The sequence below is a fragment of the Aquarana catesbeiana genome, linkage group LG04 (genome assembly GCF_042186555.1).
Source record: "Aquarana catesbeiana isolate 2022-GZ linkage group LG04, ASM4218655v1, whole genome shotgun sequence".
NCBI classification, from domain to species: domain Eukaryota; kingdom Metazoa; phylum Chordata; class Amphibia; order Anura; family Ranidae; genus Aquarana; species Aquarana catesbeiana.
Genome location: NC_133327.1, coordinates 187,067,976 through 187,212,154, shown reverse-complemented (window position 1 = coordinate 187,212,154; position 144,179 = coordinate 187,067,976). Strand labels below are relative to the sequence as shown.

Here is a 144,179-nt window from a genome sequence, read left to right as displayed (position 1 = left end):
GGTAAGTGAACAGGAGAAATGGTGCAAACCATGAGTAAAAATAAAAAACAAAAAGGGGAGAATGTGAAAAAAAAAGAAAAAAGCAAGAAAACCACAAAAAACTAGCAAACTACTGGGGAGGGGGGAGGAGGAAGGAGGGATGGGGGGGGGTAGGGAGGGAGGGAAGGGGGGGGGAGAGGGGAAGGGGAAGAAAAAGGGGGGAGGGGGGGAAGAAAGTGGAAACAAAGTAGGAAAAGAAAAAAGAGAGAAATACAAAAAAGGGGGGGGGGAGAAGAAACAAAGCCAGAAAAGTGGGGGGGAAGGGAAATTGAAGAGGAAGAGGGTGGGCAGGGAGAGAAAACAAAAGAAAAAAAGAAGGAAAACTGGAAAGGCAAAAGGCGGAGGAGTGAACCTTTTTTTCCTCTCTTTTTTTCTCCCCTCCACTTCTATTGTGGTTCCCTTCGCCACCTTTTTCCTTTCCTGTTTTCCTTCTTTTTTTTTGTTCTCTCTCCCTGCCCACCCCCTACTCTCCAATTTCCCTTCCCCCCTCTTTTCCTGGCTTTGTTTCTTCTCTCCTGTGCAAATCAATGTTTCCCTATGAGAGCCGTCTTAACTGGTCAGACACAAGTCGGTCCAACTTTGAAAATGCTCCCTGCACTACTTTGGTCCGACTTTGATCCTACTTCAGCCCACTGAATATCACTGAAGTCGGATCAAAGTCGGATCGCCGTCTTAACTGATTTGACTTGCAACTTGTGCTATGAAGATCTTGAAGGGGAACCCCACATCAAATTTAAAAAAAAAAAAGGCATGGGGTTCCCCCTCCAAGAGCCTACCAGGCCCTCTGGTCTGGTATGGATTTTAAGGGAAACCCCATACCGAAAAAATGTCATGGGGTCCCCCAAAATCCATACTAGACCCTTATCCGAGCATGCAGCCCAGCAGGTCAGGAAAGGGGGTGGGTACGAGCGAGCGCCCCCCTTTTGAGCCATACCAGACCACATACCCTCAACATAGAGGGGGTTGGAGCTTAGGGGCAGGGGGGGCTAGCGCCCCCCCACCCCAAAGCACCTTTCCCCCATGTTGAAAAGGGCCTTTTCCGGACAACCCTGGCTGTTGGTTGTCGGGGTCTGCGGGCAGGGGGCTTATCAGAATCTAGAAGCCCCCTTTAACAAGGGGGCCCCCAGATCCCGGCCCCCCACCCTATGTAAATGAGTATGGGTTACATTGTACCCCTACCCATTCACCTAAAAAAAAGTGTCAAAAATAAAACGCAGTACACAGGTTTTCAAAGTAATTTTTTAAGGCAGCTCCGGCGTCACTGCGGTTCTTCTCTCTCCAGTTCTTCTCCCCTCTCCGGTTCTTCGCCTCTCTCTACTGATGTCTTCTAGCCCTCTCTCCGGTTCTTCTCCCTCTGTCTGCTGTCTTCTGCCTCTGCCAGGTCTTCTGCCTCTGCCGGTTCTCCTTTCCCTCTGTTCTTCCTCTGTTCTTCCTCCAATGTTGGCTTAATGCTCTCTCCCGCTCTAATGCTAGGTGCGCAGTGTGCCACTACTTATATTTTCATGGGACAGGGCCATCCGGTGACATCACATGGAGTCCACAGCCCTGTATGACCTGTAAGATCACCACCCGGGGCATGATGGGGCGGGGAAGTTATACGGAGGAGGGGCCTCCATGTGATGTCACCGGGTTGCCTAATGTACAATGTACCCCATACTCATAGTTACATAGTTAGTCAGGTTGAAAAAAGACACAAGTCCATCTGGTTCAACCATAAAAAAAAAAAAAAAAATCATACAATCCCATATACCCAATCCTATACCCACAGTTAATCCAGAGGAAGGCGAAAAAAAACACAGTAAAACAGGATCAATTTGTTACGGCAGGGAAAAAAATCCTTCCTGATCCCAGAGAGGCAATCAGATTTTCCCTGGATCAACTTTACCTATAAATGTTAGTACCCAGTTATACTCATTCACATAGGGTGGGTGGCCCTTGTTAAAGGGGGCTTCCAGATTCTGATAAGCCCCCCCGCCCGCAGCCACGGACAACCAATGGCCAGGGTTGTAAGGAAGAGGCCCTTGTCCCCATCAACATGGGGGAAAGGTGCTTTGGGGTGGGGGACGCAGGGCTCCCTTGCCCCAAAGCAGCAACCACCATATGTTAAGGGCATGTGGCCTGGTATCGTTCGGGGGGGGGGGGCGCTCGCTTATCCCCATCCCCTTTCCTGACCTGCCGGGTTGCATGCTTGGATAAGGGTCTGGTATGGATTTTGGCGTGGGGGATCACCTTAAAATCAATGCCAGACCGAAGGGTCTGGTATGGTCTTGGAGGGGGAACCCATGCTGTTTTTTTTTTTTTAATTTGGCGTGGAGTTCCCCTAAAGATTCATACCAGACACAAAGTGCCTGGCATTGTCAGGATCAAAGTCAAAACCCCGTTCATTGAAGTTGGGCGGATGTCGGAATTCAAGTTGCAGGGCAAAGTTCCACAGAAAATAGATCCACAGTCACACGACTGTCGTGTCATACCAGTGTGAACCAACCTGGAAGCTGATTGATTTCTATGCAGAGCTGTACCACGATTTGCACTTGCCACTTTTAGAAAATCAACCCCATGGTGTTTATCACCTGATTTGTAGAATGTACCATAAATATTTATTTCACTTTAACCACTTGGCCTCAGAAAAACTTTACCTCCTTCATGACCAGAGCATTTTTTGCTATTTAGTACTAATACTTTAACTACCAATTGCACGGTATTGCAACACTGTACCTCACACAAATAGAGCTTTCTTTTGGTGGTATTTGATCACAACTGGGTTTTTTTTTTTATATATAAAAGAGAAAAATACCAAAAACATTAAATAAAAAGCAATTTTTTCTTAGTTTCTGTTATAAAATTTTGCAAATAATTGATATTTCTTCATAAATTTAGGCCACAATGTATTCTGCTACATTTCTTTCGTAAAAATAACCCAAATCAGTGTAAATTAATTAGTCTGTGAGAAAGTTATAGAGTCTACAAACCATAGTATATGTATTTGAAAATTGATTCATTCTGATGCACTGACGGTCATTTCTTGAGGTCCTAAACTGCCAGGACAGTACATATACCCCACAAATGACCCCTTTTTGGAAAGTAGACAGTCCAAGGTATTTAGTAAGAGGCATGAAAAGTTTTTTGAAGTTGTAATCATTTTTTTGTTACAATGTTTTTGAAAAATTAAGAAATTAAATAATTTTCTTTCACATTTTTTTTTCATACTGTCACTAGTGCATTACAGCGTCATCGTATGACTGGTGTTATGGTGATCAGGGATACTGACTAGTGACTATACAAGAAAAATATAAATAATTTATTTTCTATTCAATTTTTCAAACCATTTTGTCTTTTCTAATATTTTTTTTTTTTTTTTTACTATTTTTTGTACATACTTTCATCAGTGTAGTTCAGTGTCACCATAGTGACACTATGGTGGGGGGGGGTGATCATCTGAGGGGGTGAATATCATTGTCATGAATGGGTTACATTCATAACAGCTGGACTTAGTGTTGATATGCTATGATTGACTACAGCTCATAACATGGTACAGGGTGCTGTGATTGGCCCAGGTACCATGTGATAGCTGTGGGCCAATCACAGCATCACTCTATAGGAAGCACAGGTGTGATGAATGAAATTAAAGCATAACAGCTTTGGTGACATAGCGATCATATGATCCCCCGGCTACTCAATGTATCGGGAAGCGATTACGGGAGCGGTGTCCTGCGTGCCCCAGGGGGTGCGCCAGTATGCATGTTCCAGGCAACGGGTTTTTGCTAAGCCTGGCCATGCTGCCTGTACACAGTAAAAGTACTATGGGCGGGCAGCAAGTGGTTAAAATGCCATAGTCACTAATGGTTACATTTCCTCATGCAATTTTTGTCACATGTTCAATTTGAATTGCCCAAGTTTGTTGCAGGTTTAATGTAAATATAAGTGTTTTTTAGGGGATATTTTGTTTTTTTACTTTCATTAAGTTTTATACATTTTTAGAAAGTAAATAAAAAAAGTAAGACCCACCCACAATCTGCCTGAATCCTGCATTGACTAATTAAGGTGTGCATTTGAACAACACCATTCCCATTTTAGTCAAGTGTCACTCCACTGTGACCAGTGTGATCTGCCAAAATTTGATATTTTCATAGAAGTAACTTACTATCTGTGTGACTGCTTTTTTTCAATTAGTGTCTTTTGTTTAACTTTTCCAGTAAAACAAGAGAAAACAGCATATGACATTATTTCCAGATGCTGATTGTAATTTGAGAATACAATACATTTGGCATGTAATAACTTTGATAGAAGATTAAAGCATATCTAAACCCAAGAACAAAAACTGATATTATAGCGGTTTAAAAGTCCTTCGATGGGTTAACAGCATTATTTTTTTCACACTTTTTCCTTTATTTTAACAACCTGGTAATCCTGCCATTACTTAAATTCCTGTTTAGGGTGACGGTCATACAGGGCAGAGTTGTTACCTTAGGGCAGGGAGCGTGTTAAGATTTCACAACACATTGGGGTTTATTTAGTAAAACTGAAGAATCCAAAATCTGATGTAGCTCTGCATAGAAACCAATAAGCTTCCAGTTTTTTTGGCCAAAGCTTTATTGAACAAGCTGATGTTAGAAGCTGCTTGGCTGCCATGCACATTAGATTTTTCACTCTCCAGTTTTAGTAAATCAATCCCAGTATTAGGACTACATAACACCTCTCTCTCTTCCCTGTGACAGGGAAAATTGTTTTGTAGTCCATGGAAATAGTAGGGAACACTGCTAACTGATGGCAATTAACAGAGGAAGAGAGCACACGAAGTTATCAGCTCACAACATTTTTTGCTGAATGAACAAGGCTTTTTATTTAATTTTTTTTGCATCTGTTATACAGATATAATAAAACTCTTTCAATTGTATATTTAACAGACCAAAATTGAATAAATAATTAATTGTAAGGCTATATGTACACTAGAGCTTCACAATTAAGTGTTATAGTGCAGTAAGGAAATATGATCGCTATGATAAAATAAAAGCTTTAAAAAAATATTTTATAAAACTTTTTAGAAAAAGTAATACAAAAATTACAAAATGGTCCACATCTCCAACTCCTCATTCAAATGATGATAAGATGGTAAATCCAGAAAGTATCCCTGCGGCAGAGATTATAGTACCTCTCCGTCGCAGAGTCACAGGGCGGATGTGCTTGAGGACCCAAACACGAAGACCCTCTGTGGAGCCATTATGATTGGACTTGTGTCGGGGGACACAGTGCAGTTAGAGACACTACCAGTCCTTTCTCTCCATACTACCTGCTGGAGCTTTGGAGCCCCTGTTGCTGCATGCTTGGCAGCCATTGATTGCCTCTGTGTATCTTCAGCTGATCAGCTCTGGTGTCTCAACCTGCTTTGTTACTATCCACTAGTGGATTCGTGATTTCTGACATGTAAGTGTGCTGCTTTTAATAAAGGTGTTTTTGTACTTGGTATTAACCTCAGTACCCTGGTTTTTGCTATTTCCTATTAGCATTTTTTTAAGCTTCACCATCTAGGAGCAAAAAAATTGTTTTTGTAGAGATTTTTGGAGCGTTTTTCCAGCAGAAAGAAACGCTAAACACTCCTAAACTCTTCTAAACCTTACTAAGCGCTGCTAAAATGCACCTCACAGCTTTTTTCGAGCTTAGCTTTCTACTATCCACTGGGGGTTGGTGATTTCTGACATGTAAGTGTACGGCTTTTAATAATGTTTTTTTTTGTGCTTGCCAATAAACTCAGTGCCCTGCGTTTTGCTATTTCCTACTTTATTAGGTAATCCCGCCCAGATCTTACAGGAGCTGCAGAGGTGAACCACATGCCATCCGTTTACTTTTAATTCATCCATCATCCATCCATCTACTCTTCATGTATCCATCATTTATCCATTTCTATAATTAATGTTATACCAAAGACTCTTAATGTGTTTATTCATGGACTGATTGTCAATACATTGGACAGAGGAGCGCTGGATGCTCTGTGTCATTTTTACACTTTGTTTTATTTTGTGTTAAAAAACGCTAATAGCCTAAAGTGTGCACGGACACATAGGATACACTATGTAGCTTCTAGGTGCAAAAAAATGCGAATAACAGCTTCAAGGAGCATAATGTGCATGGAGCTAAATGTGGCAGCTCCTAAACTCTGCTAAAACCCTGTGTACAAGGACATATGCTAAAAAAGCTCCTAACTCAAGTTTAGGAGCTGCCAATGTACATGAAGCCCGGATCCTCCTCTTCTCGGGTCCCTCTTTGCTGCTCCTGGCCCTTTCCTCCTATCGAGTGCCCACACAGTCAGCAGCTTCCTATGGGGGCACCAGAGCCGAGTCACAGCTCCATGTGTCCATTCAGACAGGGAGCCCCGACCCGGCCCTGCCCCCTCTCTCCCCTGATAGGCTGATTGATAGCTGCAGGAGCCAATGGTGCCGCTGCTGTGTCTCAGCCAATCAGGACAGCATAGACATTCGTGAACATCGCTGGAGAGAGATTGGGCTCAGGTAAGTAATTAGGGAGTGCTGGGGTAGCTGCATTAGAATGCATTGAGATAAAAAACCTTCTGCCTTTACAACGCCTTTAACCTCCCTGGCGGTTTTCCCGAGTATGGCTTGGGGTTAGATTTTAGTACCATTATCGGTGACCCCGAGCCACACTTAGGATTGCATTGCAGGATCCTGGTGCAGGTTACTTACCTTGTCCCTAGGATCCTGCGATGTCCCCCTGCTATGTGTGCGGGCTCCGTCCTCCGCCCGGTGCCTCTGTGTGCCGGGCTCCATTCCCTGCGAGTGTCTCGACACAGGAGGGTGGAGCCTGGCAGTAAGATTCAAAAAGTACTAAATTCATAACACATACAGTACACTGTAAGCTTACAGATTACATTACTGTATGAAATCATTTCACATCTCTTTTGTCCCTAATAGGGATGAGCCGAACACCCCCCGGTTCGGTTCGCACCAGAACCCGCGAACGGACCGAAAGTTCGCACGAACGTTAGAACCCCATTGACGTCTATGGGACTCGAACGTTCGAAATCAAAAGTGCTCATTTTAAAGGCTAATTTGCATGGTATTGTCCTAAAAAGGGTTTGGGGACCCGGGTCCTACCCCAGGGGACATGTATCAATGCAAAAAAAACTTTTAAAAACGGCCGTTTTTTCGGGAGCAGTGATTTTAATGATGCTTAAAGTAAAAAAAAAAAAAGTGAAATATTCCTTTAAATATCGTACCTGGGGGGTGTCTATAGTATGCCTGTAAAGTGACGCGTGTTTCCCATGTTTAGAACAGTCCCTGCACCAAATGTCATTTTTAAAGGAAAAAATCTCATTTAAAACTGCTTGCGGGTTTAATGTCATGTCGGGTCATGGCAATATGGATGAAAATCAGTGAGACAAACGGCATGGGTACCCCCCAGTCCATTACCAGGCCCTTTGGGTCTTGTATGGATATTAAGGGGAACCCCGCACCCAAATTAAAATAAGGAAAGGTGTGGGGCCACCAGGCCCTATATACTCTGAACAGCAGAATACAGGCGGTGCAAACAAGACAGGGACTGTAGGTTTGTTGTTAAGTAGAATCTGTTTGTAATTTTGAACATTTTTAACGTGTTTAGCTCCAGCCAAAAAATCTTTTCTAAGCTTTTTGGAAAACATAGGGAAGGGTTATCACCCCTGTGACATTTGTTTTGCTGTCTTTCCTCCTCTTCAGAAGATTTCACCTCACTTTTTTGTCCCAATGAAAAATGTTTTTTGAAAATTTGGGTTTTTTTGTGGAACAAGGATTGGAAAGCATCAATGGAAAGGAGAAATTGTTTTCCCATATTAACTCTTACAGGAGAGAATTTCCCTTCCTAGGGGTAGATTTCATCTCACTTCCTGTTGTCTCCTTCCGTTTGCAAGTAGGAGTCGTTTGTAAGTTAGATGTTTGAAAGTAGGGTCCTGCCCTATATACTCAGCAGAAATTTGGGCCTTAGGTGTTGCTGTGGCCACAACACTGTAAGCCCTCACAGGGCCCTGCTGTGAAATATTAGATCAAGAATTGTAATTACATGCCCCTGTTGAACAGGAGCTGAAAAATTAGGCCTTAGGCACTGGTGCTGGTGCCACAACACTGCAACCCCTCACAGACACTCTAGTTGGAATGCAGGAACGAGCCCTGCTGCAAAGTATTACATCAAAAATTGTAATTACACGCCCCTGTTAAACAGGGGCTGAAAAATTGTGCCTTAGGCACTGGTGGTGGCGCCCAGAACCAAAAATGTTCTTACAAGCTATCAGCGTGATGATTGAGGAGGAAGAGGATAATTACTCAGGGATAGTCACTCAGCATCAGCATAGGCAGTCTTTGAAGGGATCTGAGATTTAAAAAAAAATTATTCGGTTACATCAGCATCAGGTGCTTGGTAGCTGGTGGTGATCCAAGACTCATTCATTTTTATGAAGGTCAGCCGATCGACCGAGTCGGTGGACAGACGCACCCTGTGATCGGTTACCACGCCTCCAGCAGCACTGAATGTGCGTTCCGAAAGAACGCTGGATGCAGGACAGGCCAGTAGCTCAATTGCATACTGTGCAAGCTCTGGCCAGTGATCCATCCTCAAGACCCAGTAACCCAGAGGATTTTCGGTGGGAAAGGTGTCCAAGTCTGATCTTGCCCCTAGGTATTCCTGCACCATGTAAAACAGACGCTGGCGATGGTTGCTGGAACCGATCATACCTTGGGGCTGCGGACCAAAAAATTGTCTGAACGCATCGGTCAGACGGCCACCTTCTCCACTGCTCCTTCTTTGACTGACCGAAGCCTCAGCAACACGTTGTCCAGAAACAGGAGTTTGTAACCTCCCAGTCTCTGGGAACGCGTTGCACAGACCTTTCTGCAAGGCCTCCCGAAGATGTTTCATCCTCTGCTCCCTCTGCGATGGCAAGATAAGGTCCGCAACCTTACCCTTGTAACGTGGATCAAGGAGGGTTGCCAGCCAGTATTGGTCCTTCTCCTTGATACCACGAATACGAGGATCCTTACGCAGGCTTTGCAGGATCAGGGAGGCCATGCAGCGTAGGTTTGCTGAGGCATTCGGTCCGGAGTCCTCTGGGTCACTAAGAACGACATGGTCCGCAGCCACCTCCTCCCAGCCACGTACAAGTCCATGTGTTTCTTGGGACTGATCCCTTAAAGACTGCTGCTGATGCTGAGTGCCAGGCTCCACCTCCATACTGACACAATCTTCCTCCTCCTCCTCTTCCTCCTCGTCCTCTTCCTGTGTGATCGGCGGGCACGCAGGAACACTGTCTGGATAAAGGGGGCCTTGAGAGCTAAGGAAGTCCTCCTCTTCCTGCCTCTGTTCTGCCTCAAGTGCCCTGTCCATTATTCCACGCAGCGTGTGCTCCAACAGGTGGACAAGGGGGACAGTGTCACTGATGCATGCACTGTCAGTGCTCACCATCCTCGTGGCCTCCTCGAATGGTGACAGGACAGTGCATGCATCCCTGATCATGGCCCACTGGCGTGGGGAAAAAAAACCAAGCTCCCCTGACCCTGTCCTGGTGCCATAGTCGCACAGGTACTCATTGATGGCCCTCTGCTGCGTGTGCAGCCGCTGCAGCATGGCCAACGTTGAGTTCCACCTGGTGGGCATGTCACAGATTAGGCGGTTCTTGGGCAGGTTAAACTCCTTTTGGAGGTCCGTCAGCCGAGCACTGGCATTATATGACCGGCGGAAATGCACAGAGACTTTCCTGGCCTGCCTCAGGACATCCTGTAAGCCCGGGTACCTGCCCAAGAACCGCTGCACCACCAAGTTAAGGACGTGAGCCAAACAGGGCACATGGGTCATTTGTCCCTGTCGGAGGGCAGAGAGGAGGTTGGTGCCATTGTCGCAAACCACCATTCCTGCCTTAAGTTGGCGTGGCGTCAACCACCTCTGAACCTGCCCCTGCAGAGCTGACAGAACCTCTGCCCCAGTGTGGCTCCTGTCCCCCAAGCACACCAGCTCAAGCACCGCATGGCATCTTTTGGCCTGCGTACTTGCGTAGCCCCTTGAACGCCTACGGAGCACCGCTGGTTCCGAGGAAGAGGCCATGGAGGAAGAAGAAGAGGAGGGGGTGGAGGAGAGAGGTGTGTCACAATCAGCATTTTGGAGGCGTGGTGGCGGAACAACCTCCAACACTACTGCACCTTGTCCTGCATCCTTCCCAGCTGCCAGCAGAGTCACCCAATGCGCTGTGAAACTTAGGTAACGTCCCTGTCCATGCCTGCTGGACCATGAGTCAGCGGTAATATGCACCTTACCGCTGACCGCCCTGTCCAGCGAGGCATGGACATTGCCTTCCACATGCCGGTAGAGAGCCGGAATCGCCTTCCGTGAGAAAAAGTGGCGTTTGGGTACCTGCCACTGAGGAACCGCACATTCCACAAACTCACGGAAGGGGGCAGAGTCTACCAACTGAAAAGGCAGCAGTTGAAGTGCTAGCAATTTTGCCAAGCTAGCATTCAACCGCTGGGCATGTGGATGGCTGGGAGCAAACTTCTTTCGGCGGTGCAGCAGCTGGGGCAGGGAAATTTGCCTGGTACAATCTGACGTCGGTGTACCAAAAGCAGATTGCCCACAAGTACTTGGCTGTGACACACCTAATTCTACACCTTCATTCCTCTCACTGCAGGTCTCAGAGAGGACTGAAGGTCTAGTGGGGTTGGAAATCTCAGCTGATGAGGAGCAAGGAGAGATCCTCTTTGTTCTTTGGTGTGGGTCTTTTAGATACGCTTGCCAACGAACTGCATGGCAGGTCAACATATGTCTGGTCAAGCATGTGGTACCCAAGCGGGAGATGTTTTGGCCACGCGAGATACGCTTGAGACATATGTTGCAAATAGCAGCGGTGCGATCTGATGCACTCGTCTCAAAAAAGGCCCACACCAAAGAACTTTTTGAATAACGCGCAGAGACTGCAGCGCCCTGCACATGTGGAGCTTTGGGGTGTGATGCAGTCAATGTGCTGCCCTTAGGCTGGCCCCTGGAGGGCATCCTGCCTCGTTGGTGATGTGCCGCCGCCTCCTCCTCCTCCTCCTCCTCCTCTCTTCTATCAGGCACCCACGTTGAGTCAGTGACCTCATCATCCCCTCCCTCCTCATCACTGGAGCAAACCTGGCAGTATGCTGCAGCAGGGGGAGCATGACTGCCAGATTGCTGTCCTTCTTGGGCACCCCCTCTGTCCGTGCTCATGTTACTGCCTTCATCGAGCTCAGTATCGTCATCAGAGCCTTCCAAACGCTGGGCATCCTCCTGGAGCATGTACCCAACACTGTGGTCAAACAGTTCGAGGGAATCCTCATGAGGACATGGTGGAGCTAGGGAAGGAGTCACTGATGACATTGAGCTGAGGGAAGAGGCCGCTGCTTTGCCAGACAAAGCACCCTGGGCATGGGTGAGAGAGGATGAGGAGGATGAGGACGGCTTGGTCATCCACTCGACCAAGTCTTCCGCATGTTGCGGCTCAACACGGCCAGCTGCCGAAAAAAAGGCCAAGCGTGTCCCATGGCCACGTGCTGATGAGGATGCACCGTCTCCACGACCAGCACTAGACACAGAGCCTGCTTGCCCTCTCTTATTGGCTTGTGACTGTCTGCCTCTCCTTCTTGGCCTTCCAGACATACTAATGGCCTGTAGCTGCACTAAGCTGGGATAGAACACCTGTAATTTTCTTCAAGTAGCTTTATATACTGTAACCAGACAAGCCTGCCTGTCAGTAGGAAGATAACAGGAACGGATCTAGCTGAACACTGTGAGCAGGACGCACTGTACTAAATGTAAATAGTCTAGCTGCCTGACCGTGGTACTAATAGGATCAAATAGAACACCTGTAATTTTCTTCAGGTAGCTTTATATACTGTAACCAGACAAGCCTGCCTGTCAGTAGGAAGATAACAGGAACGGATCTAGCTGTACACTGTGAGCAGGACGCACTGTACTAAATGTAAATAGTCTAGCTGCCTGACCGTGGTACTAATAGGATCAAATAGAACACCTGTAATTTTCTTCAGGTAGCTTTATATACTGTAACCAGACAAGCCTGCCTGTCAGTAGGAAGATAACAGGAACGGATCTAGCTGAACACTGTGAGCAGGACGCACTGTACTAAATGTAAATAGTCTAGCTGCCTGACCGTGGTACTAATAGGATCAAATAGAACACCTGTAATTTTCTTCAGGTAGCTTTATATACTGTAACCAGACAAGCCTGCCTGTCAGTAGGAATTTAACAGGAACGGATCTAGCTGAACACTGTGAGCAGGACGCACTGCACTAAATGTAAATAGTCTAGAAGATAACAGGAACGGATCTAGCTGAACACTGTGAGCAGGACGCACTGCACTAAATGTAAATAGCAGGAACGGCTCTAGCTGAACACTGTGAGCAGGACGCACTGCACTAAATGTAAATAGCAGGAACGGATCTAGCTGAACACTGTGAGCAGGACGCACTGCACTAAATGTAAATAGTCTAGAAGATAACAGGAACGGATCTAGCTGAACACCGTGAGCAGGACGCACTGCACTAAATGTAAATAGCAGGAACGGATCTAGCTGAACACTGTGAGCAGGACGCACTGCACTAAATGTAAATAACAGGAACGGATCTAGCTGAACACTGTGAGCAGGACGCACTGCACTAAATGTAAATAGCAGGAATGGATCTAGCTGAACACTGTGAGCAGGACGCACTGCACTAAATGTAAATAGCAGGAACGGATCTAGCTGAACACTGTGAGCAGGACGCACTGCACTAAATGTAAATTGCAGGAACGGATCTAGCTGAACACTGTGAGCAGGACGCACTGCACTAAATGTAAATAGTCTAGAAGATAACAGGAACGGATCTAGCTGAACACTGTGAGCAGGACGCACTGCACTAAATGTAAATAGCAGGAACGGATCTAGCTGAACACTGTGAGCAGGACGCACTGCATTAAATGTAAATAGTCTAGATAGAAGATAACAGGAACGGATCTAGCTAAACTGAATACTGTGTATATATATATATATGCAACACCTGGGATGCATATATATACACAATACACTGTAAGTGCAGCTAACTGACTGACTGTTCTGCCTAATCTATCTAACTCAAATCAAATGACACTGTCTCTCTCTCTCTCTCTCTCTATCTCTCAGCACACCGGAACACACACTACACAGGGCCGCCGTGCAGGCGGCCTTATATAGTGTGGGGTGTGTACTAAATCCCCTGAGCCATAATTGGCCAAAGCCACCCTGGCTTTGGCCAATTACAGCTCTCTCTACTGACGGCGCTGTGATTGGCCAAGCATGCGGGTCATAGTGCATGCTTGGCCAATCATCAGCCAGCAATGCACTGCGATGCCGCAGTGAATTATGGGCCGTGACGCGCCACACGAATTTAGCGCGAACGGCCCATAACGTTCGCAATTCGGCGAACGATCGAACAGCCGATGTTCGAGTCGAACATGGGTTCGACTCGAACACGAAGCTCATCCCTAGTCCCTAATGCTTTTTCCAGTGCCCTGACTGCAGTCTTATATTATATATACTGTTCTTTCTGCCTGGAAACTTGAGATTGTCCATAGCAACCAAAAATTATCCCTTTACGTCAAAAGTGGTTTTAGACCAGCTAGAAAACAGCGATAATAAATTAGAACACTTGCAGAATTGAGCGATAGTGATTTGTGGGGAAATTCATTTTATTATTATTATTATTATATTATTATTTTTTTATAATTATATGTAGTTATTTATTATAATTTATGATTTTATGTTTCAAAAGTTATCATACCCGGGATATCTACTAGACTCTTATTTGGACAGATTTAAGTGTGTTATTTGTTATTTGTTGTGTCATAAGAATTACTGGCCTACAATATAAAATGCCAAATTTCTATGCAAAAGAATTGTACTGCTTTAAGTCGCAAAAATCTGACATAATCATACCGCCAGGGTGGCGATAAGAAACCTTCTGCATGCAGCAGCCTTCCTCAGCCCCCACTATTACTTACCTGAGCCCCATCTAGATCCAGCGATATTGCAGCAGTGTCTCTGCTGCCCGGGACTCCCCTCCTCATTGGATGAGACAGCAGTGCAGCTCCATTGACTCCCGCTGCTGTCAATCAAAATCAGTCTGCCAATGAGTGGAGAAAGGGGGCTCCATGTCTGAATGAACACACAGAGCTGTGACTCGGCTCGGGTGCCCCCATAGCAAGTTGCTTGCTGTGGGGGCACTCAACAGGAGGGAGGGGCCAGGAGAAGAGGGACCTGAAAAGAGGAGGATCCGGGCTGCTTTGTGCAAAACCATTTCACAGAGCAGGTATGTATAACATGTTTGTTATTTTTAATAATAATAAAAAAAACAAGACTATACAATCAATTTAACTATTTGGTTGTGTTTTCTTTTTCTTTTGTCACTATATTGGTTTTTCTCTATGTTTTCTCTCACGACACTAAAATAAAAATAGAAAATAGGAATAAAAAAAGAAATAGCAGAAAAGTATGGTATTAAAGAAATGAATCACTGCCGCTGTGTTGCTTAACCCTCATTGTCCTTCAATTTTTAAGCTGAACTCCAAGCAGATATAAAAGGCACAAACTTCCTAAGGAATATCACATAACTGTAATTTTTATATAACGTAACTGAATGGTAGGACTTTAAGTGTTTGTTACCTTAAAACCTAAATTATAGTAATATGTCTCTTTAACCACTTCAGCCCCGGAAGATTTGGCTGCTGAATGACCGGGCCATTTTTTGCGATTCAGCACTGCGTCACTTTAACTGACAATTGCACGGTCGTACAATGCTGTACCCAAACGAAATTGACATTCTTTTTTTTCCCCACAAATAGAGCTTTCTTTTGGTGGTATTTGATCGCCTTTGCGGTTTTAATTTTTTGCGCTATAAACAAAAACAGAGCGACAATTTTGAAAAAAAAAAACACAATATTTTGTACTTTTTGCTATAATAAATATCCCCATTTTTTTTTAAAAGAAATTTTTTTCTCACTTTAGGCCGATATGTATTCTTCTACATATTTTTGGTAAAAAAAATCACAATAAGCGTATATTGATTGGTTTGCGCAAAAGTTATAACGTCTCCAAAATAGGGGATAGATTAATAGCATTTTTATTATTATTATTTTTTTTTTTACTAGTAATGGCGGCGATCTGCGATTTTTATCGGGACTGTGACATTATGGCGGACACATCGGACACTTCTGACACATTTTTGGGACCATTGGCATTTATACAGCGATAAGTGCTATAAAGATGCACTGATTACTTTAAAAATGTCACTGGGGCGATCAAGGGGTTAACTATGTTCCCCGTGTGTGTTTCTAACTGTAGGGGGAGGGGACTGACCTAGATGAAATGACAGATCGTGATTCCTAGCTATTAGGAACACAAGATCTGTCACTCCTCACAGAAGAGAACAGGGATTTGTGTGTTTACACACACACACACACACATGTCCCTGCTCTGCCTCTCATGTCCACGATCGCTCATGGCTGGCGGTCATCGCGACCGTCAGCCACGAGCATCGGCACCCCGCTCGCGCGCCTGCTATCCCGATCCCGTGAGCCGACCTATGGCTACGATGGCTCGCGGGATCGTGCTGACCTGCCGCAGTATAATGTCGGTGGCTGGTTGGCAAGCGGTTAAATATGCCAAATCTGTTAATCATATTCTTAGTTGCAATTAGTCTGGTTGATCCAGTCAGTCCCCTTTCTTCCATGCTAAGCAAGAAAACCAATCTGTGCTAGTGTGATCAATTTGCATCCTGTGTCTTCCCATTAGGAGGTACAGGATGATATGCAAGTGCAAAGCATGCCTGTATCTTCTGTAGTCTGTTTTCAGGCACACCCTTCACCCACCCTTGCACTGGGATAGGGGACTAATGTAATTGGGTCTGGTTGATGGCCACTCTGTGATAATCTGCTGAAGAATTCTGATCACATGATTGTACCATCAAATGTCGGAAAAAGCTAACTGGAGAGTGACTTTAGTATTTCTGAAAAGTTGATTTTAAAAAGTATACTATTAGACAATCCACAGCATAACATATACAACCCTCACATGGCCTCCATGAATATAACATGAAATGTATAGCTTGATAAACCAAGTTTTTACTGTGCTGTCTAATAAAATAGGGCTCTATCAGGACTTTTTCATCTAAATAGGCAGACAATTTCCAAGACAAAGTATATTCCAGCAAGGCAAGTCAATGATACCTTTTCCATTTACAAAGAGAGTAAAGATCATATTAACACACAAAGTTATTGGGGTAAATAAATAATGAAAACTCTATAAAGTGCAAGATGAGACTTAACATAAGTGTTACTATGATGAGGCACTGTTCATAATCTATATTTCAATTATAGGTAGTGTGTTGTATAGTATATGTAGGTATATCAGTCACTTACATTCAACAGTCTTGAATTAAAAATCAAAGCAGTGGTAGATTGTTGTACTGGGTTAGTCAATAATAAATGCAGAACGTTTGGAATTTAAGGTGATACCCTTTATCAACTAACTTTGGTTATCGAAGATGCAAGCTTTCAGGATAACTTAGATCCCTTTGTCAGACTTAATACCTATAGGTATAAAGCCTGATGAAAAGGTCTAAGTTATCCTGAAACCTAACGCATTTAATAGCTTGTTAGTCAATAAAGGATATCACTTAAACACCAAACTTTCTAAATTAAAAATCATAACATTTAAGCCCTGCCCAAGCCCCTTCCCCAACTGGTTATCCAAAGAGGACAAGGGTGGGAGATATTCATGGTTAAAAAAAGAAAAAAATACACAAACACTGAAATTATACTTCCCAGATAAAGGAAAACCTAAGACTTGAGTCCTCCACATGAGTAGATTGGACATGACAGCACTTAGAATATTTTTAATTACAACATGTTTTGGATAAGACAGTTTTTTTGTCAGGTGTATGCTGGCCTTGAAGCAATACAACAAAACCCTGCACTCCAAGCTAAACAGTACTAGCTGACAGTAACTCAATCACTGATTGTGTACATTGGATGTTCAGTCTTTATTTAGACCATATGAAGGAGTGCAATGCATTGAAAAATATCTGCTTAAAACTACCTTTTTTAACAAGAGTCAGAAGTTATGAGAATGAGCAATTCTTAAAGCAACCCCTGTCAGATATGTTTTTCACAATCTGTGTCCTATTGCAGAGATTTCCTTTCACTTCCTGTCCCATAACCAAACAGGAAGTGAGTGAAAATCTCTGCAAATTAAGGGATTTCCTTGGGGACCCCCAGGTCATCAGAACTAGTGTCCCTATTGGAATATTCCCCGCTATTACTCTTTTGGGGACAATTCAAAATGTGGGATTTTCTTTTACTTTTAATGATAATGGTAAACAGGACAAATAGAGAGGGTGAATCTCCTTAACAGGGGCACAGACAGCAATAAAAACTGACAAGCATTCCAATACCTCAGCACTCTATCCAAAAAAAAGTATACCTAAACCCAAAACTTTTTTTTTTTTCATGGATGGAATATTGGAGGGTTAGAGGGTTACTAAAGGTAAAAATATTTTTTTCATTAAAATAACAATATTGCACAGAGCAGCCCTGAACCTCCGTTTTTGGGGTCCTCTGTCAGCGATCTTGGCTCCTCCTCTTCGCCCTTTTGATATGGGGGCACACAGTGCGTGCTCGTTCTTGAGCTTTATGTGTTTATGGAGCCGCAGTCCATAGCCAGCCCCACCTTCCGCATCCTACGCACTGAATTTGACTGACAGCAGTCTTTGTGTGAAGAGGAAGAGAGGGGAGAAGATATCCAGCGGTGCACAGCTCTGGATCTCTTCTCCCCTTTCTTCCCCTTCACACTGTGGAAGGACAGAATGCATTAAGGTTAAAAAAAATGTAGGTTTTGAACCACTTTAAACCACTGTCATTCTATCTTTTTTTTTGTCATCTGTGTCTCATTAGATAGATTTCCCCTCACTATAATTGTCCTGTAGATTCAAGACAAAATGAAAGTATGACTTTCCAATGTGAGGGAATTATCCTCTTAGACCAGTGGTTCTCAACCCTGTCCTAATATAGCCTCAACAGGCCATGATTTGGGAATTGAGAAAACTGTTCGTCTGTGTGCTGGTCCGACGGACCAAATACGACGTAAGGGAAGCTATTGGCTACTGGCTATTGAACTTCCTTTTTTAGTCCCGTTTACGTCATCACATTCAAACCGAACGGACCTATGAACAGACTTATGCCGCGTACACACGGTCGGACTTTTCGGCTACAAAAGTCCGACAGCCCGTCCGACAGACTTTCGACGGACTTTTGGCGGACTTGCGGCAGACTTTCTAACGAACGGATTTGCCTACATACGATCACACAAAAGTCCGACGGATTCGTACGTGATGACGTACACCGGACTAAAATAATGAAGTTGATAGCCAGTAGCCAATAGCTGCCCTAGCGTGGGTTTTTGTCCGTCGGACTAGCATACAGACGAACGGATTTCTGGGTCCGGCATAGTTGCGACATAAAGATTTGAAGCATGTTCCAAATCTAAAGTCCGTCAGATTTGCGGCTGGAAAAGTCAGAGGAAGCCCACACACGATCGGATTGTCAGCAGGCTTTAGTCCGTCGGACTTTTGTAGACGAAAAGTCCGACCATGTGTACGCGGCATTAGTCCTATCGTGTGTGGCCAAGTCCCCTGGTTCGGAAAGACTGTCGGACTTAGTCAGAAAGTCCGTCAGAAAGACCGTCGGACCTAGTCTGCCAGAAAGTCCGCTCGCGTGTACGCGGCATTAGGAATAACTCGATTAAATCTGTCCAAACCAGAGTCTAGTAGACATCTCGGGTATGATAAAGTTTGAAACACGAAATCATAAATTATAATATAATAAATAACTATAAATAATTATACCAAATAATAATCTAATAATAATAAAAAATATTCAATAATGTAATCAAATCAAAAACACTGAAATTTGCTCAGTTGCAGAATTGTCGCTGTCATTACTTTTCAGTGTTTGATGACGGATCTCCCCATAAATCACTATCGCTCAATTCTGCAAGTGATTCTAATTTATTATCGCTGTTTTCTAGCTGGTCTAAAACCACTTTGGATGTAAAGGGACGGTTTTGGTTGCTATGGACAATCTCCAGTTTCCAGGCAGAAAGAACAGTTTTTATAATATAAAACTGCATGCAGGGCACAGGACAGACCACTAGGGACAAAGGGGAGGTTAAATAATTTCATACAGTAATGTAATCTAAGATTACAGTGTACTGTATGTATTGTGTGTGTTTCACTTTTTGAATTTGGCGCCGTTCTACATCCCCGTGCGTCGCAACGCTCGCAGGGAATGGAGCTCGGCTCAGTGATGAATCAAGCGGAGGACGTGCTGCTCACACTGCGGGGAGACATCGCAGGATCCAGGGGACAAGGTAAGTAAGCTCTTCCTGGATGCTGCGATGCGATCCCGAGTCTGGCTCGGGGTTACTGCTTTTGGTTCTGAAATTCCAACCCGAGCCAGACTCGTATTACCGCAAGGGAGGTTAATGCACCCGTGCAAGATAAAGGAAAACCTGCACACATGGCCTGTTGGGGGTACTTGAGAACAGGGTTGAGAACCACTTTCTTAGACAGTTGTCACAAGAAAAGGGGTTCCCATTGGAAGATTTTCCCTCTATTCCAGTGACAATTGAAAATTTTGGATTTACCCTCACTTTTGTTTCCAGAAACATGGGTGATCAGGACAATTAGAAAGATTACATCTCCCTAACAGGGACACAGACAGCAATAAAAATCTGACAGAGGTCCTGATCCCTCACCACTATATCTAACTCTAAAAAGAACACTTTGGGATGATTTACGAAAAGTGGAGAGTGCAAAATCTGGTGCAGCTCTTCATAGAAACCAATCAGCTTCCAGGTTTTACTGTCAAAGCCTAATTGAACAAGCTGAAGTTAGTTAGAAGTTGATTGGCTGATTTTGCACTCACCAATTTTAGCAAATGAACCCCTAGCCTTTAATCCTATTTTTAAGCCTCAGCATTTGCAAATTTTTGCCAAAAAGAAAGTAGATTCCTTCCTTGACTAGCCTGATGTAATAAAGCGCATGGTTCTGAATCGGATATTTATGATGACCGGTTTGACATATGGCTCTGTTCAAAATAATCTTTTCACAATTGGATGAGTAATTGAAAGCACATTAGGCAATCAAATGTCAATTATATTCTGTGCCAACAGATTTTTCCCAGCCCAAAATCCACCATGAGAAGGTTAACTATTTTCAGTTTGTACTGTAAGTCATCTGGTTGTTTTAATAATAGAGTCCAAAATTCTAATGTCACAAAGGCAATCTATAACAGGCATGTCATAAGTGCTAGCCTTTCTATAGTGGTAGAATGTATAAATATGTCATTCCACCTCAGTTTCTTGCTTTAGCAAGCATTGTCTGAGTTACTAAAAACTTCTTTTTGCTGGACTTTGACTATGGTCCATTTTTTGACCAGGTAAATGTTGTAGGACTTTCTGCATTCATGCCTCATATGGACTGTAGGAAATGGATCTTCTCCACTTGTTTCCTGTGTTTGTTCAAGCAAAAGTGTAATTAAATCAATTAAATCTTTACATTTAAGGTTCTTTTAGTTATGATGTATGATAAAATGTAGGGTGAAAGGTCAGCAAAAGGAAGATACTTTGTGCACAGTATAAAAACAAACTGTATGTGCCTTCTGAAAAATATTTTTTCTAATAATCTCTTTTAATAACTATATCATCTTTGCAAAAAATAAGAATGGTAAAAAGATGCAATATATATATATATATATATATATATATATATATATATATATATATATATATATATATATATATATATATATATATATTGCATTTTCCTTGATATTGTATTCATTATCTAAATTGACAGATGGTAACTCAAATGTTGACAGAGACCAAAGTCACAGAGGGTTGTTTTCCATGTGCATGACATCTGGACTGGATCAGCAGCCACACAGCACTGGACAACAAACAAGGATGCTATTTCTAAAACAGGAACTAGCCTTCTCACCAAGGGTCACACTAAAAGAAGGAAGAATGCAGGTCAGATCTTGTACAGGTCAGCTCTAAAGGTTGAATAGGCTTCCTGCATTAGACTAGATAGAGGTTGAGTTCATTGACCAATCTCAACATGTTCGGAACATTAGTTTATATTTAAAGAGTAACTCAATTTCTGTTGAGGAAAATACAATCCTCTCAATGTGCATGGCAGGGATTTTAACAAACGTTGTTGCCGATTCCTACCTATTCTGCTCTGAAGAAATAGCTGTCTGTTTGAACCTGTCCTGTGCAGACTGAGTCTGAATGGAAGAATTTGGTTCATTCTAATCACCTGATGCATTCTCAGTGTCCTGATGAGACACAGTGTTTATATCCCTTTAGAAGTAATTAACCCTTAGGGAGTATAATACCAAAATTAAACTTCTGTTGCAGATTATGCCTAAAATCTGACTTGTATCTTAGTGCAGACTTCTGGGAAAATTGGTGAGACAATTACACAAGCAGGAAATCAATATTTTTTTAAATGAAACCGTAACTCCACTTTTGTAAAAAAAAAAAAAAAAAAAGCATATACAATCGCTACACAAGCCATATCGTAATTTAATGTTATTAAAAATTATGTTTCCTTTTCATTCTGCAATGCTGTAATTTTCTGTGAAATTCAGCCAGCTGGCTGAACCAAAAAAACCTAAAAAAAAGCGGATTCCCCCTTCCAGTCATTTGAGGTGGATGAAGGAATCCTCCCTGCTGCGCTATTGTTTTCTGGCAGTGGGATTCCTCCACTGTCAGAAAGTACCGACCGTTGCTGCAATCGATTAGCTGCATGAGCTAGTTGAGCACAAATTTTCCAGCAGTCCCATTTGAGAGCAGTCGATCGCTAGGACAACTACTCTCAAACAGGAACAGCCATAGATGGATTGACGTTTGGCCGGTCCCTGGTGAACTGGATGAATTTTGATCCATCCATTCCCAGCTTTAGGTTTACCTCTCCTGGAATCTGTGCCACTGATCGTCCCTCTGTTAAAGCAGAACAGCCTCTGTCAGATTTATTAGCATTCGAAACTTACAGGAATGTTGAATGCCTGTGTCCCCTACCACATTCATTTTACATGCACTAATACTTGCTTTGACTTTTTTTGCATCTTTTGTTGTATTACAGTGTTGCTGATCTCCTGCAGCCCATTTGCAACTTTCTGTCTACATTTACTCCACTGATAGCTGCATGTTATAAGTCATATTGGGGTCGATTCACTAAGAGTTAAATAATGGCTACTCCTATGCGGTAAAATGTTGCATACGGTAACAATTGTGCAAGTGTTGAATTCACTAAGAATTTATAGTTAAATACTGCATGCGATATTTTTTTCGATTTAGTAATTGTTGTAATTACCTTATTAGTTAATGCGGGTTCCACACCACCACCATCTTCTCTGATGTTATCCAGAGCCTGACTGTCTCTTCATGGTTCAGGCAGCTGGCTCCCAACTTAAAGCGGAGGTCCGCTGAAAAAAAAATATTAAAAGCCAGCAGCTACAAATACTACAGCTGCTGACTTTTAATATATGGACACTTACCTGTCCAGGGAGTCCGCGATGTCGACAGCCGAAACCGATCCATCCTTCGGCTCTCGGCTGCTGCCGCCGCCATCCTCGGTAAGGGAATAAGGAAGTGAAGCCATGCGGCTTCACTTCCTGGTTCCCTACTGCGCACGCGCGAGTCACGCTGCGCATACTCTCAGGTCCCTGCTTTGTTCTGGGACCTGTGTGTCTCCCAGAATACAGCGGGGGAGGATGGGGGAGGATGGGGTAGGGGCCGGAAGTGGCATAGATCACTGCAAGCTCTGCGGTGATCTATGCCAGGAAGTGGGAGCAAATACCAGTATTAGACAGGTATCTGCTCCCTCCCCCCCCCCCTGAAAGATGCCAAATGTGACACCGGACACCGGAGGGGGGGGGAATACAAAAAGTGGAAGTTCCATTTTTGGGTGGAACTCCACTTTAAAGGACCTTACTGCCCACAACAACATTAACCTCCCTGGCGGTATGATTGTGTCAGATTTTTTATGCTGAAAGCGGTACAATTATTTTGCATGGAAATTTGGCGTTTTATATTATAGGCCTGTAATTCTTAGGAATAACTCACTAAAATCTGTCCAAACAAGAGTCTAGTAAACATCCCGGGCAGGGGCATTGCTAGGTCTACAAAAGATCTGGGGCTAGAGCCCATAGCAGAGTAGTAAAAAAGTCATACGCTTGGGTGGGCATACACATGTATATACAGTAATATACGTATGTGTGTGTGTGTGTATATACTCCCAGAGAGCCCCCCCTTACATCAGGGTCCCCAGAGAGCCCCCCCTTACACCAGGGTCCCCAGAGAGCCCCCCCTTACACCAGGGTCCCCAGAGAGCCCCCCTTACATCAGGGTCCCCAGAGAGCCCCTCCCTTACATCAGGGTCCCCAGAGAGCCCCCCTTACATCAGGGTCCCCAGAGAGCCCCCCCCCCCCTTACATCAGGGTCCCCAGAGAACCCCCCCTTACATCAGGGTCCCCAGAGAGCCCCCCACTTACATTAGGGTCCCCAGAGAGCCTCCCCCTTATAATCAGGGTCCCAGAGAGCCTCCCCTTGCATCAGGGTCACCAGAGAGCCCCCCCACTTACATTAGGGTCCCCAGAGAGCCTCCCCCTTATAATCAGGGTCCCCAGAGAACCCCCCTTACATCAGGGTCCCCAGAGAGCCCCCCACTTACATTAGGGTCCCCAGAGAGCCTCCCCTTGCATCAAGGTCACCAGAGAACCTCCCCTCCCCTTGGGGACCCCTGCAGAGTCTCGGGGCTATGGGCCCCAGATTCGGGGCTATAGCTCCAAAAGCCACCCCCTAGCGACGCCACTGATCCTGGGTATGATAAAGTTTGAAATCATAAATTATAATATAATAAATAACTATAAATAATTATAACAAATAATAATATAATAATAATAATAATAAAAATTATTCAATAATGTAATCAAATCAAAAACACTGAAATTTGCTCAGCTGCAGAATTGTCGCTGTCATTACTTTTCAGTATTTGATGATGGATTTCCCCACAAATCACTATCGCTCAATTCTGCAAGTGATTCTAATTTATTATCGCTGTTTTCTAGCTGGTCTAAAACCACTTTTGACGTAAAGGGACACTTTTTGGTTGCTATGGACAATCTCCAGTTTCCAGGCAGAAAGAACAGTATTTATAATATAAAACTGCATGCAGGGCACAGGACAAAGCAATAGGGACAAAAGGGATGTGAAATAATGTGATACAGTAATATAATCTGTAAGATTACAGTTACTGTATATGTATTATGTTTTTTACTTTTTGAATTTGGCTCCGGTCTCTGTGCGTCACAACACTCGCAGGGAACGGAGCTCGGCACTGTGATAGATCTGGCGGAAGACGGCTCGCACACAGAGCGGGGGGACATTGCAGGGTCCTGGGGACAAAATAAGTAACCTCTTTCTGGATCCTGCAATGAGATCCCGAGTGTGGCTCGGGGTTATCGCTTTTGGTACTGAAAATCCACCTTGAGCCACACTTGGGAATACCATCAGGGAGGTTAATAGCTTATTTTGCCAGAATTGCATGTTTTCCCTTTTTAAACAGCAGTGACAGAGTTCCTTTAAAGAAGAACGAAAAGTGGCTCTAAAGGAACATACAGCTCCCCTGCAGCCCCCCTAAATACACACCTGAGTATGATCTCAATCCAGTGGTATGCATGAGATCTGAGGCTCCCTCAGGTCTCTTGCTCCTCATTGGCTTAGATACAGCAGCAGTCAATCACAGCCAGTGATGGGGGAGCGGGGCCAAGCCCCGATCTGTGTGTCTTACAGACAAAGAGCATGGCTCAGGAGCGAGCACTCATGAGTGCCCCCATAGCAAGCAGCTTGCTATGGGGGCATTTAGTGGGGGGGGCCAGGAGCACCGGCAGGAGACCTGAGAAGAGGGGGATTGGGGCTGCTCTGTGCAAAACCTTTGCACAGAGCAGGTAAGTATGACATGTTTGTTATTTTAAGACAAAGAAACCCAAGCCTTTAGTATTACTTTAACTCCCTTTCTCCCATTTTTTCCCACTCCCCTCTTACCTGTATTACTGGGTTGTTCCCCAAAAGCGGATTCATGAGCCTGGCGATATTGTGGTGTTTTCTAGAGATCTGCCTCCTTGTTGCAATACATCCAGTCCTGTGCCACCATCTTCTTTTGATGTCAACAGGGGGGGCGGTTTCCCTTCCAGATCGTGCAGCAGCCCTATGATGACATGCATGTGCAGTGTGTCACATCATCAAGGGGACAGCTGCAAAACACATGAATAGACAGCCAGCCCCAGCTGGCATGGTACATGCGTTGTAGAGTACTCTGTGGCCTCCTGGGACCTGTGATGTTGGCACCCCAGGAGGCGGTGGGCATACCTGCCAACATTTTGAGATTGGAATGAGGGACCCCTACTAACAAATGTATGTAGGCATAGGACACACCCCTGCCACACCCCCTTAAAGGAGAAATAACCAAAAAAAGGTTAATCAAATCAACAACTGCTTTTTTTTACTACTACTATTCCTTTATATTGGCTTTTAAAAATGTACAAATGCAGCAATTTAAAAATTGGATGAAAGGTTTAGCACTGGGAAACACTTTTTGAAAGATAGAAAGTGCATTTTATATACAACTATATGGATAAGACTAAAATGAGGGACAAATGAGGAGGAAAAAGGGACAGAGGGACATTGCTCCAAATCAGGGACAGTCCCTCAAAATCAGGGACAGTTGGGAGCTATGGCGGTGGGCACAGTAAACGACATTCTGGTCTAGGCCTGAAATAAGAAGTGCAGGGAGAGGTCCTCAAAAAAAGCTATCCCCCCTTCCTTAAAAAAAAAAATATCCAATTCTGTTAGATAAAGTTGATAGGGAGGGTAAAGTTTTGCTTTAAACTGGGACATATTTTTCTAGAAAACCACTAATATTGTAAAAAGTGTTCTGTTCTGCGCTGGTAACTGAGCAAATAGCTAGACAGCTGCCAGTGCAGCACTTAGTAGCCATTATCACAGTCAACATCATTTCATAGCTGTTCAGTGATTTACAACAACACAAGGAGGTCTGAGACCACCAGCGGTACAGACAGCGACTCCTGGATTTTCAAACCCTGTTGGGAATGTGGCCATACAGCACAGCTCACAGGCACTAGTATGATATTTCAGCAGATCCCTGTGTGCCTATACTTCTGAAAAAGACATTCACACCGTCTGACTCCTATTGGATCATTTCTTCCTATATACATGTAAATTGCAGAAATAAAAATGCACACTGGTAACCTAAATCAGTTCCAGAATAGAAGTGAGTTATCTGGAACTAGTGACATTTCAAATGAGCATACATTGTGTTGCCAAAAATACAGTGAGGGTATCGAGTGTCAATGACATCAAGTCCTGTGTATGTACTAAGTGTGTTACTCTCCAGAAATACTGCGAGAGGATGCTGTACAGCAGCCCAGTGTACACTCCTCATCTCCTTCTCTGCACTGTGCAGGGAGACTGCAGGGGGCAGACAGGAGACACACACACATGAAGCAAGAAAGGAATTCCAAAAATATAAGAAGAGATAGAAAGCCAGCTACTTCTGCTTTTACTGAGAACAGATGGAGAGAGATCTGTGAGGAGTAGAAGTGCAGCTCATGAAAGGACCTTGCACATCACAAGAGAAAGAAGTTATGTGTTTGCTCCATACAATACAGTTATTGATTGACTTCCCAGAACACATGGGTACAGTTCACCATGAAGATGTCTGATCTCTTCAATGCAAAGAAAGACCACTGACTTCTGGACTGGTGTAATTTAACCTGCTTTATATATGACTGGGACTACCTACAGTACCTGCATGCTGCATTAGTCCCTACCCAGAAGAATCCAGCCACATCCAGGACCACCAGGTACCATGTTTACTGCATAAACAAAAATTCTGTCCATGCAGCTGAGGTGTGCGCAATAAATGGATGTCTGATTGGTTATGTGATGAAATGTTAGGATTGTTTGATATGGTTTATTGCACTTTGGTTTACGCTTTGTACTAACTTAAAGGCTAAGCCCACCTTTTTACAAATACAGGTGTAACATGGTGAAAATGGTGGAGTTAGCCTTCAAAGCGTGCCTAAAGTAAACTTTAGTTTTTTTCGTTTTGAAAGGTGTTGGGCAAGGTTAGAACCCCTGTTGGGTTTTCTTTAGTTGTCCATGGACATTCACCCCTCTCATTTTCCTGTTGACCATTGTCACCAGTACTGAAAGTGAGGTTAAGATCCGAAATTTAGAGTTGTCACTGGAACAGAAATGGTAGTAAAAATGTCCAATGGGGATACTTGTGGTAATAACTAAGAGAGGATTTCCTTACATTGAAGGGGATTTCCTCTCACTTCTTGATGTGTCTGTGGGACACAAAGTGAAGAAAATTCTTACAGGTTTTAACTCTTTCCTAATTTAACATTTTTTGTAATTATTATTTATTATAGATATACTATATTTATTACGGGTATTTATGTAGTGTCAATAATTTATGCAGAGCTTTACATACTGTATGTTCCCATCAGTCACTGCCCTCACGAAGTTTACAATCTAAGTTCTCTACCACACATACTAGGGTCACCTACCGGCATGTCTTTGAAGCGTAGAAATCCATGCAAGCACAAGAAGAAAATGCAGACTCCATGCAGTGTCCTAGTTGGAATTTAACCCAGGATGCCAGTGCTGCAAGGCAGAAGTGCTACCCACTGGGCCACTGTGTTACACTAAAGGGCTTATTTATCGTTAAAGTACTGTACAATATGTAATATGCATTCATTCTACAAACAACAAGCAGTAGAAAATGGAGGCTGGGAGCTTATTATATGAAATGTAGTTTGGACTGGAGCACTGTGTATATGGTAATCGCAGACAAAACACATACAGTAGGAGTTGATTTACTAAAGGCAAATAGACTGTGCACTTTGCAAGTGCTGTTGCTCTGGAGCTTAGTAAATGAAGGGGAGCTCTGCTGACTTTATCCAATCATGTGCAAATAATGTGTTTTTTTTTTAAATTTTAATTACATGTTATTGGTTATTCTTTGTAAAGTGGGGCTTTACTTAATTTACTAACCTCTGGAGCAACTGCACTTGCAAAGAGCACAGTCTGTGTGCCTTTAGTAAATCAACCTTAATCAGCAGTGTTGTCAAGTAACTTGTGACTACCAATAAAGTCATCAGCTGTTTACAGCCTATTTGAAGCCGCTGAAAGTGGAATTTTTGTTGCTGAGGGTTATTGCCTGTTCACTATGATATTAAGCATTTGTCTTCTCCAAAAACAGCCTACAAATCATTTATTTCAGGACTAACATTGTCCGTTTTGTGGTATGTGCAAAGATGTAGAACATTCCTTGATCTGTTTTGTGTTTGGCTTTTGTGTTTTCATCCAGATTTGAATGCTGTTACTAAAATTTCTATTGCATATGAGATTTGACAAATTGTACAGAGATCTGGGAATGTGCCAAAATATTTTAGCAGTTTATTTTACTTATTGTGAAAAATTCTGCTATCTGCTAATTTAAAGGGTAATTTCTAAAAACAGACTTCCCGTGTTAATTACATTACAACAGTAGCATGAGAGTAAAAGTGATTCCTCTATTGCACACAAGTGTTTTACAGCACCACCATCAATCTCCACATGTCAAGGATGGCTCTCGATGATGATGGATTGGCTGCTTTGGACTGCTTCACTTTGTATCTTTAAAAATATGTTACTGAATAAGCAGCTTTCTTCTCTGCTTGCAATTGTTACAAATCTTATATTTTACTATGTTATGGTACACAAAATTCATTAAAGCATTGCAATGCACCATATTATGACTGATCAAGAAAATGGAAACCAGTGGGGTGCCTCTTTTCATTGAATCTTTGTTCACCAGCTTTGCAGTAAATCTTACTACAGCTACAGCTGATTAGCAGAAACCCATAGGGAAGTGGGTCACTGCTACTGAACTTCATCTGAGGGAAGCCTCCTCATTCATGTAGATGTACTATATGTATATATATATATATATATATATATATATATATATATATATATATATATATATATATATATATATATTATACACACTTTACATATACACTATATTAGTTCATAGGGTACAATATTGAGTTGGCCCACACTTTGCAGCTATAACAGCTTCAACTCTTCTGGGAGGGCTGTCCACAAGGTTTTGGAGTGTGTCTATGGGAATGTTTGACCATTCTTCCAGAAGTGCACTTGTGAGGTCAGATACTGATGTTGGACGAAAAGTCCTGGCTTGCAGTCTCCCCTCTAATTCATCCCAAAGGTGTTCTATCAGGTTGAGGTCAGGACTCTGTGCAGGCCAGTCAAGTTCCTTCACCACAAACATGCTCATCCATGTCTTTATAGACCTTGCTTTGTGCACTGGTCCAAATAGTTTGGTGGAGGGGGGGTTATGGTGTGGGGTTGTTTTTCAGGAGTTGGCATGGCCCCTTAGATCCAGTGAAGGGAACTCTTAAGGCGTCAACATACCAAGACATTTTGGACAATTTAATGCTCCCAACTTTGTGGGAACAGTTTGGGGATGGGCCCTTCCTGTTCCAACATGACTGCACACCAGTGCACAAACAAGCTTCATAAAGACACGGATGAACGAGTTTAGGGTGGAAGAACTTGACTGGCCTTCACAGAGTCCTGACCTCAACCCGATAGAACACCTTTGGGATGAATTAGAGCGGAGACTGCGAGCCAGGCCTTCTGGTCCACATCAGTGCCTGACCTCACAAATGCGCTTCTGGAAAAATGGTCCAACATTTCCATAGACACACTCCTAAACCTTGTGGACAGCCTTCCCAGAAGAGCTGAAGCTGTTATAGCTGCAAAGAGTGGGCCAACTCAATATTGAACTGTACAGACAAAGACTGGGATGCCATTAAATTCATGTGTGTGTAAAGGCAGGTGTCCCAATACTTTTGGTAATATAGTGTGTGTGTGTATATATATATATATATATATACAGCATATCTATATATACAGTATATCACAAAAGTGAGTACACCCCTCACATTTTTGTAAATATTTTATTATATCTTTTCATGTGACAACACTGAAGAAATGATACTTTGCAACAATGTAAAGTAGTGAGTGTACAGCTTGCATAACAGTGTAAACTTGCTGTCCCCTCAAAATATCTCAACACACAGCCATTATTGTCTAAACTGCTGGCAACAAAAGTGAGTACACCCCTAAGTGAAAATGTCCAAATTGGGCCCAATAAGCCATTTTCCCTCCCCAGTGTCATGTGACTCCTTAGTGTTACAAGGTCTTAGGTGTGAATGGGGAGCAGGTGTGTTACATTTGGTGTTATCGCTCTCACACTCTCACACTGGTCACTGGAAGTTCAATATGGCACCTCCATGGCAAAGAACTCTGAACATCTGAAAAAAAAAATTGTTGCTCTACATAAAGATGGCCTAGGCTATGGCAAGACCCTGAAACTGAGCTGCAGCACGGTGGCCAAGACCATCCAGAGGTTTAACAGGACAGGTTCCACTCAGAACAGGCATCACTATGGTCGACCAAAGAAGTTTAGTGCACGTGCTCAGCGTCAAATACAGAGGTTGTCTTTGGGAAATAGACGTATGAGTGCTGCCAGCATTGCTGCAGAGGTTGAAGGAGTGGAGGGTCAGCCTGTCAGTGCTCAGACCATACGCCACACACTGCATCAAATTGGTCTGCATGGCTGTCGCCCCAGAAGGAAGGCTCTTCTAAAGATGATGCACAAGAAAGCCCGCAGTTTGCTGAAGACAAGCAGACTAAGGACATGGGTTACTGGAACCATGTCCTGTGGTCTAATGAGACCAAGATAATCTTCTTTGGTTCAGATGGTGTCAAGCATATGTGGCAGCAACCAGGTGAGGAGTACAAAGACAAGTTTTTCTTGCCTACAGTCAAGCATGGTGGTGGGAGTGTCATGGTCTGTGGCTGCATGAGTGCTGCCAGCACTGGGGAGCTACAGTCATTGAGGGAACCATGAATGCCAGCATGTACTGTGACATACTGAAGCAGAGCTTGATCCCCTTCCTTCGGAGACTGGGCCACAGGGCAGTATTCCAATATAACGACCCCAAACACACCTCCAAGATGACCACTGCCTTGCTAAAGATGCTGAGGTTAAAGGTGATGGACTGGCCAAGCATGTCTCCAAACCTTAACCCTATTGAGCATCTGTGGGGCATCCTCAAACTAAAGGTGGAGGAGCACAAGGTCTCTAACATCCACCAGCTTTGTGATGTCATCATGGATGAGTGGAAGAGGACTCCAGTGGCAATCTGTGAATGAATTTGCTATTTTATAGGGAGCATTAAGAAATGTTATTTGCCTAAGCTGTACCCTGTAAATCTATCTCTTGTATTGAATTCATCCTGAAAAATAGCTGTTTTTCCAGTGCCTGCAGCCTGATAGTTGTACCCAATTAGCCATAACCCCATAACTTTATGACTACTGCATAGCCACAGACCGGTCAGAGTGCCCATGCTGCCCCGTGTTCATGGCCAAAAGTGCCTACAATTGGCATGAAAGCATCAGAACTGGACCTGGTGCAACGGAAAAAGGTGTCCTGGTCTGTTTAATCACACTTTCTTTTACATCATGTGGATGGCTGGGATTGTAAGCATCACTTACCTGGGGAAGAGATGGCACCAGGATGCAGGATGGGAAGAAAGCGAGCTGACAGAGGCAGTGTGATGTTTTGCGCAATGTTCTGCTGGGAAGCCATAGGTCCTGCCATTCACGTGGATGTTACTTGATAGCACCTTCCTAAACATTGTTGCATCCTTGCTACACTGCAAAAATCATTCAAGAATGGTTTGAGAAACAGAACAACGTGTTGAAACGTGTTGAACGTGTTAATTTAAGCACCAAATTCTCCAGATTTCAGTCCAACAGAGCACCTGTGGGATGTGCTGGGAAAACTTGTCCAATCCATGGAGGCCCCACCTCGCAACTTACAGGAGTTAAAGGATCTGCTACTGACGGATTGGTGCCAGATACCACAGCATACCTCCTGAGGTCTAGTAGCATCCATGCCTTGATGGGTCAGGGCATTTTTGGTGGCAGAAGGGGGTCAATATTAGGAGGGTGGTCATAAAGTTATGGCTGATCAGTGTATATCTGCATGTATATCTAAACCATTGTTGCCTCTGACTTCTAGTCTCGGAAGAGTTGGTGTTGCCACTGTGCTGCTTAGTGCTTTCCTTGACTGATGTGAAAAAGCAAAGTCCTGCCTCTACCAACATAGCCACCTCCATACAGAGACACAGTGCAAAACGTGGTATGATAAGTCAGTAACAGAGAATTAGCAGCTGCAGGCAGACCATAGGCAATACTGGTGCAACGCACCCTTAAGTGTAGGCTTTGATAAGAAAGTGGATACAAAAATGGAGGTGCAACAGGCAAAAGCAGTCTTTATTTTTATAAGATGAAATTGCGAAGAGGTTAATCAAAAAAGCACAAATACAAGATAAACACCACCACATTTGTATATGTAGACAATATTCGAAGGGTGGTCAGTAATACGGACTAGCAAGCTACAGTAAATACATGGTAACACTGCTACTAATGCTGACAACCTGAAGGAGACCCATTTAACTCCTAGGCGAGCACACCTAAGGACAAATACTCGATAAACTAAATTAGTGAGTCCCGGTGGGGGCCCCTTTTCACTGTGGATGGGAATGCAATACAGTTAAATTCTTAAACCACTTAAGGACCAAGCCTCTTTCTGAAACATGGTGTTTACAAGTTAAAAACATTTTTTTTTTGCTAGAAAATTACTTAGAACCCCCAAACATTATATATATATATATATATATATATATATATATATATATATATATATATATATATATATATATATATATTTTTTTTTTTTTTTTCTAACACCCTATGGAATAAATTGGCGGTTGTTGCAATACTTTCTGTCACACCATATTTGCGCAACGGTCTTACAAGCGCACTTTTTATGGAAAAAATACACTTTTTTTAATTAAAAAAATAAGACAACAGTAAAGTTAGCCCAATTGTTTTCATAAGTGGGCACTGCTCACATATGCGGTCGCTTCTGCACGTGAGCTCGGCGGGACGGGCGCATTTAAAAAAAAATGTTTTCTTATTTATTTTACCTTTTATTTTTTATTTTTACACTGTTCTTTTAAAAAAAATAATTATGTCACTTTTATTCCTATTGAAAGGAATGTTAACATCCCTTGTAATAGAAAAAAAGACCTCAGATCTCATATTTACAAAAAATGCAATAAAAAAAAAAAATTAAATGTCATTTAAAAAAAAAAAAGTCTCTTTAAAATCTATGGGCGGAAGTGACGTTTTGACATTGCTTCCGTCCTGCAATGGTATGGAGACGGGTGGGGTCCATCTCCCCCTCACTCGTCTCCATACCAAACAGGACACAGGACCTGATCACCTCAGCTGCTACCGACAGCTCTGGTAAGTGGCGGAGGGCACCGAAGCGCAGCAGGAGGGGGGGCCCTCTCCTAATGGTATTCCTCTTCAAAGTACCGACGTATAACGATGGCTGGCGGTCCATAAGTGGTTAAAGATGAATTTACAGGTTCTCTTGATCGTTGGACTGTACTGTCGATAATGAGAATGGAATATTTTAGATCCTGACAGACAGACAAATGGCAGTATACTAACTCCTGATGTCAGCTCAACAACTGGTTGTATAATCTGTAGCAGCACATCTGGCCTGTTGTAATTAATGAAGACACAATCTGAGCAGTGTTGATAATCAGCTCTACAGTCCATAGAGGGCACACGGTCCATCAGTGAAATATAGTGGCTGTCCACAGTTGTAATGAAGGCTTAATGAAAGCAGTGCTACTACCGGAATTTTGAAATTTCAGATTTGCAGTTCGCTGTATCTTAAGTTTAGATTTCAGCTTCTCTCCGATCAACAGGGCAGCAGAAATGGCTAATATGCATAACCCATCAACATTCTCAACCTGAAAGAACAGAGGTTCAATAACTTACAGCCTTAGTGAAATGCTGCTTCTGTTCTCCAGATGATTATCGCTGCTTAGCTGCAATCTTAGCTGACATAGATAAAAGTCTCCTCTCTGGACACAGGGACAGGATACCGCTTTACTGTCAAAATGGCTCCACTCCTTCTTCATCCCTGACTGTCCTGCAGAATATTCCCCTGTCTGATGTCACATCTACACTCCATGCTGGCACATATACTGTATCATTCTTTTCTAGAGCTATGATATAGATGTAATTTGCAGTGTCCATTTTGGAGTGGTCCAAAGTTACATTGCTGGAAAGCTGTCAGGAATGGAATGGAATCTAGCCACAGTAACAGTCTGTGTGAACTACTCTTTTACTAATGTAGCCCATGAAAATGTCAGTTTTGCAAAGTGAAACAGTTCTGCAATACAAGTACACAATAGGCAACATAACAATGTCTGTGGGGTGGCTATACCACCCCTTCCTTCCTTAAATACTAACTCCCTTCAAAGTGAAAGCATACTGTAGGCTGACAACCCGATTACTTAAATATTAGTTAACTCTAGCAAAAAATTTACAGAACAAAGTTTTGGCAGTCTAAAGGTACATCCATTACCATTACCATTTGATTGAGTCTTGGATATCGTGTCACCAATTAAACAGGTGGTAGAATAATTGTGAACATGGGCATAGACTGACCAATGAGTCACAAGTGTGCTTCATAAGGCATCAAAAATGTCACTGAGGGGGTCTCTGTGGGGCTTAATTACTCTGGGAGGCTTTAGCCAAAAACATGCAAGCAGAGAGCGTGGGCCTGAAGGTTTTAAAGACTCACTTTCAGGTTCTAGAACAGAAATCGACTCAGAATCTACACTATTTTGCCTCTTAAGCCATATACATTCAGCATCAGAAATTTCACAAACACAGTCTCTTTTCTCACTCTCAAAACCATTTTCTTTAGAAGTAGGTTCTGCTTAAGGAATAGAGAAGTCTCTCAATCTGACACTTGGCTGTCCAACTTGACAAAGAACAAACTCAGGTGCATTCACATTGAAGTTACTCTTGAGTCTCCACTATGCACCTATTCTTGTGACATGTTTTTATGATAATATTTCATAAATTTTGACATTTTTTCTATACCCTCAAGTACCTTATTTTTCCTATTGAGATTACAATGGCAGCCAAAAAGGTCCGCCTTCCATCTTTTCCTTTTTTTCAAATACATTTTGGATGTGGTGCCATGCATTGCGGATTGTGTCTCCATTTTTCTTAAAGTGTATCTAGCATATTCAGCAAGGTATAGTTGAAATGCTCTGGTTGATGGTCTCCTTGAGAGTTATAGCGAGTAATATTACTCTTTTGAACCCCCAGAAGAGTTACCAGTTCATGGGGTCACATATTTAATATTAATGAATTCTGTTTGGTGGGCTATAGTGCACAAAGAACTTCTTGATGAGTATCCTAGCTAGTGTGATGGCCCTCTATTCACAGGAAAGAAAGAATTGAGAATATCTACATTAGTGGTCTGTCACCACTACCGTATTGCTGATTCTTCCTATGGTCTGGCTTATTACATGGAAAGTATATGTAGACATGTTCTATAGATCCAACACTCTGCATTTGTCCTAAGTGCAGCAAATGTATGACCGGCAATAGTCTTCCACATCTTGTTTTATGCAGGGCCAGTAGAATCAGCCTTTAATGTATAGTTCTGTCATAGCGCAAATGATCATGCTCATGCAATGCCTGGACTATTATATCTCAGTGCTTCTGAGAAGTTGTAATTACCACTTCTGTAAGGAAAGGGATGGTCGGCACTCAGGGTAACATCCAAAATGGTATTTCTTTATTAAATACATGTACAAAGCTGTAAAACCTCCTACGCATTTCGGACATTAGTCCTTAGTCTTGACTAAGGACTAACGTCCGAAACACGTAGGATGCGTTACAGCTTTGTACATGTATTTAATAAAGAAATACCATTTTGGATGTCATCCTGAGTGCTGACCATCCCTTTCCATACTCTGGTACATTGGAGATGTCAGCAGCCTCAAGGTCTGAGCACCGGGCGGAGCTTTTATGTAGGAAGGTTGCAGCGACTATACACCTGTTTTCCTTGGTAATTACCACTTCTCCCTGTCCTGTGCAGTAGGTGATTATCTGTATACTAAACCATTTTTCATTTGTAGTCTACCCCGCTTTTTTGGCTAAGAGTTTTGCCAAGGGATGAGCATGAGTACGAAGAACATCATCATCATCATTCATGAGATCTTGTTCATTGGCTATCCATCTGCGCTCTGTAGCATCCATCTTGGCAGTGGTCTGGATGTATGTCAGGGTGTTATCATAATTCTGGACTTAATATTCAGCTCCAAAGAAATAGTAATGCAGTTTATCTACCACAATCCATTTCAAAGCAAGGAATTTGCATATGGTCTGGTCTCAACTTCTTGTCATGTTCCTGATAGAGAATTCCCCCTAAACCTTCTCTTCTAGCATCAACATGAAGAGTGAATGACTTTGCCAGATTGGCATATGCCAAATATATACAGGCATCCCAGGAGTCCAACAGCTTTTGGTGCTCTCCTTGAAACCCCTTTGTTTTCTTGGCTTCTTTAAAATTATTATGTACATCTGCCCCCTCACTGTCATTCATTTTGTAGAGACTAGTTGAGGAGTGTTGCAATTTTGAGAAGTCTTTGACAAACAGTCTGTAGTAACCGCAGAAGCCAACAAAAGAGTGCAGCTAAGTGATGGTCCTTGGTCTGGGTCAAGAGATAACAGCTTTGAAATTGCTCTGGTCAGTGGCTATTCCTTTGACTGGAACCACATGTGTCCCACATATATCATGGATGGCTTCAAGAATTTGCACTTGTCAATTGACAGTTTCAATTTTTCTTTCTCAAGTCTGTCTAGCATTCTAGTGAGTCTCTTTTCATGTTCTTCAAGAGTCTTCTCAAGGACACTGACAACAGTCTCCTCTCTGAACACAGGTAGAGTTGCTGTTAGAAATTACAGGGCCGCATATAGCCTACCTGATAGGGCCCCCCTGAAAATATCAAATTATATTTTTGCTAAACATACACTAAAATCATTACTAGTGAACACAAACACAACAAAATTCCTGCTAAGTCTAAAAGATAAATAGTATTGAATTAATAAATAAAGCTCTGTGTGTGAATGAGGCCTTGGGGCTCATTTACATAGGTGCTGTGGCTTGTACAGTGTGAATCAGTGATTTGCACAGACAGTCTATGTTACGCTATGGGGGCGAAGCAGCTATTTGAACACAGCCACATGTCCTAAATTTACAGGCATGTGGGTGCACAGCCCTAAATACAGACAGTGTGCATTCGGAGCCACTCATCCACACCTGTCAAATTAGGACCTGCGGCTGTGTTTGTACAGCCCCGCTGCTTCCCCTTAGAATCAACTCTATCTGAAGCTGCATGAACAATCCACTCATTCACACAGCCAAAGTACCTGGGGGGTAAAACCCCAAAGTTGAGTTGTGCTTTTACAGCCTACCAACTGCTACCCCTTTTAGCAGCAGAGGCAATGGCCAGTGACGCAATGCAATGCTATGCTTAGCAGCCATAGCAAAAATGATACCCCCATCGAACAAGACTCATTCAAGTGAATAGGACTGCTCTGCAAGCTCCCTGCAAATGTGTGCAAAGCATGCCATTGCGGTGCACTAGTGTGGAGTTAAAGAAGATGGCGAGAAGGCAATATGCCCCCACTCTCCATCCTAAAATGACCCCCTAGTGTGCCCTCAGCAGCTGATAAAGGGAGGGAGAGGAGAGGAAGAAAGTCACCAGTGCTGCGAGAGAAAGGGCACACAAGGAGTCTAGACAGCAGGTGAAATGGGAGCATACAGGGGGTCCCAGACAGCAGGGGGTTGGGATGCAGATAATAGAACTGATCCCTTTGCAGTGTAGCCTGAAGGAGGGAGAAGAGGAGGGAGCAGGGAGCCACAAGAGCATCGGTGTCAGCAATAAGGCAGTACAGCCAGCCTTCCTGCTCGGCAGGTGCCTGGGCCCCCTTTAAACTGATGGGACCTGGGCCCAGTATAGGAGAGCTGGCTATACTGCTTTATCAGCAGCCCTGGACACAGGGACAAGATACTGCCTTATTGCTCTCTGAAATGGCTCCTCTCCTTCTTGATCTCCCTTTGATCTTCTTGACTCCTCTGCAGAATATCCTTCCCTCTGATGTCACATCCACACTTCAGTCTGACACCTATGCCCCCCTAGTGTTGCTGTCCCATAGAGGTAAATTATGGTGGCCATTTAGGGATGGTCCAAAGTCTACTGAGCTACATTACTATCAAGCTTTCAAGAACAGTGTCCTTTAATGTACGAAAACAGTCTGAGAGAAATAGTAAAGATCTGCTTCCAAATAGCAAGTGAAAAAAATAAGTTTTGTAAATTAAACAGTTCTCCAATACAAGTACACAATAAGCAGCATAGCAATGTCTTGTGAGGTGGCTACACAGTTGATTAGTCTTTTACTTTTTGTCTCCCGGTTTTTGGGCACAGCTTCCACAGTTCAGTATCTCTTAAAGTGGTTGTGGCGGTACGTTTTTTTTACCTTAATGTATTCCATGCGTTAAGGTAAAAAAAAGCTTCTTCAGATGAGGAGGATCGGGGCTGCTCTGTGCAAAACCATTGCACAGCGGAGGTAAGTATAACATGTTTCTTTATTTTAAAAGAATCCCTTTAAAATAACTTTAAACACAAGTAGATATGATATACATTTTTTGGTGGAAACTCATGCAAATAGGGAAGAATATACAAAACTTCATAAAAACAGTCACCATGCGGGGTGTTCAGCTCATGACTGAATGGCAAGAGGTGCTGTCTAGTAAGGCAAAAACCTCCCTGAATGCTGGGTGTATTATGGTGGCTTTGAGTTTTGCAGTATGAAAAATATTTTACACTGACATTCACAGCAAAAAAATGATTGCACCCAATTATTAACAAAATGATGAACTGAGATTTTCAGGAATTTGTTAAGAGAAGGATTAATATGCATAGTGTGCATGGTATAGATGGAATTTAGCATCTTAGAGTTGTAAACTTCTCCTAAAACCGTTAACAGCAGCAACTGGGAAATGTGTATTACATACTGTAAATCCTATACACTGTTCTTCATAGAATGTATGGTAAGCCTAAATGTGGCTGTGTGCCATTATTCCATTTCATACACCCCCAGCAGGAAGACCTCGGTACATACAGAGGCTTCATGTTTCATTTACAACACAGAAAACACCTAGTGTAACCCACGTTCTGCAGGGGAGGAAAGGGACAAGCAATTCAATCATATCAGCAAATTTTCTTCCTGGAATTTCACTTTGCTGGCGCTATCCATCTTGTGTAAACCTTTCATTTTTTTTGGAATAGCTGTTTGGCAACCAAGGAGCTGACGTGTTCTCTGGCTCAGGCCTATTCACAGACAATTTAAGAATGTTGTTAATGGATGAAATGTGTTTTGTAAGACACAACTATCCGGGGCTTGATTGCTCTGGAGTCGTTCAGGTTTCAGTATAAGGACAGACAACAAGCAGTAAGATATAAGGTAAAGAAAAGGCTTTTATTAGAAAAAAGCAAAATAGTTCACAAAACCATACAGCTGATTAGATACTGTTAGAAATACCTGTAGCTCAATTTTCTTTGCCTGCACTCATTTACACTGTAGCTAGGACTTACAATGACCACCGTAAACTCATATCAATGTCCCTGTTCTTCTAGCCATTTTGTGTTTTCACTTACTTGGCTTTAGGTTATCTGGGATTTTCAAAGTGAGATAGCACCTACAATGTGTAAGAGGGAGTTAATGGTTTGTTTTTGGGATTGACCTGCTCACTGGCCTGGAAGTAAAGCATTGTTTTATTTATCATGTGGGAAGAGTGAGTCCTATTTACATCTGTTGCTTTGGACAATTATCCTTCTTGGAAATTGAATACTACCAGTCATTTAGAATTTAAGTGTACCATTTGCATGGATTGTATTATGGAGTTTAATGTTGAGTGTAAGTGAACAGCATGGGAAATGAGTGGATTCGCTTAAAGGTTGCAAGCAGTGGGCCTACAGCTGGTTCAGTGGGCATGATGGATGAAAGCAGAAGTGGTGGTGGTGGTTATTTACAGGGGTTAATAAATGGTGGTGATAGGTAAGGTTCCTCATGTACACTGGCAACAGTGTTGCACTAACCTCAGGGGTGGACATGACTTTTTCTCTTAAATGCTACTAAGCGAGGGGCATCCTGTAGGCCAGACAACTAGCTTAGCATCCCTGACTCTCTGGGGCTCATCAAACACAAGGAATTTAAAAGTGGATATAGTCAACCTCATCCTTTATAAAGTGCAAAGCAAGTCAGTTTGAATAGAAAGTGCACTAAGCTCTGCAAGGCAGCTACCATATGAATGGAGATGCTAGGTGCTCTTTAATTTAATATATCACCATATCATGTCAGAATTTGTTTTGAGAAATGTACAGTTTAAACTGCTAATGTGATGTTTATTAACACTAAACCACAGAGGACAGTTTGGGGAAGAATGAAAGGCAGGAGGCAGGAGGACAGCAGAAGATGGCGTCAAAGAAACTACTGTTCTTAATGTAAAACATTCTAAGTTTATAATTTTGGATCTTGTAGGGCTTCATGCACAGTATGTAGCAGGAATCTCACTATTTGATTGGTGGTGGAAAGCTCATCAGAGGTGCCTCAGGCTGTATTTGAGGCATAGAGGTATGTGGGAAAGGAATCAGGGTATATCGCAGTAAGAGAGTGTTTGTATGATATGCTGTGGAAGTAATTTGTAATGTTTGCATCTGTTAGGCAGGGAGAAGCTGTCTGTTTGTCTATCTCCCCTTGAAAAGATCCTGTTAGTAAGGTGCAGCTTGGCCAAACTTTTATTAAATTGAAGGACCAACCTGAGGACTGGTGGCCTGCTCAAGGCTGTTACTTGTTTACCAGTTAAGTATTTCTCCCTTATTCAGGGCTATCTGCTTCATCGACTTATAAAAGCACAACTCCACTCAGAAATTTGTTTTAGAATTGAAAGGTTTGGGAAGGATAAAAATCGTTATCAGATTTATATTGCTGTCTTTGACTCCACTGGAGGGATTTTCTCTCACTGTGTGTCTCGGTGACACCCATGTGACCCACTGGCACAAGAAGTAAGGGAAACATTTACCCAATGAGGACATAAACTGGAATAAAAACCTGAGAATGATTTTCTATACCAAACAATAGTAAACATTTTGGCTGGAATTCATCTGTAACCATGGGACGCATTTGTATAGTCAGAATGTATCCCCTAGGGCAGTGGTTCTCAACCTCTCTAGTGCCGTGACCCCTTGATAACATTTCCCAAGTTGTGGGGACCCCTAACAGTAATAATTTTGTAAATGTTCATGGGTTTTCAGCACCCAAGGCAAGACAAGTAATTTGCGCCCCTAACCCATGGACATTTAGCACTCTCTGAGTCCCTTCCACTCCTACAATATTAAAACCCCTTATGGTACATTTCAGGATGTACCACTCTCTCTTTGTTCTCCTTTCTTTCCCTTTTATCTGTCTCAGTCCTAATTGTTTGTTTTTTCCCCCATCCCTCTGTCTAGCCATCCTTCTTGTTCTTTCTCTTATTCTTTCTCTCCCTTTTTCTTTGTTCCTCCCCCTCTTTTCCTCTCCCTTCCATGTATTCTCTGTTTTTTTTCTTTCTCTTACTCCTTGGTGGGGGGGTGGGGGGGAAATGGGATGAGTGGCAGCGCTGGTGGGTAGTTGGGATGAGTGGCGGTGCTGGTGGGGGGTGGGATGAGTGGCAGTGCTGGTGGGGGGTGGGATGAGTGGCAGTGCTGGTGGGTAGTTGGGATGAGTGGCAGTGCTGGTGGGTAGTTGGGATGAGTGGCAGTGTTGGTGGGGGGTGGGATGAATTGCAATGCTGGGGGGAGTTCTGATCAGCCAACTTAGGTGCTCTTGATGAAGGTCATCTGCTGATCTAAGAACTGTAGTCGGGACTTCTAATGGCAACTCTAATCACAGGTAGTGTTTACTCATTGTGTTTCCGGCTTCACTGTGACTCCAGCCCTGTGGTGTCTCGTAGCAGTGACACCTATGCCAAAATCAGGAGATAGGGTCTCCTCCAGCCCCTTCCACTTCCCATTACTCATCAGTCGGTTGACCTCTAGTCTCTGCCCCCCCAGCCATCTTGTGAACTGAATGGACGGCTGCAAAGGGGCTGAGTGGGCAGCCACGGGCTCCAGGAACAGCCCAGCTGGGTGGCCGTGAAAAGGCTGGGAGAGCTGTGTGGGCTTCAGGAACAGCCCAGGATTCAGTGACCCCTGGCAAATCGTCATTCGACCCCCAGGGGGGTCCCGACCCCCAGGTTGAGAACCACTGCCCTAGGGGATCATCTACAAGAGAGAGACATTACATTTAGAAGAACTTTTTATAAATAGTCAAGCCTCATGCACGTGGATGATTAGCAGCTCCTGTGTACTTAGGTCTAAAATCCCCTGTCCTTTCTGGCAACCCGGGAGCCACACTTGCTGCGTACAGCAGTCAATACATGTGAATTACTGTACGCAGTCATACACAAGCAAATGCAAAATTGAACATTTGGGGAGAAGCAGCTCCAGAAAGCACCAGGGTTTAAACATCTTAGCACACAGGAGCTGTTAAGCGTCCATGTGCACGAGGCCTTACTGGATGTTATATTTCTTTGCAAGCTTGCAGAAAATATCTACCGTCAAATCTTGAAGTGTGCATGGTATATTTTTTAGCAGCCCCGTCAACAACATGATACTTTACCTTAGGCGTGTACAGTATATTACAGATGCACTTAACCCTCATTTGTCTAACGCCTTTATTCCAAACAGTAGGTGTGTGCAGCAAATGCACTTTGCATTGAGTCCAATGGTTCTCTTTTGTTTCCTACTGCAATGTGTCTCCTGTCATTTACGTGATTTCGAGAAAAATATTGGGGAAAAATAAGGGACCTTAAAGGGTCATGCATACCTCCCAACTTTTTGAGATGGGAACAAGGGGCTCCTATTAGCAGAAGTATGTTGCCATAGGACACACCTCTGCCAGGACCACTTAAAGGAGAGTTAAACAAAAAAAGATGAGTTAAACCCACAAGTGCTTTTTTTGCCAAATTGTATTCCTTTATATTGGCTTTTGAAGTTTGAAAATGCAATAATTTAGAAATCGGATGAAAGGTTTAATACTGGGAAACACTTTTTCAAAGATAAATAGTGCATTTTTTATACAACTATATAAATCAGACCAAAATGACGGACAAATGAGGATTAAAGAGGGACACAGGGACTTTGTTCCAGATCAGGAACAGCCCCTAGAAATCAGGGACAGTTGGGAGCTATGGTCATGTGAATCTAGACTGTGATGGATGATTAAAAACCTTCTAATTCTTGCTGACAATGCACAATGGTGCACACCACAAAAGATGTAAACCCCCGGCCAAAAAATACTTCTGATGTTAAGAAATGTTTGTTGCCTCTTTGTTAAGTTAAAGTATATCTAAAGCCAAAATCCAGAACATTATTAGAAGGGAAATCTTCCACTGGGGACACCCATCTAGGAGATTTCCTTTCACTTTTGAGTTACAAAAATTAAAAAAATGTAAACCAATTTTAAAAAGTTTGCCTTTAGATGTAGCTTAAAGTGTATCAAATCATAAACACCTAAATGTAGTGTTGCACATGCTAAAAAAAATAGTTTTTTATATCTCTGGCTTTTAAGTTAAACCATAAAGGCAAGATGTATCAACAGGCACTTCCTTTTCTAGGACGATAATGCCTGCTCAGTTCAGCTGCATCACTCTTTCCTGCATGCTCCCAAGTTGGACTTTAGGCAGCCATGCCAATGCAGAGGGAACTGAAAACGTCTGCACTGGTCACTGCAGTTAAACTGGCATTGAGAAGCTGCTGGACATATCCACAGGAAATTCATATCAAGATTCTACAGCATGTGCACAGAGCTGGAGACAAAACATAACCTAATTAAAGGAAAAAAAATGCATTTTTTTTTACAAATGAAAAAATAAATGCAATCTTCTTTACAGTGCTCAACAAAACTAGAGAGGGTAGGGCAATGAATGTGATATCTAAAAAAATCATTTAAGCATTCCTTCTTCATAGTTAAAGCATCACTAAGGCTGAATTCAAACCTTCGCAATGAGACTCACATTTATTTCCCGCGGTCCTTGGCACATTTGTTGTGCGACAGCATGGGGCAGCCCATTTATTTGAATTGGCTGCCTTAGATGCAACAAGCCTGCCAGAGTAGCTCATGTACCTCTTTTTGGCACCTAGCCAAGTGCGTTTTGTGTTGCTTGTTTTGCTGCATTTTTTGCATGACAAAACGTGGGACTGCTACCCACGTTTGGGGTACTATTAAAAATTATAGCACCGCAAGCATGTCACATATTTTGCCACATTTTTCACATGTTTCAGGACATGCTGGCAGGAATGTGTGTTTCTGCCCCCGTTCCCAGAACGCTGGTATGAAAGTAGCATTAAGGCCATTTTTCTTTTTTGGACAGAGAGGATTTGGGAGGGGGAAAGATGATTTGATGGAGAGGGATTAGAACTCCTGTCAGGTTTTTATTGCTATCTTTGCCTCACCCTCTCTATTTGTCCGGTTTACTACTATTACTGGTAATGAAAGTAAAAGAGAATCCCAAGTTTTGGGTTGTCACCAGAAAAGGAATGAAGGGAAATTCTTCCAATGGGAACACTAGTTCTGGTGACAACCAAGTATTCCCTCATTACGAGGGATTTCCTCTCACATGGAAATCTCCCCAATAAAGCAAAGATAGCAAAAACCCTGACATCCTTAGGCCCCTTTCACACTGGCGCCTGCGTAAAGCGGGATCCGGCTGCTCAGCGGGGGGTCTCCCTGCTGATCCCCACTGAGCAGCGGATGACAGGTCCGTGTCCGCTCCGCTATGCAGAGTAGACACGGACATAGCCCCGCTGCTTGTCTATGGGCCTGTCAGATGGAAATGGACAGTCTGTTCATTTCCATTTGATGCTATCGATCCGATTGACGGATGGGGAATAGGTCCATTATCCATCTGTTTTTGGAGGACATGATTGGGTGGGATGGCGGCTCCATAGAAGAGACTGGAAGGTCTGATCAGGTCCTCCTGAAAAACTGACAGGCAGACCTGGTCGGATTGCCCATATAAAAAGAACCTTAACTGACATCCTTACTCTATCCAACATGAAAAAAAAAAAAGTTTTGCCTGTAGTTTTACTTCAAGTTCTAATTTAACCACTTCCATACCGGGCCTATTCTGGCACTCCTCTCCTACATGTAAAAATCATAAATTTTTTTGATAGCAAATTACTCAGAACCCCCGAACATTATATATTTTTTTTTAGCAGACACCCTAGGGAATAAAATGGCGGTCGTTGCAACTTTTTATCTTTCACGGTATTTGCGCAAGAATTTTTCAAACGTGTTTTTTTTGGAAAAAAAGAGTTTCATGATTAAAAAAATAACAAAACAGTAAAGTTAGCCCAATTTTTTTATATAATGTGAAAGATGATGTTATGCCGAGTAAATAGATACCCAACATGTCTCACTTTAAAATTGTGCACGCTCATGGAATGATGCCAAACTTCAGTACTTAAAAATCTCCATAGGTGACAATTTACAATTTTTTACAGGTAACATGTTTAGAGTTACAGAGGAAGTCCAGTGCTAGAATTGTTGCTCATGCTCTAATGCACGTGGCGATACCTCACATGTGTGGTTTGCCGGCATTTACATATGTGGGCGGGATTAACGTGTGCGTTTGCTTCTGAGCACGAGCTACCGGGGACAGGGGCGTTTTAAATTTTTTTTTTTTTTACTTTCTTTTACAGCATTTTTTATGTTATCACTTTTATTCCTATTACAAGGAAAGTAAACATCCCTTGTAATAGGAATCATTCATGACAGGTCCTCTTTATGGAGAGATGTGGGGTCAATAAGACCTCCTCCAGGCTGGAAAGCATGACATCGGAAAAAAAAAATCCAGGATCTTATGCTTACCAGCTGCGATCGCAGCTTTGTTTACAACCGCGGCCTAGATGTGACGTCATAACATCGCGCCCGGGCCTCCGACAGTCATAGAGATGACCGGTGACCATTTGGTCACCGGTCATCTCTATGCTCGTCATCCGACAGTGGCTAATTCTTTCTCCGGTCCCTGATGGCACGGGAGAGCCCGGAGAAGTACGGGATGGTGGCAGGAGGGGGGGATGTCCCCTCCCGTTGCCTGTAAGAACGAACTGCCGCTATGATCATTCTTATGGTGCATGGAATTGCTGGCTGAAAACAAGGATATCTGAATGATGCCTGAAGCTGCTGGCATCATTCACATGTTCCCACTGAAAGTCCAGGACGTCATATGACATCCTTGGGCGGGAAGTGGTTAAAGAGCAAATCACTTCAATTGTAACATTGTATACCATTTGCTGAACAAGTTTGTAACTGATTTTCAATAGCCAGCTATGATTTATTTTAAAATAAGCAAAAAAAATCCATTTTCAATTTACTGGAACACTTTTAACTAAATGACACATACAGAACACCTTCAGAAATGTAATGTTTTGTGGCACAAATCTGCTCTTGTGATTGGCACTGTTATTCCCAGGAGCTGTCAGGTCAGGTCAGTGTCAGGACTCTAGTATTCAGATTCTTCCACTCCCTAATGAAGGAAATGTAATGCAGGTGTGAGATTCTAGGTCAGGGGTCCTCAAACTTCGTCCCGCAGGCCGAATCCGGCCCTCCAGCGTTTTTTATCCGGCCCGCGGACTGCCCCTTTAACATTGCAGCACTCCCCCTGCCATCTGCTCCCTCCATCACACAGGACGGGAAACATGACAGGCCTGGACAAAGGACCTTCTGTGCTAAGAAGCAGGTGATTGGTTACTAGGCATCGGGGCGGTCCAGGAACCAATCACCTGCCCCTCACTTCCAAAGTCCCGCCCTCCGTCCGGACCTACCATGCCTCGTGTCCTGCGTGATACAGGTAAGTGTTGAGTGGGAGTGCTGTGATATTATAGGGGGCGGCAGTGTAATATTGAAATGGGGAGTCTGTGATGGGGGATCTGTGATATAGGGAGTCTGTGATATGGTGGGAGTCTGTGATATGGGGAGTCTGTGATATGGGGGATCTGTGATGGGGGATCTGTGATGGGGGATCTGTGATATGGGGGATCTGTGATGGGGGATCTGAGATATGGGGGGATCTGTGATGGGGATCTGTGATATGGGGGGGGGGGGTATGTGATGGGGGATCTGTGATATGGGGGAGTCTTTGATATGGGGGGATCTGTGATGGGGGAGTCTGTGATGGGGGATCTGTGATATGGGGGATCTGTGATGGGGGATCTGTGATATGGGGGAATCTGTGATGGGGATCTGTGATATGGGGGGATCTGTGATATAGGGGGGATATGTGATATGGGGGGATATGTGATATGGGGGGATATGTAATATGGGGGGATATGTGATATGGGGAGTCTGTGATGGGGACTCTGTGATATGGGGGGATCTGTGATATGGGGGATCTGTGATATGGGGGGATCTGTGGTTGCGAGCTCTGAACTTATTCTCTCTGGAGAAGAGACGCTTGAGAGGGGATATGATTTCAATATACAAATACTGTACTGGTGACCCCACAATAGGGATAAAACTTTTTCGCAGAAGAGAGTTTAATAAGACTCGTGGCCACTCATTACAATTAGAAGAAAAGAGGTTTAACCTTAAACTACGTAGAGGGTTCTTTACTGTTAGAGCGGCAAGGATGTGGAATTCCCTTCCACAGGCGGTGGTCTCAGCGGGGAGCATTGATAGCTTCAAGAAACTATTAGATAATCACCTGAATGACCGCAACATACAGGGATATGTAATGAAATACTGACACATAATCACACACATAGGTTGGACTTGATGGACTTGTGTCTTTTTTCAACCTCACCTACTATGTAACTATGTATGTAACTATGTGATATGGGGAGTCTGTGATGGGGGATCTGTGATATGGGGGGGATATGTGATATGGGGGGATCTGCGATATGGGGGGATCTGTGATATGGGGGGTTTTGTGATGGGGGATCTGTGATATGGGGGAGTCTGTGATATGAGGGGATCTGTGATGGGGGATCTGTGATATGGGGGATCTGTGATATGGGGGAGTCTGTGATATGGGGGGATCTGTGATGGGGAGATCTGTGATATGGGGGGGATCTGTGATGGGGAGTCTGTTATGGGGAGATCTGTGATATGGGGGGATCTGTGATATGGGGAGTCTGTTATGGGGGAGTCTGTGATATGGGGGGTCTGTTATGGGGGAGTCTGTTATGGGGGGATCTGTGATATGGGGGAGTCTGTTATGGGAGAGTCTGTTATGGGGGAGTCTGTGATATGGGGAGATCTGTGATATGGGGGATCTGTGACGGGGGAGTCTGTGATATGGGGAGTCTGTTATGGGGGAGATGTGTGATATGGGGAGATCTGTGATATGGGGGGATCTGTGATATGGGGGGATCTGTGATGGGGAGTCTGTTATGGGGGATCTGTGATATGTGGGAGTCTGTTATGGGGGAGTCTGTGATATGGGGAGATCTGTGATGGGGGAGTCTGTGATATGGGGAGTCTGTTATGGGGGAGATCTGTGATATGGGGGGATCTGTGATGGGGAGTCTGTTATGGGGGATCTGTGATATGGGGGAGTCTGTTATAGGGGAGTCTGTGATAGGGGGAGTCTGTTATGGGGGATCTGTGATGGGGAGATCTGTGATATGGGGGGATCTGTGATGGGGAGTCTGTTATGGGGGGATCTGTGATGGCAGAGTCTGTTATGGGGGATCTGTGATATGGGGGGATCTGTGATGGGGGAGTCTGTGCTATGGGGGGGGGACTGATATGGGGGGTGTCTGTTATGGGGGAGTCTGTTATGGGGGAGTCTGTGATATGGGGGATCTGTGATGGGGAGATCTGTGATATGGGGGGATCTGTGATGGGGAGTCTGTTATGGGGGATCTGTGATGGGGGAGTCTGTTATGGGGGGATCTGTGATGGCGGAGTCTGTTATGGGGGATCTGTGATATGGGGGGATCTGTGATGGGGGAGTCTGTTATGGGGGATCTGTGATGGCGGAGTCTGTTATGGGGGATCTGTGATGGGGGAGTCTGTGCTATGGGGGGGACTGATATGGGGGGATCTGTGATGGGGGAGTCTATTATGGGGTAGTCTGTTATGGGGGGATCTGTGATGGCGGAGTCTGTTATGGGGAAAGTCTGTGATGGGGGAAGTATGTGATATGGGGGAGTCTGTTATGGGGGGAATCTGTTATGTGGGGCTTTGTGATGGAGAGGAGTTTGTGTTGGGGGGCTTTGTGATGAGGGGATCTGTCATGGGGGGGCTTTGTTATGGGGTGAGTCTGTGATGGGGAGGGGGGTCTTTGATTGGGAGTGGTTCTGTAATGAGGGGAGTCTGTGAAATACTGATAAGTTCATATTGATTACAATTGTTCTTTATTTTAAATATTGTACTGTTTTTTTCCTGTTTTGTTTTGTTTTTTTTTTTCACTATAAATAAGATGTGTGCATAGGAATTAGTTCATATTTTTTTTAAACTATAGTGTGGCCCCCCAACAGACTGAGGGACCGTGAACTAGCCCCCTGTCTAAAAAGTTTGAGGACCCCTGTTCTAGGTAATCAGCAGGCTGACTTTCTAACATATTTGCATTGAATAGGAGACGTTGTAAGGTGTTGATAGAACCTGGGGTACCTTTGGACACCCCAAGAAGAGTAATAATGCAGCACATGTAGCACACCATGGCCAACAGTTGGTGGGGCTGAAAGGGGCATGGTTAAAATGGCACAGGAGTACATAATAAAAAGGCAGCAGGGCTGAGGAGTGTGTAATCCACGGATTGCATAGGTCAGGACTACATATTGCACTGTTCAGTGCTGGGTTTAGGGGCCCATAACCCAGAGTACAGAGGACTGGAGTTTTTAACACACCAAGTGCAGGGGTCAGACATACATAATGGACAGTCAGTCGGGTTTAGAAGTACAAATTCTCCCTCCCAGCACAAATCATCTTTCCTTTCTGATCCCCTCTTCCAGCACAAATCATGTTTCCTCCTTCCAAACCTGCCCCTACTGGCACAAAGCTTTGTCTTTGTTCAAAAAAACCTTGCAGTCAGTCATGACACCTCCTGAGAAACATCCAAAAAGTAGGAAATATTTTTAAAAAATAGCTATGCTGTGTGAATGGGAACACATATTTAGTGTTTTTTTTTCTCAAACTGACTGCAAAAGTAGAAATACACTAAAGCCCCCAGAGCCAATTTATTACAAGCAAAGCTTCTATCTGTGGATTATATTTACTTTGGTCTATTTGACTCCTTTGGTGAGCAACATGTACAGAGTGTTAATTAAAATTCCTGACATCTAATTGCAGGAACCAAAGCGACTTAATACATTTTTACTCCTGCTTCACACCATACTTGCATTAGTGCATTGTAGTGCCATTCATTTGGCATGGTAATGCACTGGGTTTGATTTACTAAAACAGAAGAATGCAAAATCTGATGCATCTCTACATAGTAACCAATCAGCTTCCAGTTTTTTTTTTGTCAAAACTTAATTGAACAAGCTGAAGTTAGAAGCTGCCATGCACAGCTGCAGCAGATTTTGCACTCTCCACTTTAGGCTGGGTTCACACATGTCTGGCTGCGGTTTTCAGTCCAGAGTCCGGTGCGTTTCTGTTCCCCAGTTGAGGTGCAATTCAGGTGTGAATTTCTGCCTAAATCGGACACAAAAACGCACAAGACCCTTTCAAAACTGCCACCAGAGATATTCCTGTTCCTCAATAATGGGTGGATCCCAGTTTGGCCTGCATGTAATGGAACCTATCATTTTTTGACACCTTGAAAAAAAAAAAAAGCTGCAGACTGAAATGCATTTTCCGTGTACATTTATGAAGATAAATAAAGCCTAAAGCCTAAAGCCTGGTACACACTATGATTTTTTTTTTCCCAGCGGGTTGAACAAAAAAAATAAATTGTCAGCTCCGGTCAGAGCCGCTGTACTCACTATGCAAAGTTAGTACAGCGATCTCCCTCACAGAGCTGTTGTGTTCTGACTGGGCGATGGCCTCCCCACCAGAACACTCCGGTCAGTGCTGTCTGCCATTGGCTGGGAGCCCTGATCTGAAGTTGGTTGGCTGCTGGTTTTCCAGCATGCTCCACTCCCATACCCGCTCCCATATGGACAGGCCTGAATGCTGGCCGGTTTTTATTGAACTGGCCAATGTCGCCCAGCATTTGGCTGGTGTTTAAGCGATACGATGAGCAGGAGCTGGATATTTGGATAATTGCATGACGGGGTGACTGCTTAATATATGGACTCCAAAAACAGATATTAATTGACAGACTTCCATTCTGGAAATGGTCTAATGTTTGTGGTATACTAGCATATATTTCAGGCAAGTGGTAAAACACATTCAAACATGCTGGAAGACCTTGTTCAACTACTACTGTTTAGCCCATATAAGAAGACTGCACTGTCTGAAAAACATGTGGTCAGATCATACTTGCTCATCTAATCACCTCTGAATATCTATGGTGGCCTTAAAGTCCTCATGTGCCCAGAGTATAGACATTAAGTATATTTCATTGTTTTAACAAGCAATAAAAGAGCTTTAAAACAAACTAAATCTAATTCCTTTAGCTTCTTCAAATGTAAAGTAATTAATTCTTAGATATCAAAACAAAGCCCATGAAGTCTATTTTCAGTTGTTTTTTTAGCAGCTTAGAAAAATCTGGTGTTCATATATTAGAGTGCTGACAGGCTGCACAGATTCCACAGTAATAGAAAGTAACAGAACATTTTTGAAGATGATTTTTTCCACCACACCTATATATGCAGAGGTGAATGAGGGATTGTCTTACAGTACTTTCACTGCTTGTTAAGCATATATAAATGCTTGAGTGTGCATAGCCTAGGCACCGGATCACTTTAAGTGTTTTCACATACAGAGGGTGGTTGTCTCTTTTAAATTGCAATTTGCTTTATGTAGTGAGACAGTAGAGATACACACAGTGCTTCCAAATCCTAGAGTTCTTCTTTAAAGTGATACTAAAGTCTTGTTTTTTTTTTTTAGTTAAAAATAACAAACATGTTATACTTACCTGCTCTGTGCAGTGGTCTTGCACAGAGCAGCCCAGACCTTCCTCTTCTCGGGTCCCCCACTGGCGCTCCTGGCCCCTCCCTACTGTTGAGTGCCCCCCACAGCATGCAGCTTGCTATGGGGGCACCTGAACCGAGCCACTGCTCCGTGTATCCATCCAGACACAGAGCTGCGGCCTGGCCCCGCCCCTGTCCCCTTTCGCTCCTCATTGACTGACTTTGACAGCAGCAGGAGCCAATGGCACCACGCTGCTGTCTCAGCCAATGAGGAGGGGAGTCCCAGGCAGCCGAGACACTCCTGCAACATTGCTGGATCTATATGGGCTCAGGTAATTGTTACGGGGGCTGAGGGGGTCTGAGGGAGGCTGCTGCACACAGAAGGCTTTTTATCCTAATGCATAGAATGCATTAAGGAAAAAACCTTCTGTCTTTACAATCACTTTAAGTACACAAGCAAAACCAAATGCCCTTATTTAGCAAATTCAAGGGAGTATGCAAAGTGCATTGACCTAAACTAACAATTCAGAAATCATCTTTTTTAATGTTCTGACTACTGGAAACTTTTGTAAGCTGAAATGCTGTTTCAAGCAACTCCACAACATTACTATTTGCATTTTTCTTAAAAAAGCAGACCTCATGTCTGCCAAGTTTTAAATCTCACACTTAGGGATGGGTTAACCCAGACATCTGGCGATTAGACTGACACATCTAAGTTATGTACAAAAACCACATTCTGATTTCTTGGCAAAACTTTATGGTAACCTGAACCGCCTTACCAGAAATTCCATTAACCTGTTTACAAAGTGTCAGTCATTGAGCCACAGATTTGAGGTGAAGGCTTAAATGCCATTTTTGATGCTTCCTTTATGTTCTGTGGATGTCTTTTGGTATTTGGGCATTCCATTTGTGGTTTTACCTCATAGAAAACAGATGCTAATGTGAAATTCCTTATGATTTTTTTTTTTGTTTTGCTTTCTTAGGGTAATGTTGCTGTAAAATAACCAATAATGAAGCAGACGATAGGCAGACGTCATTCATGTCTCCCTGGCTACCTCTTCATCTTCTGGATCCTGGCTCTTTCTGGCAGAGTGAGGGCATGCCCCAAAACGTGTGCTTGTTATGTTAAGACAGAAGTCCATTGCACTTTTAGGTACCTCAATGTCATCCCTAAACAAATTCAAGTTGATGTGGAACGCATAAATTTAGGGTAAGTTTAGAATGTAAACTTGTTTAAAATCTGATCTTCATTAACGTTTAAAGACTTTATCTCATATACTATGTAAATGTATCTAATAAACAAACATTATTGCTTTCTAAAACAGAAACAGCCTAATAATATTGAGCCATTGCATTTTATATAATTGTTTCCTGCTTGTTGGCTATCATTACAGTACAGGGTGTGGAAGCAATGGCTTATATGAAGTAGATTATGTGAAGTAACAAGAAAATATAACTAGAAAGGTTTAGGTAAGGTGGGCCAAAAAGAACTTTAAGGCCTCACACTGAAGCAGCAGTTCTGGATGTGCAGATGGCACAGAAATTAGTAATAAATCCCTTATTAGTGGTATTATTAACTGTAAGCTATGTAGATAACTTTTATTTTTAGGAAGTCTTTACTGAGTTTCACATTGGTTCACTAGCAAGTTTTGTTCCTTTTGGCCCACCTCATCATAACATCTAGTTTGCTTTCTGTTAGAGTATAAGTACTGTGCCACTTGATTTTGATTGAGAACTTTTAATGCAGGGAGTGAAAATTCTGATTCATCTGTTCCAGTCTAAGGTGGAAAATTCAACTTTTCAGATAAGACTTAGAGTTTATTGGTCAGTATATCATAGTTTCCAACATTGCAAAAAAAAAAATTCGGGACACTTTTTTGCATGTAGGCGGAGCCTTGCTATAATTAGGGGTTGTGGCCTTCTTTTGTAGGCGGGGCACACTGTAACAGAAAAATGCGGCGTGCAAAGCGCTCCGTGGCGAAGAATGGCCGTAGTTTAAGCGGAATAGTGGGCGTGTCTTAAATGAGCGTGGCTCGGAAGGGGTATGGTATGAGATGAATGAGGGATGAAGGGAGAAAGAAAGAAAGCGGGAGAGAGAGAGAGAGAGAGAAAGAAAGAAAGAAAGAAAGAAAGAAAGAAAGAAAGAAAGAAAGAAAGAAAGAAAGAAAGAAAGAAAGAAAGAAAGAAAGAAAGAAAGAAAGAAAGAAAGAAAGAAAGAAAGAAAGAAAGAAAGAGAGAAAGAAAGATGGATGGAGTGACAGCAGGCCCAGATCCTACACAACAGGAGAAATATGTGTATTCTAGAAAGTTTAACATATCAGCAGATAAAGATACTCCAAACACCTGGTGTTGGTGCTTCAATCATCCCGGCACCATGGTTGTTATGGTGTCAGGATGATTGAAGTGCATTATTTCTATTATTACATTGTAATATAGAATGAAATTATTTAACTCACCATAATGCTGAATCAGTAGAAGCCCTGAGCGTGTCACCTGCCACGTCACCTGGCACCAGATGCCATCAGGTGTCCCCAGCGGAGTCCCCCTTTACATCAGGCATTTCCAGCTGAGTCCCCTCTTACATCAGGCATTGCCAGCGGAGTCCTTCCTTACATCAGACATTGCCAGCGGAGTCCCCCCTTACATCAGGCATTGCCAGCAGAGTCCCCCCTTACATCAGACATTGCCAGCAGAGTCCTCCCTTACATTAGACATTGCCAGCGGAGTCCCCTCTTACATCAGACATTGCCAGCGGAGTCCCCCCTTACATCAGACATTGCCAGCGGAGTCCTCCCTTACATCAGACATTGCCAGCAGAGTCCTCCCTTACATCAGGAATTGCCAGCAGAGTCCTCCCTTACATCAGACATTGCCAGCAGAGTCCCCCCTTACATCAGACATTGCCAGCGGAGTCCCCCCTTACATCAGACATTGCCAGCGGAGTCCCCCCTTACATCAGACATTGCCAGCGGAGTCCCCCCTTACATCAGACATTGCCAGCAGAGTCCTCCCTTACATCAGGCATTGCCAGCAGAGTCCTCCCTTACATCAGACATTGCCAGTGAAGTCCCCCCTTACATCAGACATTGCCAGCGGAGTCCCTCCCTTACATCAGACATTGCCAGCGGAGTCCCCCCTTACATCAGACATTGCATCGGAGTCCCCCCTTACATCAGACATTGCCAGCGGAGTCCCCCCTTACATCAGGCACTGCCAGCAGAGTCCTGTCCTTACACCAGGAATCCCCCAATGGAGCCCCCCCTTTCCTAATGCCCTGTAGACATGGTCGGACATAGATCGGACATTCCGACATCAAAATCCATGGATTTTTTCCGATGGATGTTGACTCATACTTGTCTTGCATACACACGGTCACACAAAGTTATTGGGAAAATCTGATCGTTCTGAACGTGGTGACGTAAAACACGTACGTCCGGACTATAAACGGGGCAGTAGCCAATAGCTTTCATCTCTTAATTTATTCTGAGCATGCTTGGCACTTTGTGCATCGGATTTGTGTACACACGATCGGAATTTCCGACAGCGGATTTTGTTGTCGGAAAATTTTATAGCAAGCTCTCAAACTTTGTGTGTCGGAATTCGGTTGGAATTTCCGACAACAAGGTCCTATCACACATTTTCCGTCGGAAAATCCGACCGTGTGTACGGGGCATAACAGATCAGGCATTCCCAGCAGTGGAGACTCTCTCCGCCGCCATTGCTAATCAGAATGGGACAAAATAGCCGGGTGGCTGCCAATAGCAATTGAGCTGCGGCACCGCCCACCCCCGCCCCTTCCCACATCAGGTCACAGACAGACGGCAGCAGGGCGGGAGGTAGGCGGTGCCAGAACTCAAATTCTATTGGCAGCCACCCGGCCATTACTAAACAGTAATTTGGTCTTCGGGAAAATGGCGGCCGGCGGAGACATTGACTCCGTGGACCACAGACCTTTAGCGGCGGCAGCGGTGGCGGAAAAAAAAAATCGGTAAAATAAGAATTTCTCGGGACATTTCCCGGGAATGGCTAAATCCGGGAAAAGGGTCTAAATCTCGGGAATGTCCCGGGAAATTTGTGACAGTTGGTAAGTATGGTATATATTGCTGTCTTTACCTATTATGTGTGTAGCAACCTCCTAGATAGGTGCTAGGATTATATACAGTATGTAGCGCTGGTAGATTTTCCAATCTACCGCTTCTAGGTAAATTTAGTGGATTATCTGTGCTGTACATAGTTCAGATCTAATTTACAGTTAGATTAGCCTCTGTTCCAGTTTGGCTATGCTGTGTGCAGTTCCACACTCTGCCTGTGGGTGTCGTTGTCACTCTGGGTTGGTGTTGGAAAGCAACAGGCTGAAACGTATGAGTGCTCTTCTGTCCCAGAGACAACTCGGCTATATCCTCATATGTTTGTATTAGAAGTCCTTGTTGGAATGCATTTTATGATGATTACAGATTATCATTATAGAGCTATGTGCCTAAATATGTAGAGCTATGTGCCTAAATATGTAAATATATGAATTTTTGTATCATTTCATCCAAAACCGAATTTCCTATTCAAATCATACTTCTGCTCCCGTGTGCCTTAATTGAACAAGTTGAAGTTAGAAGCTGACCATGCACAGCTGCACCAGATTTTTCACTCTCCAGTTTTACTAAATCAACCCCACTGTGTTTTTAACCCCAAAGTTAAATTTAGTTGCTTGCTGTATTCAGTGCAGCTGCCTTTGACTAGTTAGGTCTGCTCAGTGTTCTCAACTGCTGATAGTCTGTTTACTTCCTCTGCTTTCTGGAAAAGCTGTGAGAACTTTCTGGGTCATAGGTGCTATGCAAATGACAGCATGCATATTTATACAGCTCTGGCCAATCCCAGGAAGCAGGGCCCTGAAGACATGCTGGGAGACTGTATATATTTTCTGAGCACACTTGGCTCTGTCTTTTCCTGGAGAGGATTAGTCCAGCCTGGAGGGCTTGCTGCCCTCCAGGGCAATGCTGCCATGTGCTTGCTGTTCATGAGTCCTCAGGTGGGCAACCTGAGGGCCTAGAGGCTGAAGCTAAGGAGAGCTGACTGAGGGGCTGTCTGCTGAAGATCTGGTTTGGTATCACTGGAGAAAGGTGTCCCTTGGAAGTTGGAAGGAGGTAACCAACTGTCCCTGGACATTTCGTGAGTGCAGATGCCTGTGACAGACTTTTGGGCTGTTGTCACCCCTCTTGCGCTAGAGAATAAGCTGTATGTTTGTTAAAAGGGATATCAGCTGGCGTCCTGAAGAGCTTTGTTTACTTAGTTCTCTGTGAAGGAACTCTGCTCTTGCTATTCTAAAGGAAGAAACTTGTGTGCTGTTAACTGCTTCTATTCCAAAGCCAAGTTCACATTATGCCATATGCAAGGACTTCAGCTTTTCAGCAAGGAGTTCACTGTCCTCAACTTGTACATAGTTTCTGTTTTTGGAGTATCCCACTCAATTCTCTCAACCCTATCCAAGTTCTCTAAAAATAAAAGCAACACCCCTACACTGGTTATTAAGGAAAAGAGTATGAATGTGTTTGTGTTCATGACTGCAGGGCAACCCACTGGGGAGAAACCTGGACAAATGTTCAGCGGCTCCTACAGGAGTAGCACTACCTGTGTATTGAACAAAAGTACTGGATCTCAGGTGCAAGTGGCGGAACAAATTTTTCCCTGTATGAGCATACTTTCTAAAAGGGTGAAGAGTTTTGAAATCAAGGAGCACCCTAGAGCAGAAGCACTTCTCCACTGCTTGTAGATTGAGAAGTGCCAGTTGATGTGAGTTGGACATTTTGTATAGATCTTTTTGGGAGTGTTCCTAGGAGCTTTACCATGCACATCCAAAGGAGAAGAAGACCCGCATGCTGAAAACAGGTGCCAGGAACTTCATTCTTATAAACGGTATGAAACTGATATAGATAATAACTTTACAAAGTAATTTTTTTCACAGTCGTGGAAGAGGTCATATTACACGCAGTATGCACGTTTAGATAACCCTAGGGTTGCTTCTAAAGCATCGAAAAGGTGAGAGGTATTGAAAGCAGGCACCTACAGTTTCTTGTATACATTCTCACATACCTTCAAGAACATGTAGATCAGAAGACCATGGGGCACTCTGTTATGCAAATCTCTACCACATCCTGCAGTTGAGACCCAGCCCCCAATCAACTGTCTTACTTGCCAGTTTAGAGGCTAGAAAGCTAGAACGTCTGGAGAGGCACGAGTGTTTTGGATTGCCCTATACCATTGATCCCTGACTAGAAACATACCTATATATATAATTTAGTCCCTTCTCAAAAGAGTCTCTTGTTTCATTAAAACTATGGTATTGCAACACATTGGTTTCCTCAGCAGGGAATTTACTTTTCACTTCAAACCACTGTTGTATAAACATTGCTAAGATCCACCGCAGGGCTGCCTAACACCACTGTGTGTTCCAGACTGATCTCGCATTCTAATTAACAAATATTGCACATTCCACTGTTCTAGCTGTGCTTTTCGTGAAATTCTTTTTCCCAGCTACAGTAATCAGTTACAAAATCATAGACCAAGAACAATTACCATGTGCAGGTGTGAAAAGTTTCCTGCTAAGCCTTACCTATCAATAATGGGTCTCTGTTCCTAACCTATGCATACCATTCAGTTATTCCATCATTTTGGCACCACACTTAGCTGGTAGCCATGAACCATAGCAATTACCTAATCCATTTATTTTTCTTAACAACACATAAGAGAATTTGCAAATACATAATGGAGGGAATGTTTCAGAAACAGCCATGGTCTTGCAACTTGAAAGACAACCTCCTCTTGAGAAATAAACAAATAAAGGCTTGACTATGAGGCCAATTGAGAAAAAGCTAAGAGTAGCTAATGATTTACAGATGTCCACAGTTGCTTTCTTTAGTGCTCTGCGGCTGTGTGTGACAGATCATATATATTTTATTTCCTATTTGGTAATAAAAATAATTTTAATCCCATGAGGTCTGCTGGAGCGCTTTTCCCCACAGTGACTGATGAAAGTGTATTTATTAACGCAGTTCAAAAGAATATTATTGACATGCAAAGTGCACTAACCAGCAGTCTGCCAATCAGATTCTACCTTTCATCTGTTTAGAGTAGTGAGAACCACAAGAGGTGATTGCTGCACTTTGCAAAGCTTATCAACTGACCCCGATGTCCTCTAACAGCATTAATTATTAAGGCAGAGTGTTAAATCTATGTACTGATATTAACAAATCAGAATTATACTGTGTCTTTTGTCAATTTAGAACAGTTTTCAATATTGTAGTCCAGGTGATTTTAGAGAATTTAATCAATTAATGGAGAAAGTAAGATGTAAGATTTGCACATCAAAATCCCAACCTATAAAGTGTAATTTTTTATTGATTTTTAAACTTCCTTCAAAAGCAGCCTTAGTAACTCTCATGCATGTCTCTGCATATATAAGCTCTCAAGGTAAACAATGGACTGGGAAAATGACAATGGGGAGATCCTAGGGTTTCATCCTTATCTCTTCTACTTCACTTCACTACTTCTCTTGCTCTTTTTTCCTGAGCTAAGGCTGGGTTCACACTGGTGCAATGTTAGACATCGCATTTGATTTGCACTGCTGTGCAGACCACATGCGATGTCTGTGCGATGTGAATTCAGCGATACAGATTGTATCGCTGAATTTGCATCGCATTCGCACCAAAATAGCGCAGGACCCTTTTTATGGACCGCACTGGAATCGGATTGCGTGTTCACACCTATGCGATCTGATTCCTGCATCATTTGGCAGTTCGCAGTGCGATATGCGAACCGATCTGGGGGTTTCATTAACTTTCTATTGAAACCCGCAGCGGTTCACATAGGGCAAGAGCAGGAAAGGGGAGAATGGATCTTACAGGACCCTGTCTCTATTATCTGTACAATTTTGCTTGAATTTCAATCATGAGTCAAAGCAATAAAGCAATTTCAAATCAAATGTGCCTCTCATCCATAATCCCCCAAAAACAGCAAAAACAAAATGTTTTGGTTTGTGATCTAATAGTATGCTCACCCGTGTGCACTTTGCACCGTATAATGTTTATTTCAGCTGATGAAGGCTCTTCTAATATTTATTTCCCTGGCGATACATTTTCCGTTCAAAGAGAAGTGCAGGATTACAAAAAAACAAACATTCATACTCACCTATGTGGTTGCAGCCTTGGTCCTATGCTGCAGCTATCCCCCGTCGGCTCTAACACTAAGAACTAAGCGATCACAAGACCTCTAATCTCTTAGTTCTTGGTCCTCAGTGAGCCGAGAGTTGGTGACTGTCAGTCATCGGCCCTCTGCTCTACACCTCCAGGGCTCACTGGAGCAATGAGCTGTGGGGAGGGGGGGAGGGAGTGGGAGGCCCAGGCTCTCAGTGTCACGCTGAGAGGCTGAGCCAACTGCAACTCATGTATCTGGGAGGATCTCAACATTATTGCCGGAATCTCTTCAGAGCCTGGACCGGCTCTGTGACAGCTAAAGCCCACTCTGGGTCACAGAAATTCAGGACTAAGTACACTCCTGTGACCCACAGGAGAACTATGGCCAAAATAGCTTTTTTGAGTCAAGAATCAAGGGACATTACTTACAGTTAGTAGGATGTGTTCCTTGTGTTGCTGTCTCTCCTATTAGTTGACTCTTCCTCCATCAATCCCCCTCAAACCCTCCTACTCCTGCCACCAGTGGAGTTGGTGGAGCAGTGACATGCACTCATCAAGTGTGCCTGTCTATAAAGCTCTTCCATTCATAGAGACTGTACTAGAGCTTCTATGAATTAATCAGGATATATGAATGGAGGAATGGCAGATAATTGAAAGGTACCCCCCCTCTATTAATAAATCTTGCTTCATGCACAAAGATATACACATGTGCATTTCATAGGGTTAACTGAGTGATTTTGCTTTTTTTTCAGCTCCTTTTAATGATAGCTGTGCACTTTTGATGCAGTCTTATTCATACATGGTATAGACATTTAAAGCAGAACTCCATTTACAAAATGAAATCATTAAAAACTAAAGTCCATTAAAAGATGAATTATTTAAAAACTACTTTTGCTGAAAAATTCTTTCTTAAACCAGAGTAATTTCCTGTGGTGTTCTGCAGTACTTCTCTGTCCTCATTCTTCCAAGTTAAATGATGGATGATGATCAGCATTATTCTACCCATTTCCTCTGAGCCTGGGTTTTTAATGACCCGTCCCCAGACTGTGACTATATGGGAACAGCACAGTGATACGCTCATCTCTCTGTCACTCTAGGTTTTTCTCCTATCAGCACACTCCATGTGAACTGATTGGCTCACAGATTATTTTATTTCAGACTCTTCTAGACTACATCATTCCCACCGGTAGTGTTCTATAATAATGCTGGAACGGAAGGAACAAGCAAACATGTGATTGTCATGTGCAACGCTACATTTACTACCTACAAATCTTTTATTATTGTCTTTTGAGGGGCGTTCTGTAAAAACAACCAATGGAAAAGTTCCAGTCTGCAAAACCAATCAGATTGCGTGGTTAATTTCAGTGGCAAACCACGTACACATTCCTGCCCTCCAGCTTATAAACAACAGCCCCATAGTTCATAGAGTATTAAATATTTAGAAGCCTAGTGCATGACTACAGGCAGTACAGAGTGGGAGATGTGGGCTCATGATTCCTTAGGGTTGGATTACATAAAGTGATATTAAACCCCTCTCAGCTGCTGATTTAAAGCAGCCTAAAACCCAAAACCAAAAATGTATCATATTGCATTTTACCAATCCTTAGATATGATGGTTGCATTAGTTTCTTTTCTTTGGCTTTTTCCCCCTCTGTTTTCATCTGGTGATCTGGCCAGTAACAAATCTCCAATATTAGAGAGACACAACTCTGGAGGAATGAGAACAGGTGGCACAGCAGACAGCAGCAATGTCAGTCTAGGGGGGAGAGTAATGTTAAATGTATTAGTAAATTAGGATACACTAACAAATTGAAGCCAAACTCCAGCTCACACTTTATAATCAGTTACAGCACTCAGCATCATTTTTTTTTTTCTTTTGGGATAAAGGTTTTGCATGAATAAATAAAAGCTGATCATTTGAATCACCCCTGCCAATGTTAAGTGGTTTGTTCCAGCCATGTAAATGGATACATTCTGCGGAGAGCTTGAGCATTTGAAAAACAGAACAAACTGTCTGCATCACCCAATGAAAAAAAGTAGAAAGACTAAAAAAAGAAAATAAATGCAGCCATCACATCTAAGAATTGGTAAGCTGCAATATAATAATTTTTTGGGTTTAATCATTTATTGAGTATGCAGATTATATATCTTTTAACCCTTTCCTACATTACTGTTTAAACCGGTGCCATGGCCACTGCCCCAGGTTTCCTATGTCAGGGTAGCTTCTTTCCCTTGCAGCATACTGTGGAGCTTCCCTTACATGCAGGAAACATAGCCCATTTGCCTAGGATGGCAAGACAACCCCCTTCTCCTTCTCCTCCTCTCTTCTCCAAGCTAACAGACTGCACTGTCCAATGGTCCATTTTTCCTCTGAAGATCAGAAGTTCAGGAAAGCAGCCCTTAGAGGTCAGGAGCCAGCAACTTTGAAAGTTGTAAACTGCGAGTACTGTGGTAAAAACTTTTACTCCTTTTAAAGTTTACAGGGAAATGTTTATTGGGCTCAATGTGTTAAGCTAAAAATGTTGAGGGTTTAATATTTTTTTTATTAGCTTAGTGATGCTATAGTTACTGTAGTCTTCCAATGTGCAATGCAAATAATAATTTTACATTTTCCAGTAAATTATTGGGCATTTAAAGTGAGGCAGGCAAACTGAAACATGTAATCCTTAATTAAATGATGTCCAATTTTGTACAAAATAAAGTATCGTTGCTCTATTCCTCACCGCCCTTTTCTTGTTCCATTATCTCATATTTAAGCCTTTAGTAGGGAAAAGGTGAATTTTTATCCAATTTTACTTTTAAAAGCGAACCAGTTAAAGGCTTTGGCATGAGAAATGTTAGGCCCTGTTTCAGTTTTGCATTACTGAAGGGCGTGTTGGACCTCTGGCTGTAATGACTTGAAACAAACATCGACGTTGGATGGTTACCATGGGTTACAGCTCATGGTTTTAACAATCAGTCCTAGCTAAACATGTCTATAGTTTATAAACAGAAAAAAAAAACAGTAATCTGGGACAGGATATAAGCTGTGGAGCCATAAAAACTTGGAGGCAGAAGTCCAAAAGAATAAAATGAACTGCAGTAAAAATGTAGTGTATGAGATTTCCAAGAAGTGATATTCTAGGCAGGAGACCTCTCCAAAGTATCTTTCATGAATGACCTCACTCCACTGGAGAAAATTACATCTATTCCTTATGTACTGTATTCATGATTTGATTTGTAGAAGCAGAATCACTGTGTTCTACATGTTTTCTATATCTGCTGTACAAATCACATTCCTTACATGTGACTTACATATTCTTCTGTCTACAGGTACAACAGCATAACCAGACTAGAAGAGGCCGACTTCTCGGGCTTACAGAAGCTGGAGCTACTAATGTTACATAGCAATGAGATACATACAATCCATGAAAATGCTTTTAGTGACTTATCTTCATTACAGGTAAATAACAAAGTTATTTTATTATTACCAACTCTTTTTATATTTATTATTTTAGACCTCAGCAATTTCGAAGCATTTCAGGAATCTGGAATAGCAGAAATATCAACTCTTACATAGTCCCTAGGAGCTGGGGGAAAGACTCATAAATACTCTTTACCCCTCATTAAACCAACATGGTCCATTCCTAACTTTAGTGGTCGCATACAGTTTGATTGGCAGGAACCAATTCTTGAACAGTAAAAGTTAAATAATTAGCATGGGAATTCAATAATAAATAAGACACAGTCTGCATAATCTGGCTACAGTTCAGTTCTTTTTTTTTTAATACTATTTATTGAGTTTTAACAAAAAAATATACAAAATTGCAGTACAGGTTGGAACGATGATGAGGTGAGTCAAGCATGACATGACCACTAACAGAGATTCCTATGCACCACTAACAGAGATTCCTATGCACCACTAACAGAGATTCCTATGCACCACTAACAGAGATTCCTATGCACCACTAACAGAGATTCCTATGCACCACTAACAGAGATTCCTATGCACCACTAACAGAGATTCTTATGCACCACTAACAGAGATTCCTATGCACTACACTAATTATATAGTTCAGTTTTAAAGTAAATCTGCCATGATATAAATGGAGGGCTCACAATTCTGACCCCCTCCTTAAAATTTTAGCTGCCCAGCTTCTCTGGCTTGCATGATTTCTAAGTCACAGACCTATATTTAATAAACCTGACATTTTTTATATATATGTCTTACGTTTTGGTAGTGCCTTTAAAGTCCCACCCCTAGGGGGATCCTCCATTTCTAAGTCACGGACCCAGTACCATCATACAGCAATGGAACTCAGAATGAAAGAAAACTGTATATGCTACCTATATATCATAGTATTTGCTAAAACACTGCGTATCATAAAACAATTGCTATTTTATTTCTTTTTACTAAAAAATACTTGTTCACCTTTTTTCTTCCTGTTGTATATCAGTGTTGCTGATCTCATGCAACCTCTTTGCAGCCAAAGCGGGTTTCCTGATGGTGACAACAGTGGACCATGCCTACATAAAATGTGTTGAAATGGACATTTGTAGTCTCCATCATAAGCCCTTGCTACAGGGTAACAACAGAGGAGCACAGGGAAAGAGCATTCACAACCTATTATTTAAACAATTTTTGTCACCATATTAACCACTTGCCAACCGCCGCATGTACATTTACGTCAGCAGAATGGCACAGACAGGCAACTGGGCGTACAGGTACGTCCTTTTAGCAGGAAACAAGACGTGCTTAAAGTCCATAAACCAAGTGTAGGTATTCAATATGGGGAGTGTTATTCCTGCGCTACCAATCAGTGCTACTAAGATAGTTTTAAATAAGGAGAAGCAGCTTGCACCGAATGGGGTTCAGCCTTAAACCCTGATAAGTGGCAATTATGAACTGGGGGTTGGTGCTGCGCTAGTCCTGAGGATGAATCAAGTGGCTAAGTGTGCTGGGTAAGGATTCCAGCCTACACTGCAGTGAGGGGTGGTAATACAATCCTAAACAACAAGTAAAGTGTTTGGTGCCAAACCGGGTGATCCAGATAATAAAAAAAAATCTATATCATACTATAATGTATCTATGTAATATACATAATGTTATGTAATAACATAAAAATGTTAAACCAATAAAGTAATATAGAAATAAAAACCGGTAGCTGAGCAACAAAAAAAAAAAAATATTAAATATTCTCCAAAAAACACAGTAATTTGCCTCTAACACATATAAAGTGCTGTGCATATATATCCAAAAATTGATGCAGTGTATAAAACCGTGATAAGTAATTGAAACATGTGACTGAAACAATCAATGCCAAAAAAAACGCAGAAAAAACAAAAAAAAATTCTTAATACAATATTACAATGAATAGCCTTAGTGATCTTAAGCAAAGTGCATCATGCAATAAAGTGTCCAGCAAACAGCGGGTGCTCAAAATTTCAAGTAATAAGTTCAAATGAAAGTGACCAAGTGCAGCATAAATCAGCTTCAATGTTTCCTTGGTGGTGTCACAATATCATAACATGCAGATGAACTTAGGTAACATAACTTCAGAGGAATGGTGACTGTGCAGTATATAGCAAGATTATATCCATGCAGGAATCCTCAAACGGTGGGCAGTGGCCTCTTACCTCACTATACTGAGGTTCCAGCATAGAGCAGCAAACGCTATTGGTGTCTCCTATGCAGGGGAGTCCTAGGTGGTGTGTAGTCAGTTAGTCAGACCTCAAGCCCATAGGAAACATCATGTTGGAATGAAGAGATAAAATCCCATATAGTGTAGTATTTTGTATAAAAAGTTAGACTTTATTTAGTTTAAAACATCACACAGGGTACTCACACAGTGTACAAGAGAAAAAAGAGGAAAAACTGCGCAAATTAGTAAATGATATTGACCTTCTATGCTGCAGAGTCCTATATGTGACACAAACACACAAATTCGAATGGGAAAAAAAATTGACTCGCGCTAAAACAATGTATGATTACAAAAGTGCAAAGATAAACCTTATGTGAACATATAATATAATGTGACAACACCAAAATAGGTTGATGAATGAAAACAACCTCCCCTTAAGTAAGAAATAAAAAATGGATTATAAAAACAATATATAAAAAAAGTCCATATACAAAAATTCAATATAAAAGTCCATATACAAGAAACCCAAAAAAAGTGCAGTAATGTGCAAAAAAAATTAATTGAATGAAATCCCAGATGTGTGGGTCCACCACCATAGATGAAGTGCCTGGCCGCTTACCGGAACCCCATGACCCCACGTTACAGAGGGTCTAACTGGGCATTGTAGTCTTGTTGCTTCGGGCAACCCAGGAATCAGGATGGAACCGGAATGGAACCTCAGAAGCTGTGGTGCAAATGGATCCCCAGGGGAAGATAAAGCCCGGCCCTCAATGGAATGTTAACATCATGTGGGGAAAACAGAAGAAGGCTCCCATAGTGTAAAATCCAATGGTATTTATTGAAAAAATGTAATAAACACTCACATATAGAAAAACAATTCGTCCTCTGATGAAAGGACAGTCTGTGACACCGGCCGGATAGTCACAGGCCGCCCGTCCTGCTGGAGTGACAACGACAGAGGGAGGTGACGCGATGACACCGCTCAGCCCTACGCTGCGTTTCGCAAAATTTTGCGTCTTCCAGGGGCACGGGCGGTGCATCGCGTCACCCCCCTTAAATAACAATACTAAAATGAAAAGCCTCGCTCTGAGTACTGGCCGGACCGGACGTCCGCATTAGCCTGGAGCGCAGATGATTGGACACAGGGGCGCATGCGCACCCTGCGTCACCGCTCCCGTCACGTGATGCGACGTCAGATCAGGGCGGAAGAAAAAAAACGAGCGAGAGATGAAATGAAACAAAAAGAGACAATGCGCCTGCGCGCCCGGAGTCCCAAATCGCGTCACATGACGCTACATCAGACACGGGGTTGGATGGCTTCCCGGCGCATGGGCAACAGAGGTGGACCTAGGAGGGGGATGGACGAAAAAAGAAAAAAACAAAAAAATAAAAACCTCCCCACTCAAACCTCAAGTCCGCGCCTCACTAAAATAAGAACCTATATAACCCAAACCAGGGAACATAGGTCCACCACACTGGCATGTGTCCGCACCAAGGCGGACAGTCAACATCCTAACTGCACCATGTTGTGGAGGATCTCGGTGGTGGCACACTTAGAGAAAAATTAAAAAATTGGGTCTCTGGGGACATGAGAACAAGAAAGCCTCCAGTGGCCAGCATAAATATTGCATGCAAAAAGTATCATATCTGTAAAATAGATAAATGCATGTATAAAATAAAAACAAAAACATTTATTTAGGAAAAATGGATTTATAAAAATAAGATTATGAATTGGATGGAAGTATAAATCCGTGAGCCAATATGTGCTGAAAATAAATAAAAAATAAATAAAAAAGGCTCCAACTGGGCTAACCAAAAAAATGTGTGTAGAAGTCTGCGCCCACAGACTATAAAATTAAAAATAGTTGTGTTGGTGCATACTATCAACACACTATGTTTAAAAAAATTTACGTCCGGTGTCCCGGTTGAATGAACCCAGAGCGATGACTTTAACACTGCATGCATATATGCAGTATAATGATATTACATGATCAAAAGTATGCATAACATTGCACATTGAAGTGCAGGGAGGGGGGGGAGGGGAGGGGAAAGGGGGACAAAAAGAACCCGCAGAAATTAAGCATTATTGATGAAGGCATTAACGTCTGTATCGACGTTCATGCCGAATGGCACATAACTTTTGACTTTGTATATCCAGGACATCTCTAACTTAGAGATCTCCCTGATGAGTGAACTGCCTCGCCAGTGGGGTTTATACTTGTCAATCCCTACAAAAAGTGTTTTAGAGGGGTCTCTACTGTGGACCTGATCGTAATGCCTGGAGACAGGGTGTTTATCATAACCTCTTCTTATATTCCCTATGTGTTCATTTAGGCGAACACGTAGGGCCCTTTTGGTCCTCCCTATATACTGGAGCCCACAGGGACATTGTAGGAGATAGACCACCCCTTCGGAACCACACGTAATAAATGGTTCAATGTCATGTGAGCACCCTGTGCTGGTAGATGTGAATGTCGAAGTGCGTCTAGATCTATTGATGTTAAGAGAGCACACTTGACATTTCCCACACTTATAAAAACCCGTCAGATTTTGATGAAAAGATCTGGATCCTTGTGGGGGATCTTGGACTGTGGGTGCTATTCTACTCCCCTTTCTTTTCCTACTCACACAGTGTACAGTGGACGGTACAATGTATCCGGACGAGCGGCGAACTCGTACACTGCTACCAGTGGGCGGTGCCTGTCCCTACGCGTGGCGTCACGGGTCACGTGGCTTCATCAGGGGATAGCCCCTGATGAAGCCACGTGACCCGTGATGCCACGCGTAGGGACAGGCACCGCCCACTGGTAGCAGTGTACGAGTTCGCCGCTCGTCCGGATACATTGTACCGTCCACTGTACACTGTGTGAGTACCCTGTGTGATGTTTTAAGCTAAATAAAGTCTAACTTTTTATACAAAATACTACACTATATGGGATTTTATCTCTTCATTCCAACATGATGTTTCCTATGGGCTTGAGGTCTGACTAACTGACTACACACCACCTAGGACCCCCCTGCATAGGAGACACCAATAGCGTTTGCTGCTCTATGCTGGAACCTCAGTATAGTGAGGTAAGAGGCCACTGCCCACCGTTTGAGGATTCCTGCATGGATATAATCTTGCTATATACTGCACAGTCACCATTCCTCTGAAGTTATGTTACCTAAGTTCATCTGCATGTTATGATATTGTGACACCACCAAGGAAACATTGAAGCTGATTTATGCTGCACTTGGTCACTTTCATTTGAACTTATTACTTGAAATTTTGAGCACCCGCTGTTTGCTGGACACTTTATTGCATGATGCACTTTGCTTAAGATCACTAAGGCTATTCATTGTAATATTGTATTAAGAATTTTTTTTTGTTTTTTCTGCGTTTTTTTTGGCATTGATTGTTTCAGTCACATGTTTCAATTACTTATCACGGTTTTATACACTGCATCAATTTTTGGATATATATGCACAGCACTTTATATGTGTTAGAGGCAAATTACTGTGTTTTTTGGAGAATATTTAATATTTTTTTTTTTTTGTTGCTCAGCTACCGGTTTTTATTTCTATATTACTTTATTGGTTTAACATTTTTATGTTATTACATAACATTATGTATATTACATAGATACATTATAGTATGATATAGATTTTTTTTTTATTATCTGGATCACCCGGTTTGGCACCAAACACTTTACTTGTTGTTTAGGATTGTATTACCACCCCTCACTGCAGTGTAGGCTGGAATCCTTACCCAGCACACTTAGCCACTTGATTCATCCTCAGGACTAGCACAGCATCAACCCCCAGTTCACAAGTGTAGGTATTAATAAATGGAGTGAAGAAAATGAATAAATCATCCACCGAAACCAAAAGTGAAGCACCACACAGAATGTGCGCTTACCCCAAGGCAAGCTATAAAAGCCTGCAGCCTATTACCAGGCTACGGCCTTTATCCAAAGATAGGAGAAACCATTGCCACAGCAGGATCGTAGAGATGTAATCAACACTCAGCCCGGATCCCCCAATTACCGTGTTCAGATATGTGGTCAACTCCAGGCACCGTCCAGTTGTTCCCCAGAAAAGAAAAACTCCGGCGGTGTCCCCTATACAGATGAGGGGTGCAGCATGTCCCCCCAATACCTGGCTCTGCCTTTGTCCAGCGCCACTCCCAGCGTGCACCGCGCACTCCACACTGCGAGCACCAGCTGGCCACAGAAGCACGCGCGCGACCCTGCCGCAAGCTCTGTGAGTGTGATCACGGGTCCCGCGGACTTGATGTCCGCAGGATACCTGCGATCGTCTCACGGAGAGGAAGAGCGGGGAAATGCTGATGTAAACAAGCATTTCCCCATTCTGCCTAGTGACAGGACACTGATCACAGCTCCCTGTAATCAGGAGCGGTGATCAGTGTCGTGTCACACATAGCCCCTCCCCCCACAGTTAGAACACATCCCTAGGACACACTTAACACCTGCAGTGGCCCCTCCTGGTTAACCCCTTCACTGCCAGTCACATTTACACAGTAATCAATGCATTTTTAATCCCACTGATCGCTGTATAAATGTGACTGGTCCCAAAATAGCGCCAAAAGTGTCCGATCTGTCCGCCATACTGTCGTAGTCAAGATAAAAATCGCTGATCGCTGCCATTACTAGTAAAAAAAAATGATTAATAAAAATGCCATAAACTATCCCCTATTTTGTAGATGCTATAACTTTTGCGCAAACCAATCAATAAACACTTATTGCGATTTTTTTTTTACCAAAAATATGTAGAAGAAAAAGTATTGCCCTAAACTGAGGAAAAAAAAAAATTATATATATTTTTAGGGGATATTTATTATAGCAAAAAGTAAAAAATATTGCTTTTATTTTTCAAAATTGTTGCTCTTTTTTTGTTTATAGCGCAAAAAATAAAAACCGCAGAGGTGACCAAATACCACCAAAAGAAAGCTCTATTTGTGGGGAAAAAAATGCATCAATTTTGTTTGGGAGCCATGTTGCACGACCGCGCAGTTGTCAGTTAAATTGATGCAGTGCCGAATCGCAAAAAGTGCTCTGGTCTTTGTCCAGCCAAATGGTCCGGGGCTTAAGTGGTCAAGTACTACATCCTAGTAACATATCAAAAAAGAAAAAACGACTTTATTGGTACTCAGGATGACACAATTATATAAAATACAATTCAGTTTTATTCCAAGAATAAAATGTAACAGAATTAAAAACGTACAAGGGAATAAATCTAAAATTTGGGATTTTTTTCCCTTGTATGATTTTAATTCTGTAATATTTTAATTTTGGAATAAAAATGAACTTACAGGTATTATTGTAATGAAAGCTGCCAATGTAAAAATAAAGAAAATTACTTTTAAAGTTACGTTAACGTGTTTTAGACCCCTTTCACGCTGAAGGCGCTTTACAGGCGTTTTAGCGCTAAAAATAGCGCTTGTAAACTGCCTCCCAAGCCTCTCCAGTGTGAAAGCCCAAGTGCTTTCACACTGGGGCGGTGTGCTTGCGGGACGGAAAAAAAAGTCCTGCAAGCAGTGTCTTTGGGGCGGTGCGGGAGTGGTGTATACACAGCTCCCAAACCACCCCTGCCATTGAAATCAATAGGAAGCGCTGCCAAAGTACCTGCAAAGCGCTTCGGCAGCAGTGCTATTCAGGTGCTTTTAACCCCTTGTTAACCCCTTCTTTGTGAAAGGGGTCTTAATGATTAGGTTTACGATAATCCTAAATAAGACATTCTGAATGGCATACTTCTTTTGGTGCATTGTCTCAAAATAATAATGTCCCAAGCAACTTGCCTTTTTGAGAAGAAGGTAGACTAAAGGCCCGTTACACACGATATGAAAATCAGATGGAAAAATTTGTACGATGAGCTGTCTGCCGATTTTCGGATAGTTAGTCTGGTGCTTTCAACAGCGGATTTCACTTTTTGGTCAGACAAAAGCTGGATGTGCAGGCTATAACATTTTTTTCGGATGTGAACTCAAGGTCCCATTTTCGTTTCATTTATTATGGTTTTCGTACGAAAAAAATCATAAGAGCAAGACTACGCATGCTCAGAAACAAAAGAATACAAAACGATTCAACACATTACGTCACTTCTGAAGTTGTGTTCTGTTGTAAGAAAATGTTTGCATTGTGAGTAACCTCTTCACTTTCAACATGAGACTAGCATGCCACAAAAAACGGACGTTCGGTCATCCGAAAATCGAAGCGTGTGTATGAGGCTTAAGACAGCTTTTTATTTCTCTTATGACAGCTTATTTTTAGACGTTCTACTGGTAAGGCCAGCCTGGATTGTGGATAAGTGGGGGATAGCACTAGGGATAGGACTGTTCAGTCATTTCAGTTAGTTTAAAGTAAAAAATAGAGCATATTTTGAGTTCCATATTTTTGATACATTAGGTGTAAATCAATTTAAGCTGTTTCAGAATATGAGAAGGCAATAGCATAATTTAACCACTTTAGCCCCGGATAGATTTGCCCCCTTATGACCAGGCCATTTTTTGCGATACGGCACTGCGTCTCATTGACTGACAATTGCACGGTCGTGCGGAATTGTACCCGAAAAAAAATTACATCCTTTTTTTCCCACAAATAGAGCTTTCTTTTGGTGGTATTTGCTCATCTCTGCAGTTTTTATTTTTTGCTCTATAAAGAAAAAAAGAGTGACAATTTTGAAAAAAAAAATATATTTTACTTTTTGCTACATATTCTTCTACATATTTTTGGTAAAAAGCATATATTGATTGGTTTGCGCAAAAGTTATAGCGTCTACAAAATAGGGGATAGATTTATGACATTTTTATATATTTTTTTCTTTTACTAGTAATGACAATCTGCGATTTTTAGCGGGACTGGGATACAGCGATCTGCGATTTAGTGTAAATCTTTACTGATTGTTTGTAGTGATTTCAACAAAAATTTAAGAAAATATCAAATTTCCTCAAGGCAGCGCTTTCAAGATACAATGTTCAATGTTATAAATCACCCAGTGAGAAAGTGACATTAAGAATCCACCCTTAAGTGAATCCTTCAAGTTCAAAAACAGTCCACATAAAAATGTATCTTTTAGATAAGATGACTGTGTAGATAGAATCTACTTCCCCAGTGCTTCTTAATCTCCAAGGCAGTTTCACCACATGTGCACAGTGAAATCCACTCCCCTTATTGCTCAGCATACATTGGTTATGTTTGCCTCTCATTTTACTGATTGGAAAAGTAGGATCCAGTAATGGATCACATGCCCAATTGTGCTCAAAGGGAACAGCCCACATAGTGTAATTCCATTCCCTCACACGCTTTATTTATATAAAATTCCCAATAAAATACTCACAAAGATAAAAAGAAACTAGGCGTGAAATAATATCGCCAGCATGCTACTCCAGTGTGTGGGAACTCCCAAGTCTCACCACACTCACGGTTCTATGTCACTTCCGGTCGCCATGTTGACGTCACATCCTGCTCTGATGCGTTTCGTTGTTACGACTGTCTGAGGGTGAAACTACCTACTGAGGGTGGATTCTATCTACACAGACATCTTATCTAAAAAAGAGACATTTTTATGTGGACTGTTTTTGAACTTTGCGGATTCACTTAAGGGTGGATTGTTAATGTCACTTTCTCATTGGATGATTTATAACATTGAATATCGTATGTTGAAAATGATGCCTTGAGGAAATTTTATATTTTCTTAAATTGATGTTTTAACTTTATGGATATATGGTAGCAGCTTTTAAACTACCGGTTATCATAGAATGTTTTCTCTTGAAGCGCGGTAGCACTGGTTGAATATTAAGTGATTTGAACAAGTTATCAATATCCTGCTTTTCTTTTAGACTTGAGCTCTTTTTAAAAAATAACTAATGAAACTGGCTGTGATAAACTTCTGCACAAGATTTAGTTATGTCCTATTTCCTTGCTTTCTAGGTATTGAAAATGAGTTATAATAAAGTGAAAACGCTACACAGGAACACATTCCGTGGTCTAAAGAGTCTGGTCCGATTACATATGGATCATAACAAACTGGAATTTCTGGCCCCAGAATCTTTTTATGGCCTCACTTTCTTGAAACTAGTTCACCTGGAGGGAAATGTGCTACGGCAGCTGCACACAGACACCTTTGTTACTTTACGCTACATCCAGATATTTAAAACATCATCTATAAAGCATATTCATCTGTCTGACAATCAGTTATCTACACTGCCCAAGGAAATGTTCTTGTACTTGAATGAATTAGAAGGACTTTATCTTCATGGTAACCCGTGGTCATGTGATTGCAACCTGCTGTGGCTTGCAGAGTTGGGACAGCAATATAAAGGTATTTCCTTTTGCACTCTATTTATGCATTAGACATGTGTTGTTAATACACATGGGACATTAGTCTCCCTTTCTGTTCAAAATAATAAATAATACAGTGATAGGGCCCAATATGAGAAACAGCTGCTAACAACATCTACAAGGATATGTGTCAAAGTAGCCACTCCTGTACAGTAAATAAAATTTTGAAACTTTGCTGTGCAGTCTACTTCTGGCAGTGGGATTTACATATTGGCTCATTTTTATCTAGTAAATCTAGAAATGTTAAATAAAAATTATTTTATCTAATGTTATATATGTTTTTAGAGACATATTGACTTTTCTTGCTAGTTTTTAGCCAGTGTTTGGCTATTTCTTTAATTACATTTGGCAACACTGGTTTGGCAGCATTGCTAAACTGATATTACTGGACAGGATGTCAGTTATGTTTTGGAAAATATTGCTCCAAGCTGGATCATATGAAAAATATTCTTCACCTATAATCTCTTCAAAATCTTACAAAATCATCCATGAAAGTTATTGTAATGTATGTTTAATGACCTTTTATTATACCTTGGATAGTTTTGAAATTGCATAAAAAGCCACAACTTTCCAATTATTTTGCTATACAGTAGATGGTTGGATGAGAGAGAGTTTTATTTTATTAAAAAAGTGGACAATTTTAATTTTGTGGGTGATGCAGAGTTCATTCTTCTGGGGGAATTATAAAGTCTGGAGTTTGAACAGTCTGGAGGGGACAACACTAAGTATAAATCAAAATAATGTAACTGAAAAACTGTAAAACCCTTTCTTTTCATTTGTGTTTCAACAGAATTGATTAAATGCAAGAGGGATCGTTCAGGTCAGCAGTGCCCACTTTGTTCTACCCCTCAAAAGAATAAGGGTAAATCTTTAAACGAACTAACATCTCAAGATCTAAGCTGTGCAAAACCAGTTATAGAAAACATTTACAAACTAAAAAATGTGACTACTCCAGAGGAGGGGAGTTTTATGGTTATATCAGCCAAAGATTTTGTGGCTCCAATGGGATCCCTTGTTTTAAATATGACAGATCAAAATGGAAATGAGGCAAACCTGGCCTGCAATGTTCAGAGACCAACCAAAATGTCTCAGATAACATTGGACAGAAAGGATGAATATACAATAATGAGGACTACATTTTCTTCCTTTTTGGTGTGCAGCATAGACTATGATCATATACAAAAACTATGGGGGATATTAGCAATGTACAGTGACTCCCCAATGAAACTTAAGAGAGACCTCCTTCTTACAAAGTCTCCTTTCATTAGTTATAAATACAAACAAGTGGGGTCTGGTGATGACGTGTTTACAGACATTGAGGCAGACTTTCGAGCAGAGCCAACCTGGTTAATGCAAGACTTAGTAACATTACAGTTGGACAGGTCAGCAACGACCCTCAACATGCTCCATATTAAGTACTTAACTGATGTCTATATCACTATTCCAAATTCTGTTCACAATCCTGCGAAAAACAGCTGGGTCATGATTAAAAAAAGTAACCAGACACGAACAGAGCATGCTGCAATCATTGGAGGAACTGTGGAAATAAACTGTCAAGTTGATGGAGATCCTGCACCAAACATTGAATGGGTTCTTCCCGATGGAAGCAAGATCAGAGCTCCATATTTAAGCGAAGAGGGTAGGATAACAATAACAAGGGATGGAAAATTTACTTTAAAAGCTGCTGACAGTTTTGACACAGGTGTTTATCATTGTATAGCAACAAACTATGTGGAGGCAGATGTGCTTAGTTTCAGAGTAACAGTTGTAAGTGCTGATGTGGAAGAAGAAGCTGTCAATGGAGGTGAACTTTCAGTTACTAATGGGGACATGCTGTATCTTCCCTGTGGCTCAAACGGAGTTCCTGATGCATCAGTGAACTGGATATTACCTGACCATTCTGTACTACAGGAGACATCCAGGAACAAACTTATTTTCCCCAATGGGACACTGAAAATTCAAGACACAACTCAGAGAGAGAGAGGACATTTTATATGTATAGCTGCTAATCAATATGGTCTTGACATTCTGACACACAGAGTTTTTGTGAAAGAGAGGAAACTTGAGTTTACCAATAAAAAAACACAGTTGGACCGGACTGAAAATGAAACTAATGAAGGATCAGGCACTGAAGAAGTTAAAGAAAATAACTACTTGGCCACAGGGAAAGTTGTAACACACAGAAGATTCCCAACCAGACGCATCAATACCAAGCTGGACAGCCAAGGAAATGTGAACACTGAGGTTCACAGAAGGAATAGAATAAACCAGCGCCTTAGAGGATATCGGAGGCAATTTACAAAAAACACAAGAAGGATCGATCCTCAGCGCTGGACAGAGATCTTAGAAAAGACAAAAAAGGGTTCAGTGAACAGTCAAACACCAATACAAAAAGAAGAAAATATCACAGAAATTGTATCAGGTGAGCCGGATGAAGCATCTGGTGAAGAATTCCTTCCAGTGGCTGAAAAGTTTTTGATAGTGACAGAAAAACACTCAACACAGTATGGCACAACTACAACTTCAACAAATACACAATCATACGCACCTTCATTAACAACATCAAAAAATGTCAATATTCACCAAGACAATATACACAAAACAGCAGTAAATAGGGAAATCACAGCCACCACAGGAGATTCTATTATATCAGAATATTCATACAAAAGTACTAAAAGTCCTCAATATATTGATACATTTACACACAACACAGTCAGCTATAACAACGAGCAACTGACCACTATAAGCATCTTAAACACCACATCAGTGGCAGCAGTGCCTGCACCTGAAGCTACTACAGGTATCCCGCACATGACATCAAGAGAAGTCACAACCAGTCCTTTGCTCCAATCTTTTCCTCTTACTAGTGCAGGGAATCTCAAAGGGGAAAGACAAGACTATACTACTGCATTCTACTCATTAACTGCAATCCCAAAAATAATGATTACTAGGCCACCAACTACCAGCAGTGTTCCTTATACTACAGCAAAGGAAACTTTAACTGCATCACCAATTGCATCCAGTAACTTCCATACTACTCACCATAATATAATAAAACCAACCACTGACAACGATGAACTACAAATTACAACTCATGATGATATCAACAAATTTTTTACTACATCTGGCTATTTGAATAACCTTGTAGATGATGTTTTTGCCAACCCACCACCTGAAATCCACTATGTTACATCTACATCTCCAGATACTATTACTGATACAGCTACATTATCGTATTCCCTCCCCATTCATAATACTATCAGAGATGAAACAACCACATTTAGTTTTTTGCCTACAACTTCCCAAAGTATTCTTGGTACATCCCAAAGCATTGAAAAGCCCTCTTATCTATCCATGGGTACTGCTCAAAGTACAATAAGTACTGATATAGAAGTAGTTACAGAACCACCTCCTATGCACAAATCAACTATCATAAATATACAAACTAATCCTAAACAAGATATTTACGATTCCCATATGTCACTTGCCACAACAAAAACTAAAAGCAGTTCACAACAAATCATCACTGAAAAAGATAATTCTGCATCAAGGCAGGGGTCTGAATATTTCACCAATTCTCAAGATAAGCATTCAACTCAACCAAGTGTTCAGAGCACAAGGATTCCATACTACCCTGAAAGAAAAGATGGGTTTGAGGGCAAAAATGTTTTTAGCATTGATTCTTCAACAAAGTCAAGCACAAAAGTATTTCTTTCTGAAACAGATATTGGGCCTATTTATATTCACAGTACTCAGAAAATAATTTCACCAAGTCTGTCAGCTGGCTCCACTATTATTTCTCATCAACAGATTCAGATAGTTAAAGACGTTACAACATTGGTGCCAACGCTAAGGCGTTATGGTCGCAGGAGAATTCCTGGAAGGAGACGCATTGTAAGACCAGGTCGTTATCCAAACTTTAAAATCCATCAATTTGGGAAGTTTGGCAAATCTATTTTAAGAGAGCTGTCCACAGCTACAACACCTCACACCACAGTTTCTGATACTAGTGAACAAAATCAATTGCTATACAGTCCTGAATCTTCAAGTACAAACATTTACACACCAACTGAACAATCTACCATAAGATCTTTAGAGACTATGCATGGCGAAGAAACCACCACTCAAGCAAATGCAGGATTAAAATATAGTGATCCATCAATTAGTATTGAGATTACCCCTTCACAGCCTGTTACCTATAGAAATCCCAAAGATGTTACTTTGGGTATGTTGATTCCTGGCAGCACAAACAGGGCTATAACACAAACACAAGCTGTAACTACAGATATTCCAACAAGATTATCTAGCACAGAAAGTGCAGTCCTGCTAAAACCCACTTCTTACCATGTCACTACGAGGCATGGAGTTACCTCCAAAGTAATTAGAAGGAAAATTCCGTGGCATAGATTATTTGGTAACAGCCAGATAAATCAAAGGGAAATATTAAAGAAGATAAGAAAAAATAGTAATGCAATATCTGTAAATAATATCCATACTCCAACATCTGGCATCCCACCTCCCAAAATGTCTACAGCTATTGAATCAACTCAGTCTACTGTGAGCAGTTCAAACATTTCACCCATCACATCTTTGATAACAACAGAGAGCAAGACAGCACTATATCCAAAAACTGTGAAAGCTACACATTTTTTAATTAATCCTGATCATGATCCTGACTTAGTAACACCCAGCACAGTTCACTCAACTTCTGTTAATGAAGCTACAAGTGTAATTAATCTTGTTGTAAGTCGTACAACACCCACATCAGTTTTCTCAACCAGATCCCAAAACACAGCTGTTTCTGAGCCAACCGATACCACACCAGCAACTCCATTTTATCATTCTAGTCCTGGGTCACAACTTGCTATAGTTCATTCAAGCGCCACAAAAGCAGCTGCCACTGCTGCTTCTAGAACCAAACCAGGTGGTGCAAAAATAACTATTCCAACAACCAATTCAAGTGATGCATGGTCCAAGACATATCCTACCACTTCGTTTTTAGATACCACTTTTAAACATGTGAGTTTTACTTCTCAAAAAGAAGATCTCTCTTCAACAATAACCCCAGTAACATCTGCCTTTGTTGAAAGTACAACAAGACTTAGATACCTGAGACGAAAAAGACCAAGGAAAAAGCACCCTTATAGCAGCTTTGCAAAACACAATCATTGGAAGTCAACAACAAATTCAAACAAGCCTACTACTCCGCAAGAAGAAACCACCAAATCGTATAAAATAACTCCACCCTCAGACTCCTTACCTAATACTGTTACTATAGCACATAAAACAGCAATGGCGACTGTAAAAAATGATATTCCTATGACCCCTGTTAAAATATTTTTCTTGACCAGTACTTCAAAGGCTCCTAGATTATTCCTGCAACCATCACCTGTGCTAAATGGCACTGATACATTACCAACTCAACATCTGGAACCATCTGATAATAATTTTGTTGTCACGTCTGACCAAGCGTTAAACAGCAAGAACAATTTTAAAAATACAATTGTTACTACAGCAAAACCAAAGGCAACATCATCAAACCATAAAGATAATTCAGCGAGCACTGTTTATCCACAGTCAGTGACAGCTAAAATCATTAGCAGTCTGACTGACCCATCACCCATATTAAGTCCATCCATAACCCAACCACCATTCATATCTGGAAAGAAAGTGGCTACATCTAATGTAGAGGTCAGGCCAGATACAAAAACATCAGATAGGAAAGTACACATAATAGCACATATTCCTGGCGTCTTGAAAAAAACAGTGCCGTTTAATCCCTCCTTCACCACAGCACAAGAAACAGATAAGAAAGCAACATTCAACAAATTGGAAGTAGGTCCATCAAATAATGACCGCTCTAAGGCACGCATTAAGGGAGGCAAAGCAGCAAGCTTCACAGTCCTTGCAAACTCTGATGCTTTTATTCCATGTGAAGCTACTGGAACCCCTACTCCTACTATTCTATGGACTAAAGTTTCTTCAGGTAAGCCATTTAACTTTTTATTGTATTTGCAGAAATGACTTTTGCTGGTATAATGTATATTTATACTAATATAGATGCATTTATTATTGAATGTGATATAATAATCAGAATTCATGTGCTTTGAGTATCTTGTACCTAAATATCTTTTAGTAATATGCCAAAATATACCATTTAGTAACCAATGCACTAGCATGTGAAACCTTGTTTAGTAGTGTTCCACAGCAGTTCATAAAACATCATGTGTGTGTATATACAACATTTTAAAGAACGCAGAAATCAGTTCACTTTTTCTTTTCGTATGATTTATATACATTTCCAGAAAAGTATGTATTTTTGAATAGGTTTCCAAGACCTGAAAGTTAACTAGAAAACACAAAACAGAAACAGATTATACTAAGGATGGCTGTGGAGAGGCAGATCTTCTAGGAAACATAAGTATACACACAGACTCAACACAATCATCTGGTTCTGTTTTTGAGGAGACCAAAACTTTGGCTAGCATGCAGTAAAAGGAGATTTTCATTGTATGATTAAAAAATCAATCTTTGTAGGATAGATGAGAGAACATTCAAACATACAGCAATATGTATGTGATAAAATGTGCCCTTAATGTATTTAGGCTGTTTTAACCCAGGTATTGGTTGTGAGTTTCAGATTGTGCATGTATATACAGTATATATATGTACAGCCCTCAAAAATTCCACTTGCCTGCTCGCATTTTGCGAGTGGATTTTGAGGACTGGCGAGTGTGGGCTGCCTGGGAGAGGGGGGGGCGAGCACCGCCGGCAGGCGGGTTGTATGGGAGCCGTTTTCCCAGCGATCGGAGGGGAAGAGAGAGTAGAGCCACCGCTTGGTTGATTAGAGCGCAGGGAACATAACAGCTTTCATTTCAATAGCTGTGTGTTCCCCACTGTGCCGTCATATACAGCCCCTCTTTTTCCGGGCACTTGGATAGACAGATCACCCGTCCAATCCTGGGACGGGTGGTCTGTCTATCAAAGTTCCCGGACAAGGGGGAGGGGCTGTATATGACGGCACGCGGCGGGGAACACACAGCTATTGAAATGAAAGCTGTTACGTTCCCGGCGCTCTAATCAACCAGGCGGTGGCTCTCCTCTCTCTCTTCCCCTGCACAGGTAGGCTGCATTGGGGACACAGGCTGAATTGGGGACACAGGCTGCATTGGGGGCACAGGCTGCATTAGGAGCACAGGCTGCATTAGGGGCACAGGCTGCATTGGGGATACAGGCTGCATTAGTGACACAGGCTGCACTGGCAGACACAGGCTGCATTGGCGGGCACAGGCTGCATTGGGAACTCAGGCTGCACTAGCGGATACAGGCTGCATTGGTGGACATAGACTGCATTGGGGACACAGGCTGCACTGGCGGACACAGGCTGCATTGGTGGCACAGGCTGCATTGGGGACACAGGCTGCACTGGTGGACACAGGCTGCATTGGTGGCACAGGCTGCATTGGGGATACAGGCTGCACTGACGGACACAGGTTGCACTGGTGGACACAGGCTGCAATGGTGACACAGGCTGCACTGGCAGACACGGGCTGCACTGGGGACACAGGCTGCACTAGGAGACACAGGCTGCACTGGGGACACAGGCTGCATAGGTGACACAGGCTGCATTGGTGGACACAGGCTGCATTGGTGGACACAGGCATGCTGCATTGGTGGACACGGCCAGGCTGCCTTGGTGGACACAGGCAGGCTGCATTGGTGAACACGGATAAAGTTGCTGTTAATATTTATTTTTATAACTTAATTCTGCATAAAACATTTAAGTGTCATTTCATGAGATAATTTATGAGGGTGTGTTTAGGGGTGGAATTAGGGGCGGCAGGGTGGGGGTTGGGCGGGGCATCTGGTGGCGAGTAACCCTTGAGGCCTGGCTAGTAGCTCAGGACTTGAAATTTTGAGCCCTGTATATGTGTGTATATATATATATATATATATATATATATATATATATATATATGTGTGTGTGTATATATATATATATATATATATATATACACTTTTTTATATATATATCATAATAATATAAACAGCTTTTTAAAATTGAAAGCCTATCCAACTCCAGACAAAATTATGTTATGTTAGATGAATTGGAAGATTCAGGAAAGGTGTGCCACCATTAGGAAATTATTTCTTATTTCCCACATTGTCACTGTCACTGTCATCGTCACTAGGAAGTGAGCAGGATCTCTGCAATCAGGACACAGACAGCAATAAAACACTTTTTTTGTAGTTGAACCTCTATCATTTTGTATTGCTGCCTTTGTACTTATTGGGGAATTTCCTCTAACTGTATATGTAGTGAGTGGAATAAAAAAACAAGAGTGAAGACACAGGGGAAATCTCCATAATAGACCCAAACAGCTATAAAACATTAAAGAGATTCCAGCCCTGACACACTTTATTTAAAATGAAATAAAAAATGTTATTCATTAATGTATTTCAAATTTTTATTATAAATTTTACAAATTTTATTTTGAAAAGGGACTTTTGTGTCAAAGACAAGACGTGGAAACAGGATGGAAGTTTTTCCAAATGGAACGTTGTTTATTTCTAATGTGGGAATCCAGGACCGAGGTCAATATCTTTGTGTGGCTACAAATCAGTATGGTTCAGACCGGCTACTCGTCACACTGTCTGTTATAACATTCCCTCCCAGGATTCTACAAGGCAAATCAAGGGAGATCACAGTGCACTCTGGTAGCTCTATTAACTTGAAATGCCAAGCAGAAGCAAGACCTTTCCCCACAATAACTTGGATACTGTCTAATGAAACCATTGCATCTGAGAAATCTGCCCATAATCACAAAGTTTTTGTACAAACCGATGGGACCCTCATCATTAAAGAAGTGTCTATTTATGATCGCGGGATTTATAAGTGCTTAGCTACCAACATAGCTGGGTCAGATACCTTTACAGTAAGGATTCAAGTTATTGCTGCCCCACCTGTTATTCTGGAAGATAAACGTCAGACAGTCCTTGCACTTTCAGGAGAGAATGTGAAACTCCATTGCTCTGCAAAAGGAAATCCTCAGCCTAGTGTTCACTGGGTAGCATTTGATGGCACAAAAGTGAAGCCATTGCAATATGTTAATGCAAAGCTCTTCCTTTTCTCTAATGGAACACTCTACATAAGAAATGCAGAACCCACAGATAATGGCAATTATGAGTGTATAGCAACAAGCTCTACTGGATCCGAGAGAAGAGTGGTCAGCCTCCATGTGGAGCAAATTGAGACGATTCCAAGGATTGTCCATGCATCTCCAAAATACACAGAAATGAACTATGGTGACAAACTGGTGCTAAACTGCACAGCAACTGGGGAGCCAAAACCAAGAATAATATGGAGACTGCCATCAAAAGCAGTGGTAGATCAGTGGCACAGGTAATATAAATGTGTTGTTCTTTATTGTTAGTATTTCATATTCAGGGATGGAATAACCATTGATGTGCAGTTAGTAGCCAGAGGCAAAGAGGTGATGTTTCCTTCATTTGTTGTTGGATATACATTTTTTCCCATTACTAGCAGCAGAAATACATTCTAATGGCTTATTTTCACATTGTGACCATATTTGAAGCCAAGTTAGGACTAGTAAAACTAATATTCTGTGTTAAAGCTGTGACTCTAGTAGAGTGGTGTTGATTTTGTTGCCAAAAGCTGTGTGCCCACAGGCTTCAGTGATAAAAAATGCACCCCTGGCATCTTTTTTTTATTAAAAGTAATGAAATTGTATTTCCTAGAAGAATTATTTTACATTACCATTTGTTAAACAATGCTGGCGTCCTTAAAATATACAGTTATTCCTTCCCCACCCTATTCTTTCCTTTGCCTATCCTCTCTCTTTCCTCTTCTTATCAGTTTTTTGTGTCCTGGGTATCCCCATGCACCCTCATTGCCCACCATAGAGACTATTTGTACCGTCATGTTGACTGTGGGCCTTGCTAGGCCTCTTTTATATTTGTACAGTATAATGCTGATCTGATTGAGACAAAAAAACTTGCATACTACCTCTGTTTTTTGCCTGAAAAATTGCTTGAAATATAGGGTGAAAGGGGAACCTTGTCTCAGACACTGCTTACTGGAAGGTATAGAGACAAGGCTCCAACGTCAACTTTTGGCTGTACTTGCAAAAAGGAATGAGTTCAACAATAGCATACCAAGGGTAGGTGTAACCAATAAGTAAGTACATTATTTGCTTGCAGTTTGTTTGGGTAGATTGATCTTCCACTCCATAGTGCTTGCATAGTTAGTCACCAATGTCACTTATGACCAGTGGAACATCTTCTCACAGGTAAGTAACTACTGACGCCAATGATCTTTTTAGCTACCTGTGAGGAAGAATTCTTCCCACTGATCAGCAATATAAAGGGGCAATCTTCCCATCCTCCTACTGACAAACAGTGCCTTTTCCCACTGATCATTGTTGTAAGGGGTCCCTCTTCTAATGAACATCAATGTAAAATAGTAATTTTCCAACTGGCAAAAATGTAAATGGGTCCTTCTCCCACTGACGACCATTGTAAAGGGCCCTTCTCCTACTGACCACCAATGTAAGGGGTCCAATGTAAGGGGTCTTTTTCCCATTAACCACCAATTTATTGGACTCTTTCTCTTTCTGACAATCTCTCTCCCACTGACTACCAATTAAAGTGATACTAAAAGTACTATTTTTTTTAATAACAAACATGTTATACTTACCTGCTCTGTGCAATGGTTTTGCACAGAGTAGCCCTGATCCTCCTCTTCTCAGGTCCACCACTGTTGTTTTGGGCTCCTCCCCCCCACCGAGTGCCCCCATAGCAGGTTGCTTGCTATGGGGAGAATAATGCGCGCTCTGTGTCCATTGACACACTGAACAGGGCTCAGCCCGGCCCCCTGCTCCCTCCTCACTGGCTGTGATTGGCAACAGCGAGAGCCAATGGCTTCCACTGCCAGCAGCTGCTCTTGTGCACATCACTGGATTGAGATCAGGCTCAGGTAATTATTAAGGGGGTCTGTGGGGGGAGGGAAGCTGCACACATTCTATGCATGAAAGTAAAAAACCTTCAGCCTTTAGAACCACTTAAGGGAGCCCTTTTCACACCAGCCAACATTCTTCACATTTACCACCAATGTAAGGTGACCCTTCTATTTCTGACCACTGGTTTAAGGTTCCCCTCTCCTAATAAACATCAATGTAAGGATGCATTTCTCCCACTGACACCAATACCAGTGTAAGAGGGCCTTCTCCCACTAACACCAATGTAGGGGGGAGGGTCCTTTTTACACCGACCATCAATTTAGGGGGCCCCTCTATAACTGACCACTTTTGTAAAGGGTCCATCTCTCACTGACTGCTAATGTAAAGGGGCCTTTCTCACACTTACCACCAATGTGAGGGGGCCTTTTTGCATTTTCCGAGTAAAACAAACACACAGACCCACACCTAACTACCAGTAAGTTCTCTTGCATACAAGTGGAGTATATCATATACCCAGTTTAGCTGAATTGACCACTTACTCTGAAAATAAAACAATCCCCTGCGGGATAATTATATATGTTGAAAGGATTTTTGAAAACACTTTTGCAGACTCATACCTTTCTCTGTTGTCTGTTTCAACATGTCCTTTCTCAAACTGATTTCCAAAGGTCAGCCTGCATTATAATCACTTGGTACAATATTAGTGTTATGCCCCGTACACACGGTCGGACTTTGTTCGGACATTCCGACAACAAAATCCTAGGATTTTTTCCGACGGATGTTGGCTCAAACTTGTCTTGCATACACACGGTCACACAAAGTTGTCGGAAAATCCGATCGTTCTGAACGCGGTGACGTAAAACACGTACGTCGGGACTATAAACGGGGCAGTGGCCAATAGCTTTCATCTCTTTATTTATTCTGAGCATGTGTGGCACTTTGTGTACACACGATCGGAATTTCCGACAACGGATTTTGTTGTCGGAAAATTTTATCTCCTGCTCTCCAACTTTGTGTGTCAGAAAATCTGATGGAAAATGTCCGATGGAGCCCACACACGGTTGGAATTTCCGACAAAACGCTCCGATCGGACATTTTCCATCGGAAAATCCGACCGTGTGTACGGGGCATTAGAGTGAGAAAATCTGCAGAGTTTACATTCCACTGGGCAATGGATAATCTTAGAAAGTGTTTAAATAAATACCCCTTTTGCAGGGGATGTTTGAAATCTGACTTGTAACTGTCTTCTAGGAAAGACTAAAGACTGTAAAGAATGTAATTTTAATTTCTTGTCATTTGTCAAAAAAAAATAATCACAGCAACTGCAGATTAAAAATGTAAAGGTATTTCATTGATATTACTTTTACAAAAGGTGCATTATCTCTTTAAATATAACACAACTGTTGTTATCAGTTATGTGGAAACATGTTGGGTGGAGCTTGGCCAGTGACGTTATTGTGCACGCTAGCGCCATCTTTATTTCTTTCAATGCAAGTTACTGATATCCAAATAGTAGATAATAAATAAATACCAGTTGTTGCGCTAATATAGTCTCACATAAAATTGTCAAAGAAATAAAAAAAATTTCATAGTCCATAAAAGTCTCTGTGGATCCTACTTGTCTGGGACATGCAACACTCATGAACCGGTGGGAGTAACCAGAGACTGTGATAACATAAAGGAGATCGTACCGCCCTAGTTTATTACACATTATTAGGTAAAACATAAACAAGCACAGTTGCATTCACATTATAAAAACTTGCTTCACGCGTGTAAAAGTTACTGACAGATCCCTCGATCCGTGGGAGGAAAGACGGAGCCGCTCCGCCGAATAGACGGCTGCAGACTGTAGTCACAGCGTCTCTGAAGCCTAGTAGTGGCCACTTTCCTGAACATCTGGACTGTGCACCACCCGGCGACCCAGAAGCTGGAAGAGTGGCCGCTCCTAGGCTTCACAGGCACTGTGACTACAGTCTGCAGCTGTCCATTCGGCGGAGCGGCTCTGTCTACTCTCCTGATGGATGGAGGGATTTGTCACTAAGCTTTTATACATGAGACCAGCCTGAAGCAATTTTTTTTTAAACACTTCAGCTCAGGAAGATTTACCCCCCTTCACGACCAGGCCATTTTTTGCGATACGGCACTGCGTTACTTTAACTGACAATTGCACGGTTGTGCTACATGGTACCCAAATAAAATTGTTGTCCTTTTCCCACATATAGAGCTTTATTTTGGTGGTATTTGATCACCTTTGCGTTTTTATTTTTTTGTGCTATAAACAAAAAAAGGCAGACAATTTTGAAAAAAATATATATTTTTAAAGTTCTGCTATAAAACATATCCAACAAAAAAAAAATCTAATTTCTTCACCATACTAGGCCAATATATATTCTGTTACATGTTTTTGGTAAAAAAAATCCCAATAAGCGTATACTGATTGGTTTGCACAAAAGTTATAGCGTCTACAAACTATGGGATATTTTTATTTATTTATTTATTTTTACTAGTAATGGCGGAGATCAGCGACTTATAGTAGGACTGTGATATTGCGGGATCAAATCAGACACTAACTGACACTTTTGACACCTTTTGGGGACCAGTGACACGAATACAGTATGATATAATGCTAAAAATATGCACTGTCACGGTACTAATGACACTGGCTGAGAAGGGGTTAACATCAGGGGCAATCAAATGGTTAAATGTGTTCCTAGCCAGTGCTTGTGTACTGTGTGGGAGGTTCTTTTACTAAGGAAAGGCATAGATCGGTGTGCCTGCTTTGCAGGACCACAGGATCAATGCCTTACCTACTGACAGAACAGCAATCTTCCTTGTTTACATAGGCAGATTGCCGTTTTACCTGTGTACTGAACAATCCGTGGGAGCTGGTGGACATCGAGTCCGTGGTACCCGCCGTTGGGTACGTGTGCGTGCCCCAAACCCGGAAGTGTCAGAGCACGTACTAGGTACCTGATCTGGCGCAGAGCGGCCGCCCTGCCACAGTATATCTACAGTGAATGAATGAAACCTTGTAGCAACAGCAGATAATGAGCAGTAGCATAAATAGAAAGAAACCTTTTTTTTTCATGTTGTGACCCTGCAAAATTTAGCATGAATCTGACCCCTGCTCCTGTCCTCTTCCCCTTTCTGCAACATAGGCAGACAGCAGGAGTCTGCACAGCTACTTGTTAGCAAACATTAGGATTTCAGGCAAGATCAGCAATTTGTTATCATGCTTCCATAACTGAAGTTCTAGTTGGAGCACAAAAATATAAACAAAGCAGGAGCTGATTGTAATATGTGCAGAATGGAAGATGTGTCACTACTGCCATTATTTAGTCCTTGCTATGTGCAAGCTATCATTTTTTCTTGGATTAGGATTTGTAAAAAAAAAAAAAAAGACTACGTTTTTAGTAAAGAGCTACGGATTTATCCCCTCTAAAAGTACAAATATTTTCAAATCCAATTACTTTAAACTAGAAATCTGAAATTCATATGATTCTAAAAGAAATGTTATCCAGCACAGTTGTCATGTTTGGTTTTATTGCTAGTCTAATGTGGGCTAAATCTAATTCTCAAGCACTCTCGGGTGTAATCAGCATAATGAAACCCACAAGAGCATGTAAAAAATAGACCAAATGTGGTACATTACTATCGATACAAGAGGGCTTTTATTCTACACGATAGGTTTTAGCAGTGTGTACTTTAGAATCATTCCCAAATATGAAAACCTTTACCTGTCAGTATTTTTCCTCAGGGCCCTCATCTGTTGCACAATATGAGTAGTAAATATTTAAACTAAACAGTTTTATTTTATATGGACTTTCTGCTTTAAAAGAAAACCCTATTCTTTTTATGGTTTATGAACGTGATCTGAATTTGGCGTTTCCTTAATCAATTTAGTTGGTTTGTTTAGGATTCAGTCACTATTTAGTAACAACTGTGATCAAACCATGATATAGAGGATTCCGCCTGCAATGGTCCACCACAAACTGCATGTGTATACATGCCTTCTACTGTGTTAGTTACATAGGTTGAAAAAAGACACTAGACCATCGAGTTCAAGCAACCACAAATAAAAAACCTCCATATACACTATCTTATACCCATAGTTTATCCAGAGAAAGGCTAAAATAAAAAACCCAATGATGATCCAATTCGCTCCAGTGGGAAAAAAACATTCCTTCCTGATCTCCGTGGAGGCAATCTTATATTGGATCAACTACCCCTGGCATTATTACCTCCAAAAATTAGCATTTAGATATATTTTGTGCATTTAGGAATGCATCCAGCTCTTTTTTAAAACAATCTACTGATCAGGCCAAAACTAGTTCTTGAGGGAGCCTATTCCACATTTTCACAGCTTTTATTGTGAAGAAGCTTTTCCATATATATGTAGGGCATAACGCATGCCCCCTTGTCGTCTGGGATGACCTGAAAGTAGATAACTCTACACCAAGTCCACTAAATGGACCACTTATGCATTTCTACATGTTGATCATAACCCCCCTTAATCTCCTCTTCTCAAGAGAGAATAGATCAGTTCAGCTAATCTTTCCTTATAGCTAAGCGCCTCCATGCCTCTTATCAGTTTGGTTGCCCTTCTGTGCACTTTCTCCAGTTCACGGATATCCTTTTTGTGAATTGGTGCCCAAAACTGAACTGCATATTCTAGATGAGGTCTTACTAATGATTTGTACAGTGACAAAACGATGTCTCTCACTCTAGAGTCTATACCTTTTTTAAGTATTTTTCTAGCTTTGGAAACTGCAGCTTGTCATTGCATGGTATTAGGTCTATGATCTACCAGAAGACCCAGAGCCTTTTCCACCACTGACTCCCCCAGCTATTCTCCTCCTAGTAGGTATGATGCATGCATGTTTTTAGCCCCCAAGTGCATAATTTTACATTTATCAACCTCCTCATTTGCCACATAGTAGCCCAATTAGATGTGTGTTAAGGTTGGCTTGTAAGTTGGAGACATCCTGTAAGGACATAATTCCACGGCATAGCTTAGTGTCATCTGCAAACACTGAAATGTTAAAAAGTAAAAGTCCTAACACTGAACCTTTGGGTACACCACTATAACCTTAGACCAGTGATGGGGAACCGTGGCACCCCAGATGTTTTGGAACTAAATTTCCAATGATGCTCAATTACACTGCAAAGTGCATGAGCATCATGGGAAATGTAGTTCCAAAACATCTGGGGTGCCAAGGTTCGCCATCACTGCCTTAGACCATTTAGAGAATGAATAATCACTACTCCCTGAATACGATCTTTTGGCCAGTTTTCTATTCATTTACAAATTTAATTTTCGAAGCCTATAGACTGTAATGCTCCGTACACACGGTCGAATTTTCCGACGGAAATTGTCGATGGGAGCTTTTTGTCAGAAATTCCGACCGTGTGTAGGCTCCATCGGACATTTTCCATCCGAATTTCCGTCACACAAAATTTGAGGTCTGGATCTCAAATTTTCCGACAACAAAATCTGTTGTGGGAAATTTCGATTGTGTGTGTACACAATTCCCATGCACAAAGTTCCACGCATCTTTGGAATCAAGCAGAAGAGCCGCACTGGCTATTGAACTTCATTTTTCTTGGCTCGTTGTACGTGTTGTACGTCACCGCGTTCTTGACGTTCGGAATTTCCGACAAGCTTTGTGTGACCGTGTGTATGCAAGACAAGTTTGAGCCAACATCCGTCTGAAAAAATCCATGGATTTTGTTGTTGGAATGTTCGATCAGTGTGCGATCGTGTGTACGCGGCATAAGTGTGTGGGGAACTGTGTCAAATGTTTTTGCAAAATCCAAGTATACTATGTCCACAGCCACTCCCTTGTTTAAGTTTTTGCCTACTTCCTCATAAAAAAAATCATATGTGTTTGACAACTTCAGTCTTTCGTGAATCCATGATGATTATTCCTTAAAATATTATTTTCTAGCAAAAAATCCCCTATGTGATCTTTTATTAATCTCTCTAGTATCTTCCTGACTATAGAAGTTAAATTAATCAGTTTGTAGTTGCTCAGTAAAGATTTTTTCCCCTTTTTAAATATAGGCACCACATTCTTCTTACACCAATCCAGCGGTACCATGCCAGTAATTAAAAAGTCTAAAAAAATTAGAAACAATGGGTTAGACGTAGTAGAGCTTAGCTCTATGAGGTCAGTAACCGGATCGGGTAGTCAGCCAAGCAAATGTCAGAGAGCCAGAGATAAACGTAGTAGTACAGCAAGCAGGATCAGGAGCCAGAAGGAAGGTCAGCCGAGCAAGTCTTCAACAGGAATGCAGGAGAAAGTCACTGTGATGTTGACAAAGGTGAAGGCAGAGATCAAGTGAGCTGGGCGGCTTTAAGTAGGCAGGACTGACGAGCAGAATCAACAACAGCTAGGTAACTGTGGAGAGAGATGTGAGCTGGCAATTAGCCGACAGCTGAGCTGCCAGCTCAGAGACGGAAGGGCTTAAGCTATTCAGTTCAGTTCCAGTTGCCTTCGCCTTGGTCAACACATCCAGAGACTCTCTCCTGTGTACCTGTTGAAGACTTGCTTGGCTGACATCCCTTCTGGTTCCTGATCCTGCTTGCTGTTCCACTGCGCTGATTCTCCGGTTTCCTGATTTCCTGGCCTGTCGTGAAGTATGCTGATCTCTGGCTCCCTGACGCCCTGGCTTGTCTGACTATCCATTCGGGTTACCAAACTCTGGCTATGATTTGACTATTTTGCTCTGTTTACCTTTTACTATTATTATTAAACAAGTGTGATTTTAACTGAACTTCTGTCTCGGTCTGATTCATGGTTTCTGACAGAACACTTCTGCACTCATCTGTGAAAAGCGCCAGTGGCGGACCTGCCTATTCTGATGTTCAATGGCAAATGCCAATCAAGCTCCATGGTGCCGAGCAGTGAGCACAGGGCCTACTAGAGGATCTCAAGCCCTCAGGCCACCCTCATGAAGTCTGTTTCTGATTTTTTGGTCAGAGACATTCACACCAGTGGCCTGCTGGAGGTCATTTTGTAGGGCTCTGGCAGTGCTCACCCTGTTCCTCCTCGCACAAAGGAGCAGATACCGGTCCTGGTGATGGGTTAAGGACCTTATACGGCCCTGTCCAACTCTCCTAGGGTAACTGCCTGTCACCTGGAATCTCCTCAATGCTCTTGAGACTCTGCTGGGAGATGTAGTAAACCTTCTGGCAATGGCACATATTGATATGCCCTCCTGGAGGGGTTGGACTGCCTGTGCAACCATTATAGGGTCCAGGTATCACCCCATGCTACCAGTAGTGACACTGACCCTAGCCAAATGCAAAACTAGTGAGAAACAGTCAGAAAGGATGAGTAGGGAAAAAAATGTCTGTGGCCTCCACCTGTAAAACCATTCCTGTTTTGGAAGTCGTCTCATTGTTGCCCATCTAGTGCACCTGTTGTTAATTTCATTAACACCAAAGCAGCTGAAACTGATTAACAACCCCCTCTGCTACTTAACTGACCAGATCAATATCCCAGGAGTATAATTGACTTGATGCTATACTCTGATTAAAAAGTGTTCCTTTATTTTTTTTTTTAGTAGTGTATTTGACTTAGTACATGCTTTAAGGCCCATCTAAATATGTAGGGAGTTTGGCAGCTGTTAGAACCACCTGCCAAACACTCAAAAAAAATGCAACACGGAGAAGGCCTTAAAGCGGTTGTAAACCGTTGGATGTTTTTTTTCTTTTTCTTACCTGCAAGGTAATGTCATAATGTGCTAGTATGCATCCCATACTAGCAAATTATGTGAAACTTACCTGAAAATGAAGCATTTCAGCGATGCAATGTCATCGCTGGAGGCTGTTTCCATCTTCACCCGTCTTGCTTTCGGGTTTGTGGACTCCAGCTCTGTGACATCACTCTTTCAGAGCACATGCGCCAGTGATGTCACTGGCTGCATGTACAGTAAATATCTCCTAAACTATGCACATTTAGGAGATATTTACACTACCTATAGGTAAGCCTTATTATGTGCTTACCTATAGGTAAAATTTTGTGATAGACGTTTACTTCCTCTTCAAAATATTATTACTATACATCTGTTCTTCCACTGTACCTGTGCCAGTAGCTGTGAAATCCAGATGTAAGAGGCTCTGGTGTAAAGATTGCATTTCTTTAAGAATATAAACTGAGCAAAATTATAAACACAACACTTTTGTGTCTGCCCCTATTTATCATGAGCTGAAGGCAAAGATCTATGACTTTTTCTATGTACACAAAAGGCCTATTTCTCTCAAATATTGTTCACAAATCTGTCTAAATCTGTGTTAGTGAGCACTTTTCCTTTGTCGAGATAATCCATCCGCCTCACAGGTGTGGCATATCAAGATGCTGATTAGACAACATGATTATTGCACAGGTGTGTCTTAGGCTGGCCACAATAAAGTTCGATTCACATCTATGCATGTTGCTTTTGAGCGTTTCTGGAGTTTTTTTTGTGGTGCTTGCCGCGTTTTTTAACAGCGTTTTTACAGCGTTTTTGTGGCGTTTTTGCCGCGTTTTGCATATTTTTTTTTTTTTTTTAGTTTTTTTTTAGACTGTATACAGTCTAAAAAAAAAAAGGCCAAAAACGCAAAATGCGTCAAAAAGGCCGCAAGAACGCTGTAAAAACGCTGCAAAAACACTGCACTTGCGTTTTTGATGCTAGTCCATTGAATTCTATTACATGCAAAACGCTGCATTTTGCATTAAAAAAAGTCCCTGACCCTTTCCAAAAACGCAGAGGTACAAAAAGGCATTGATGTGAACATGTTCCATAGGAACCCATGTTAAAAAATTCCCATGCATTTCTGCAAAATGCAAAATGCATCAAAAAACGCGTTAGTGTGAATGGAGCCGACACTAAAATGTGCAGTTTTACCACACAGCACAATGCCACAGAGGTCGCAAGTTTTAAGGGAGCGTGCAATTGGCATGCTAACTGCAGGAATGTCCACCAGAGCTGTTGCCCTTAATTTGTCCCCAAAGGCATTTCAGAGAATTTTAACACTGATTTAGACAGATTTATGAACAATATTTGAGAGAAATAGGCCTTTTGTGTACATAGAAAAAGTCGTAGATCTTTGCATTCAGCTCATGATAAATAGGGACAAACACAAAAGTGTTGCGTTTATAACTTTGTGCAGTGTATAAAACTAAAGCTTTACCTGTTTAAGTCTAGCCAAACATTCTACTGTAATATACCCTACATCTGAAATCTCTTTGGTTTTGTTTGTACACTTCCTTCGTTTGACTTCCAGTTATATTAATCCAATTCATTTTTTATTTCTTTTTACATTTATCATTCAAGTCAGCCCTCGTGTATCCTTTTTTAAGAATACTGGCATAGAGCATATTGCTGTTACATTCTATCACAGCTATATTTACTTGCCTTTTCAATGCTTCCATTTCCTTCTCCTGGCTTCAAATTAAAGTAAAATAAATTTAACATGCAATGAGTTACTGAGTGAAAGAGTTCTTTGTGTTATTCACAAACATGTGCTCAGAACTTTCCACAAATCCACAGGACCTAAAAGATTTGAAATGAAAATTGTTTTGCGGGGGAGGCAATTTTCCTTTGCACCTCTCAGCATGATGCAATGGAGCCAAAGTTATCTCTTCAAACCTCTTTGTGCCTGAAATTTGGAAAATCAGAGTATTTACCTGCTGGTAGGATACTTAATTAAAGGTGCCAATACATGTAAGTCTGATAATAGATAACCATGTAAAGCAGGGATCTTCAAACTAGGCCCTCCAGCTGTTGCGGAACTACACATCCCACAAGGCATTGTAAAACTTTGACATTCACAGACATGACTAGGCATGATGGGAATTGTAGTTTCTAAACAACTGAAGGGCCATAGTTTGGAGATCCTTGATGTAAAGAGAAGAGAACAGGTGCCTCCAGGTTAGAACCAGTAGCATTTAATAGATTACAGTTGCAATCATCTGCTTACATCAAAGTAATAGAAATCCAACACATGTCCTATCCACACTGATGTGGCGTTTGTCCAGCGCTTAGGCGTTGTTGCAGCTTTTCCATACAAGGAGAATTCTGTCCAGCAGGGTTTCCGGTGGACTGGAGAGCTGTGACTGAGGCTTGGTTGAAGCTGTGGTCAGTGGTGGAACGCAGCGTTGGGCGCTGTGACATCACTGGTGGTCAGAATGATGTTTCGGAGCATGCGCTCTCATAGATAAACATGTCATATGATTTCAGAGATTTCCTAGGCCCATAGGAGAGAGATTTCTTAGGTCCACCTGATGTTCCACCAGTACTAAATGGGGACTCAGATAACATTATATTTAGCATACAGGTAATAAAAGGATAATCTCCCTTTCATGTGAAAAAAGAAGTGAGCGAAGATAGGTTGCAAACATGGCACTAACGTAAAATCTCTTCAACTACAGATGCAAACGTAGAGTTTTTGGGTTTTTTTTATAATCTTTATTTAACAAAACATTTTTACAGTTATTATTATCCAACATTTACAAATCCATTCTTATCTAGCAGTATATTTGAAATACATTTCGCTTTCGCATAAACACATAAAGTCAATTCCTGGCCTCTAGTTTATCCCCTAAATTTACCTTATATTAAGTCCATGACCCCCTGCTATCTTCAATCTCCCCACTTTTCATACAACCCCCCCCCCCCCCCCGCTTTCTCACATACACAGTTACTGGAAGGGAGAGCAGAGAGCTGCTGAATGACAGTCACGGCTCTTGGCTCAGAGCAGAGGGGGAGAACTGAGCGATCAGCAGTGTTTGATTGCTTAGTTCTCACAACAGAGCTGGCAGGGGACAGATGCAACAATGCTCCAGCCACACAGGTGAGTATAAATGTTTATTTTTTGTAAATCCTGAACTTCTCTTCTAAAGTGGTTGTAAACCCTTACATATGCCCACTGAAGTGACTAGCCTCAAATGATACACAGAGATTAATCAAATCCTCCTACATACTGTGCATTGTACTTGTTTAAAGTTTATTTCTCAGCAGTAAAAGGAAAGTGGGGGGATCTGTTGTCACACACACTGCATAGCTACAGCACAGAGCTCAGTGAAACTTGAATGGAGGGAATGGGCGCACTCTCCTCTACACAGAATTATAGGAAAATATACACAGCTGAGGCTGTCAGTCAGCTGCTGTATGCTGGAGGGGAGTGGGACAATGCTGTGGAGTTGGCTTGGACTATTATCAGTGATAATGCGGATAAGAGAGGTAGGAGACAGCAGCGTGAAACTACACTTTCATGTTGAGATGGGTAAATATAGAGTAACAGAGGGCCTTGCTCTTCCAAAAATGCTGCTACACTATTTCTAAGAAAAGGACCAAAAATAATCATTTGGTTAGGTGACTTGTGTTGAAGTACAAGTCTGCTTTACTCTCCCCTTATATTTCCATATTATTTATATAAATGTAATATTTCATTATAGATCAGTTTTAGCAATGATAAGAAATTAATTTAAAAAAAGAAACTACTGTTGCTGATTCAATACTTTTTCTTATTGTCTACAGGATGGGAAGTCGGATTCAAGTGTACCCCGATGGCTCACTCATCATCCAGTCTGTAAATGAAAAGGATGCCGGTGATTATTTGTGTGTAGCAAGAAATAAAATGGGAGATGATGTAATTCTCATGAAAGTCAGTATGACTATGAAACCTGCAAAGATAATACAAAAACAGCAGCTCATGAAGGAAGTTCCATATGGAAAAGACTTCAAAGTAGACTGCAAGGCTTTAGGTTCTCCATTTCCAGAAATATCTTGGACTTTACCTGACGGCACAGTAATAAACAATGTTCTACAAGCTGATGACAGTGGTAGGAGGGTACGGAGATATGTTCTCTTTGACAATGGTACTTTGTATCTCAACAAAGTAGGGATGGCTGAAGAGGGAGATTACACATGTTACGCTGAAAACACATTAGGAAGAGATGAAATGAAAATCCATATTTCTGTGGTCACTGCTGCTCCACGCATTAAAATAAACACCAGAACAAAATTTGAGGCAAGAGCTGGTGGTCGCGTGGTTCTGGATTGTGAGGCTACTGGAGAACCAAAGCCTAAAATATTTTGGTTGCTTCCATCAAGTGACATGATAGCCACATCCCATGACAGATATTTATTGCATGAAAATGGATCTTTGACTATCAACCTTGTGAAATTGTTGGATGCAGGCGAGTACATGTGTGTGGCACGTAATCCTGCAGGAGATGACACAAAGCTCCTCAAATTAGATGTTCATTCAACACCACCTGTTATTAATGGTTTATATACAAATAAGACAATAATTAAAGATTCAGCCTTAAAACACTCTAGAAAATTAATCCACTGCAAAGCTGAAGGGACACCACCACTTCAAATCATGTGGATTATGCCTGATAATATTTATCTTACAGCACCATATCATGGCAGCAGAATTATAGTACATCAGAATGGAACACTGGAAATTCGGAATGTAAGGCCCTCTGATACAGCAGAATTCACTTGTGTTGCTCGCAACGATGGTGGTGAAAGTATGCTGGTGGTCCAGCTGGAAGTTCTGGAAGTGCTTAGGAGGCCAGTGTTTAAAAATCCATTCAATGAGAAGATAATTGCCAAACCAGGAAAAATGGCTATTCTTAACTGTTTTGCAGATGGAAATCCAACTCCAGAAATAATGTGGCTTCTGCCAAATGGCTCTAGATTTATAAGTGGGCAGATGATTTCAAAATATTATGCAGGAACTAATGGAACTTTAATTATTTACAGTCCAAACAAAAATGATGCAGGCAAGTATCGATGTTCAGCCCGAAATAAAGTAGGCTACATTGAAAAACTCATCATTCTTGAGGTGGGTCAAAAACCTAATATTCTGACACATCCAAGAGGACCGATAAAGGGTATCATTGGGGACATGCTGTCTTTACACTGTTTGTCTGATGGAATACCAAAGCCTAGTGTTATCTGGACACTCCCAAGTGGATATGTGATAGACAGACCTCAGTTTAGTGGGAAATATATGCTACTAGAAAATGGCACGCTGGTCATTCAAGAAGCAACTATACATGATCGCGGAAACTATTTGTGTAAGGTAAAAAATAATGCTGGTGAATCATCCATAAGTGTTCCTGTTATGATTGTAGCATATCCACCAAGGATTACAAATAAAGCCCCACAAAACATTCATACAAGAGCTGGTTCACCTGTACATCTAAACTGTATGGCCATTGGAATACCAAAGCCAGAGATAACTTGGGAGCTACCAGACTCATCAGTGTTAACAACAGCTAGTAAAGGACGGTCTACCGGGACTGAGCTTCTCCACCCCCAAGGAACATTAGTTGTACAAAACCCTAGACCTTCGGACTCTGGGGTATACAAATGTATTGTTAGAAATGCCCTTGGCATGGACAGCAGCTTAACATATTTAAAAGTTATCTAAAGCTACATAGAAGTAACCTCTACAGAACATGAATGCATTTGAAAGGAAGTAAAAAAAGGAGGAAGGTAGAGACAACTGACTCTAATGTTTGGATTACAAATGTAGGATCTTATCAATGCCTACATAAAATAAATGACTTACTTAAGGCACTTTTCTAAAACCTCCTTTATAAGGAAACTGTGAAAATAAAGAATGAAATATTATATATAAAACATTTTTATTCAAAAACTATACCATGGACATTTATTATTTTCCATTATACTTCTTTACAAACAAGAAAACATTTTTTTTTAAAAGATCTCAAGTTCAATATAATTAATAAATAAAATGAAAAAAAATGGTTGGCTGTTGCATTTTTAGACAAAGTATTTTTAAGGGAGAGAAATTAGAGCAGATGTATTTTTGTTTTAATGAACAAGAAATATATTTGACAGTTTTAAAAAATGAATTTGGGTTTATTTATAGACAGATGCACAGCTTTTGATATGGGAGCCAAAAGAATCACACACATACACATCATAAACTACTGCTAAAACGTAATGCTACCGGTATTGCAAGCACAACTTTAAGCCTTAACATAGGTTTATTTTTAAAATGAGCAGATTGCTCAAACAACCAATGTCCAGGTTTATAGTCTATGTACAGGGTTTGAGACTCTTATATATGCAACTCCTTACACCAAAAAGCAGGAGCAAACCTTTTTGTGATCAAACTGGATGAATAGAAGGATAAGTATAAAAAGGTTTGTGTTGCAGGTGAATCCATAAGAATTACTTCAGTATATAAAACATAACATGTTTACTTAAAGCACTACCTGACACACTGATGCTAATAACATATGAAAAAACACCAGCAAGTCTGAACCGATAAATGTCAGCATTGATTCAGTATAAAAATGGAGCTTGCGATACTCTTTTTTAGAGCAGATAAAAAAAAAAAAAGCTTTAACAAATTCTCATGACGTTGGGGAACCTAATAAAAATATCCTTTACCAAAATCTTATCTAAACACAAGTTTATGAAGATGAGCTTTTAATAACTTTTTTTTTGTTTCAATTAGAGTAGGAAAAGAATAAAACCCATGTCAGATTTTATTGGTGTCTTTGTCCACATTCGGTAGTTTTACCTGCTTTATTTGTCCTGGTGACCTATCCAAAATGTTACAAAATGAGAAGTAAGAGTAAATCTTCCATTGGGGACCCTTGTTCCAGTAATAGCTATCCAAGAGGTGAATTTCCCTCACTTTGTGGAGATGCCATCTCACTTCCTGCTGTGCCTGTTTTTCAACAAGAAGTGAAAGAGAATCTCCCAAAGGGACACAGACAGGAAGAAAGTAAAACAGGGAATTATACGTAAACTTTGTAATACAACCCATTACAAATAAAATAAAAAAGAAAGGCAAAACATTTGTGTATACATACATAAAAAAAAAAAAAAAACATTATAAATGTTTGTTTTTGTTTCCTTCTTGTTTTTATAATCACATACCCTATGTTTTCAGCTGCATAAGAGCTAGGGGAGGAGAAACAACAGTACACTAGTCTTTCCAGTGAATGGCTGTGCAGGGGTGTGTGTCTTATCATTGGAGGAGAGCAGGCTGAGTTCCCAACACAGCCTTATAACTGACCACACTGTGTTCTCATGCCTAGTGTAGTCAGCCATTAATACAATATCAGAGGGACTGGCAGAAACACCAGGGATTTCATACAAAAGAAAGCAATAAAAAGGAAGATAATACTTTTTCATACAAGTACATGATACAGCAGGCACATATCAGGAATATGAAATGCTGGGTTTACATATTCTTTAACCCTTCCCTATGCTATCCAGTTAAAAAAAATATCTATACAATAAGAAATAATTCCAGGCTTCAGCATATTATACTTAGGTACATTGATCCAGCTCAGACCAATGTAACCATGTACAGTATATGACATACCTGGCCAATGCTACTGAAAGCTAAAAGTAGACACCACTACTCCAATGATCTCCGCTTGCTTCTGGGTCCCTCATTAAGTTGCTGCTCTCTTGTATTATGAAAAAAGGAGGTTGGCCACTTGACACAAACGCCATTCAGAGAATGCTTTGCATTGGTTGAGTAAAGGCAGGGTGGTGACTTCAAGCTCAAAACCTCGTACAGTCAGAGAACACTTTGCATTCATTCAGAAAATCCAGAGATCCAGAAGCAAGTGAAGATCACTGAAGTAGTATGAAACTATGTATAACATGCTGATACCTGGAATTATTATTTAACTTTAAAGAATATCTTTGTTGGCATATTTCTATTGCTTTTTATACCTTTTAGAGAGTGTGGTGATGGGATACACCTTCAAGAGTTTGTGCCTTCTACTTTCTGCATGCATTTGTGAATGTCATTAGCAATTTATAGAACATAGCTTTTGGTTTAGGAAATGCTGGTACATAGATTAAAATAGCCAAAATATTTCCTTAATATATACCAGAAATATTAGGTACAAGAAATCTGTATACTTTTTTTCAAAATGGTCATCTGTGTATTTATTATTTAATTGTGTGTTCTGTCTAACAAACCATACAGAAAACTGATGCTTGTGACTCTGGATCTTACCAGTTTGCAAATATCTGCAAAATTTAGATGCCACTTTTAGATCCAGGTGACTCAAGCTGCCTTGTATGCATTCTCATCCTCCCTTGTGCTTAGGCACCTATTCTGACAGCCAGTTAGACAGGATTATGCCATCAACCGTTGCTTAGTTAAGCAGTTGCTTAGTGGTTTTGTTACCAGCAGTGAAAGGTCAAACCACTGATCATTTTATTTTTTTGGAAACAATTTTGTTTTGTGGGATCTTAGAATTCAAACAAGGCTATATATTGGTGGTGATCAGTGCTTAAGCATGCTGACAGTACTGATAACAAAAAGAGGGATAGGAAAGTGTATAGTGAGCAGAAAGTGGTTGTAAACCTTTTCACATAACCACTGCAGTGATTAGACAGAGAGATGAAACAAACCATCCTACGTTATACATAGGTTGTAAGTATTTGTCTGCAGTCCTCTCACCTCCTAAAGCACAAATTTTACACAGCATTTCTGAGCTTCAGAAGACAGGGGGTGGGGACCTGATATCACACTGCACAACATAAAGCAGGGAGCTTAGTGTAATCTGAGACCTGAATGGAGGGAATGGACACACCCTCCTCTACACAGTGTCATAGGGAAACAAGCAAACTTGAGGCTGTCAATCACCCGCTGTGTACTTGAGGGAAGCATGGCCATCTACCGGGATTGGGTAAAGAAGGGAAGCGCCACCTGAGTGCAGTATTAGTGAATACTTTTAATGACACAAAGTTTAAAAACACTTACAAAAGACATAATTAAAAAGGGCTCATCTGTAGATGGATGATCCTGGTGGGTTCCTGGTGGGGATGATCCTGGTGAGTTCCTCGAGCTCCAGTCTGGGTGTTGTATCAGCGATGTAAGGCTGTTAGAGAAGCTTTTCAGCAGATGGTTCGTCCTGTGGCCATCAGGGGGAGGCTGGGGCCGGCGTGGAGCGCACAGAAGGTGTGCGTGACGTCACGGGCTGTTCAGCGGCTTCCGGCTTCTGGGTACATTCCAAGGGGAGGGCTCGCATGGAGGGAGGATACTAGCTGTGAGGGAGTCTGTGGATAGGCTACGCGCTCGGAGCAGCTGCTCCTTCAATAGGCCTCTAGAGGCCTATTGAAGGAGCAGCTGCTCCGAGGCCTATTGAAGGAGCAGCTGCTCCGAGCGCGTAGCCTATCCACAGACTCCCTCACAGCTAGTATCCTCCCTCCATGCGAGCCCTCCCCTTGGAATGTACCCGGAAGCCGGAAGCCGCTGAACAGCCCGTGACGTCACGCACACCTTCTGTGCGCTCCACGCCGGCCCCAGCCTCCCCCTGATGGCCACAGGACGAACCATCTGCTGAAAAGCTTCTCTAACAGCCTTACATCGCTGATACAACACCCAGACTGGAGCTCGAGGAACTCAACAGGATCATCCCCACCAGGAACCCACCAGGATCATCCATCTACAGATGAGCCCTTTTTAATTATGTCTTTTGTAAGTGTTTTTAAACTTTGTGTCATTAAAAGTATTCACTAATACTGCACTCAGGTGGCGCTTCCCTTCTTTACCCTCTCTTACATATCACAGAGCCAGCATCTCTGGGGATAGCAGCCGCCTTCTAGATCCATTGCTTCATCAACCTACTTCACACATTGTGAACTGCTACACCTTTTTAACCCTTGGACTGCCAAACCCTTTTTAATCATGTAATCCCATATCCATATGCTTCTAACTGCCAGACCCTCATTAACCCCTGGGCTGCTAACTCTTTAGCCATGGACTATATGCCTGGCCAATCCGATTAATACTGAATATTGTATACTGTATATGCGCTTGAAGTTATCATTATCTTTATCTACCGGGATTGTCTGGTGTCAGCATAGGCTGTCAGAAGTGCATTGTTAATTTTTCTTTTACAGCCGCTTTATTACTTCATATTATATTTAGGTCAGATAACGATGTGGAAAAGGCAAGGTATGTGAGTCATGATGATGTCATAGCTTGAAATTTTGTTGTTATCTCCAGTATGAAAACTGTTTTTGCACATGCTGGATGTCAATAACTCATGATTACTGTGCATAGGCAAATTTTGAATCATAGCCAGGAATAAATAGCACTATGTTGAAAGGGGTTAGAATCCAGGCCATTTTATTATAGCAAGCCCATTTTTATCACACTTATAACTTCTATATTTTCACATAACCACAATACGATATTTGTTGATGGCTGCCTGCAGATCCAAAGGTCCTCACTCATTTATTAACCCTCAGATCTCTTCTATTTCATTATCAATGATTGGATCTATTACAGAGCGGTCATATTAAAAAGGCTCAAGATGCTTTAAAAAAAAATTTGAGGCTATGTGGAATCACTTCTATAGTCATATCACTGCCACTTGTTGCAGGCATCCCTAGACAGATTATATGTAGTAGTGTACTCAATTACATTTCTTGGTTTGTCATTAAACCAACACTACCACCACTGCCAGGCTTTTCATTTTACCCCAGCCATGCCTGTCCAACACTCTTTGACTAAATATTATATATACGGAAAAATACACAAAATAAATATTTTTTGTCAGTATGACCAGTAGCCCTCTTGCTGGGTCCAAAACGCTTATGGTGCAGAAGCTGCTGTACTCTTGATAGAACATGAGATAGAACATGGCCCCAAAACATGGTCTTAGATGCTAATGGTGCTGATGCTGGTATGTTGTAATGCTGAAATCCAGAGAATCTTTTTACTTTTATCTACTTGTTCATCATCATCAGTCTCCCTTCCTAGTTAGTTCACAGTGTTACTATTGAAGCCTAGGATGGTGCTGTAGAGTTGCAGCACCCGGGGACAAAAGCTGTGAAAAGATCGTCTAACTTTTTCTCATGTATCATCATCATCAGCTACATTTCTTGATCCAGTCATGTGGCCCTGATGCTGTTGGGGTGCTATTACATCTGAAACAGCAAAAAAAAAAATAAAAAATCTTCCTCAGTCATCGTTATGAGCTTCCTCAAAGCCCAGTTTATGTCTGATTTCTGACATTTTTTTTTTTTTTGCTAGACCAAAGTTGCTCCAATGATTAAATAACATGAAAAATGAAAATAAAAGATCTGTTACTTGTAGTGCCAAATGTCCACAGTACAGGATCCACCAAAAAAGGAAATCTGTAAAAGGAAAAAAAAAAGTGTTGTGTACCCCAATGCACTTTAAGTTTTAAATCTTTATTCATCAGCAAAATGGTAAAACAAATGTGCTTTTCATAGAGCGAGGCACAAATGCAGCTATTCTTTCAGAAAAGAAGGTGACATGAAGGTGTGTAATATACACTGCAACTTCACAAATAGATGTGAACTGCCTAAACTAACATTGTGACAAGCTGTAAATGTATTAGCATGAAGAGATACTTATTAACATTGTTTTTCTTAGTTATCACTAATACGGTGAATTTACTACAACAAGTAAAGAATTCAGTAATCATTTACTGAGCTACCTTGTTGTCAAATACCAATGGAATGATCTATTAGGGAGTGTATATGGGTAGTCAGCTCTACAGTCCTGCATTTGCATTAATTATCAAATCGGTGCATGTAAAAAAAAAAAAAAAATGTATTAAATGTGCTGTTTGCAGCATCAAAATGAAAAAAAAAAATACTTTCAACTTTTTCTCTGGTCACCACTGGCCCCTTGTAGGTAGATCTAGCAGAAATATTGGGGTTGATTTCCTAAAACTGGAGAGTGCAAACTCTGGTGCAGCTGTGCATGGTAGCCAATCAGCTTCTAACTTCAGCTTGTTCAAATAAGCTTTGACAAAAAGCCTGGAAGCCGATTGGTTTATATGCAGAATTGCACCAGATGTTTCACTCTCCAGTTTTAGTAAATCAACCCCATTGCGTGCTTGATGTTAACTGGTGCTGCTGCAAGGCTAGTAGTCCTGCTTACTGCCGGAAGAATGTGTTCACTAAATCAATTCACCAATGACTCACAAATACATTACTAAATAGTAAACTTGTTAAGTTGTAAGACTCGGGTTCACAAACTTTTGTTGCTTAAGACTGCTATTGTCTACAGCAGTATTAGGTAGGCAGTATAGTAAAAGTCAGTTAAGAAGTCACGGGACTTCCCTTCTTCAGGTGTCATCTGTAGCACAAAGCTTAACCTGATACATGGTAGAAACAACCATCATCTGCAGAATGTAGTCACAAGACTTTCTGCAGCTCAGAATACACATGGTCTTTATTTCTTATGGCTCCTACAACGCAACTACTGTACAGTTAGAGATTTGTATGTAAATGTTGTTGCAGCTTTAGCTACTCTTAGTTTTATTGTGCAATGTTTTATTACATGATGAGGGACAAAGCTGGTGAAGCCTGTACAAAAGGACGTCTAATCCACTTCTGCCTAGAACAGCATAAGCGTTTAGCCCTGCCCTTAATCTAATGAGTTGTTTGAAGCAGACACAATTGTATTACTTTTTTTAGATACAGTTATCCAATATAAAATGTGGCATATATTTAATAATGCAAATCAAAGGGATAGTGAACATCCAGAAATGTCCCTAATCACAAATTCGCAGAGCCAGATGTTTGACAATCTAGGATCACGGACACCAATTACTTTCCAAGAGATTTGTTCTTAAGAAGCATATACTCTGCATATATCAGAATTGGAACAGTACAAGCAAATGCATTTATTAAAAGACTCTCAATTACTGAAAACAGAAAACCAAGTAAGTACAAAATGAAGAACATATTTTACATTACAACCTTGGCGTGACAAGATAGCGCTTGTCATTTGAATACACTAACAATTTTATAAACTGCACAAGACAAATATTGTCATATTGATTTCCAACAGAACACCATTTAGGCCACAGCAAAACATTCTTTCAAACTAGGATCTCTAGATCTTTGTGTTCTCAAGTGTCCAGAATGATAAAATCTCACCTTATAATTCTTCTTCAATGTTTTGCAAAATTCTTTTCCACGATCTATAGTCCCCCATTAAATACTTCACCTACTAAAAAATGGGTGATATATAGTACAGCAAGTCACCCATACTGTTATTGAATCACACTGTATCCGTGGCAATAGACTTTAGTTTTTGTTTGCATCAAAACAGCGGGAGACACTGAAATGGACTAAAAGGTGCGTGCACACAGTTCTTCTAGTGTGGATACCTTGTGGTGGGTGCACTGTAAAACACATGTAACCAGTCTCTCCTGAGAGTGTACACTTAAGATACCTATGTAATGTGATTGATGCTGATCACAATAATGGATGTTAAGCATGTGGTCCGATGATTGATTAGGTGAAGTTAACCGTGTGTTTGTCTATTAATGAAGGATGTGGGTAACCCTCATGTCAGATTTATTTTTTTTTTTGGTCAGCTGCTTTTTATGGCCACTCCAAAACAAAATCTATTCCATGTGCAAAACAAAAAAATATTTTTGGACTGGTAAATATAGGGGGAATTGATAGCTATGTATAGCACATTTTTGTCTTTCATGGCTTTCTTTTATGTCGTATTTATAAAAGATTTTTTTAACGTTTTGTTCACCAGGGGAAAATTCTGGGGGTGTACTGTTCACAAACAGTATATAAAAGATCTTTCATAGTTACAAGAAAGCAACCTTTGAATTTGATCACAATTGTAGTAGGTCAGATTGAAATGGAAATGTTGTTTTATTAACATTAAAATGCAACAATTGTTACGTTTTATAAAAGTGAATGTTTCCCTGAATTTAAACTCCAACTTTTTGTTTTGGATTGAATGGAGAAGGGTCAGAGCCTCTGCTAAACTTTACTATCATTTGTGTTCTTATTAGGGAGATTTCTCTCCAATTAATACAATATCAAAAGCACATTTTTACTAGATTTGCGTAGGGTTAGAGTCTCTGAAAATGTTTTATCAATGCTTAAAAAAAAAGAAAAAAAAAAAAAAAGGTTGGAGTTTCAAGCAGAACTCCAGATAGATTGTTTTTTTGTCATTTCTGTAAAGAATGAGGCTTATGCCAGACCTGAGTGTCTGCTTTCTAGTGTAAAATTCATAATTTCATAAATGCAGGATAGTGGAGTAATTGCTGTACTTCCGGAGCTGCAACTATGAGAGCTGTGATTTTGAAACAAGGAAGCACTATTGTTATTGATTTGCTTCCACCTCTCTTCTTGGCTATTAACAGAACACCTTTGTTCTGTGAACCAGTCACAGAATAAAAGGCGTTCAGTGAATGGACAAAAGGAAAGAAGGGGCAGATAAATGGTAATACTGTTTCCGTGTATGGCAATGGCAAAGTGTGAAAGGGGCCTAAACATTTGATGATAGTTCCCAATTCCATCCTAGGGATTATGTGATACAGTGGTCTCGAAAAGTAATTTGGGTGCCACATATGGTTCTTAGCTTCCTCTTATGATGCTTTTATCAGCCTCTTAGCAGTGTTTAGGTCTCCCTAAGAGTAGGAAACGGTTAAAATCCCAAATGTATTTCTGCCTATCTGTACTGTTGGGGAAATTTACATAATGTCCCAGAGACACAACAGGAAGTTAGAGGAAATATCCCAAAGTGAGGGATCTCCCCTCATAACAGTTGTCAATGGAACAGGTGTCCATTTTGGATAATTTGCCATTTTTGTTCTGGGGACAGCTCTTTAGTTTTGGTTTTCCTCTCATTTTGTTTCCAGGAGACAGGGATCACCAGTACAATAGAGGGGTAAATCTCCCCAAGAAAGACACAGACAACATTAGACACTTGTGGTTCTAACCCTCCCCACTTTTTTCAAAACTAAAAAAAATTGGCCTGGAGATTCATGGTAAACCTATTTATTACTGCACCAGTTTTGGTGTTTATTGCTGTTATTTTATATACTCAAAAATCATTTACCATCTAAAGTTTGGGACCTCTAATGTAGTAAATTGGAGTGTAATCTAAAAGTAGCAGTAGTTGTCAGTATTGTACTGACCAATATTTATCACTTACAAATCATTTTCTTCATTTAGAATTTTTGGTTGTATACGGGAATGTTTTTAATATACCACACATGTGCTTGTTGTTTATTTCAAATTACAATCATAATTCTAATCTAAATTGCATATGTTTTCAACAAATGTTCATTTGACACATTTTCTAAAAGATAAAATAAAATTGAAACCAGTGTTCACTTATATTATACATGTTGCAACCCTATTTAAAATAAGGAAACAATTTCCAGCCTGTCCAATTGGTTCAATTCATCCATAGAAACATCAGCTGAAAAATGCTAAAACACTATTCAAATTTTAATAGATGTGAAATATTGAAATTAACAGATTATGAAAAGTTGGAATATTATGTGCATGTGGGCATCTACAGGTAGGCATGTAATCATTGGAGAGTAACATCTACCATTAATTAAAATTTAATAACAAATACAAACTTCTATTGAGATTTTCTAAATTGTTCAGCAAGGGGATCTCTTTTAAAAGAGAATAAGGGTTGCTCAGACTTTTGACGCTATTCTCAATAGACTAACGATTTAAATTAAACACATAAAAATAACAACAATGATCAGCTTTCTACAGTTAAAGCTTCTGTTATTTAAGGCAAACACTCTGAAATTGCAAGTTAAAAATAATGCATGCAAATAATACAAAACTATGGGGGGACTTACTAAAACTGGAGCACTCAGAATCTGGTGCAGATGTGCATGGTTGCCAATCAGCTTCTAACTTCAGCTTATTCAATTAAACTTTTACAATAAAACCTGGAAGCTGATTGGTTTCTATGCAGAGCTGCACCAGATTTTGCACTCTCCAGTTTAGAAAATACATTGATGGCGCTATATAAGTACCTGAAATAAATAAATAAATAAATAACCCCCCCCCCCATGTGTCTTGTGACTTAACCAGAAAGCTCCCCAGTTGCTGTGCAGAAACAATGCAGGGCCTGGAATTAACCTGTTGGCTTTAGCTCTTCTGGCTGCAGTGCCCAGAGGTTTTAGGCTTTTCACACCAACCTCCTAAGACACTCATATATTTTCACCATATGACAGAGAAAATCACTGCACAAAACAGTGTAACTGTAAGAAAAGCCCAGTACATATCAAAATCAAGAAGAATTTTGCCCACTTGGGACTGGCATCAAACAGTCTATTAAGGCTGAATTGTGAAATGAACAGATTGCAGAGTGGTCTTCAGCTAGTTATTGCCCTGCCCGTGCCCTGACCTGCTAAATTTGCCTTCCTGTGCACTACCCGGCCTGCCTCTGACCTATCCTCCCTACTGATGTGACCTCAGCTCATACTCTGATTCCACTTCTGCCTTACGCTCTTGTACCTCGCAGATATTTTCTAGGCTAATAGACAAGGTATTGCTAAACAAATAGTGATGGAGGCTGGGCAATGACATGGGGAACATGTACCAAATAAAAAGAAATGCTTAAAGTGAAACATTAATAATTCAAAATGTAAATAGCATGTCCAGGGGATGCCCTTAACATGCCTGTGAAGTGGCATATTTGTACAATGTATACAACCTACTACAGCAAATGGATATTTACAAAGATAAGAAATATTACAATTGCTGGTAAATTACAGCTCCAGGCTGCTTAAATCTCCTTGTAAACAAAGCCACTGGGGATTCCCTTTGTCTACACCAGGCCTTTATCTTAGATGACAGTCTGATTTAAATATCAATCAGGGGACCCCACACAAGCAAACTGCATGAGGTTCCCCATAAAAATAAATACCAGCCCCTTATCCTTGGTGAGGGTCTAATATGGTTGCCAAGAGGGACCCTACAGAAAAAAAAAAAAAAGATGGCATGGGGTTCCACCAAATTCAGACCTCACCAAAACCAGGCCACAAGCCATCAAAATGTATTATCAATTATATCATCCAGCAATGCAGATCTTTGTCAGTTATGATGAATGATGCACACTGATTTGGCAAAAAAAATCCCACTGACCAACAGACACTTGAATTCCCATCACTGCAATCACTGTGAATGACTTCTCCCAGTGTCAGCTGCTAAATGTAAACATGAAGGAGGCATAACCAGTGCTGTCAATGACCAAGGTTTGACATGGCGATATTTGGTCAATATAATTTCCCAATTATAGGCATGGGCAATATTTGGACAATGAAGTCAGCACTATCCCTGCCCTTTTGTTTACATGACCAGGATTTCCTGGCCAGTAAATGAATGGGGTCAGGTGACATCACTGGTTGCCAAGAATGTGGCATGCACCAGCACCTGCTGCTTTCTTAGCAACCATTCAGAGAAACTTGTCATATATAGTAGTAGAAGAAAAACTGCAACTATATATATATGATGTTTGACCCCTGCAGAACAATCAAGAAGTCCCGCGTTTGTAAGAACAGCTAAACAGGCAAAGTTCTGTCCGAACCTAAGTTCAGACCAAACCGAAAGCTCATCCTTAAAAACCAGTAAAAAGGGTGGTAAAAGAGCAAAAGATAGGATACACCTCCCACTAATGCTGAAGAACATACTTTGGGGCATGGCATATAAATAATATAAAATATGAATAATTCACAATGCAACACAGATTAACTACTGGGCATACATGAACACTTTTTAACTTGCAATTTCAGTGTTTGTAAAAAAAATACTTCTACTGTAATAAAATTAATGAATGCAAACTTAGCTGCTAAAAGACATTGCCCTCCGCACTTTTATTGCACAAAACCTATGTTAACATACATGTTCAATTCGTGTCTGACATAAGTGCAATTGAAGTAGTAATTAAGATATTTATCACTTTATTTACTTATCACATTAGGCTGTTTATCACTTACGGGAAGTGCACACATTATACACAGTGCCCAAACATAGCAGTGGAATTCAGATGCATAACATATTCTGCTTCTTAATGACCCTGGCACATCTTTCTTCAGTTCATAGCTACAAATTGACCTTTTAAGTTTGTTGTGTTGTTAAATGCAACACAGAACCAGAAGTGGACACTACTGACACTGCACTGCAAACAGATCTTTTACACTGTTAGATATCACCCGTGCTCCAACTTTTATACTGCAGTAGGTCTCGAGCCCTAAATAACTCTTACAGGCCATTGACAGGCCCCAGTTGCACATTTTCTACCTCATTCTAATGCATACTGCTATATTACATTTTATTTCATTTTGTTATGACAGACAGCTAGGACTGTTGCAAAGTGATGCTCTTGATTTTGTTTTCATTACATAGCTTTTTTTAGCTGTTTTGCTTCCTTTTTTATTTGTATTTACTTGCCCCCTTCATAACTAACCGTGAAGTGAAACTCCACTCTCCAGCCAAAACTATTTTACTAGTTTTGGATAAAGTGGGTAGTGTTAGCATTTAGGGTGAGGAAGAATTACATTTTAACAACTTTTATAGGTAGGCTTTTCCCTCACTTTTGCACTCTTTCTGTTGTGTCTCAGGGACAAGAAGTGAAGGAAAATCTCCTCAATAGGGAAAAGGACAATAATCAAAAAAGTGAGAGAACAGACCCTTCCACGCTCTAGCTTAGAGCGTATCTAAACTCAAAATCAAAAATGTAATATGTTGCAGTTTACTAATAGTTAGATGTGGTGGCTGTATTAGTTTTCCTTTTATTTTCACCTGGTGATCTGGCCAATAACACACCTCCTGTCTTAAGCTGGCCACACATGGATTGTATTTAAGATGGCTCAGCAGAAACCGGCTAAATTTCAATCCATATATGGCCATTTCCATTAATGAGAGGTCGATCTATCGATTGACTTCTCATGAACCGGCTTGTTGGAAAATTTTGTTTCAACCAATTGGCTGCAGCGCTGATCACTGTATACTGATAACAGGGGAGTCCCGCTGTCAGAATACAAGCACACAGCAGGATTGAACATAAACTGAACTATGTATGGCCAGCTTTAGTATGGCAACTGAGACATCCTTGGAAAGTAGTATTGTCTGAAAAGGGTAGCATTAGACAGACCAGTAAGTTTAGATGGACTTTACATAAGTGACTAACAAATTATAGCCTAATATCAACAAACATTTTCAAGAAGCTGCAGAAATAGTTTTTTTTTCCTTTTGGCATAAACGTTTTACATAAATAAATACATTTTACACAATAAATTAAAAATTGTAAGCATCCCTGTAAGTGTTAAATAGTTTGTCTCAATCCTCTAGCATTCATTTTTTCTGCACAGCTTGGTCTGCTAAAGGAAGTAATAAAAAAATAACAGACTTACTGCAGGATGAACAGGTAATAAAACTATGTTACAGGGGGAAAAGCAGCATATATGTCATTTTTTAATCTTGTCTTTTTTACTCCCTTAAAAAAATAAGCAGTTTAGTGGAAATTGACTGCAAAAATCCTCTGTGCCAAGAGACAGTATGGGATTCTTCTTATTAATGTGTAAGTGTATGACCAATGTGTCACCTTGACAAAGAGTCTTACAGGGCAACTTAAAGAGGAACTGCAGTCCTTTAAAAAAATAAAATAACCATCAGCAGATACAAATACTGTAGCTGCTGACTTAAAGGGGTTGTAAAGGTAAAAATTTTTTCACCTTAATGCATTCTATGCATTAAGGTGAAAAAACTTTTGACAGTACCGCCGCCCCCAGCCCCCCCGTTTTACTTACCTGACGCCTCGAATCTTCGCTGCACGTTCTTGTCATCTTCGCTGCAGCTCAGCCTGGTCGCTGATTGGCTGCAGTGGATGGATTGAAAGCAGCGCAGCCATTGGCTCGCGCTGCTGTCAATCACATCCGATGACGCGGCGCGCCGGGGGGCGGGGCCGAGTGATACAGCGAGCGGCTATAGCCGCCGGCTGTATCACGGGAGCGCGCCCGCAAGCACTCACCACCATGCGAGGGAGCTCGCATTAAGGTGGTAAATGCTTGCGGGGAGGAGCTGAAACAGCCGCCGAGGGACCCCAGAAGACTAGGTTCGGGGCCACTCTGTGCAGAACGAGCTGCACAGTGAAGGTAAGTATGATATGTTTGTTATTTTTTTTTTTTTTAAAAATTACCTTTACAACCGCTTTAAACAGACGCTTGCAAGCCCAGGAATCCAGTCGGTCCGGTTCTTCACCAATCTTCAGATCCCTGATGCCTCCTTCTTTGACTGTGGGAGCCGGCTGTGACTTCCTGCCATTTCACAGCTGGATCCCCACTGTGCATGCGTGGGATTGCGCTGCTCTGTCAGATTGGTCCCACAGCCTCTTGGGATGTGTGATGTGTTCCAGGAGGTTGTGGGTTGGAGAGCCTAGGCTAAGAATTGCAGAAGTGGGAGTGGGTACCTGTCAGAAAAAGGTAAATACTCCCCCCTCCCTCAAAAAAGCTTTTAAATATTTTGGAGGAGGGGAGGAGAGGCAGATTAGCAGTACTTTCACTTTTAAGTGAAGGTCCACTTTAAGTATTTTTCTGCCATGTCCTTTATTGTCCCTTGTCCCTTATTGTGACTGAATCTGCAGGAACAAAGACTGTAGAGGCGGTGTGTTCTTTTGAGTGGTACTGTTTCTGGTAAAAGCTCTGTTCAGTTCCTAAACAAAGCTCACACCCTGTGCCACAAGCAGCATTAAAAGTAGTGTGTACAAAGCAATTGTAATTACACCACAAGAAAACACACTACTGTTTATATCAGTAAATCTCGAATATCAAGTACTGAATCTAGTAAACATTTTAACCAAAAACAATAAAAGTAGCCTATAAACCAGAGATATGCAATTAGCGGACCTCCAGCTGTTGCAAAAACACAAGTCCCATCATGCCTCTGCCTCTGGGTGTCATACTTGTGGCTGTCGGAGTCTTGCTATGCCTCATGGGACTTGTAGTTCTGCAACTGCTGGAGGTCCGGTAATTGCATATCCCCGCTATAAACATTTACTAAAATAAAAACAGAATTGAAGATTGAGCAGTACAGTGGCTATGTGGTTAGCACATCCACCTAGCAGCACTGGGGTCGTTGGTTCAAATCCCAACCATGGAACTACCTGCCTGGAGTTTGCATGTTCTGCTTGTGTGGGTTTCCTCTGGGTACTCGGTTTCCTCCCACATGCCAAAGACCTTCTGGTAGGTTAATTGGCTCCTGTCTAAATTGGCCCTAGTATGTGTATGCATGAAGGTGAGTTAGGCACCTTAGATTGTAAGCTCCTTCAGGGCAGGGACTGATGTGAATGTACAATACATATATATATATATGTAAATTGTCAGCGCTATATAAGTACAGGCATACCCCACTTTTAAGTACACAATGGGGTTTATTTACTAAAGCTGGAAAGTACAAAATCAGGCTCACTTCTGCATAGAAACCAATGAGCTTCCAGGTTTTATTACCAAAGCTTAATTGAACAAGCTGGGATTAGAAGCTTATTGGTTTCTATGCAGAAGTGAGCCTGATTTTGCACTTTCCAGCTTTAGTAAATAAACCCCATTGTGTACTTAAAAGTGGGGTATGCCTGTACCTGTAATAAATTATTTAAGTAGGAAATCCCCAACAATAAAGCCAGCTGCTTTTATACAAGATCATTTTAAGTTAAATATGAAAGTATTTCATAATTCAGAAGTTTGGTCCAGTGCATCTGTAAGTCCATCAGCACATCGACAATGTCCTTGTCTAAGTATTAAAAAAGAATAAAACACAGAACTTGCTTTTCTTTTGTTTTCCAAGCCGGCAAAATAATGTTTTCCAAAAACCTTTTCTTTGAAGGGAAAAGCAACACTCTCTGAAAGCATTCACACAACCTGGAAAAATTATAACTTGCTTATACTGGATTGCCAAATATGTACAGTGTAATGAAAACCAAAATATTTTAGAATCTTGTCCAGGCTTAAAAATTTGAAGGATCCCCATACAAATTGGCTGCTTGCTGTGCCTGGTTACCTGTGTGATAAAAGAAAGAAATGATAAGAATGTGCAACGGAGTCATAAACATTATCTGGAAAGTACATTCTAAATGCTCATGTTAGTTCACATCTACTATAATATACTACAATATAATCCTTTTGTTGAATACTCCTATTTAAATTATATTCCAAATAGCCAAAATCCCTTCATCTTAACCAATTTTGACAAGGTTAAAATGTATATATATATATATATATATATATATATATATATATATATATATATATATATATATATATAATGGCTAAAACATTTTCTCTGTGTCCTTCCATTTTATTACACATAACTTAATTTCTGAACTTATTTGTTTTGGTTTCTTTGTATGTATGGATTGCATGGGCTGTTACAGAATTGTGGTGAACATTTCATGTCAATAGCACCTTTAGAAATATATTTACTTAGAAAAATGGTGACGTGTTCAATACTTATTTTACCCACTATATATATATATATATATATATATATATATATATATATATATATATAGATATAGATATATGCAAACAAAGATTTCAGTGCTGCTACCCATTTAATCCACCATCAGCAGAGCTCACAGGTGCTTGATCTGCAGTAGCCCATCTCAGAGTAAGAGTCCCTAAAGATGATCCGCACAACCGTTTCTGCTCTAAAATCTTGCTTTTATTCAGGAAACCACAGTGTACAGTGCGCAAATGCAGTCAGTTGACGCGCTTAAGTCTACATATGTATAGCTATATACATATAAGAAACACCTTCCTTTATTAAAGCGGACCTTCAGTCATTTTTTCATCTTTCCATCTATTAAATCCTCTGCCCTTGTTGTTTTAACTTTGGATAGTAAGATATTTATTTTCTGCCAGTAAATATCTTATACAGCCCACTTCTTGTTTCTTGGTGTATATAGTGTAGCGCTGATTGGGATAAGAATTTTTCAATTTACAAAAAATCAATATATCAAACCATTATTCCTAACCTATGTATTTCAAAAAACATTGAGAGTGAATTCCAATAGGCACCTATTACATATAAGATCTGAAGACAAAATAAAAAGTCCAACATAGATGGTGGGGTTCTACACCACGTGAATTAGCAAACTGAGAAAAAGTGATATAAAATAAATGGGTCCTCCGTGTGGAAGCAATGCAGGCTTACCGGAACCGTTGGACTCAGAGAGACGTATGTCACCTGAGTCAATAATGCTTGTGTTGCCACCAGGCAATGATGTGGGGTTTCACAGTGGAACGTTGTGGAATCCAGATGTTTGTTCTAGGACTCTCGACAAACCTCTTTCGCATGTAACCCGGTCTCGTAGTGGCCTATTACATATAAGATCTGAAGACAAAATAAAAAGTCCAACATAGATGGTGGTGTTCTACACCACCTGAAATAGCAAACTGATAAGAAGTGATATAAAATAAATGGGTCCTCCGTGTGGAAGCAATGCAGGCTTACTGGAACCGTTGGACTCAGAGAGACGTATGTCACCTGAGTCAATAACGCTTGTGTTGCCACCAGGCAATGATGTGGGGTTTCACAGTGGAACGTTGTGGAATCCAGATGTTTGTTCTAGGACTCTCAATAATGAGTTATTGGGCAGGACTAAGGGGCCACTACGAGACCGGGTTACATGCGAAAGAGGTTTGTCGAGAGTCCTAGAACAAACATCTGGATTCCACAACGTTCCACTGTGAAACCCCACATCATTGCCTGGTGGCAACACAAGCGTTATTGACTCAGGTGACATACGTCTCTCTGAGTCCAACGGTTCCGGTAAGCCTGCATTGCTTCCACACGGAGGACCCATTTATTTTATATCACTTCTTCTCAGTTTGCTATTTCACGTGGTGTAGAACACCACCATCTATGTTGGACTTTTTATTTTGTCTTTAGATCTTATATGTAATAGGCCACTACGAGACCGGGTTACATGCGAAAGAGGTTTGTCGAGAGTCCTAGAACAAACATCTGGATTCCACAACGTTCCACTGTGAAACCCAACATCATTGCCTGGTGGCAACACAAGCGTTATTGACTCAGGTGACATACGTCTCTCTGAGTCCAACGGTTCCGGTAAGCCTGCATTGCTTCCACACGGAGGACCCATTTATTTTATATCACTTCTTCTCAGTTTGCTATTTCACGTGGTGTAGAACACCACCATATATGTTGGACTTTTTATTTTGTCTTCAGATCTTATATGTAATAGGTGCCTATTGGAATTCACTCTCAATGTTTTTTTAAATACATAGGTTAGGAATAATGGTTTGATATATTGATTTTTTGTAATTTGAAAAATTCTTATCCCAATCAGCGCTACACTATATACACCTGCATTATTTACAAATTTCCTTTTTTTTTGTGTTTATTAGCTGCTATTGTACCGAGTAAGCGCAGTGTTTTTGGAGATTTTTCACTTCTTGTTTCTTGTCTGGTAATTAGCCTAGGCTTATGACATCATGCACAACTCTCTCTCTCACTCTCGTGAGAGTTTGAAGGGAGGGGGGATGAGTCATAAGAGGGCCAATGAGTGCTGCAGGGCTGCAGAGTTAGAGGTGTGCCTCTGTGTGTCTGTGTAAATCCAGGAAGTGAACAGGCAGCAGCTTTAGCTGATCACAGTTAAAATGATTGCAGACAGACTTAGTGGAGGAAGATTTCTGCAGTATATTTGGCAAGTACAAAATCACAGTATATATAAAATAATATGCAAAATGGTTGGAGGGAAGCTCCAGAATGGCAAAGATGTTTTTATTACAAATTAGCAGACTGCAGTTCCTCTTTAACCACTTCCCGACCAACCGCCACAGTTATACTACGGCAGGTTGGCTCCTCTGCGCGAGCCGTCGTAGCTATACGTCGGCCCGCAGGGTCGGAATAGCAGGCGCGCACGCACGCCCGCTGCACAGCAGGGGTGCTGGTGCTCGTGGCCGACGGTCGCGATGACCGCCGGCCACGAGCGATCAAGAGCAGGAGAGACATAACAGGGACGAGTGTGTGTAGACACACACTTCCCTGTTCTGTTCTGACAGGAGTGACAGATTGTGTGTTCCTATTAGCTAGGAACCACGATCCGTCACTTCCTCCAGTCAGTCCCCTCCCCCTTCAGTTGGAATTACCTCCCAGGGAACACAGTTACCCCTCGATCGCCCCCTAGTGTTAACCCCTTCACTGCCAGTGACATTTTTACAGTAATCAATGCAATTTTATAGCATTGATCGCTGTATTGATGCCAACGGCCCCAATGTGTCAAAATTGTCCGATGTGTCTGCCATAATGTCGCAGTCATGATAAAAATCGCAGATCGCCGCCATTACTAGTAAAAAAAAAATAATAATAAAAATGCTATAAATCTATCCCCTATTTTGTAGACGCTATAACATTTGCGCAAACCAATCAATATACGCTTATTGCAATTTTTTTTACCAAAAATATGTAGAAGAATACATATCGGCCTAAACTGAGGAAAAAATTGTTTTTTTATATATATTTTTTGGGGGATATTTATTATAGCAAAAAGTAAAAAATAATGCATTTTTTTCAAAATTGTCGCTTTATTTGTTTATAGTGAAAAAAATATAAACCGCAGAGGAAAAGAAAGCTCTATTTCTGGGGAAAAAAAGGACGTCAATTTTGTTTGGGTACAGCGTTGTATGACCGCGCAATTGTCAGTTAAAACGACGTAGTGCCGAATTGCAAAAAGTGCTCTGGTCAGGAAGGAGGTAAATTATTCTGGGGCTGAAGTGGTTAAGGAAACTGCCTTAATAAAGTAGTGCAAAGACTATGTGCAAACTCCAGCAACTGAAAGTAACCAATCGGAAACAAATTTTAACAGATAAAAGTACTAGAAACTAAATTCTGATTATGTTATCTGATGTTGCACATTACCACTGCACTTTGCAGCACATTATTGAATTCACCCCAATGACCTTATTCAATAAATATTTATTCTTACGGTACCTAAATAATGATTTAAAGATAGGGTTGCCTTTATATGTCCCCTTCTGAAAATGCTAGTTGCCTCCATGTCTACGGCTTCAATATATTCTGAGTTACTGTCCTGGAGCAAGCATGCACCAATGAAACCACAGGGGTTGATTTTCTGATGGCAGATAGTCTGCTCAGTCTGCAAGGAAAGTTGCACTTTGCAAGGGAAGCTGCAAAAGATGTGAACCTTTGCTTAATTCCATCATCCAATTATGTCCAAGCAAAAATGCAGTTTGTTTATTTTCCTTGCGTGAGATTGGCATGAAGACACCATACATGTCATTAATATATAGAATACTAGAGCTTAGCTGTCTGAGGTTTAAATAAGACAGATTTCACGGTCATACTCCATAAGGAGGTTCTAATTAATGACATCTAATTTGGTACACTGAATTCTAGTTTCATAGATATGAATAGTGGTAAATGTAGGAGTATTCTTACTTCCTCCATATGACAAATATGCATTTTTGTTCATTTACATCAGGGGTCTCCAAACTTTCTAAACAAAGGGCCAGTTTATTGTCCTTCAGACTTTAGGGGGGCTGGACTGTCACCATTGGGAGGAGAAAATGTCCCAGCATCAGTGGAAGGAAAAAATTTACATAGGGTCTATGGTCATTTGGAGGAGGGAAAGTGGCATATCATTGGAATTAGTGGGAGAAATAGTATCCCATTGTTGTTTTCAGTGGAAGGAATAGTGACCAATTGTTTATTTTGGCGGTTGGAAAAGTGCTCCATCGATGATGTCAGTGGAAGATGCCCCATTGTTTGTGTCAGTGGGACGCATAATGCTCCATTGCTGGTGTCAATGAAAGTAATACTGCCTCACTTTTGGTGTCAGTGAAGGGAATAGTGCCTCATCATTGGTGTCAGTCAGAGGAATAGTATCTCATATCAATGAGAGAAACAATTTCCCAAGGGCCAGATAAAGGCAAGCAAAGGGCCGCAATTTGGAGACCACCGATTTAGATCAAGAAAGTAATACGTTATGGGCTTAATTTACTAAAACTGGAGAGTGCAGCTCTGCATTAAAAAACAATTTGCCTCCAGTCTTTTTTTTTTTTTGAAGTTAGAAACTGATTGGCTATCATGCACAATAAGATTTTGCACTCTCCAGTTTTAGTAAATTAACCCCTGTGTCACTTTTTATGTGCTATTTATTCAAGGCACTATTTGAAAAATGATCTAATATTTGCTTGCTGAAATAGTGAACAATTTCCGTGGGGTGTATTTACTTTTTCACACAACGATATATAATAATCTTTATATTCATTAGGATGAATTGACTAATGCATGAAGGAAATTTGTGATATGTTACATCAAAACCTAGTTTTTTTGCAAAGTATATGGAAATGAAACTGTAAGGAAATATAGAATGAATTCCAAACTAGGCACTTGATGTTATCTGTGTATTATCAACCCCTACATTTATAAAACTCACTTATGGACCAGCAACTCTAAAAGTATGTGAGATCAGTGACGTGTTTCTTGTGCTAAAATTGACAGCATACTGAAAGTAAAGATGTATCATTGCTTTTGTGCCACTTGGTTGTATGCATTAAACATGTAAACTTGGATCAAGGCTTAACTATGCTGTGTGTTTTTTTTTTTTTAGACTAGTGCCTTGCGAGACATAGCACCCTTAACATTTTATTTTCAGGAGATTCAAAAGTAATGTAGAAAATAACCATCTCTAAAGGAGATCTAATTGATCTAAACTTTAAAGTGGTTGTTAAGCCACTCAGCATTCTTTCTATCATGCCCTCTGTTATAGTAAATGATGTGCCCCAGTGTATGTGAATCCCCTGCTGACGTCAGCCAGGAGGATGAGAGGAGGAGAGAGGCGGCCGATCATGTCAGCGCTGAGTGGCACTATGAAAAAGGTATATGGTGGATTATTAAAAAAAAAACACATACACTGGGACACATCGTTTACTCTAACACAGAGGGGATGGCAGAAAGAAGAAAAACAAAAAGAAAAAACGAAACCTACAAATAGCAAGGTGTCAAATGAAACCTCTGGTAACCTACCCACTCACTAGGATAAAGTGGGGCTCTACGGCCAAAAACACAATTCATAAACAAAAAAGGCAGCCAGGCAGAGCTGCCTAAAGGACCATAACTGTGAGCCACTGGGGTATGGTAATAAAAATAAATGCAAAAGTTCAATCTGTAAAAAAAAAACATACATTACTGAATACAAAAATGAAAAAATAGTAATGATTAAGACAGGAACCACCCACCATCACTAATAAAAAAGACAACGTTGTCTAAAATGAACCAAAAAGGTGTGCCGAAAGCCACACTCACATGTACACAGCTCAATCATCCCTAATGAAGCTAAACAATAGCAATTTAACTATAGGGGAACAATGTGTACACAGAAGCAGGGCTAGCGCCACCATAAGGTGAGGGAGCCAGAATGGGGGGGTGGGAAAAACCCATACCTCTGGGCCTAGCCGGGACCATGCCTGCCAGTGACTAACCGGGACCATGCCTGCTGAATTCTGCTCGAGTAGCGGCTTGTCAGCAGGGGAGCTAGTGTGGGCACACCCACCTCGCAGCTTGTGGGGGGGTTTGGTATCCCACGCGTTACAATATTAACTCTGCATGGCACCTCTCTCCTCGTCAGCTGCCTTTCACATTAAGACTACCTCTACACAGACGGGGAGGAGCCGGGGAGGAGAAGAGACACCGATGTACATCTGCGGCTCTGATATGAGGTCTGTGATTATTACACACTGACGCTTGCATGCGGGGGGGGGGGGGTTGTAAGCTGACAAAAAGGAGTACTTGACTTGCAGTGATCCTCCTAAAGCTGGAAAATAGGAATAAGTTTGTAAAAAAGATAATCGTGACAGAATCTTCAAAGCAAACGAAATGTATCCAAATCACCATCCAAAGTGTATGAATAGCCTGCTTACCAGAAAGCGATGACCACCGCAGCAGTCTCGCCCAGCCTAGGGAAGTAAGGACTCCCTCAACCCTTATGGAAAATCCGGAACTCCCGCTGTTTACTAGGGGTACTCAGAGACATAAAGCAAAAAAGGTTTCCATAGTGTAGAACGTTATTGAATAAAATTTATTAAAAGATAAGATTGCACTTACAGAAAAGAAGTCATCTATCAGAGAACAAACAATGTTGGTTCAATAGGCCAGAGTTGCGGTATCGCCATTAGTCTCTCTCCACTTCCTATATCATGCGCCCATCCACTGTCTCGAAACAACGAACGTGATGACATCACCGTCAAGGCTCCACCAGCCCATTACCCCCCAAAAGAAAAGGCGTGGGGCCCCCAGATCCTATATACTCTGAACAGCAGTATACAGGCGGTCCAAACAAGACAGGGACTGTAGGTTTGTTCTTAAGTTGAATCTGTTTGTAATTTGGAACAGGTACATTTTGTAAGTGTAGCTCCAGCCAAAAAAACAATTTTTAAGCTTTTTGGATAACATAAGGAAGGGTTATCACCCCTGTAACATTTGTTTTGCTGTCTGTGCCCCTGTTCAGAAGGTTTCATCTCACTTTCTGTCCCAATGACAATTGGATTTTGAAAATTTGGGGTTATTAGGAATACAAGGACTGGTGATAAATCATTAGTGGAGACACCCTTTTCCCATATTAACTCTTACAGGGGAGAATTCCCCTTCCTAGGGGTAGATTTCCTCTCACTTCCTGTTGTCTCCCTCCGTTTGTAAGTAGGAGTCATTTTTAACTCTGATGTTTGAAAGTAGGGGACCGTCTGTAACTATACGGCCTGCCCTATATACTCTGCAGAAAATTGGGCCTTAGGTGTTGGTGGTACCAGAACTCTGTAAGCCCTCACAGTTACTATTGGTGGGCGCTGTAATGGGCCCTGCTTTGAAATATTATATCAAGAATTGTAATTACATGCCCCTGTTGAACAGGGGCAGAAAAATTGGGCCTTTGGTGGTGGTGTCACAACACTGTAAGCCCTCACAGGTACTCATGGTGGGCGCTGGAACAGGCCCTGCTGTGAAATATTATATCATGAATAGTAATTACATGCACCTGTTGAACAGGGGCAGAAAAATTGGGCCTTTGGTGGTGGTGTGCTGGTGGTGCCACAACACTGTAAGCCCTCACAGTTACCCTTGGTAGGCGTAGGAACGGGCCCTGCTGTGAAATATTAGATCAAAAATTGTAATTACACGCCCCTGTTAAACAGGGGCAGAAAAATTGGGTCTTAGGCAATGGTGGTGGTGCCACAACACTGTAACCCCTCACAGATTCTGTTGTTGAGCGCAGGAATGAGCCCTGCTGTGAAATATTAGAGCAAATATTGTAATTACATGCCCCTGTTAAACAGAGGCAGAAAAATCGGGCCTTAGGCACTGGTGGTGGTGCCACAACACTGCAACCCCTCACAGATACTCTAGTTGAGTGCAGGAACGAGCCCTGCTGTGAAATATTACAGCAAAAATTGTAATTACACGCCCCTGTTAAACAGGGGCAGAAAAATTGGGCCTTAGGTATTGGTGGTGGTGCCCTGAAACAAAAATGTTCTTAGAAGCTATCAACATGAACATTGAGGAGGAATAGGATAGTCACTCAGCATAACAAGATAATCACTCAGCATAGGCAGTCTTCAAGGGATCTCACATTCATAGAAAAATTAATTGGTTACATCAGCATCAGGTGCTTGGTAGTTGGTGATCCAAGACTGATTCATTTTTATGAAGGTGAGCCGATCAACTGAGTCTGTGGACAGGTGCACTCTGTGATCGGTTACAAAGCCTCCAGCTGCAATGAATGTGCATTCAGAAAGAACGCTGGACGCAGAACAGGCCAGTAGCTCAATTGCATACTGTGCAAGCTCTGGCCAGTGATCCATCCTCAAGACCCAGTAACCCAGTGGATTTTCGGCTGGAAAGGTCTCCAAGTCTGATCTTGCCCCTAGGTATTCCTGCACCATGTAAATCAGACGCTGGAGATGGTTGCTGGAACTGATCAGACCATGGGGCTGCGGAGTAAAGAATTGTCTGAACGCATCGGTCAGACGGCCACCTTCTCCACCGCTCCTTCTGTGACTGACCGAAGCCTCAGCAACACGTTGTCCAGGAGGACCAGGAAATTGTAACCTCCCAGGCTCTGGAAATGCATTGCACAAACTTTTCTGCAAGGCCTCCCGAAGATGTTTCATCCTCTGCTCCCTCTGAGAAGGCTGGATACATTCCACAACCTTACCCTTGTAACGTGGATCAAGGAGGGTTGCCAGCCAGTAATGATCCCTCTCCTTGATACCATGAATCCGAGGGTCCTTTCGCAGGCTATGCAGGATCAGGAAGGCCATGCAGCGAAGGTTTGCTGAGGCATTCGATCCGGAGTCCTCTGGGTCACTAAGGATGACATGATCCACAGCCACCTCCTCCCAGCCACGTACAACTCCATGGGTTTCTGGGGACTGAAAACAATCCCTTGAAGACTGCTGCTGATGCTGAGTGCTAGGCTCCACCTCCATGCTGACCCAATCCTCATCCTCCTCCTCTTCTTCCTGTGTGATCGGCGGGCCCGCAGGAATACTGTCTGGATAAAGGGGGCCTTGAGAGGTAAGGAAGTCCTCCTCTTCCTCCCTCTGTTCTGCCTCAAGTGCCCTGTCCATTATTCCACAAAGCGTGTTCTCCAACAGGAAGACAAGAGGGACAGTATCACTGATGCATGCACTGCCACTGCTCACCATCCTCGTGGCCTCCTCAAATGGTGACAGGACAGTGCATGCATCCTTAATCAGTAGCCACTGGCAAAAAAAAGCCAAGCTCCCCTGATCCTGTCCTGGTGCCATACTCACACAGGTACTCATTGATGGCCCTCTGCTGCATGTGCAGTGACTGCAGCATTGCCAACGTTGAGTTCCACCTGGTGGGCATGTCACAAATGAGGCAGTTATTGGGCAGGTTGCATTCCTTTTGAAGGTCAGCCAGCCGAGCACTGGCTATATATGACTGGCGGAAATGCCCACAGACTTTCCTGGCCTGCCTCAGGAGATCCTGTAAGCCCGGATACCTGCACAAGAACCGCTGCACCACCAAATTAAGGACGTGAGCCAAACAGAGAACATGGGTCAAGTGTCCCTGTTGGAGGGCGGAGAGGTTGGTGCCATTGTCGCAAACCACCATTCCTGGCTGAAGCTGGCGTGGCATCAACCACCTCTGAGTCTGCCCCTGCAGAGCTGACAGAATCCCAGCCCCTGTGTGGCTTCTGTCCCCTAAGCAGACCAACTCAAGCACCGCATGGCATCTTTTTGCCTGAGTGCTTGCGTAGCCCCTTGAACGCCTATGGAGCACTGCTGGTTCCGAGGACAAATCTGCAGAGGAAGAGGCCATAGAGGAAGAATAAGAGGAGGGGGTGGAGGAGAGAGGTGTGGCAGAATCACCACTACTAGCATTTTGGAGGCGTGGTGGCGGAACAAGCTCCAACAATACTGCACCCTGTCCTGCATCCTTCCCAGCTGTCAGCAAAGTTACCCAGTGCACCGTGCACCGTGAAAGAAAGGTAACGTCCCTGTCCATGGCTGCTGGACCATGAGTCAGCGGTAATATGCACCTTACTGCTGACCGACCTGTCCAACGAGGCAACAAGACATTGCCTTCCACATGCCGGTAGAGAGCCGGAATGGCCTTCCGTGAAAAGAAATGGCGTTTGGGAAACTGCCACTGAGGTACCGCACATTCCACAAATTCACAAAAGGGGGCAGAGTCTACCAGCTGAAAAGGCAGCAGTTGGAGTGCTAGCAATTTAGCCAAGCTAGCATTCAGCCGCTGAGCATGTGGATGGCTGGGACCGAATTTCTTTCGACGGTTTAGCAACTGGGGTAGGGAAATTTGCCTGCTACAATCGGATGTTGGTGTAGCGATAGCAGATTGCCCGCAAGTACTTGGCTAATTCTACACCTTCATTCCTCTCAGTGCAGGTTTCTGAGAGGACTGAAGTTGTAGTGGGGTTGGAGATCCCAGCTGATGAGGAGCAAGAAGAGGTCCGCCTTGTTCTTTGGTGTGGGTCTTTTAAGTACTGTTGCCAACGGACTGCATGGGAGGTCGACATATGTCTGGTCAAGCATATGGTGCCCAAGCGGCTGCTGTTTTGGCCATGTATGATACGCTTCAGACATATGTTGCAAACAGCAACGGTGCGATCTTCTGCACACATATCAAAAAAGGCCCACACCAAAGAACTTTTCAAAATACGCGGGGAGTCAGCAGCGCCCTGCACATGCGGAGCTCTGTGGTGCGATGCAGTTTGGGTGGCTGCCCTTAAGCTGGCCCCTGGTGGGCATCCTGCCTCGTTGGAAATGTGCCTCCTCCTCCTCTCTTCTATTAATCACCCACGTAGAGTCGGTGACCTCATCATTCCCTCCCTCCTTGTCACTGGAGCAAACCTGGCAGTATGCTGCAGCTGGGGGAACATGACTGCCAGTTTCTTGTCCTTCTTGGGCACCCCCTCCCTCTGGGCTCCTTCCTCAACCTGGGTACCATCATCGGAGCCTTCAAAACGCTGCGCATCCTCCTGCAACATGTACCCGACACTGTGGTCGAACAGTTCAGGGGACTCCTCCGTGCATGATGGTGGGGCTAGGGAAGGAGTGACTGATGACATTGACCTGATGGAATAGGCCACTTTGGCAGCTGTATTGGCAGGCAAACTACTCTGAGCCTGTGTGACAGAGGATGAGGAGGATGAGGACGGCTTAGTTATCCACTCTACCAACTCTTCTGCATGTTGTAGATCAACATGGCCAGTTGCTGAAAAAAAGGACAAGCGTGCCCCACGGCCACGTGCTGAGGATGCACCGTGTCCACGACCAGCACTGTTGGCTGTAGACACAGAGCCAGCTTGCCCTCTTTTAGTGGCCTGTGAGCATCTGCCTCACCTTGGTGGCCTTCCAGACATGCTGTAAAATGTTATTAGCAAAACACCACCTGAAGTTTACTAGAAAAAGTATACCAGGAATGGCCTGCAGTCAGATATAGGCTTGGCTAGACTAGAATGCAGTGGATATATATATATATATATATATATATATATATATATATATATATATATATATATATATATATATATATGTAGGAGACTGTATATATATTTAATGCACTGCAGATCACTGAATCACCTGCCTGCCTGCCTGCCTGAAAGTGTATTTGAAAACGTACACCAGGAATGGCCTGCAGTCAGATATATAATTGGCTAGACTGGAATGCAGTGGTTATATATATGTAGGAGACTGTATATATATTTTATGCACTGCAGCTCACTGAATCGCCTGCCTGCCAGTATATTAGAAAAAGTACACCAGGAACAGCCTTCAGTCAGATCTAGCTACACTGGATACAGTGGATGTATATATATATATATATATATATATATATATATATATATATATATATATATATATATATATACGAGACTGACTGTATATATATATATATATATATATATATATATATATATATATATATATATATTAAATACACTGCAGCTAACTGAATCATCTGCCTGCTCAATCTAAATGAAATTACACTCTCAGGCAATGCCCGCAACACACTACACAGGCCCGACGTGCAGGCGACCTTATATAGTGTGGGGCGTGGACTTAACCCCCTGCCTTTGGCCAATTATGGCTCTCTTTCCTGATGGCGCTGTGATAAACATACTTAAGGGGGACATGCATCTATTTAGGCAAATCACTAAATATAAAAAGTATATTAGCACTCAACATTCAATTAATCATATTTGGCGGATGTGCATGCACATACAGCACCCCATGAGGAACAAAAACTTTGGTGTACCAAAATAAGTAAATGATAAAAAATAATAAATAAGAATGGCGCCTGGACAATTAAATAGATACAAAGAAAAGAAAAGAGAATGATGAAGCAGAAAAAAAACAAATCATGGACAGCCCATAGAAATCAAATGGGGACTGTCACGAATTTGCACGCCCAAGGCGACTAGCTAACTGCAATGTGCATTCCGTGACCGGGGTATAAGAGGAACTAAGGGAATAAGGGGGAACTTTTACTGAGCATGTAAGACTGACTGTGGTACTTTCACAGCCCGCACTACCTTTGGCCACCACCAGAGGGAGACTCCACTCCAATCCAGCTAGCTGACCACACACAGGCAGATATAAATCTTACATACAATCTGGTGCACTCTAAGGGTTGAGGAGCAGTCTAGCAATTAGCACACACTTCTAGGGTTCCTCCAGCTATCCTGGAAGCTTGAACCCCGGTGTTAAATCACTCTTCCCACTGTCCCCACACCCACACACCAGACACACAATAAATGATAGCCTGCCACCACCCAACAGTTTGTCCGCAGACTGGTCTGCTGAGCCACCACACACACAGATCTCCGTCTGGAAGATCTGTTAGCTTACAATCTGCATGCAATCTGCCAACACGCAGTGCAATTGCACACCGATTGGCACGTAACTTAAACTGAGTACATAAGCACTAAAATACACCAACCTCTCCAGAGATATGAGTCCTAGCTTAGTACACAGAAGTCACTTATTAATTTTATCATTTAATATCCCGAAAGTGGGCAGTGCATAAAAGATATACAAAGAAAAAGGATTTACCAAAAAAGATACAAAAAATGCAGAAAGACACACAAGTGACAATTTGCTATGAAAATAAAAAGGGGTAAAAACAGAAATAAACTTTACCAAAATCTATCCATTAGTAGAAGCATACTGGAACATGTGGGAACTCCCCAGTTTCGAACTGGCTTCGTGGAAGAACAATGTTCATATCTCAGGCTACCCAATTTATTGAAATATGGATGTGGGCTGGACTTTAGCCCTTGGCCAATCAACCCTGGGGGGTGTTCCTGTCTCAGCCCACAAATGTTTTGTGTTCTGAAATGACCAGAGTCAAATTGGCCCAGAACGGCACTGATTGCTGGGTCACGGATAAGATTTCCGATACCAGCGCATCAGTCCGATCACGACGATCCAATTATTATTTTTTTAGGGTTACAAACACTTTAAATAAATCACAGAAACACATTCCTATGTGTTAGCTTCCAGTAATTATACAGACTGTAGTTCATTCACATTATCCTAGAATGCAAGGTTTGCACAATATCTTCATCCAATGGAGACTTTGTTTTGCCAAAACACACAAAGGAATCTTGAGACAAACCTCATGTTCTAGTTTTTAGAAGAGTTATTTGATATAATTTCAAATACTAATATGTAAAACTTGAAATAAAGCTAAGTTGTGCTCTTTCTTTACAAGATTTATTATACAAAGATTTCTAACTAGTAGAAGTGAATGTACTGCCCTCATGTGCAGTGCCTGTGCTCCTCTCAGTGTTGATCACATTCATGATAAGGAAAAAAAACTAAAAATCTGATAAGTCTAGACCTTAACATGGTTTTCTAAATATTCTGTAAATTCAACCGATCTATATTCTGCATGTTAACTGACTGGCAGTCCAATCAAACCAGCATTTACGTTTTAATTTCAGAAGCAGTACAAATACCCTGCTAATCTTAATATTAGTTCTCACAAACAAGCAATGAATCTGTTGTGAAGAGCTGTGTCTGACTTTTATTAGAAGGGCTCAGGCTCTGGAATAGCGTGGACAGATTTAATGCTGCTGAAAGCAATGCAAATGGATACTTGTATATTTTTAATCTTACAGCACTGTATATCTATGGAAAGCTTCATATGCTTTAAAGAAAAAGAATACTGGAAATGAAAATTAAGCAATACAACCAAAACAGGAAGTTTTATATCCACTCAGGAATTTAACAGGAATAATGAGACAGCTGTTACTTGTAACATTAGACTCATTGGGTTTTGATTTACTAAAACTGGAAAATGCAAAATCTCGTGCAGCTGTGCATGGTAGCCAATCAGCTTCTAACTTCAGCTTGTTCAATTACTCCTTGAAAAAAAAAATCTGATAGCTGATTGGTTTCTGTGCAGAGATACACCAGATTTTGCACTCTCCAGTTTTAGTAAATCAACTCCATTGCCTGTTTAACTAAAGAAAAAGGCACAGCATGTTAACAAATACCCTGATTTTCACATAAATGTATTTAAATATATTTATGTACTTACTTGAAAGCTGTTTTTGCAGCTGTCTGACCAAGGCTGCAGTTTGCTGTTGTTGCTGAGTTTGTTGTAAGCCCTGTCTGGAGAACTGTAAGACATGATTTAAAGATTTAAAGACATCACATAACATATGAAAGGCATTTGAGTTGTTACTCTGATGTCCAGTATATTGCACATTGTATTTTATCATACCACTTTCATTTTGTGATTATTGGCCTGTAAATGGACAGAAGTGTTCAGTGCTATAGGACAGTAAACAACTATTTGTCATGATAAAAGCATAGGTTCTAATCACATATCTGTTTCATGCCAAAACATTAATTTATTGAAAAAAGAAACCAAGCAGGATTAATCTTTTAGTCATCAGATTTCATCAAAGTGAAATCAGGTCTGCCAAGTACACTCTGCCCTTCAGCTTTACTCTACATCTGCCTTTCTCAACCAAGGTTCTGTGGAACCATAGGGTTCCTCTATAATTTGTTAGGTGTTCAATAAGTAGTGAGCAGTGGCAGACTGATATACTGACTGAAAGTGTCTAGCTCCAGTGCCACTCCATAGCTTCAGTAGCATGGAGCCAGTGGAACTTTTCCTTTGATTTCTCAGGTATGTAACCACTGGCACCAATGGTCATGTTAGCAGTCTGTAAGGGGAACATTCTTCCTACAAACCACTGAAGAGAATTCTTCCAACATTACCCAAAAGTATGGGGGTGGTCTACACTGACCACCATTGTGTTAGACAGTGGCGTAACTAGAACCTTCAGGGCCCCGGTGCAAGAAACCATGATGGCCCCCCCTTCCATCCGAGCCCCGGGCTTCCAATTTTGGGAGGGTGTCCATGTACATTGTCCCAAAACCGTGCTTCCTGCATGCCCCCTGGGACGTGCATCCAGCGCAATCACAGTGGCCCTTTACCATGTGATGTCAGCTGATCACATGTAAACAGATTTGCCGGTTATCCGCAGCCCTTTACTCCCACAATGTGTCTGTGTTAGGAAAGGACTGCCATTAACTGTGAAGACTGTCAGAAAATTGTTTACACTGATAATCAGTGCCCCAATCAGTAGTGCCCATCAATGCCGCCTATCAGTGCCCATCAATGCTGCCTACAAGTGTTACCTATCAGTGCTCATTAATGCTGCCTAACAGTGTTCATCCGTGCCACCTATCAGTACTCTTCAATGCTGCCCATCAATACTGCCTATCAGTGTTCTTCAGTGCCCATCAGTGCAGCCTATGAGTTCTGCCTATTAGTGCTCATCAATGCCCATCAGTGCCACCTATAAGTTCCCATCAATGCCTCCTATCAGTGCCTCCTATCAGTGCCCCCCATCGTTACCCATCTCAGTGCCCCCTAGTGCCTTATCAGTGCCCCCTAGTGCCTTCTCAATGCCCCCTATCAGTGCCCCCTAGTGCCTTCTCAGTACCCCCTATCAGTGCCCCCTAGTGTCTTATCAGTGCCCCCTATCAGTGCCCCCCTAGTGCCTTCTCAATGCCCCCTATCAGTGCCCCCTAGTGCCTTCTCAGTGCCCCCTAGTGCCATCTCAGTGCCCCCTATCAGTGTCCCCTAGTGCCTTCTCAGTGTCCCCTATCAGTGCCCCCTAGTGCCTTCTCAGTGCCCCCTATCAGTGCCTCCCTTCAGTGCTCATCAGTAAATCCTATCAGTGCCTCCCATCGGTGTCCCCTATAAGCACCTTCTATCAGTGTCCCCTATCAGCGCCCCCCATCAGTGCCTTTTATCAGTGCCCCCTATAAGTGCCTTCTATCCGTGCCCCCTATCAGTGCCCATCAGTGTCTTCTATCAGTGTCCCCTATAAGTGTCCCCTATCAGTGTCTTCTATCAGTGCCCCCTATCAGTGCCCCCTATCAATTTCCCCTATCAGCATCCCCTATAAGTGGCTATCAGTGCCCCCTATCAGTGCCCATAAGTGTCCTCTATCAGTGCACCCTATCAGTGCCCATCAGTGTCCTCTATCAGTGTCCCTATCAGTGCCTCCTATCAGTGCCCATTAGTGTCCCTATCAGTGCCCATCAGTGTCCTCTATTAGTGTCCCTATCAGTGCCCATCAGAGTCCTCTGTCTTCTCAGGACAGCACGGCTCTGAGCGGAGAGCGTCTCTCAGCTAACAGCAGCACATAGACACCGGCATTGACAGTTTTATATCCCTCTCCGATGGAAACCGTCCAGTCTGTCCTCTCTCACACGGGATGACAGAGGACACACAGCTGATCTCTCCCTTCTCCCTCCTCCCCTCTCCTGTGTGCTCCGTGGAAAATGTGAGCTCCTTAGCTTCATACTTGACTGCCCGCGGATCATACAGGAGAGGGGAGGGGGGAGAAGGGAGAGATCAGCTGTGTGTCCTCTGTCATCCCGTGCGAGAGAGGACAGACCGGACGGTCTCCGTCGGAGAGGGATATAAAACTGTCAATGCCGGTGTCTCTGTGCTGCTGTTACCTGAGAGACGCTCTCCGCTCAGAGCCCTGTGAATAGCAACCCCACTGGGCCCTCCCACAGTGACAGAATGCCAGGGCCCCATCGCAAGTGCGACTGTGGCGACCCCGGTAATTCCGCCACTGGTGTTAGGAATTTATTTCACTGACCACAAGTGTAACAGTGCATGATTTCCATTGACCACCAAGGTAAGGGGGCCCTTCTTTTATTGACCACCAATGTGGTATGGCTACTATACCTTGAGCTGTAGGTATAATTAACTTTAGTAGGGATTCCTTGAAACCTGAAAATTACTTCAAGTGCTGCTCTACATATTTCCATTCGAAAGTGTCTGTGACACTCACTCAGAGTCATCCTCAGTAATGGGACCCTAGGCGATATGCAAAAAACAACCAATCAAACATGCAATGAGAAATAAAAACACCACACCATTTTTTAATTTTTTTTATTTTTATTGGATTAAATTTTGGCCACGGACCGGTTTATTGGTTTTAATAAATACATAAATAAATATTTTAAATAAATAAAACTTATTTCATCAATTACCTTCAAATAAATTAAAACACTCTCAGCTCAGCCACTGAGACTCAAGCTGACTCAACCTTTCACTTAACATTTCCTTACAAATGCCCTTTAGATAGTCTAACTAAAGGGATCCACCACATAAACCGGCCGCGACGAGGGGGGGGGGGTTAGGGAGGGAGCTCCTTGCAGAATCCACTTCTCTGGCAACTGGCCAGGAATCCTGTCAGCTGAATCCTTTTATAGCCTCTGACCTCCTGCTTCTAGAAAATTCTATTATCACCTGACTAAACTGACCAATCCTAACCCTTAAATAATATTCAATCCTTGCCAGCCTTAATCTGCAAATGGGGCCACCATAATACCAAAAACCCCCTAAATTGATTAAATTGCCATCGCCACAGCCCCATAATGCAGAGGGGGGGGCCATATAAGGCTAACCCCCCTTTTCCCTCATGGGACCATAGGCGATATGCAAAAAAAAAAAAAACAATCAAACATGCATATGAGAAATAAAAACACCACACAATTTTATTTTATTTTTATTTTTATTGGATTAAATTTTGGCCACGGACCGGTTTATTGGTTTTATTAAATACATAAATAAATATTTTAAATGAATAAAACTTATTTCATCCATTAACTTCAAATAAATTAAACCACTCTCAGGTCAGCCACTGAGACTCAAGCTGACTCAACCTTTAATTTAACATTTCCTTACAAATCCCAAACGACAGGAGGAGTGACACTAACAGACCTCCTGTCCACACCAACCCAGCCCGCGGCCGTCTCAATGCATGTTTGAAGGTCACAATTGAAAATATCTAAATCCACGTCTGATAGATGCACTCCATCATGCCTATACATACCTGTAATACCTCCTTCCAGCTCCAAATGGCGAAAAGAAAACACCAATTCAGGAACTAAAAATTTTTCTAAAGCTTTATTGATTCTCTTATGAACCTTTTCAAGTGGCTTAAAAGTAACCGATTGTAACCAACATAACCTCCGGGACAATTTATTAATACCTCTGGGAAAATATTAATACTGTATTAGGAGAATGTAAGTGAAGAAAACGAAAAATATCCTTCATGCTTGAAATTAAATCAAATGATTTTAATTTCCCTATGTCATTTCCTCCTAGATGGACTATTAGGATATTGGGAGGGGGGGAGCTAGCATAAAGCCTACCTAATTCAAAAATTAAATCACACCAAACCATACCCCTAAGTCCATGCCAATTGCAAAATAAAGATGGATCCATGCCCAGATTCTCAGAGTATATCCTATCTGCTGCTCTTTTCTGTGCCCAGAAATTATATGAGTGGCCCACAATCCATACCATAAGACGGGTACCTGAAACCAAAATTTATGTTAATAAGGACGAATATATAGTTTATATGAATCTGAACGCCATCTACCTATTCTCTTAATTTCACTCCCTTCTAAACCCATCCGAGCAGCTTCCGTAGCCGCTCCGATGTGAAAAGAATGCGTAGTTATCCTTAAATGACCTAGCTTTAAGTAACACATACATCTTTTAAAAACCATTGAGAATTGATAACTCATTAACGGTGAACCATTATTATTTATAAATAACAAACTTTGAAAAGTTGGCCTAATCTTCATATAAGCCTTCAAAGCCCTAAACGGTCATATCTCAGCTTCCGCACATTCTTGTAAAGTTATCTAAGACCCCAAACCACTAAAGGGTCTGACTTACTGAATGGAAGAAAAATTTGTAAACTATTTCCGAATATATAAACATTGAAAAATAAAGTAGCAGACTGTTTCTTTTTTGAAGGCGGCAATAATTCTGAGATTCTAAAAGCCGCAAAGAACGCCAATGTAAAAACTGAATTAAACAGAACAGATTCAAACATAGAATAACACACCCAAGGAGTAACTTTACACAATTTAGATAATAATTCCGGGGTGACGGGACATCTATCATCCTTATAAACTCCACTTCTTTTGTACCTTTTTAAAACCTGTCTGACTGAAAAGAAACTTTGACATGATGGAAACCTATAAAGCTTCAAGAAAAAGGAAACACCTGATACCACTTTGTTAACATGCGACCAGGAATGACCTTTTTCTAATATCGAATGAAGGAAAAGCAATACCAAACTTTCTGAGTATGGAGACATATCAGTGTATAAAGAAGACAAAAAAGTGGACCATAATAACCATGAAGCCGTATAATTTTTCCAAGTCGAATTAGCCACTGAGCATTGAATGTTCTTATAAATTAAATTAGATCCCATAAATGGGATGGGCAACGCTCCCCGACTACATCCGCTTCTGGCATTAACAAGAAAAACCGGTACATCTGTTGACGAGAGAGAGAATCGGCAATTATATTAAACTTACCTCTAATATACTTTGCCTTGATCCAGACATTCCATTTCAGGCACAGAAAAACCAAATGCCGCAAGAAAAACACAACTTGAGGAGATTTGGCAGATAAGCAATTTACTTGCAAAAGCTACTCCCTGATTATCAGACCTTCTATTTGCAAAATACTCACCCCATATTTCTAAAGCTACAATAACTGGAAACAATTCTAGTAAAACAATATTTTTACAAAAACCCTTACTCACCCACCTGGAAGGCCATGCCGAAAAACACCAGTGAGTTTTCCAAATAACCCTGAAGCCTATAGAACCAGCTGCATCGGTGGCTAAACAAAATTCTGAATCCAGAATGAAATCCTGCTGCCATAAAGTCTTACCATTAAATGTCTCAAGAAAATTTAGCCATACCAAAAGATCTGCCTTCATCTCGGAATTCACCCTAACATGGGACGATGGATTTTTTAAAACCTGAAATTGAGCTATATAGCCTCCTAGAAAAAAACCCTACCCATCGGCAGGACTCTCGCTGCACAGGATAACTGACCCAATAATGATTGCATTTCTTTTAACATAACTTTTTTTCTTCTGATAAATTTTAACAAAAACTGAGTCAACCTATATACCTTATCGTTAGGGAGACTAAATTCCATGTCTATAGTATTCAAACCTATACCAAGAAATTCAATGTTAGTTGTTGGAAAAAACGTTTTTTCTTCTGCCAAAGGGATGCCGAAAAAATCACACACTAAAAAGAAAGACCAAAGTAAATTAATACAATCTTGTGTTCCTGAAGCTCCCAAAAATAAAAAACTATCCAAATAATGAATGGTAAATTGAGACTTAGCTCCGTATTCACTAGCCACTCAATGAAAGATGAAAAAGCTTCAAAATAGAAGCAGGAAATCGAGCATCCCATTGGCAGACATTTGTCAAAATAGAATTTATCTTCAAAAATAATTCCTAAAGAATTAAAACAGGCTGGGTTTAGCGGTAATAATGTGAAAGCAGATTTAATGTCCACCCTAGCCATTAATGCGTTAGGTCCTAAAATGCGCAATTTATTAACTGCTGACTCAAAAGACGCATATGTCACTGCTGTCAAGTTGGAGTCTATCTGATCGTTCAAACTCCAAACAGGAATGACAAGTGATGTATTAGTCGGAATTTCCCTGGCTCCATTGAGGGAAGGTAAACTGAAACCATCCACGAAATCCTCAATTAGCAGCGAAGCCTTCTGTCTGTTTGGGTAAACCTGCAACCAAGGCAGCTTTCTTTGTATACTCACTGGGGTTGCCGCTTTTTGGAAAAGTGTCCTTTTGTCCGGCCTGAAGCTTACGAAAACATTTTGCGATAGGATGAGACCCAGCGGAAAAGGCACATTCGTGCTTATATCTACACGCATTCGCCCATTTACACTGCCTGTCATTGAAAGTGAAACACAACCCTTTTTTAAATGTATTCACTGATTGATTGATATTGGTAACATTGGGTTGGCGGACAAAAGGTTGTCTTTGAGGCAAAAATAAATTAGGCCATAAGCTAACATCCTTGGAACCCCATTGTAGAGAAGGCTGTACAGCTAATTTCTGGAGGAAAGCCTCATCATATGTCAGCCAAGAGAAACCACTAAAGCTTCTGTAAGCCTCAAGGATGATATCTATATGTTGAAATAATGCTGGGCTCCTTTCAGGGAATCTCTCACACAAAACACTTGAATAAATAACAAAAGCTTGTAACCATAAATAAAAAGATTTCAAGACTGTTTTACATCTTTCATCCTCACTCTTATCATTCTTTTTGTCATATTTGTGTGAAAACTCCCTAGAAGGAGGAAGCATCAAACTTAAATCAATATATTCTTCTCTCCATATTTTCTCTTTAATAGAGGCAGATAGATGAAATCTGTCACGGAACGTCCCTCACTCCGCTTGAGTGCTTCCGTCATATACCACTTCCTCCCAGTCTGTATACAGATATCAGATATTCCAACCTCTCTGAGCACAAAACAAGGCGACACTTGCTTGTTGCTAACATGAACTTACTTTATTTAGAATCAAAATTACAATACTTTATATGCCGTTGGAACCTCCTCTAACAATACAACTGTAACCTAATTAACCTAATTAACATGAGCTAATTAACTAATCCTTTATACAGCCTAGGTGACTGAGACATGACCTATTGCCCAGACTGAGTTAATTATCACAGGACATTTTCTCACAATAGCAGCAGCTCCAATAGGAGTCGTCCCATCTCCTACATTGTATAGAGCAGTGTTTCTCAACTCCAGTCCTCAAGGCGCCCCAACAGGTCATGTTTTCAGGCTTTCCATTATTTTGCTCAGGTGATTTGATCAGTTTCACTGCCTTAGTAATTACCACACCTGTTTCATCTGAGAGAAATCCTGAAAACATGACCTGTTGGGGCGCCTTGAGGACTGGAGTTGAGAAACACTGGTATAGAGGACAATGTGATCAGCTCATTCAATTAACATAAACACAGGTAGTTGGAGTTGATGACACCAGCATCTCCTCACAGGATGTGTCCCAATAGAATGAATCAGTCTTATCAGCAGGGGGCTGCTGGAGGAATCCCCCCTCCCTCTTCAGGGACACAAATCCACAGCAAGGAGTCCCCAACAGAATCAAACAACATACAATATATACATATATACACAACTGAGTCTGATTAGTACAGTTCAGACCGGACCTCCAATTCACCACACAAAGAGCACCGTTCCGTTGAATATCCAGGGCCCATAATCAAAAGGCAAGAGGCTCGCACCCAGTCCTCTCCAACAGCCTCTGTCCCAGCTAGGTCTGTCACAAAAACCTAGTGGAGAGTAGGGATGAGCTTTGAGTTCGAGTCGAACTCATGTTCGACTCGAACATTGGCTGTTCGCAAGTTCGCCGAACAGCGAACAATTTGGGGTGTTCGCGGCAAATTTGAATGTCGCGGAACACCCTTTAAAAGTCTATGGGAGAAATCAAAAGTGCTAATTTTAAAGGCTTATATGCAAGTTATTGTCATAAAAAGTGTTTGGGACCTGGGTCCTGCCCCAGGGGACATGGATCAATGCAAAAAAAAGTTTTAAAAACGTCCGTTTTTTCAGGAACAGGGGAACCCCGGCCAAAATTTAAAAAAAAAATGACGTGGGGGTCCCCCTAAATTCCATACCAGACCCTTCAGGTCTGGTATGGATTTTAAGGGGAACCCCGCGCCAAAAAAAAAACGGCGTGGGGTCCCCCCAAGAATCCATACCAGACCCTTATCCGAGCACGCAACCTGGCAGGCCGCAGGAAAAGGCTCCCGCTGTGTGACGGCGTCTCCTCGTCTGACGGTTCTTAAATAACGGGGGGCGGGGCCACCTGGTGACCCCGCCCCCTCTGATGCATGGGACATGACGGGACTTCCCTGTGGCATTCCCCGTGATGTCACAGGGAAGTCCCATCAAGTCACCGTGCGTCAGAGGGGGTGGGGTCACCGGTGGCCCCGCCCCCCGTTATTTATGAACCGTCAGACGAGGAGACACCGTCACACAGCAGGAGCCTCCCTCCATGCCAGCATGGATGCGGAGTGGCCCGGAGAAGAAAATGCAGAAGAGAAGAAGAGAAGAAGATGAAGCAGAGAAGAAGATGAAGAAGAAGATGAAGAAGATGAAGAGAAGAGCGGGAGCCTCCCCCCATGCCATGGGTGCGGAGTGGCCCGAGGAGAAGAAGATAGAAGATGCCGCGGAGGAGATGCTGGACGAACAAGAACCAGAAGAGCCAGAAGAACCAGAAGAAGAAGATGAAGGAAGATAGAAGAAAGAAGAAAGAAGAAGCATTTAAATAAAAGAATTGTCAAAAACTGTCTCTTGTCATTTTTAACATTTTTGACAGTTTTTTAGTGAAATGGTAGGGGTACTTTTGTACCCCCTTACCATTTCATACGGGGGGGTGGGATCTGGGGGTCCCCTTGTTAAAGGGGGCTTCCAGATTCTGATAAGCCCCCCACCTGCAGAACCCCACAACCACCGGCCAGGGTTGTGGGCATGAGGCCCTTGTCTTCATCAACATGGGGACAAGGTGTTTTGGGGGGCTACCCCAAAGCACCCTCCCAATGTTGAGGGCATGTGGCCTGGTACAGTTCAGGAGGGGGGCGCTCTCTCGTCCCCCCTTTTTTCCTGCGGCCTGCCAGGTTGCGTGCTCGGATAAGGGTCTGGTTGGTATGGATTTTTGGGGGGACCCCACGCCTTTTTTTTTGGCGCGGGGTTCCCCTTAAAATCCTTACCAGACCTGAAGGGTCTGGTATGGAATTTAGGGGGACCCCGCACGTCATTTTTTTTAAAATTTTGGCCGGGGTTCCCCTTAATATCCATACCAGACCTGAAGGGCCTAATATGGAATTTAGGGGGACCCCCACGTCATTTTTTTTTTAAATGTTGGTTCGGGGTTCCCCTGTGAGGAATTCCCATGCCGTTTTTATCAATGAACTTTTATGTGTATTGTCGGACCAGCAATGCAATAGCCGCGAGTAGTTTTAAATGGCTTTTTTCCTTTGAAATGTCATTTAGCTGTCAGACTGTTCTAAACAGACTGACGTTTTTTTTTTATTTTGGCCGGGGTTCCCCTTAATATCCATACCAGACCTGAAGGGCCTGATATGGAATTTAGGGGGACCCCCACGTCATTTTTTTTTTTAAATTTTGGTTTGAGGTTCCCCTGTGGGGAATTCCCATGCCGTTTTTATCAATGAACTTTTATGTGTATTGTCGGACCGGCAATGCAATAGCCGCGAGTAGTTTTAAATGGCTTTTTTCCTTTGAAATGTCATTTTGCTGTCAGACTGTTCTAAACACGGGAAACATGCGCCCCTTTACAGGCATACTATAGACACCCCCAGCTATGAAATTTAAAGGGATATTACACTTTTATTGTTTGACTTTAAGCATTATTAAAATCACTGCTCCTGAAAAAACGGCCGTTTTTAAAAGTTTTTTTTTGCATTGATCCATGTCCCCTGGGGCAGGACCCAGGTCCCCAAACACTTTTTATGACAATAACTTGCATATAAGCCTTTAAAATTAGGGCGGCACAGTGGTGTAGTGGGTAGCACTCTCACCTAGCAGTAAGAAGGGTCACTGGTTCAAATCCCGACCACGACACTACCTGCCTGGAGTATGCATGTTCTCCCTGTGTCTGCGTGGGTTTCCTCCAGGTACTCCGGTTTCCTCCCACACTCCAAAGACATGCTGGTAGGTTAATTGGATCCTGTCTAAATTGGCCCTAGTATGTATGAATGTGAGTTAGGGACCTTAGATTGTAAGCTCCTTGAGGGTGTAGGGACTGATGTGAATGTATAATGTATATGTAAAGCGCTGCGTAAATTGACGGCGCTATATAAGTACATAAAATAAATAAAATTAGCACTTTTGATTATTCATGTTCGTGTCCCATAGACTTTAATGGTGTTCGCGTGTTCGAACGAACTTTTTTCCTGTTCGCATGTTCTAGTGCGAACCGAACAGGGGGGTGTTCGGCTCATCCCTAGTGGAGAGAGAACACACTGCATACATTCCTTACTGCTGTTTTCCTGACTTTTATCCTGTGACAACGCAGCTTCTTCATTCTGCAATGCCACTGGATGCTTGTCTGCTAAAACAGAGGACCATACTCCTGTAACACCTTCTTGTTGCTTAAAACTATATTTGGACTGAGTGCGCATAATTTGTATCAACTGTTCCAAAGAAGAAGAAATGACAGACAATTTATCCATAGTGTTACACTTACCAATATCAGAATTGTTGCCACTAACAGTAGCCAACAATGGGGGAGCACACCGCACAGGAATAGCACTGCCGGCTTGCTCAACCCCGACTTGCCGAGAAAACCCAGCTTGCTGACTAGAAATAGCTGCATTAGGCCCATGCTCGTTCTGAGGCGCTGGCATGGCTGACAATACTTGCTGTTCGTGAGGCAATTCCTCCGCTGAAGACGCCCAAGCACTCCTCGTCTAACTCTGACCTGCGGCTTCACTGACATACTGGTGTCTGCTTAATGAAGATACCGACCTCCCTCTATGGCTTCTATAACTAGCGGGCGGGACCGGGCTTACACTCCTCCGCTGCTGGCGCTTTCTTTTGCTCCTTCTCTGACACACTTCACCTCCATCACGGCCGACATTCTCCTGCTGCGAGACTGAACTAGCGGCGTCTGCATGAACACGCGCTGCCATTTGCTGCCTTGTCTGAGGTAAATTCTCACCTCCGCTCTCTTCTGCCAACTCCGGAGCTCCGCTGTGAACACCGCTGACACCCGCCGATATTTGGCTTTCAGGTAATGATAAGCATAAACAAATCCATTCCTCCCCTCCAGCTGTTTCCGCTCTTTCTAATAATTGACGGAGAAGAGTCTTCATTATGCCAGAGCTAACTGGTGTTATTATATTCAAATTTCCCACTCAGAGCTACTTGCGGAATCCTCTTCTCTGGCGACAGGCCAGGAATCCTGTCAGCTGAATCCTTTTATAGCCTCTGACCTCCTGTTTCTAGAAAATTCTATTATCACCTGACTAAACTGACCAATCCTAACCCTTAAATAAAATTCAATCCTTGCCAGCCTTAATCTGCAAATGGGGCCACCATAAAATACTAAAAACCCCCTAAATTGATTAAATTGCCATCGCCACCCATCGCCACAGCCCCATAGTGCAAAGGGGGTTGGCATATAAGGCTAACCCCCCTTTTCCCTTATTCTTCAAGAGTGAAGATGCACAAAATAACATCATGTCATAAATTACCAGACCCACTCATAAACCCCATAAATAGCTTGTTGAAAAGCCTGCAGTGGTTTAGGTTAACTCTAATGCCCCGTACACACGGTCGGATTTTCCGACGGAAAATGTGTGATAGGACCTTGTTGCCGGAAATTCCGACCGTGTGTAGGCTCCATCACACATTTTCCATCGGATTTTCCGACACACAAAGTTTGAGAGCAGGCTATAAAATTTTCCGACAACAAAATCCGTTGTCGGAATTTTCAATCGTGTGTACACAAATCCGACACACAAAGTGCCACGCATGCTCAGAATAAATAAAGAGATGAAAGCTATTGGCTAATGCCCCGTTTATAGTCCCGACGTACGTGCTTTACGTCACCGCGTTCAGAATGATCGGATTTTCCGACAACCGTGTGACCGTGTGTATGCAAGACAAGTTTGAGCCAACATCCGTCGGAAAAAATCCATGGATTTTGTTGTCGGAATGTCCGATCAATGTCCGACCGTGTGTAAGGGGCATAACAGTGAACCTTATAACTCTATAGCAGCTGCAGTGTTTCCTTGACAGCATCAACAGTTCAATGAGTGATGTTTCCAGCTGCTTGAAAGTATATTTTATTACGAATGTCTCAATTTGCTCATGCATGAGCAAAGTACATCTTTCTAAAAGCTGAAGGCAAACTAAATCAGAAAGGGGCATAAAAAATGATTTCTGACTAATAAAATGTAATAGGAATTTAATGGTGTCTTCTGCTCTTTCAAGAAACTTTTTTTAAATGTATGTACAATGTGTATGAAGTACAGGTTTACTCAAATTGCCTTAACCACTTGAATACCAGAAAGTTCACCCTCTTCCTGCCCAGGCCAATTTTCAGATTTCAGTGCTGTCACATTTTGAATGACAATTAGTCATGCAACTCTGTAACTAAATTACATTTTTATCATTTTTTTTTAAAACAGATAGAGCTTTCTTTTGGTGATATTTAATTCCTAAAAAAAATAGAGTTTTTCTTAGTTTCTGTTATAAAATTTTGCAAATATGTTTTGCACGGATGGGCACTGATGGTCACTAAAAAGCTGCACTGATAGACACTGATGAGGAGGCACTGATGAGGCTGTACTCATAAGCTACGCTGATAATGAGGGAACTGATGAGGCTGCACTGATGATCAGGGCACTGTGTATTAGTGTAAAATATTGTACTTACTGTGCACCTCACATATCCATCTCTCCTTCCCTCACAAATGGTCTGTGTGTGTGAAGAAAGGAGAGCTGATAACCTACTGTAAAAGGGAAGGTTTGGGACTTTATATGAGGCATGGGTAGGTGTCTCCATCCCTGGTTTGGGTACATATCAAGGGGAATTGGGACTTTATATGAAGCAGTTGGAATGCGGAGGTATAAATAAAGGAATTTAATTCATAACATGGTAGAGGAATAATTTCATATATATATACACAATTATATTTGCACAAAATGTATACATGATGAATTAAATTACATATAAATGAACACATGCAATAATAAATACATAGTAGTATTGGAGTAAATTAATAGTATAACACAATGGCATAGCCTGCAGGTGCCAAGTGGCTAACCCGACACTGCATCCGTGATCGCATGATATATGGTAAGGTAAAACATGATTGATAAAATGTAGC

The 144,179-nt window shown here is 41.8% G+C and overlaps 2 protein-coding genes across 5 annotated transcripts in view; one reads left to right on the top strand and one right to left on the bottom strand.

Annotated features, from left to right (window-relative positions):
- Nucleotides 1-26,648: 26,648 nt before the first annotated feature.
- On the top strand, nucleotides 26,649-99,477 carry IGSF10 (immunoglobulin superfamily member 10). The gene is made up of 7 exons (XM_073626012.1): nucleotides 26,649-27,063; nucleotides 53,382-53,608; nucleotides 63,894-64,023; nucleotides 74,134-74,524; nucleotides 75,335-80,530; nucleotides 83,047-83,947; nucleotides 97,050-99,477. The coding sequence occupies exons 2-7, from the start codon at nucleotides 53,409-53,411 to the stop codon at nucleotides 98,956-98,958; spliced, it is 8,727 nt and encodes a 2,908-aa protein (XP_073482113.1). The 5' UTR covers nucleotides 26,649-27,063; nucleotides 53,382-53,408; the 3' UTR covers nucleotides 98,959-99,477.
- Nucleotides 99,478-114,909: 15,432 nt separating this feature from the next.
- Nucleotides 114,910-144,179, bottom strand: part of MED12L (mediator complex subunit 12L) — a 777,103-nt gene continuing 747,833 nt past the window's right edge. For all 4 annotated transcript variants that reach the window (XM_073625995.1, XM_073625994.1, XM_073625996.1 and 1 more), the window contains 2 exons: nucleotides 130,437-130,518; nucleotides 114,910-115,358 (listed from right to left, as the gene is read on the bottom strand). In XM_073625995.1, coding sequence (XP_073482096.1) covers nucleotides 115,306-115,358; nucleotides 130,437-130,518 — 135 coding nt within the window. In that variant the 3' untranslated portion in view covers nucleotides 114,910-115,305. The remainder of the gene's footprint in view (nucleotides 115,359-130,436; nucleotides 130,519-144,179) is intronic.

Coding starts and splice junctions, on each gene's coding strand:
- IGSF10 (XM_073626012.1), top strand. CDS start 53,409: ATGAAGCAGACGATAGGCAGACGTCATTCATGTCTCCCTGGCTACCTC. Junction 80,531..83,046: donor ATGGACTAAAGTTTCTTCAG/GTAAGCCATTTA, acceptor TATTTTGAAAAG/GGACTTTTGTGTCAAAGACA. Junction 83,948..97,049: donor GTGGTAGATCAGTGGCACAG/GTAATATAAATG, acceptor TATTGTCTACAG/GATGGGAAGTCGGATTCAAG.